At 35.2% G+C, this 144,179-nt stretch overlaps 1 protein-coding gene across 1 annotated transcript; it reads right to left on the bottom strand.

Moving 5' to 3' along the window:
- Positions 1-35,362: 35,362 nt before the first annotated feature.
- On the bottom strand, positions 35,363-129,803 carry VPS15 (protein kinase family protein / WD-40 repeat family protein). Its single transcript, XM_089831761.1, has 12 exons — positions 129,079-129,803; positions 93,135-93,209; positions 92,909-93,031; positions 92,684-92,729; positions 92,432-92,592; positions 67,981-68,060; positions 54,488-54,593; positions 54,179-54,352; positions 50,699-54,100; positions 50,353-50,612; positions 36,117-36,216; positions 35,363-36,010 (listed from the first exon to the last, which is right to left on the bottom strand). Exons 1-12 carry the CDS (start codon positions 129,277-129,279, stop codon positions 35,840-35,842), a joined length of 4,899 nt encoding a protein of 1,632 aa, XP_089687887.1. The 5' UTR covers positions 129,280-129,803; the 3' UTR covers positions 35,363-35,839.
- Positions 129,804-144,179: the final 14,376 nt, after the last annotated feature.

Below are 144,179 nucleotides of genomic sequence, written 5' to 3'. Positions count from 1 at the left end.
GATTACTGAGAAAGGAGGTAAGATAAACTTTAGAGGGAGAAAATCATGTAAGAGAAATTGGCTAAGAATCAAAATGAAACTAAGGATATTGGTCACTCATGGAAGATAAATCTTTTGGATTATGTGGTAACTTAGTTGTTAGAAACAATAGTCCACCAAGATAATAGAGGGAGGGTGGGGGTAAGGGTGGGAGTGTCAATCAGTTATCCAACAATTAAAATAGTTATCTTCTTCAAACAAACTTAACCATTCAACCAAAGTAAATAGAAACCATACAAAGATGCACATAAGCAATTACACCAAATATGTTGACTAGGGAAACCCTTGATTAGATTGAAAGCCTCAGTGGGAAGGATGCCTATAAGATAATGTACTAATATGAATATTCCTTGTTAGAGGATGGACCCTGTTAGGAGTCTATTACAATATTTAGTATAATGAGTCCCTGTTAGGAGACTTTGAATCCTTGTTAGGAGATTCCTATGCAAGAAGAGCCCACTACCCAAACATGCAATTTCAATTACAAGAAGAGCTCACTGCTGAAACAAATAGTTCACTATTATTTTCTTCTTTCCTTTTTCTTTCCTTTATCCTATCAATTGTACCAATCATTATCAGACCTTGTAGACTAGATCACGAACCTCAAATCTGAATACCAAACCTTGGATCACTCAGTAAAACCTTGGTAATGAAGTTTCCTTCACTTCTGCACTACTCTACTCAACTTTGCATTCCACACTCCCTACTACTTTTCGAATATTCACAATTCGCATATATCCATACCATGATAAAGGAAAATATATTTCCTTTATACCAAGTCCACTAAAAAATTCCTTGAGTCAGTTGTTATTCTATCTCAGTTAATTATTATAGGACCACATTAAGAACATGTTACACTTAGTGATAACACAAATCTTTTGCTTTGCAACTTGAATAACTTTTTGTACATGCAAAATTATGACAAGCGATCTTAGCCACATCATCCTCAACATGTCTTCTCCATTTCCTCAACCTCAATCCTCAAGATATCAACTCTTCTAAGAGATATAACAAATTTACCATAACATGCCTTTGTAAACTCTATCTCTGAATAGATATCACCAAAACTTACATAAATTCTTCTAGACTTATCCTTCTGCTTCTGACATTAACTACATATGCAAGATACTTAGAAGTATCTCCCATAACCTCAGGTGGTTATCATGCCCAACTAGTCATCTATATCAATTTGATCTTTCTATTGTTCTTTTGTCGGATACCACAAAAGACATCAAACATGCTATGTTGACATCAGTGAAAAACTCAGTCATAAATGTAACATATCATCATCAGACCAATTCAAAAATCTCTCCAATCTTCCAACAATCTCCCCCTTTGGCATTGATGGCAACATAAATGAAAAACATCTAGTTCCAAGAATACCAACAAAAGACTATCCATCTTCAAATTATTTTCATTAATCATACTCCCCCATTGATATCCTCAATGTACTCTATACCAAACTGTTATTCTACATATTTTGCTTATGTTGAACATCTTCCTCAGCATACTACCAAACTTTTCTTCTTAGCATAATACTTCTCCCCATTTAGCATAATGTTTTTCATGCCAAACTTCTCCCCCATTGATATCAATTTCGAAGGTTTTTGCAACCAATATCTTTGCATCAAACTCAGTAATCAACTGATACTTATTCAGCTCAAGTGTCAAAAGACATTGTTTACAATAATATCAATCAAGAGTCCTAGATGACTCTATCCATCATGGATACTCCCCCATACAAGAAGCATTAGCATCCAGCCCAGAAAAACAATGGTGCTTAGTTACCCTAGACTGATGCATTCTTTCATCTTCTACTTTAATGTAGGAAGGGGCATAACCCCGAGCATTCCTCACAAATACTCAAAAGTCTCTTTGGGAAGAGGCTTAGTGAATATATCTACAATCTTCTCTTTTGTGCTCACATACTCCAATCTAATTTCCTTTTTTGCAACTTTTTCTCTCAACATATGATACTTAAGAGAAATGTGCTTAGTCTTTGAGTGCAATACTAGATTCTTAGACATATTTACCATGCTTGTGTTGTCACAATGTATAACAATAGGTTCGCTAATTTTTATCCTTATATCCTTCAACGTCTATTTCATCCAAACAACTTGATTGAAATTATTTGCTACTACAATACTCTACTTTTTTTGTACTTTGAGATATACAATTTTGCTTCTTGGTTAACCAAGAAACCAATCTTCCTCTAAGAAAGAAGGCTCCTCCACTAGTGCTCTTTCTATCATCCATACTACCTGCCTAGTCTGCATCAGTATAAGCACCTGGAGTAAAGTCATTAGCTCTGTGATATCATAATCCAAATTCTGAAGTTCCTTTCAAATATCTATCTGAAGTTCCTTTCAAATATCTAAATATCCTTTTTATTTCTACATAATGTGTTTCTCTAGGATCAGCCTAGAATCTTGCAACAATTCCAACTAGAATTTTTGTATCTGGCCTTGTGTGAGTCAAATATTGTAATCCTCTAATCATAGATTTGTACTTCTAATCAACAATAAGTGTCTCATCCTTTGTAGATAACTTGTGTCCAGTTACCATAGGTGTTCCAACAGGTTTACATGTTTTGAAACCAAACCTTTTCAGTAAATCCTTTAAATACTTAGTCTGAGAAATAAAGATTCCTTCTTTATTCTATACTATTTGCAATCCTAGGAAATATTTCATTTCTTCTATCATAGTCATTTCAAATTCTTTCTTCATTTCTTCTACAAACTTTTTTATTTTTTTATCATTACCTCTAAATATAATGTCATCAACAAACATTACCAAAATCATCAAACCATCACCAGTTTCTTTCCAATACAGATTATTATCTACCATACCTTTTCTATACCTGAGCTTTGTCAAATGCTTGTCTAACCTTGCATTCCAGGTTTTGGGTGCTTGCTTCAATCCATACAATGCTTTCCTCAGTCTGCATACAATATCCCTATCATCTATTAAAGGATATCCTTCAAGCTACTCAATGTATACCTCTTCTTCAATTTCTCCATTCAAAAATGTTGACTTGACATCCATCTGATACACTTTGAATTTCTTGTGTGTTGCATAGGCTAATAATAGTCTTACTACTTCTATTCTAGCCACTGGAGCATAAGTCTCACCATAATCTATTCCTTCTTGTTGTGAGTAACCTTTACATACCAATCTTGCTTTGTTTCTTACAACTTTTCCTTGTTCATTCATCTTGTTCTTGAGCACCAATTTGTTTCTATCACATTCTTGTTTCCTAGTCTAGGGACCAATTCCCATGTTCCATTCTTTTTATATCTGATCCAATTCCTCTTCAATGGCTTGTTTCCAATAATCATCTTTGCGTTCTTCATTTGCATTTTTTGGTTCAACTTGATATATCAAGTATAGTTCTTCATTTACTCTGCTTCTTTTCATCACACCTTTGTATTTGCTTTTGATGATCTATTTGGATGGGTGATTCTTGATCATGTTCTTTCCCAAAGTAGGAGTTGCTATCTCAAGTCTTGGCTCTACTGAAGGTTTCATGCTTTGTTCCTACCTTGGTTCTCCTTCATTTTGTAAATCATTGTTAGTCTCAAGAAATATCTCATTATTCCTTGGCTTAGTAACAACATCATCATCTAAATTGTAATCAACTATTCTCTCTTGTATTCTGAACTTCTCATCAATTCTTACATTTACAATTTCCATAATAGTCTTAGTTCTCTGATTATGACATATGTAAGCCTTTTTTTTCAATGAATAACCAAGAAACATACCTTCATCACTTCTAGAATCAAACTTACCAATATCATCATCTCTCTTTATGTAACACTTAATTCCAAATATTCTAAAATACTTAAGTATAGGTGAATGACCAAACTATAGTTCATAAGGTGTCTTATTTGTGTCCTTCCTAACTTGTACTTTGTTCATAGTGTAGACAATTGTATTCACAGCTTCTCTCCAAAATATCTTTGATCATCATTCTCTGCTAACATAGCTCTTGTAGCTTATGTAACAAAATTGTTTCTTCTTTCTGCAATGTCATTTTGTTCAAGGCTTCTTGAAGCTAATAGTTTTCTTTTAATTCCATTTTCTTCACAAAACATGTTAGACTCATTTGAAGTAAATTCTCCTCCTCTATCTGATCTTAAACATTTAATCTTCATACCAGATTCATTCTTAACTATATTCTTGAATATCTTGAACTTGTCAAATGCCTCAAATTTCTCTTTAAGAAATGCAACCCACATCATTCTAGAAAAATCATCAACTAGAATCATAAAATACCTTTCACCATAAAAATCCTCTAGTCTTTGTAAGACCACTGAGATCTGTGTGTACAATCTCCAACTTTTCTATACTAGTAAACTTTTTGCTAGGAAAAGAAGTTTCTTTATGTTTTTCCAAAACACACTCCTTACAAATTCTGTTAGTAGGCTTTACAATCTTCAAAAAATCTCTAACAGCAAACATTCCACTTATCCTCACTCACAATACTATCAAAGTTCATATGGCAGAATCTCTTATTCCATAACCAACTGTAATCTACCTTTGCAACCAAGCATGTCATTTCAATAGGATTCAACTGAAATACATTACCTCTAGATTTGGTTCCTATTCCAATTACCTTTCCATCTTTATCTCTGATCATGCATGTATTTCCTGAGAATTGAAACTGATAACTATTGTCTACTAGTTGTCCAACACTCAAAAGATTGTGCTTTAAACCATCAACAAGGTATACATCCTCAGTATTAGTTTTACCATCAAGAGTTATATATCCAATACCTTTTACTTGGCATGCTGCATTGTTCCCAACTCTGACAATTCCTCCATCCTGACTTTTGAAGTCAACAAACTTGTTCATGTCACTAGTCATATAATGTGAACAACCATTTTCAATTATCCAATGTAATTTCTTCTTCAATTGCCACAAATTCAATTTCATCATCACTAGCACTCAATGCTTTTTCATTAGAATCATAATCTTCATTTTCATACAAACAATCTCTATCTTTTCTAGGCTTATGATTTTCCTTATACTTTTTCTCCCTTTTAGAAAACCTAGATGCATAATGACCATATTAGTCACAAGTCCAAAATCTAAATATTTTCTTACCTCCTTTTTCTCATCTTACCAGAAGGGCTACTACTTCATCAATCTTTTTGTCTTCTTTGGATTTGTTGGTGCTAGAAAAATCTTCTCTAGCACTTGTTCTCCTTGATAGGTTAGTTCAAATACTTAAGGCACTAAAAGTTGTCTCTATTCTGGTCAATTCTCTAGACCATCTAAGTTCATTCTCAACTGCTTCAAGTCTTCCAAGCAATGTTTCCTTTGGGAAATGTTTGGTGTGTGATATTAACAATTGTATCATCTGAACTGTTGACTTGAATGGTGGTGTTAGAGTCTTCAATATCTTCCATATAACTTCATCATCATCCTTGGTTTCTCCTTGAGCTTTAATACCTACAGTAATTTTTGATATCCTACATATATATGTTCTTACAGATTCATCTTCCATCATCTTGGCATCTTGAAACACACAAATCCAATTTTGCAGCCTCAACTTCTTAGAGTGTTCATTACCTTCAAAACTATTTTCCAAAGCTTTCCAAATCAAATGTGAAGTAGCAAGTGATTATACCTAATTGTACTCAATTTCAGGAAGTGTAGTCAATAGTTCTTCTCTAGCTCTCATGTCACACATGAAAAGATCTCTTTCTACCTCGGTCCAAGTTTCCAAGTCCTTTTCTTCAATGAATTTCTTCGTTGCTTTTGTCAAGATCCAATATCTCAGACCCATACACAAAAAATGTATCTTCATCTTTCCTTTCCAGCTATGATAATTTTTTCTATCAAACTTTGGACTATCTTTCCTGAACATGCTTGCCATGGATCTCCCAAAGCTATTAATTTTTTTCTTCATGAACCTAAAGCTCGGATACCAAATGTTAGAAACAATATTCCACCAAGATAACTAAGAGGGGGGGTGTGAATCAATTATCCAATAATTAAAGTACTTATCTTCTTCAAACAAACTTAACCATTCAACCAAATTAAATAGCAACCATACAAAGATGCACATAAACAATTACACCAAATATGTTGACTAGGGAAACCCTTGATCAAAGAGAAACCCCAATAGTAATGATGCCCACAAGATAATGTATTAATATGAATATTCCTTGTTAGAGGATGGACCCTATTAGGATTCTATTACAACATTTAGTATAATGAATCCATGTTATCCCTGTTAGGAGTTGTAGTACAATGTATGCAAGAAGAGTCCACTACCCAAACATGCAATTTTAACTACAAGAAGAGCTCATTGCTCAAACAAATAGTTTATTGTTATTTTCTTCTTTCCTTTTTCTTTCCTCTATCCTATCAACTGGAGCAATTAATTTCAGACCTTGTAGACTAGGTCATAAACCTCAAATCCAAATACCAAACCTTGAATTACTCAAGAAAACTTTGGCAATGAAGTTTCCTTCACTTTTGCACTACTCTGCTCAACTTTGCATTTCGCACTCTCTGCTGCTTTTTGAATATTCACAATTCACATATATCCATACCATGATAAAGGAAAATATCCTTCCTTTATACCAAGTCCATTAAACAATTCCTTGAGTTAGTTGTTAGTCCTTCTCAATTAATTATTATAGGACCAAATTAAGAACATGTTACACTTAGTGATAACACAAATCTTTTGCCTTGCAACTTGAATAACTTTTTGTACATACAAAATTATGATGAGTGAGCTTAGCCATGTCATCCTCAACATGTATTCTCCATATCCTTAACCTCGATCCTCAAGATATCAACTTTTCTAAGAGATATAACAAGTTTACTAGAACATGCCTTTGTAAACTCTATCTCAGAACAGATATCGCCAAAACTTACATAACTTCTTCTAGACATATCCTTTCTGCTTCCAACTTTAACTGCATATGCTAGATACTCAAAAGTATCTCCCATAACCTTGGGTGGTTATCATGCTCAACTATTCATCCATATCAACTTGATCTTTCTATTGTTCTTCTGTCAGTTACCATAGAAGACATCAAACATGCTATGTTGACATCAATGACAAAATCAATCATGAATATAACATATCATCATCAAACCAATCTTCCAACAATCTCTCCAATATTCCAACACTAGTCACTACTAGTATTTAGATGTTTGAGATGTTTCCATCAATGTCAAAAAGGCAGATTGTTGAAAACTTACAATTGGAACAATTGTTGTTTTGTCACTGATATAAAATCTATAGATGAGACATATTGCTACCTAATCTAAATGTCATATGTATTTGATTAATGAAGAGGATTTGTGAATTACTCATAACTATATCACCTAGAGGAAAGGTTGAAGTTATGAAAAATGAAGTTAAAATGTACAATTGATTAGATAGAATTTGATAAAGCAAAGTAATTGTTTATGTCAAGAAAACTAGGCTAAGCTGAGAAAAATACTAAGGAATATCAAGAAATGCTAGTGTCAACTGAGCTACACTTAGTGTCAAGAAAATCTAGTATTGACAAAGTATTAGCATTGACCGAGAAAGTTAGTTGATGCAAAGAAAGAATCTTTATAGAGAATAAGTATCAGAATTAAGTGATTATTGAGTGAAAAAATAAGATCAAATTCAAAGAAATCATAAAGTCAATCAGTTGATTTCCTGGGAGAAGTAAAATATGTTGACGATAAAATTGATGGGTTGGATTATTAAATTCAAGGGGGTGATTAGGTAAAGATCTAACAGATAGATTCTATAGAAGTTTCCAGGGTATGATCAAGAAGATGAACAAAGACATTGAATTGAGTTAAATTTGATTGTAAATCCTAAGAACTATAGTGGATGTAGAAAATGGTAAAGCATGAATTGCTTATTTAAAGACATACAAAATGAATCATTAAGCATGATGTCCAGTCATGTCTATTCAAGCCAAGATGAACCCATCTAGTGTGTGTATGAGTGAGTTTGTATGTGAAAAGAGACATATAAAGAAAGGTTTATCAAAATCACACAATGGTGTAAATGTGAAGCTAAAGGAGAAAGCCTGTAGATATGATGTTGTTGTTGATAAGAAAATTAGAGAAGAATGCTTAAGTGTTGATCAGAAGAGTGGACTGATTGATTGAAGGTTGACCAAGCTGATCAATATCAGAGATGATAGTGAAAGGCTTAACAATGAACCAACATAAGGAATGAACAACGATCTAAACCAAAAAAAGTGAGTTGTAATCACACAAATCAAACCTATTATTTTCTTTCTTATCATTGTAGACAATTTGTATTGAAATCCTTTTAACCAAGTTCGACCTAACAGTCATTTGAAGACTTAATAGTCTGTGTAAATCCTTTAACTAGGTAACATTCTAAATGGAATGATCAAAGTCCTCTTACAAGGTCACTCTAATAGGGTGATTAAATCCTCTAACCAGATTACATTTAAAAGTGTGCATTGTAACCTTTAAAAGGGTTGGCTCCTAACAAAGTTTATTTCAAAAGAGTGACATGTTGTTGGTGGTTTTTCCCAAATTAATTTTTCACGTAAAATCCTAGGATCAAATTGTGATGAATGTTTTATGAATGTTTTCATTATGCAATGCAAGTTATGTTTATGGCATTTTTATAGTAGTGATCGAGCAATAGGAGGATAAGCAAAATAGTAAAGTGATTAATGTTTAATTGTTGTAGACCTTGAGTAATTGAATCAACCCCCCCCCCTCCCCCAATTATTCTAAACATTTCTACCAATTGGTATCAAAGCTTTTTGCTTGTAGAGAAAATTTTGAAAGTACTTAAAGCTAAAGATCATGACAAACAAGAGAGATGTACCCAAGCTAAATAAGGAGAACTTTCTTACATGGTAGACCCTGATGAAGTTGCACATATCTAGTATCAGTGATGTCGTCAATTTTTGAAGCAATGAATATGTAGAAGTAACAACTACTCCTCTGACTACTGAAGAATAGAGATAGAAGTTATATCACAACCAAGAAATTTTGTAGATTGCCTCAGTCCTAAGCTATGTAGAGTTTGATGACCTAAAAGATTGTAATATTGCAAAGAAGATGTGGGACAAATCGAAGACCATAAATGGAGGCGATGATAATGTTTTTAGAGCCAAATCAAAAAGTCTGAGAGGAAAATTTGATGACATGAGAATGATGGAAGGTGAAAAAATAGTTCAATACTGCACAAGAGTTAAAGAGGTCGTTAATGTTATTCCAGGTGCAAATGGAGAAATCAAAGATGAAATAGTCATAAGCAAGGTATTGAGGACTCTACTCCCTATCTATGCCATTAGAGTATTTTCAATACAAGAATTGAGATGCACACCAAATAAAAACTTGACCTTAGAAGGTGTAATTGGTAGACTTACTGCTTTTGAGATGTCTAACTTCGATAACTATACACCTACTACCATTGAATCTTCCTTCAAGTCACAACTTGTTCTTAGCAAGAAGAAAGGAAAACATGTGAAGAGTGAAAGTGATAATTCTAATGATGAGATTGATGAACTTGAAGCCCCCATTTCAAAAAGGTTTGGGAGAAAAAAAGGTATATTTAAAGATAAATTACCTATCATTTGTTTTTCATGCAAAAAAGTTGGTCATATTGTTGCTAAATGCCCTGACAAAGAAGATAAAGATGAAAGGAAGGAAAGCAAGTACAAAGGAAGAAGAGATGACAAATACTAGAGGAGAAGTAAGGATGAAAAGGTAAGAAATCATATTATGTTGCTGAAGGAAAGACTAATAATGAATCTGAGAGTAATGATGATAAAGTTTTCTATGTTGCTATGAAAGAAGATTATGATGAAGATGACAAAACCACATTAATTTCTTATGTGAAAAAATCTTATAGATGGATAATTGATAGTGGATGTTCCAATCATATGATTGATGATAAAGAAAAATTTGACGATATAGGTCCATACAATAGTGGATGTGTTAAATTTGGTAACGATATCCCATGTGTTATAAAAGGTAAAGCCACTATTCAACTGACTGACAAGATAACATGTGATAATGTTTACTGGGTTGAAGGATTTAACTACAATTTGTTGAGTGTTTCACAGCTGAATAAGATAGGTTACATAGTTGAATTTCACAACAAAAAGGCAAAAATACATGATGGTGATGGTAAGCTAATTGCGATCGGTGAGAAGAAGAGAGGTAACTTATTCTACCTAGACCTATCAAGTTAAACATGTATGCTTACACTAAAAGAAGATGTTTGGCTATGGCACAATTATGTCATGTAAATTTTGACAATTTGGTGAGTAGAAGAAAGATGAATAAAGTAAGAGGATTTCCTAAGCTAAAGAAGCCTACTAATGCTATGTGTAAATAGTGTCAATTAGGAAAGATGACAAAGTCTAGTTTCAAGAGTAAAACATATACTGCTAGTGATATTATGGAATCAATTCATACTGACCTATGTGGATCCATTGGTGTTAAAAGTTACTATGGAGATCAATATTTCATTCTATTTGTGGATGACTACTCTAGAATGATGATTGTGATGTTTCTTAAAGTTAAATATAATGCTTTTCAGTTTTTCAAGTGGTATTGAGCGAGAGTTCAAAAAGGAATAGGGAAGAGTCTGAAGTAAGGTGGTGAATTATTTTCACATGAGTTCAATACATTCTGCAATGGTAGAGGAATTAAAAGATAGATCTCAGTATCAAGGACCCCTCCTCAAAATGGGATAGCTAAAAGGAGAAATAAATGAATAATGGATTGTGCAAGAACACTAATGATAGAAAAGAACGTGTCACATAAATATTGGAGAGAAGCGGTTAGTATTGTTGCCTACACCCAAAATAGAGTACAAGACAAGAAAGGTAAGAATGCTACACCTTTTGAACTATGGTATGGCTATGCTCCCAATGTTAAATATTTTTTTTAAAATGGTAGTAGATTTTATATACTGAAAGACAATAGGAATAGAAAAATTGATGCAAAAAGTGATGAAAGTATATTCCTAGGTTATTTCTCTAAAAGAAAACCTTATTAGTGTATGAATTCTAACATTAACAAAATTTTAGAAAGTGTAAATGTGAGAGTTGATGAGTTTGTAGAAAGAGTTGATACTACATGTAATGGAGAACCTAAAGACTATAGTACATTCATCTATGTGGATGATGTTTCTCCCAGCACTCAAAGTGAATAGACTAGTCAAGCTACAAGTTCCCATCAAACAAGAAATGATGGAATTCAAATACAAATTGTAGAACAATAGAGAGTAGGTGTTGAGCAATAGACTGAAAATGTCGAGTCACAGATAGGCATTTCCAACCATCAGATAGTGAATGTCAAGAATTCAAAACCTAAACCTAAACCTAAACCTAAACAAGGAAGAGGAAATGAGCCTAAGATTAATTTCTAGATGAACCTAAAGAAGAACCAAGAAGGAAACTACTTGTGTTAGAAAAATATGTAAGAAGACATCATAAAGCTGATCAAATTATTGGAGATGTTGAATCAATTGTAACGACAAGAAAAGTACTCAAAGGTGATACATGCTTATTATGTGAGTTTGAGCCCAACTCAATAAAGGATGCTTTAGATAATGAAGATTGGATACAAGAAATGAATGGAGAAATTGATTAGATTGAGAAGAACAATACTTGGAATTTAGTTCCAAGACCTAAAGAAAAAAAATATCATTCGGACAAAGTGGGTTTTTAGGAACAAGCTCAATGAAAATGGTGAAGTAACAAGAGACAAGGCAAGATTGGTATGCAAGGGTTATGCACAAGAAGAAGGAGTTGATTATGGAGAAATTTTTTCTCATTTGGCCAAATCTAAAGGAGTCAGAACTTTTCTTGCATACTCAACTTACAAGAATTTCAAGGTATATCAAATGGATGTCAAATCTACATTTTTAAATGGTGTACTGGAGGAAGAAGTATACATTAAATAGGCCTGGAGGATTTGTAGATCCATACAGATGGAACATAGTATTTAAACTAAAAAAATATCTTTATGGATTGAAGCAAGCCCCAAGAGCATGGTATGAGAGACTACATAACTACTTAGTAAAAAAAAATGTGAAAAAACAAATGATAATTGTAACTTATATTTGAGGAATGGTAACAACAATGAAGTACTATTATCTGGGATATTTTTTGATGATATCATATTTGGAGGAAGGGAAGCATTATATAAATCATTTGCTGATGAAATGAAAAAGGAATTTGAAATGTCTATGTTTAGTGAAATCAAATTCTTTTTTGGATTACAAGTATGTCAAATGAAGTTTTCTATTTTCATTTCACAATCTAAATACATCAAGGAAATATTAAAGACTTTTGGTATAGAAGGTTCAATGTGAATGAGTACACCTATTTCTACAGGACATAAGCTATCTAAGACTAATGATTCTACTAATGTGAACCAGAGCATATACGGATCCATGATAGGAAAATTGAAATCTTTTGTTCATAGTTGATCTGATATTACTTTGATAGTTGGGATAGTTGCTAGATTTTCAGCAAGTTTAAAGAGAATCACATGATGGTTGTGAAAAGAATATTGAAATATCTGAAAGGTACTAAAGACTATGGATTACATTATAAGAGAAGTGATAGATTTGAACTGAAGGTTCGCATTGACTCAAATTGGGCTGGAAATATTGATGATTGAAAAAGCACTAGTGGAGGTGCATTCTTTCTAGGACAAAGATTAGTGGCATGGACAAGCAAGAAGTGGAATTGTATTTCCCAATCAATAGTTAAAGTCGAGTATGTGGCAGCTATAGTGAATTGCTCAAATATAATGTGGATTAAGCAATTGTTGAAAGGTGTGAAAGAAGAGATTATAGATACAGTAGTTAACTATTTTGATAACACAAGCTCTATCAACCTTTCAAAGGATCCAGTGATGCATAGTAAGACAAATCACATTGCTACCAAGTATCACTACTTGAGAGAGTTATTTCAAGACAAAGAAGTGAAGCTAGAATATGTGAATAAAAAAGAATAGATTGCTGACATTTTCACAAAACCATTACCCAAAGATGCTCATGAATATCTTAGAGGTAAACTAGGGGTGATTCCCCTAACCAAAGCTACTTAAGAAGACAAGGTGCATTGCATCACATGTGCTACTCAGAACATTCTACACAATGGTGCAATACAACTCTACTTTGGGACATGCCTGAGGTAGAATACTTTAGTATAGCATAAACAGATCAATCATAAACAAATGACAAGTATCAACTAGACATGCAAAATCTACATAATTCAGATGTATGAAGATTTTTGAAACTATGAGAGCTACACATCTTTGGTATTTTTGTCAAATACGGAGACATTTATAAGAGAGGTTAAATGGAGATATTACTGAGAAAGGAGGTAAGATAAACCTTAGATGGAGAAAATCATGTAAGAGAAATTCGATAAGAATCAAAATGAAACTAAGGATATTGGTCACTCATGGTAGATAAATCTTTTGAATTTTATGCTGATCTAGTTACTACTAGTATTCAAATGTTTGAGATGTTTCCATCAATGCCAAAGGGGGAGATTGTTAGAAACTTATAGTTGGAACAATTCTTGTTTTGTTATTGATGTCAAATCTGTGGATGAGACATATTGCTACCTAATCTAAATGTCATATCTATTTGATTGATGAAGAGGATTTGTGAAGTTACTCATAACTATAGCACCTAGAGGAAAGGTTGAAATTATGAAAAGGAAGTTTTAGATTACGATAAAAACAAGTTTTGAAGGGACCCCAAAACCCTTTCACATCCTCAAAAAGGAAAAAACAAGATAGCCATCAGGAAAAGAGTCCTTAAACCTACTAGAAGTAGCACCAAAATTAGGTTTTACAAAGACTTGAAACCACTTACATAGTCCAATTAAAGAACCCAGGTTTTACAAGGACCTAGAACCTCCAATACAGTTTTAAACTAAAAACCAAAGAACAGGACCAAACACAGGAACTACATGTAACAACCAGCAAAAAGGACCTAAATAGGAACCCAACCAGCAAAAAGGACCTGAATTATGAAAAGGAAGTTACAATGGACATTTGATTAGATAAACTTTGATAAAGAAAAGTAATTATTTATGTCAAGAAAGCTACGCTAAGCCAAGAAAAAGAGGAAAATACTAAGGAACTTTGAGTAATGCTAGTGTCAACCGAGATATGGTTAGTGACGAGAAAATCTAGTGTTGACTGAGCATTAGCATCAACCAAACAATTAAGTTGATGTCGAGCAAGAAGCTCTAAAGAGACTGAGTATTTAAGTATTGACCGAGTATCAGAATTCAATAATTAATGAGTGACAATAAAAGATCAAATTCAAATAAATCGTAAGATCAAGTCGACTCAGTTGATTTCTTGGGAGATGTAAAATGTGTTGAAGATAAGATTGATGAGTTTGATCATTAAATTCAAGGAGGTGATTAGGTAAACACCTAACAAAAAGATTCTAGAGAAGTTTCTAGAGGATGATCAGGAAGATGAACAAATATATTGAATTGAGTTGAATCTAATTGTAAACCCTAAGATCTGTGGTGGATGTAGAAAAAGGTAAATCATGAATTTCCTATTTAAAGACATGCAAAATTGATCATTGAGCATGATGTCTAGCCATTTATAGTCAAGCTCAACTGAGCCCAACCAGTGTGTGTATAAGCGAGTTTGTATGTGAAGAGAGACATACAAAGTAAGGTTGATCAGAAGCACACAAGTGTTTGAATGCAAAGCTAATGGAGAAATCTTGTAGATATGATGATGTTGTTGATAAGAAAATTAGAGCAGAAGACTTAAGTGTTGATGAGAAGAGTGGACTGGTTGCTTGAAGGGTGACCAAGTAGATCAAGATCAAAGATGACAGTGAAAGGATTATCAATGAACCAGCATAAGGAATGAATAGAGATCTAAACCAGCAAAAGTGAGTTGTAATCACACAAATCAAACCTACTATTTTCTTTCTTATCACTGTAGAAAATTTGTATTGAAACACTTTTAATAGAGGTTGACCTAACAGTCATTTGAAGACTTAATAGTCTATGTAAATCATTTAACCCGATGACATTCTAAATGGAATGATCAAAGTCCTCTTACAAGGCCACTCCTAATAGGGTGATTAAATCCTCTAACCATGTCACATTTAACATTGTTTATTGTAACCTTTAACATGGTTGGCTCCTAATAGAGCTCACTTTGAAAGAGTGAAAAAGAGTGACATGTTGCTAGTGGTTTTTCCCAAATTTAGTTTCCACGTATAATCCTAGTGTTAAGATGTGATGATTTTTTTTTATGAATGTTTTCATTATACAATGCAAGTTATGTTTATGACAGTTTTACATTAGTTACTGAACAACAGCAGGATAAGCAAAATAGTGAAGTGATTAATGTTTAATTATTCAAGTGGTACATATAGACCTTGAGTAACTAATTCATCCCCCTCCCCCCCCACCTCTCAATTATTCTAAACATTTCTAACAAAAAACATACTCCTGAATCTCCTTATCATCATGTAATTCCTTAAGCCATGAAGTCATAAGGAGCATAACAAAAAACAAATCACACAATCTGTATCCTCATAAGGATTATAGACATACTCAAAAGTCTTTTCTAAGTTAGAAAATCCAATGCCCGAATTTCCAATACAGTCAAAGAGGTCTCCTAGCTTTGACATGGGATCATTGTAGGGTTCTATGAGAGACTGAGCAGGCTAGTCATTTGATATTTCAAGGGAAACTAGACTCAAGGAGGATTCTATATATAAGTTTGATTAGATCTTCCTCTCCTGGTGCTCCCAGAGAAAATCTTGGAACCCTTGTGTTGTGATGAACTTGGTGAGGAATATTTTAACATATTCATTGGCACAAATGACATGATTACTTGGAGTAAAATCACCCTCCTGGAAATTTAGATAATCATTCTGATCATAATTAGGTAGTTCATGAAATAGAGGATAGGTGGGATGAAGAATAGCCTCTTCATGATATGGGGGAAAGTGAGACTTATCTCTATGAAGTTGGTATATGTTAAATCATTTAAACAAAAAACTTCATAGAAATCCTAGACAAACACAAAAGATCAAAAATATCTTTACACATACTAGCATTGTAACCACTTCAAAGAAGTAGATGCACTTAGGGTCATCATGGTGTTTAATGGAATGCCTCCAAAGGCTGATTTCACTAAGAATAACAGCCAGATTCTCAATGAATGAAGACCTCAAAGTGGCTAACCAATGGACTTATGAAGATGAAAGCTTGTCCCACCGAACATGCCAACAAAAAATTGACACAAAATTCTGCACCCATGCCTAACGTTATCCTCAAGTGACCTCTTGTATCATAGAAACAACCTCCAAGTGTGGGACTTGTGTTCTAAGGTTGAATCTTCCAAGAAGATCAGCTTCCTTACAATCAAGATGCATCTAAACTAAAACTTTGAGGGAAAAGGGAGAAGGACTACATAAATTAAATGTTGAAAGAGAGATGGGGCAATGCACCAAATTGAAACACATTTACTAAATCTTCCTATAACTTCACTACACATCAATGAAATAAGCAAATATACAATATTCTCAACTCTAATCTACCTTCCAAGAAATCACATGTGTGTTTGAACCAATCAAATGATGGAAGGAAAGATAATTTTAACTATGTAGCAAATGCTAGCAGATTAAACACGACATATAAATTACAAAAATAGAAGGGAAACATTCACTACAAGGCACAAAAAAACATGCATTGTACTATAGAACAGAAAGGATAAGTAAGAAACAAACAATAAAATCATTAATGGAAGGAAACAGAATACATTTGCAGAAGATAAGCTTCTACAAAGTAATTGGAGAATAACCTAGAAAATATTTACAACTTTTTCCTTTATAGGGTTCAAGCATAATGCAGATTCATCTTGAAGCTCAAATCTAAACCTTGATAGAGTTAAGTTCCAAAAGAGCAATAATTGAATATCAAAATCAAATTTTATCTTTGTATGCAACTTTCTCTTGGAAGTGATAGGAGCCAAAAATGAATGTATCCAACATATAGAAGCATAAATCTAATAGATTTTCTCCCTACAAGGAATAAATAGGCATGGAGATGCATTGGAGTCATACAAACAAGGCTCCAAAAGTTTCCCAGCATTAATTAATTGGCCTTGAAAATATGTCATGACCGCAAAGAAATCAAATCATGTCACTGTCAAATATTGGGATGGGATAACATGAAGTGTTAACCCACCTACATACACTTGTAAAATTGACCTATTGACCTTTACAAACCACAATCAAAATTCTATTTGTAAAAATGCAAAAGAAAATGGATATTGATCATGAAGAAATAAAGAAATATGTACGCCACAAAACCTTGAAAAATGTGACATTAGCATGGGCCAACAACACTTGTCGACAAAGAAAAGCCCCAAAAACTTTAACATGGCATAGTTACCCATGAAAAAGTAGAAAAAAGGAGCATAGGGACGAATAATATGAAATGTTAACCCCTGACACGTGGCATAATTCTAGACCTTTTACCCTTAAATAAAATATATTACCCTCATTCACCGGCATAGAGACATGTGACGGGGGGAAACACAAAAACACAAAAGCTTAACTCCTTCCATATGCACCCAACTCCATTAACCGCTTGAAAGATGCATATCGTGAAGGATGGGACATATGGCAACAATGTGGGCATTTAAGCATGAAAGAACATAGAATTACCATCACTCTACCAGAATGGTGACACATGGAAATAGTGTAGGAAGGGTTAACACAAAGTATTAATTGCACATTTTTCATGTTAACCCACTATGACATATCCTATCCCATGGAATATTTCTCATATCTGTTATCTCTGATGGGCTGAATTGGGGAAAAAATAGCCAATAGTAATCACTTAATCTCTTCTCCTCATTATAGTTTGATCTTTTCTTAGCCACTTTTCTTCTTTTGAGCTCTTCTTCCAACATTTTCACTTCATCCTTCTATGCCTTTATCTCCTATGATAATGTATTATTCACTTGAACCAAATCACTTACTCTCCTCCCTTCATCATCATTTTTATTTTGTCTTGGTCATTTTGTTCCTTTTTAAATAATCTTCTAGCCACAATCCTTCATCCTTGAAAACATTTATCTCCTATGACAATGTATCATTCTCTTGAACCAAATCACATATCTCCTCTCTTCATCATCTTTCAAACTTTTCTCAACCACTTTCATCATTTTGGCTTATAAGTTCAAGTAGGACGTGGAAAAGGTAGAAGTGTCACCACCTTATTATACTCCTACAACAATATTTTGTTTTGAAGTTTTAACTTACTTATATCTTATAGAATCTTGATAATGTATTCCTAAGAATTAATTATATTGTTATTAAGAGAATTATAGATTTGTCATGGGGTCTATTTTCATAATAGTTAATTTATTGATAAAATCTCCTACCCTCTATTAAATCTGCGTCTTTTGACTCTAATCATCATTAAATATTGACCACATTGCCAATGCCTCACACTATAGGTTATAACATAGTTAAAAATACAACTCATGAGCCATCTCTTGTATTGGAAAAATTGACAAGTTTGAAGAATATAGTATCCAATACAATTACAGAATTGAGATCCCATACTTCAAGTAACAAACACCAACTTTTCCTTATAAATTATCTCTCCTCATTAGGGGTCATATTTGATATGTAATAATTAACCTCCTTTAAAAATTTAACTATAAATCTGTCAATATCATTGTCTCCCAAATTCTCTGATGCTAACCTTTCTCTTAGGATATTACAAAATTACTCTTTTTTATAGACAAAGTCCCTGTACTCTCAGGACTACAAAAACTTATCAGTAGAAAAAAATGTAAATCCTACATGACAATGCTCTAACGTCACCCCCTTCCTTTAATCTATCAAAATTTATGACATTTTGTTCCTGCAATTCACTGTGTACCACTTTATATGGTGTATCAAACTTCTTTATCTATTCTTCTACCACGTGTATCGTCATCTAAACTTCGACATCTGACCAGAGGATCCAAATTCAATCCTAACCTTGATTTGATCAATAAAGTATTCTAGATCACATTTTCTAAACTTACAAAATTCATCTTATATGGCAGTAACCTGAAATATAATAGATCTAATTCTCATTTTCCTAATATCTCAAAACCATAGTAAAATATTTTTTTGCGGGGAAGGATTCCTCATTTGCACCTGAGTTTCTTAAATCAATCTTGTTAGACATTCAACTGCCAAATTATTTCTAAGAAAACGATTATGTCTGGCACGTATCTAGGGAAAAAACGGGGTTTAACTAGTGCACTGTAAAATTTGATGATAGCGTACTTTTGGTAGAAAAGATAGTTTCTCTAATTATGGTATATTACTAGCTTGGGCTTTATCTCAAGAGGCCTAAAAAATGTCCTCGCCTTGTCTGTTAATCTCCAATTGATTGGGTAACCACAATTTTTCATCACAACTTTGACAAAGTGTTCCTCAAACATGACATAACTAGAGTTTTCAGAGTGCATGTCCCATAAATACATCCAGTATTGAATAAGAAACCTTTGGTTTTATTCATCTACTTTTCTCAAATTCATCTCTAGGCCTGAAGGAATAGGATAAATCTTGCTTCCACCATACTAAATAATGTAGCGCAATAGAGAATACCACTTGAATTGAACAAAAGGCTACCATTTTTATATCCAAAAGGGCTTCATGAATAGCATTAGAAATGAACAAGGAGAAGTCAAAGAAGGTGTTTCTATATGTGTGTTATGTTCCAGTGATCGACATAATAAGAAGCTTAGGAATAGGGGATTATGCATAGATTCCAAATACTCAACAAAGTGCAAAGTACGTGTACTTGAAATAATCCTTAAAAAAATCATAATCAAAGGGATGACTCAATATCTATTTTTTTAAATGAAATTGGTTTTTTTTCCTCCTTCTTCCTTATATGAAACGGTTTCCATTTAACCTTGAAGATAGCATTGTCCATGTCATATTCACTACCTAGTGATGCAAAATCAATGGTCACTTGGACATTAGAATTTGACATAAACATTTCACAAATAGATTCTCTATCAAACTTGGCCAACAAAACACCCTTCTCTATGAAGACAGAGTTGTGTGGATTACATCTTTTTGTCATAGCTTTAATAATATCTACATTGAAAAATATATTTGAGATGACAAGCCTTTTCAAATCCAATCTTCATGCATTGTTCAATTGAATTATGGCTCTACTATTATTCTAAGAATACATGAACAAATTACTTCTACTAAATTGGGTGTAAGGGTCTCCATGACATCTCACCTTATCCATAACTATATCAAATAGAATATTTATAGCACAGGCATGACTTCCCCCTTTTTAAGAACCTAGTAATTGAGAAACAACATCTATGTCCAAGTCCCCCTTAGCTAAACATATTCTTGAATTTCCACTCATTATATTTAAACTTAGGGTATTTAAGAAATGTGCAAACAATGCGTCCAAAATTTAATTGTATGTTCCAAATTTCATCTCACAAATTCACAGTCAAATTACTTATTTTCTAAAACCAAACACTAAAATAGTGAGAAAATTCTTTTGCAGATAGCATCAATTGAACCAAACTATAGGATGTCAACTTACTTCATATTACACTTCAAAAAGTCAATGTTCCAACCCTTATTGTTTTGTTAGATGCTAGTGCTCCAAGGTTTGAATTACACAAATTCATCAACTACAGTTCATAATTATTGAATTATCTAAAATTGGATGTAATTTGTTCAATGAGAAACAATGGAATCTATCACTAAGGATTGTACAAGCAAACCAACAACATAAAACAAACCCCGCACTATATTTTTGAATGTCATATGTTGATCTTCATCAATCACAACTCACAAAAAAATGTAGTACTAAATCAATTTTATAACATATATGTTTCTAATAAAATAGGTTATTAGTGGTATGATCCACCATGTAAAGAATGAATGTAAATTAATTTGTTATTTTTTTATAAGATTGTCCCACAATGCTATGTGGAAAACTATGGCTTTGTCACACTGTGGTAGTAGGTCCATCTTGAACAACATGAGATAGAACCATCTAATCATGTAATACCAAACCTACATGGAATTGTCTTGCACCATCTCATATTGCTTGAAGGAAAAATACTTGAACACAAAATTAATAAGTTAAAGCTAATTCATAACTTGAATAAATATTAACATGATTTCAAAATTTAGTTATAATTGTTTATAAGAGTAAGATGGTCCCACCAAGGTCTGTGGCAAGCTATGGCTTTGTCACACTATAGTGTTAGGCCCATCCTAAATAATATATGATAGAACTAACCTCTCATATAGTACCAAACTTGGGTGGCATTATTTTGCATCACTGCAAAATAAATTAATATTTTAGAGCTTATGCACAATTTAAAAATATTTTTAAAATTAAATAATTACAACTTTTATTTTATATTATTTATGATTCAAAAAATATAAAACTTTTTAATTTTTTAACAAGTTTCATGCACATAAATTAGAAATCTAATAAATCAAAATTAAAGATAATGTTTACAAAGATTATACAACGAAACATGGAAACTTGCACAGTAAAACTAAAGCTTCTCAACAATTGTAGAGAATTAATAAATAATTTATAAATGTAAAATAAAAAAGATAAGGTGAGTTTCCTCTTATTAAAAAATCATTTTGGATTTTACAATATGATTCGCAATTCATGTATTACAGTAGAAAGTATAAATAGATAACAATAGTCTGCGACTTGATAGCATCCTAGAAAATACTAAATCTCACTAACTCACAGTTAACTTGTCATGACTGACCCAAATCTAATTGCCAATCCATATCCTCAAATTGAACTAAACTTTCTTTTCCATTCTTGCCTTCATTTTGATCACTTGAGTTCATCTCAACATGACTAATAGAACTTGATACGAACTATGATTTAACATTGTCATTGTGATTTGAAATGTTGTCTAACCCTCTCCTTTCACTTATGGAAATCCAGTGTGTGAGTTCCTCTCGTAGGGAATAAATTTGACATTATACTAATTGGTAAAAACCCTCTAACAAACTTATAGGTTCTTGACAAGTTTGTGTCTAGTCTTTGATTTCAAGAACCCTAATGCATTGAAAGCTCTCATCCTCAGCATAACCCAATATCATTGTTTGACACAAGTGCAAAAGTTTTAAGTATTCTAAAAATTCTTCACGCAACAATGGCCTCTAACTTATTTTTTACCAAAGTCATGTTATTGAACCTAATAGATACAAACTATCCAAATCCTTAACTTATACATGTATTATTTCTGCAAAATAGGTAGATTGTTTTGTTGGCCTAGTTCTACTTATAGCTCTATCTACTTCCTTTCCATTGACTTTGATGTTGGCATTGTTATCAAAATAATTCACCAATTCCAAGGGTCTCCTATGGAAATCTTGTGGATCAAGTGTTCTCCAAAAATTAGGATATCCAATAGACATGTATTATAATAGTTCCTCCTCAGTGAATCAAATTAAAATCTTTGTTGAAATAAGTTTTTCATTCTTCTATAAATTGGCTTTCACATAACTCATGATGTTGTTGAAATATCCTAGTTAACAGATACATATCTCATTCTAGTAGATAGTAGAACACAGGTATCTAATTTCTATAAATAGAGACACATAATTCACCTTTATCATTAAACTATAAACAATTCTTAATACAGGTCAAATTTGTACTATATTTCCATCTATTAAATTATTGATCATTGAGTGGAAAATCATTTAGACATTGATCATCAATGGTCATGACTGTCATTCTACACAACATAGCATATTCTTGGACAAGCATTTTTTTAATCTTGGGCTTGTTTAATAAATTAGTTTATTTTCTCATGCAAGGGAAGAATACCAGTTAAGGTCACCAATGTCTCTACATCAGTTAACCTATGTAAAATCTCAATACATTGGAATTCTTTTTTTGTTTGTCTATTGGACCAACCAGGGTTTTATATTATGAAAAACTTTTTTTGTTGGTCCATAAATTACAATTCATCTAGTCTCAACATCCTAAGTATCTTGTTCCCATTGGTTATTCTATCGGCAAATTTCTAAAATTCTAAAACATGTTTTGGAATTTGACAGAAATATGTACAAATCTTGTGAATTAGTTGATCGAATTTGGATACATGTTCATATTGTTGCATAGTTGTACATGAAAAATTAAGTTTGTTCACCATACAGTGAATGGGAACCATGTGCGGTGCAATGCTCATTTGTAGTTTTACACATAAATTGTTCCTATGACATTGCATCATTGTAGACTCATCTACTCCTACACACCATCTTTCTATCAATAGTAAAGTCATCCATACTGATGATTTCATATACATTTATTAGCTAGGTCAAACATGCTTTGCATTGTGGTGTTTTCCATCTCAAGAGAACATAGTAGATGAGAGTGGCAAAGATGGTTCTACATAGTAAACACATTTACACACATCTAAGTAGTCTTTTCCATTGTTGTAACTTCATCTACACATAATGCAATATAGTTAATTTGACACCTTTACTCTTCTTATAAACTGGTCATTCCCTCTTCAACGAGACAACTCACAAAATACCATCTTAGATATCTTGAAAATTTTAGAAATTTAAATAAACCAATAATACTAGTGTATTTTGTCATAGGACGACCTCTTCTCAAAATATTAAAAAGGGTAGTCAATTGAGTAGTTTTGGCAATATATGAGTCATTCATTACCTTTTTAAATCGAGCTTCAAGTGAACCCATGTGTTTTGGTTTCTCTTGGTTTTATTTATTCTCATAAAATTCCTCTACATATCTAACATTTTTAAATTCTTCCTTTGGTTTCCATTCAATCATTGATTGTTCCACTTTTTCTATGGTTTGTTTCTCATACACTTTTCTAATATTTTTTCTATTGTATCTAGCTCCAATTGTATTTAATTATCCTTATCAAGTTTCCAAGTATAGATAGTACACTTGAAATTTATTAGAGGTTTTACTGGGTCTAGATTTAGCACTAGATAATGGATATTTACTTTGAAACCCAAGAAATCTGAAATGACTTTGTAAAGTCCCACTCATGCCCTATATTTAATATAACTTTTCCTCTACTCTTTTACACATTTTCAATAGAATCGTTATCAAAAAAATTCAATAGCATCATTCAAAGGACTGTTAGTAGAAGATCAAAAATATTTACACCAGTATTTGTGGCATTGTAGGTAATTTGTGTTTTTGTTTTTTCTCCTCTTCAATGCATTGGCATCACTAGCATTACTAGCATTGTCAGCAGCAACATCACTAGTGTTGTCAACAGTAGCATCATCAATATTATAGTGGCAACATCACTAACATTTACACAAGCATCTATAGTATCTTCACCAACACCATTACTAGCAATAGAAGCATTGTCAGCAACAACATCATTGATGTTGACAACCAAGTCAATTATTTTAGTTTGGCTTCACTAGGTACCCATTGGAACATTCTCTATGACAGAGGCATTGGGTGAAAGTGTTATTGTGTAGCTTCATTTGATGGAATGAGAGAATATAACATTATATTATTATTATTTTCTTTTGATAGCCTCCATCCAATAGGTCCAAATGTCCTACTACTCAACATCACTTACTAACAGAAACTACAAGAAGGAATCTAATTTCTACAAAATACAGTAATAGATAAAAATAGGGAAAATAAACTAATAATTTTTCTTGTAACAATTCGTGTCATGAAAACAATAAAAGATTAAAATAGATATAACTAATTTGTAACAACTAAGCTTCAAGAAATTTCTAAAATTAAAATGACAGGCAGTGACAACTAAAATAGAAAATACTAACATTAGTGGTCACTTACCCTTGAATTTTCATAGTGATTGGGTCCATCAGCAAGAGCATCTAAGGAATCTCCTGGAAAATTTTGACTAGATTGTAAATGAATCTGAATAAGGTGTTTTCTAACAACTCAAAATGGAAAACAATAACATCAATCTTATATCCTTCTTCACTTATTGTTAATTTCTCATGGTGACAGGGTCATTTAGTGAATCAACATGATCTAAAGAATTCATTAGCAAATTATGTCCATAGCCTATAGAAGTACAAACTAATCTAAACAAGGTATAAACTATAAAAGATCACCTTCTCAGGTACTTATATCAAACAAAATTTGGCAAATTTGGGTGGGATTGTAGCTGTGGTGTTCTAAATTTGAAGAATAATTATGGAGCTGGCATTACTGTTTAATGGCCCCTACTAGAGAAAATTGGGGAAAGCCTAAAGAAAAGAAAATAATATATGCTATTGGTGATATGGTACATTAAAATTCAAATAAAATGTGTATCGATATTGGCAAATACATGTGTGTCAATTGGCAATTTCTTGCATCGATATGGAAACTCTAACAAAAAGCACAACTGAGCAATATTCATACTACGTATGACTAGTGGCAAACAAACCATACTTAGAAAGTATTTCTCAACCAAAGGTGAAGAATAAACCAATTAATGAAGAAATATTGTGTGAAAAAAAAGTTATCCAACTAATTCTCATAATTTTAGATTTGTCAATACTCACGCAATCAATACTTGCAAATCACCAATTGGAAAAAAAATTTCATTAAAAAATTTATTGTTCTTTGCTATTATGAAAGACTTTGTAACCCAAAACCATAGATGTTAACCTAACATCAAGTTCAAATATGTCATTGATAGTAAAAGTATTTTTATTCCACTTATCCAATCTAGCTCATCGAATGTAAGAAAAATCAACATTTGTGAAAATGTGTTTTCCTCAAAAACCTTGTAATCATCCTTCAACTTGGGATCCATAGCTAATTCATTATACAATTTATCAATTGAAATATCTCCTAGTTATTCCAATTTGTAATGTATGTATACCCTAACATCCTCAACATGCAGTACATTGTAAGGAACATAAGAAAATGGACCATTTGGATCATCTTCCATTGATTTATAAGAATGTTTCTTAAAATTCATCGTAGCTTGCTCAATGACATCAAAAATATGTAGTGTATTCATGATTTCAAACTCTAAATATCAATTTGTGCAATGAAAAATACATTTTTACACAACCAAAAGTTTGATGTTAGATCTCTGATAAATGCCATCAATCTTTGTCAAAATTGTCTTTTAATGCTCTGCAATCACTTCCTCTAAGGAGTGTGATGATTAATGAAATATGAGAATGTCCTTTTTAACCTTTTCAAACCAAAAGTGAGGAATAATTAATGCTTCTTACCCTAGATATCCTTCTATGTTCAAACTATAAATCAAAAATCCATTTGTGATCCCTCCAAACTTGTTCAAACTCCATCAAAGATGATTTTATCATGTTCCCTACTCGTCACTGCATCTGAATATGTTGATTACATTCATCAATTTGATTGAATTGAGGGATTATTAAAAAAAAAATTGCAAACTCTCCTTTAGGCCAAAGACTTTATTGAATTTTCTGATAAAATTTCCACATCAGGAGAAATTTTGGATACGCCATTAGAATCAATATCTTTTTTCCTTACTCATCTTTATAACTTCTTCAACAATTACTCATCTTCTTTACAACTTCTTCAATGATTACTCATCTACTTTATAACTTCTTCAACATTAACCTTTATTTGTCCTTGTCATATTTCTACAAATATTCCTCTCTACTGAGTCTCCCATATTCATGTTTACATTATTGATTCTACAAATATTAGCAATATGACTTGGATTGTTACATTTGAAACCTATCACATTAGATTTCCTATGCTTGAGGATTTTGTGGTTCATCCTCAATTTGCATTGGTTTTTCATGTGCCCAAATTTGTTATATTTGTAGCATAATATGTTCCCTTTGTTCACATAATTGTTCACCTTGAATCTACATTCATTTGATTTGTGCCCATATTTATAGCATGTGCAACAATTACCTAAAATATATGCAACATTAATTTTGTCTACAATGAACTGACTTATGACCAAATCTATTACATAAAAATTATCCACTATCTAAGTTTTGTGTATTAGGTTGTCTGGCAAGTGTCCTCCTTGGCTTCTCATTATGGATGTTTGATAAAGGATTATTTTGGCCTAATTTAGTACTTTCTCCTTTTTCACAACCAAGACCTTGTGAATCTCCTACAATCCTATGACTTTCAAGTTGTGCATCAAGATTCAAAATTCTAACCATGAATTTTTATGTGATCTCATTTACAACAACAAGTTCATCCTCAAGATTCTCAAATTGCTCCTAAGCGCATCACCATGATGTTTGGAAATTTAAATAAGATAGTCTTTGTGCTCCTTCTTTCCATTTCCTCATTTAGTATCCTCACCCTAGTTTGCATTCATGAGATAACTTTTCATATTCTTATGTTTTATTCTCCAAGGATTGCTCAAGATTTTATTCAATCTCCTTGGTCATCTTTTCCATTTCATGTCTTAGGTTTTCTTGTCTTGTGCAAGCTACTCACATTCATATAATTTATCTTTCAAGGCTTGTGAATCATTATTTATTCTTTTCTATTATAACTTATGAACAAGATCTTTCCTCTTCTCCACAACTTTATTCGACTGAACTTTCTATCTATGAATGAAGCTTTCAGCATCTTTGAGTTTCTTCTTCAAGTGGAGGACTCTTCCTTTGATTGATTAAGATCTTCAATTGCAACCAAGAGTTGTTGATGTACTTGATACATTGAATCCCCCATCAAGATCTTCCTCAAGTTGTTAGGCTTCCTCTGAGGCAAAAGGATTTGATATCAACTATTGGTACTAAGGAATGCCTAGAGCGGTGTGGGGTTTAATCGATGTTGTACAATTTTTAACCTTATATATATTTATATATATATATATATATATATATATATATATATATATATATATATATATATATATATATATATATATATGACTCTTCAACCTTAAAACAAGTGCAATAAAAAGTAAAAAATTACACCAAAATACAAGCATCCATAGTATCATAACACATTGACTTTTATCATGGAAACACTATGAGGGAAAACAACATTGTGGTTTCTTGGTTAATTGATTTATCCTAAACAATAATATATGTATTAGATTCTATAACATTTTTTAAGGAACAATATATATATATATATGACTCTTCAACCTTAAAACAACTGCAATAAAAAGTAAAAAATTGCACCAAAATACAAGTATCCATAGTATCATAACACATCCATAGTATCATAACACATTGACTTTTATCATGGAAACACTATGAGGGGAAACAACATTTTGGTTTCTTGGTTAATTGATTTATCCTAAACAATAATATATGTATTAGATTCTATAACATTTTTTAAGGAACAAATCAATAAGTAGCAGTTGAATAACTAGCATTAGTTTCCTTATGAATTGAGGTACATCTCCCTTTCAATGATATTAAATGAATGGTCTCTGCTAAGAAGATTTTAGGTATACTTTTACCCATAAAGTAATAAAGGGAATCTACATCCATACATAAACATGATATGAATGTGATCTTTAATGTCTATTTTCTCAATAGATAAAGCACATATACTTCATTTTGATATCAATAAATTTAACTAAATTGAGTTTATAAATCAATCATATCCAATGAGATGCACGATAGATCTTCAAAAAGATAAACAATCCTCAGGATGAAAAATAAATTCACACAAAAATCTACTCCCATCTTCCCAGTGACACATATTTAAGTCTATGATAATCATACATTAACTTTATTCATAGATAGAAATATATTCAAAGCATCATGCATCAAAATATAAGTATTATGTATCCAATAATCCTCATACCATTCCATTGTCATTTTAGAACATATATAGAACCATCACAAGGCTAATTATCTTTAAGACTCGAAGTTACATAATCTACCCCACAGTAAATTTCAATTTTTACACAACTGAAAAACTAATCCATAATATATCTAAAGAAGCTAAAACAAGATAAATAAGTCCAATGGCATGCTCATGGCTATTGTGTTGTCATGGATCCTCCTAATTGGTTATACTCTCCAATAGCAACACATTGCACTTTCCACTCCAAATGCATTGCGAAGAAATTTTGAATCACCTAAAAGTTGAGGAGTTCAATATGGGTAATTTATTTTTTCCATACTTCCTTGTCCCTTCTAACTTGTGCCACCTTATTCACCTAATTTTCAAGATGATCAATACAAAAGGTTAACAAAGATTCAACCTTGGCTACTCAGAAAAAGTCCTTTGTCATGAAAGCCTTTGTTTCTTTCTTATAATCAGTAATTTCCTCTAAAGATTGAATTATAGTATCAATTGCTTCCACATTTTTACCATCATGCTTCAAACATTTAACATTGATTTTCTTCAAATCATTTTGCATTGATAGAATGCATTTTGTCAGTTCTTTCAATAACTTGACAAATTCTTCATGGCCTTGTTTTACTATTGAATTGCCCTATTCAATGTTTTTCATACATACTTACAATATATTGTCGTCTAAACCAGCCACAATCCGCTCTACTAAAAATATGATCAAGCCATATTTTTGAACTTTGTTCATCTGAGGAACAATCACCATCCAATTGGTCTCTTCTTTCTTCCAATGGGAAATTTCCAATTCTAGTTTTCTAATTACGGCCACAAGATCATCATACACTTTGTTTAGATCACTCATGTATTCTTTACATCCTTGGATTAACCCTTGTAACCAATTATTGGAGACTTCAGTGATCATTTTTCTCCTTTGACTTTAAGCCATTATTTTTTTGGTTGATTGAGGATTTAGGATCAAAGGATATAGGTAGCTAAGACAAAGTGTGGGTAAGGATAATGAATGGCTTCAATGTATCTAGCCATAAGGCACAAGGTTTTCTTCAATTCATTCTTATGTGTTTCATCCTTCCATTAACTATTGACCATCTTCTTGGTAGAGGCTTCTAGGAGGTGTGCATTTGCGGCACTTGAACTTGTCCCAAGATCAACTTCTCCCACTATGAAATCCTTAGCCATAGTCTACCCTAGCAGTAGTGTTTAATTTTTTAGACTTTTGTGCTTTTCCAAAACATTGACTTACAATATCTTTCGTATCCAAAGACATCGAAAAAAAAATCTCTTTTCGCTACTAGAAGTCTACAACCATTCAGGATGATAATTGAATCACTTTTTTTCTGAAGGGGTCTAGCTTTGTGTCACATTCAACACTACCATGGGACCTTCCTACTGGGGCTCTTCTTGGTTTTTTTCTTACTCAAACAAGTGATGCAAGCAGGTGAATGGTTTACAAAATATTTTTTTGATCTTTTGGAAATTGAAGCTTCAATATTAACCTTGATGGTACCCACAACACGAGTGTCAAAGGTAAATTAGAAAATTTGATAAGGGCTTATGAGAGGCAATTAGCATCTATGTTTGTGAATGTTTCAGGATCACTAATCATTATTTTCCCTAATCTTTGTTTCCTTAACCATTTCTCAGTCCTTATTACTAGAAAGGTTCAGATCTAGATTTGATCTTCACCATATTTGTCCCAATCAATCTTAGGAATAGGGTGCCCCTATACCTTTTCACTATATTGTGGGTCTTCACATTCTTTCCATCATCCCTAATCCCAATAATGTTCATTTTCAAATTAAGAGTACAACTATTGGTTCAAAGTGAACTTGGACCACATTTTTCTTCTTACCTCAAACTCAACATAACAATCTCCCTAGATTTCTTCTAAGGGATATGTGAGAACTTTGCTACTAGGTTCAAATGAGCTTGTGCATAACCTTTACCATCAAACTTAGGTTGTACTGTGTAATATTGCAGATTGAAATTTTAAGCTTTGTTTCTTGGGTCACAACATCTGAGAAAGGTTTTCAAATATTATGACTCAAATCAATAGGGAGGGAAACATGTGAACTTTGCCTTATTGCTAATTCCTTAAAAAGATGGGTTAGTTGTCTACAAAGCTCAATTAGTATAAAGTGGTCTAGGACATATCATGGTAACCTGAATGGATCACCCTCAAAACCACCAACTCTGGTGTATATAAACCTGGGAAATTGAATAAGTAGCAGTTGTACGCACTCACTAGCTACATAGCCTCGTCTAACATTCTCTTGTTAATATTCCCCTATTGGACCAACCTTCCAAAGAAAACATTATTAACCCTTCAGTAATTCTTGTAACATCTATGTTTTTCCAAGTGAGGGTGAAACTCAAAAAATATCATTATGTAAATCAACAATTTATGATACAATCCCTGCCATTGCCTTGTTCGCACTAAATAGTAAAGAGGCAAGAGGGCATTAAAAAAAACCTAAGAACAATTACTTAAACCTTGGTGTAACCTTTCAACTATATTATATGCCTATACTAAGTAAGTTCTCCTTTTAGCAATGCTTGAATGAAAAAAACGCATTGAATCCTCCTAGGTAAATGCATGTTTGCTACCCTTAAGTCTATGCAACAGAATGACAATATCCTTGATCTCCTTTGTGAGGTATTCTCAGGTTAGTTGTCTGGGTAGCCTTAAACTACCTTTTTGGAATCTCACAAATTCTAGTAGTCACACTTTTTTATTTTTCTTTCTTTTCAGAGAAGAAGCAATAAGATGTTGTAATAGTCCAATCTCCATGGGCCTCCTTTGACATGATTTTCATTGCAATCATTATAGTTCTCATGTTAATGTTCAACAATACACCACCATCAATAGACTTAATACATCTATGCTTTGGGTTATATCTATTGATACACTCAAAAACCAGTTTCAGACACTGCACGCTCATGGGAAAAGGAACAGCTCCTATAAGGCCACTATAAACTATTTTCTCCATCATAGAGGTGTATGTGGGGTTTCTAACTCTTTCTATGAAGTCCTCTAAACTACAATGCGCTAAAGAAATGCCTTAAGATTCCAATATGGAATACGAGACCAGAACTCCATTGTAAACTTTGACAAGCAAGTCTTATGGCGACAACTTTGAATGGACACAAAAATGAAATAATGTACCTAGCTAAGAAATGCAAGAAAATAAAATAACTTCCTTCTAGAACAAAGAATAATGATGGTAATAGGAAGTTTCAGAATTCACCCTTTCATGGAAGTTGAATTCCTTGCTAACTCTAAAGCAAAAAAAAAACTCATTACCTCCAACACAGTTTTCCTCAACAGCTTTTGGCTTTTCAATGATGAAACAACTCATTTGATATTTATTTAAAGGCAAAAAATTGGGATACTTGATTGTCATGCTCTAAATATCAATTCATTGATATTGGAATAATCTTGAAATGACATGATTCTGACACTCGCATTAATTATTTCACTTCTACATAAGTGTAATGATTGCTCTGTCAATCATGGGGGCTTTTAAAATTTTAATTTCTGTGATTCCCATAATATTCCATTTCCTCAATCATTTTCCTTTCTTCATCACCTGCCTTTATATTTCCATGCATAATGAACCTTGTACTTTGAACCAAATGAGAGGTACAGTGGTTCAAGTTCAACGCTTCCAACCTATTTATCATTCAAAAACTTATATTCAACAAGGACTCAAGACACAAAAGGGAGATGTGATATAAAAGATCAACCTTGAAATAATGAACTAAATCGGCCGTATAGAGTTTCAAGTTCATTATTGACCAACATTGCTCGACACTGGTCAAGTTCACTTTTAACAAAAGCTCAAGATTGCAAAGAATCAAAAAAGATACATAAACGCAAACCGCGAACCAATGAACTCTTGAAATTTACATATGGGTTCAATCTAAAGGTTCAAAAGGAAACACTTTGGCATACAAAGGTTGAAAGAAAAAGGAATTTACAATGATAAAACAATGACTTCGGAGAAAAAAATCCCAATTGAAAGAGAATTAATGCACTCTATTTTTGTTTGAAGGTGGACTTACAAAAACCAATTTAATGTCCACAAAAATGGGGATAAGAGGGTTGAAACTCACAATAAGACTATATCTTGTTAGAATTACAACTTATTATAAATGCACATGCATTCAAGCAAATTGCCTAGCACTCACTACTCAATTACAAAATTAAGAAGGGTCATTGTTTTATAGAATAAATGGACTACAATCCAAAATGATGAACTAATATATAGCTTGTAAAAAGTCAAAGCAATTCCATGTAGGTAGAATACAATGTCTCTGATCTTTTGTCAGTTAAATCTCTAATTACATGTCTTTCATATACATAACATTTACATCCATCGATGTCATATTTCAAACATCCTCACTATCTCAAATCAACTCTAAAACTCAATCTTATATACCCATCATCAAAAATAATATCAGCATTGTGTCAACCTCAAGAGAATGTAATGTGACGTGTGACATGTTAACCAAATCCATAAACAAAATATTATGCTAACCTCCAACAACCACAAAGATCCATTCTCCCATGTCGAGTCTTATCATCTTGAACTCAAAAATATATCAGTAACGTGTGATGTATCAACCTAATCCATAATAAAGAATTGTGCTAACCTCCAGCAACCACATAGATCCATTCTCCCATGTCGGCTCTTATCGTCTCAAGATCAAAAATGGATTAACCAACTAATTTGACTTTGTCTTTGTTCTTCGTTGCTACCCAAATAATAGTTGATAGACATATCTCCATAAATTGCTCACCAAAATATTAGTTGTTGAGATCTTAGATTAAAGTACACTATACCTCTATGAAGTTCCACCTAGCATCACATCTTTAAACTCTAAACTGTGTCTGTACCAAAGCAATTACTTAACATAGTCAACTACATTAGTTATGTCATACTTAGTCCATTTGATCCTCTAACCTTTGGTATGATCAAGATATAACGAGTGATCATTTGGAACATATATAGTTGTCATCAATAACAACATACAAGCCATCAAGAGTAGTCTCTCTTGACAACACTTTTCTGCCCTGAAACTTAGACATATGCAAGGCAAACACATGTCAAACATCCCCTAACACTAGTACTTGAGACGAGAATGAGAAATCTTAAAACTCCAATGAGCACCATGCAAACACTTACACATGCCTTCGGGATTCTACAAATCTAATAATTAAGTCTCAATGTTATTTTGGAGGGTGAAAATAGGCATGCAAATTTTGAAAAAGAAAACAACAGGTTCTAACATCCATGCTCCTTCCCATTAAGTTAGATCAATACTAAGCTTCTTAGAAATTACCTAAAGAAATGTATGTTGATTAAAAAGGTAGGATCAACTGCATAAAAATTGATTCCAATGAGGGTGAAAGGGGGATGAATAAGTGATGAATTTGTGTGGATTGGTACAAGAATGAAATAGAGATGTATAGGGATTAAGCCATGAGTCAAACCTAACATAATAATGCTACTTGATATATTCTTCCATTAATTCTATTGAGGTGGCCACAAAAGTAAATGGTAGACAGCATGAATATTCTGATTCCACGCGCGCACATACACATATACAATATACATATGTAAATGTACATATATTATTTATTTATTTATGTACAACCCTCTACCCAAACTCTCCTGAACTTTGAATGGGAAAGCTATTAAAACTTTTGGAAAACACTACAAAAACATAAATTTATGAAGTTCACTACAACAGAAAATCTAAGTTTCAAATCTTCCCAACTGTAATACAATAGAAATTCCTAAAATTCAAAATCCCTCAAATACACTACAACAGTAGTATCATTTAAATCTTTAAGCTTCACCGTTGGGCTGGGGGCTTGGCTCAATTTATGGAAGCTTCTTGTGGTAGGTATAAGGGCATGAGGTCCAGTCTCCCCCAACTCGTGGTACTGGAGGGTGTGTTGTGCAAGCGCCACCACCTTAAAAACTCTATCCAAAACACAGTGCAGTTTATAGGAGGGGCTATCCCATTCCTGCAGTCTGAAAAGAAAAATCAAGCCCCTTCAACTAGCCTAAAATAGCAATGTTGTTGGGATACCTTATCAATAAGCTTCAAAAAACCAAGTAAATGATACTGCATTGTATATGTATGCAATTTCGATTTAGCAATAAAGGTCCTTTCATCAATAAAGTTAAGCCTAGCAGGCCAATGACAACATTAAATCTTATTGTTACCTTATACAAATAGCTGCTGCACACAAATCCTCAAAAAATATCTTTGAGTCATTTCTTAAAAGGCTTAAACGCACTTTGTACCCTTCCTAAATGCATGTGTATAATTACATGGTGATAATTGTGTGCATCAGTTATTGTGCTAAAACACAAGATCCAAAGAACACTTCTCTCCTCATTCTCTGTGTTCTTCCATACTACATACTCTCAATGTGTATGTCTGTGCATATCACTTGTACACATGGCTGTTCTAGCAGGTCAATATCCTTTTAAGATCATTTTATTTGTCAAAAAAGGTCACAGTACATACACTTTTCATGGCCAAACTGCTAGCCCAGTAAATCATGCATTATAATACATTACAAATCCAATTCCATCACAGGGTATGTATTCATAATTGTACGGGTTATGGATCCAGTCTTGGAGATCAGGATCAATAGTGCTAATATATATATCCCCCTATCCTAAAGTTTTGAGGTCTTTACTTGCATGTACATACAATGAATTAATTTCTCCCATACTGACTCAACCTGGTAGTTAACCATTTACAAAGTTACAATAATTCTTTAGCGTAGGCTCCTAATATGGCTCTTTGAGCCTGTAATCAATGTCCATTAGTGAAGGCCCTGTTATTACATTGCCTGGATACACAGCTAGCAATTGGAATTATAATGAATAATCCAAACGATTCCTGCCAACATGCTTAACTTTATATTGATTTGGTGTTATTTCCAAACTTTGACTGCACCATCACGACTGCTGGAAATCAAAAACCTCTGATTTAACTGGATTGATGCCATTGATAGAATGGAATCACGGTGACAACCTGCAGAATCAGTTGCAGCTGCTGCAAGGGATGCCTTTGATGTCAACTTGATGGAACACCTGTTTGTTTCCTGTTGGAAGCATACAACTGATTTAACAAAAATTGCCACTAAAATTGTAAAAATTCACAACTGATCCAAAATCTGTATGTCAATGTCTACCATATCTTGTCCTTACCTGCACAACCTGTACTCCATGAATGGACCGTGTATCATAATATTCTTCCCCAGCTGTCTTCTTTATTGGAGGTCCACACACACAATAGCTGCGATCAGGCCTGCCACATGAATGAGGTAAGTGTAATCAGATAAGTTTCCCAGTACTGCAATTACTTCCTAAAATAATTGTCAAATTAACCATCAGCAGAGATGTTTTCAGCTAAACATTGCAACTATTTCAATATACAATTCTGCCTACCCCATGAAAAACAATGGCCCTGCTTGCTTAATGAAAAGCAAAAGCAACTAGCACATCCCATGCTAAAAATTCATGGGTTCAAAGACAAAATTGAGGGTTTACACATTCAGAAGATACCCAGATCATAGATTTTCATCTAGCTAGGCCATTCTTCCCTGTGATTAGGCTAAAAGCATAAGTCCTCCTGTAGTGCTTTATAAACTTTGTACAGATTCCTCAGGCATATGCCAATCATTGCCATTGGCCAAAGGCACTTGGAAACTAGTTTTATCAGGATAAATCATCTGTTACTTCAGGTATGATGTGATCATGCAAAAAGCTTCACAGATGTTTTGACAAAGATATTCCATTGGCTGGGGGCAGTGGATCTAGTTTTTTCATGTTAGCATCAAGTTATTAGTTTTTGTACATGGTCTATCTTACCATATTAAACAAATAAACATGAATAAAGTCTGTCCACATTGCCTCGGATAATTAAGATACACTGAAACACATTGTGTGTAACCACAATTCATTAAGTGGATCAGCAAATTTATGAAATAAGCTCAGCAGGATGTGGAGAAGACAACATACTCGAGGTGTGTAAGCTTCGCTTACGAAATCGGGATGTCACCCAATGCAAGGTTTAGTGGGACCAATATGCGAGGAAAATGCTACTTGGGAAGATTATGATGAAATCTTCCAAAAATTTCCCCATCTTTTTCCAATAACATGAACTATAGATTAATACTATTATATTGTGATTTAAATTGAGATATTGTGACATCATCTCATTATGGTGTATTTAATTGCAATATTCATCGGGGACAATGAAGCACAAAGGGGGTGGGGGCATATGTTACATCCCCTGTTTTGTTGATTTTGAAAATTTATTTAGGCATTGATATTTCAAGCTAATCCAAAATGGTTGGTTAAATTAGTTAATCAATTTGAATTCATATGAATGGAAATATTGGTTATTTGTAACGTTTCATGTGCAATGGAAGATGTTGATTAATCATACACTATTACATGAATTGAAAATGATTAGTTAATATGGTTATTAGTTATGATAACTAATTTTCATTTGAATGATCTTGCAGGAGCGCAGCAATGGGGGGGAAGCATTAGCAGAGAGGGAATAGGGCACAAGTGTGCCAACCTGCCACTAAGCTAACATGTATAAGTCTAAACCACCATGGTCAAGGGAAAGTAGGCTAGACAAACTAGATTATGCCAAGTGTCCAACATGAGCTAACTAGGTCATCTAATCTAAAAAAATACATAAATATAAATTCACGTGAACATTAAGCAAAATAAAAACAATTGCTACCTTTGATTAGGGATCTAGATGCTCTGTATTCTTCTTGTGATGCTAGACACGACTTATTATATAAATAATACCCATAGTACTTTCGAACATTTGTACATGTTACTTTCGAACATTTGTACATGTTACATATATGTATGTATGCATATATTTAAATATAATGTATGTGCAAATATATGTATATTTGAAATATATGTATGAATGTGTATAAATAACACGTACAAACATGCATAAATAATGAGTATTATTGATATAATAAATTATAGGATGGATTGTATTTTTTCTTCTTTTCTTACGTCAAATTGATTTAATGCATGAAGTGTATCGGCCTCTTATAATTTCCATATTATTTTGGCCCCTTTGCATTTTTCAAGTTCTATAAAGATTGTAACTCATGCTCGCCACCTTGCATATATTTCATACATGTAACTCTTTCTTGACCGAACATTATTCCCTTGTAATCGAACGTTGTTCTATAAGATGGAAGATCACAGCCACTCAAGGGCTTGCTCTCAAAATGCGCTTACAAGTCTATTCTTCTATATGCTATATTCATATCAATAAAATTTCATCTTATTAGTGGTGTCAACTGAGGCAAGTAACTCTGATATTGGAGTTCATAGCTTGGATTCTCTGGAACATTGTGTGCATCACAGCTCCGTCAGTTTGTATTTTGGAAATGCTTTTGTTATTCCTTATCAAATCTCAAATTGTCTAGTGTTGTATCCAAGTGTTCAAGTTGTACGTTTGATGATAAAGTTTATATTTATATCTTGAAATCTTTGCCAGTTGGTAATCAACCATTGTGTCAAATATTTTATTGTTTTAATGATCCAATCGGCCTAATAATTCCTACTAGCCAAGCACAAATGAATGAGAAATGATGACATCGGCCTTGCATAGAGCCGTGACATATAATATAGCTAGTCATTTTAAAACAAATGAGGTTCTCGTACTAAATTAAAGCGGATAATTTGTACAAGTTGTACACCCTTGTACAAAGGCATTAAAATTCACATATCACTTAGACAAGGAAGTGAACCCCCTTGCACTGTAATATTGAATTCTCTTGAAAGCCATGTTTTGCTCTTGACACAATTGTCCTCTATAAAGCAAGGAACTTATTATTGTATAAACATCCTGGAAATTCCATGAAGGATGGATTGTTACACCAAGGATCATCAAGGATTGCCGAGCACGACTGAGATGAATGGTGTAGTCTGTGAACAATGGATTGTGGAAATACCCTTGCAAATTATGAGATTGAATCAATAATAAATCAAACAAAAGAAAGGAAACTAAAGTCTGGAATTGTAAAACCGAGTAAGCTCATAGTGGGCAGTTAGGTCATGTAGTCTTGTTTGTCAAGTCGAGCGGTGGGTGATCAAGCACATAGTGTCCATGTAAATACCTAGCCAAGGTAGGTTTAGCGGGAAATGATGTTGTTGTGATCCCTAGAGGTCAGGATAACTTGCAGTCGGATGGATAAGCTGATAAGAGGGTTCCACGGTCTAGCCGACTATGTAGTTGACACTCTAATACTAGGATGCTCATGTGGCAGGACGAGATGGTGTTCCCGTGCCTTATCTCATATATAGTAAGGCCATTCTCAGTTGAGAATGCGAGGGGAATACACTAGGTCCATGGTTGGGTGGTTAAGCCTCTGACAGTGCTTCTCCTCTCCAACAAAGCCAAGACTTGCACAAGACAGAATGGGTATGCATCCTTAGCCTAATATAATTTAGCGGGTATATGTATTTCCATTCATGTTTCATTTCAAGTTCAGCTAGATAGGTATTTATTTATGTTTGCAGTTACAATTATTTCTTTTCAATTATATGAAGTGATATTTAAATGTATCAGTTAGTTGATGACTCTCTTTTCTACGATTTAATCTTTATTGTAATTAAACAAAGGAAATAAAACTCTAATTGTTAGCTAAGGCATTTCACAATAATTAGTTAATCCGTTGTAATTGTTACTCCCATGCATGTGAATATGTAGATAGCTTACTTTGATTGTTAAAATATAAGGAAAATAAGGATTAGGAAAGTTGGTTGTTACATTTGGGGAGTCCATTAGAGAAGGACTAGAAGCAAATAAGTGGGATGAAGAGTGTGTAGGGATGGAAGGGAAGGAGCGAAACAAAAGAAGACAGACAAACCTTAGATAAACAACATAAAGGAAATCATAAAGAAGATACAAAATACACCAAAAAAGATGCAAGAGACAAAAGTATCTTAGGAAAACCCTTCAAGAATGAAGGGAAAACCAAACCAAACATAACAAAATATCATTTTAGGGATAAAGAAATTCAAGTGTGCAATGCCTATCACTAGATGCTATATATATAACACGAGAGACTCTTCACTTCACAACGAAGGTCTCTTGAAATTCTCAACAATAACTTTTATTACAAACACAACTCTTCATATTTCCATGCCTTAACGCATGATGAATGACACGTCATTATATTCAATATTATAATTATCATAAACATTGTTTTCAGCTAAAGGTAACTATAATGGAATTAACACCCAAAGATAATGATTTCTATCGCAGCTACAAACTCCAACACTCCCTCTTAGCTAGAGATAAATCTTTAGCTGAACCATCACACAAGACCGCAACCAAAATGTCAATGACAAAATCTAATCACATAGATCCTATAAAATTTCATGGAATCGCTCAACATGAAAACTCTACAAGACATACAACCAGATTTTATCGTGATGTTGTCATGACACTAAGAGAATAATATACTCGTTAATAATCATGGAATCACTAAACGTGATACTTTTATAACAATTACTCATAATCATGGAACCACTCAACATGAAAGTCCTTTATCAATTACTCATAATCACGGAATCACTCAACATGATAGACTTGTAACAATTACTCATAATCATGGAATCATGCAACATGATAGACTTGTAAGAATCGCAGCAAAGCCTTTAATCACAGACTCTCACAACATGAACTATCATGGAATCTCTAAGCATGACATTCAACTCCCATCACGAAATCTCTCAACATGATGTCATCATGGACTCTCTCAAAATGGTGTTCACTTCCCAAAGTAAGAATTATCATAGCTGATTCTTACAATCTTATTTATTCACACAAGAATAGAAATAGGTATAACAAAAACCAAGACTTAGTTCCATTTAAGTCTCAAATTTTACAAATACCGCAAGCATTACAAGCATATATGAGCATAAGGGGATTCCACAAGCACTCCCTCTTAATTATGAAGCCTCTCTCTGAAGCTAAAATCCACCTCTAAATATTAAAAAACATTCTCAAATAGGCAACTAAATCTCTCATCATCCCATACTGTTCAGCTGCAATCAAGAGAGATTAGTAAAAGAAACTTGTCATACATATTATTTAAAGTAACCAACACGGAACTTTCCAAATCTAATTATTCATAGATTTTACAACCATTGTATGTATGACAAGGTAGAATATGGCTTCAGATAGGAAGATAAAATAGGAAATACTTAGCTTTTTAGAAGCTCAATAATGTGTCATTTATTACGATAATAGATAATAATCTATTATTAGTGAATGGTAATCTATTGTATATATTTAGTTAGCTTTAGTTAGCTGTAGCCTTTTTAGCTTACTTTCAGCAAAAATAGAATGTTTCTATTCTTTATGATCAAAAGGAAACATCGTTCCATTCTTTTGTATATAATGACCTCTTGTCTCTGTTAATAACAAGCAAATATTTTACAAATTACTTTGTAATATGGTATCAGAACGTGGTTGAATTTTTTTCAAAAATAATAATTTCTTAATTGAAATTTTTGGATCATTATATTTGAAATTATTCCTCACATACCTAGTTTTTGGCTAGGGTTTTCAAAAAAACAAGTGTTTGAAAAATCGTGTTTGTTTTTTGGGTCGGAACAGGAAAATTTCTTCTACAACTCGCATTTTTTTTCATTGGAAAATTGTGTTTCTTGGGTCCAGATCCCTAACTTCCAAATCATCCTTAGACATCACGGGTTTCCAGAGTTTTGTTTGCAAATTCGTGTCTGTTGTTGAGACTTGTTCATTTGACAAATCGCGACATCCATTGATGTGTTTCTCCTAAGGTTGCATGTCTGCTAAAATCGCGATTTAAGGGTGAAGAATCTATTCTTTTTGTGTCCATTCTTCATCGTTTGTGTTGTCTCAGCAAGAACGCCTCTATTCATAATAAAAAAATTGGTCATTCTTTGGCTGCAAACTCCAATTTTTTTGCACTTTTCCTCCTCGATGGATGTCAACTAGGGTTTTCATTGAAACCCTAATTTCTGAGCTCGGAAAAAAATTTTGATTTCAAATTCTGTGAGTTTTTCAAGAGCTCAATTGGGTTGTCGTCAAATTTTATTGGTGCCTTGATTTTCAAGCCAGCTGATCCAGAAAATGAAAACATTTTCCTCCTCGATTTTTCAAGCTCTCTTATGGGTCACTCCAAATTTTCAAGGACTTCTGTTTTTTTGCCTTGAAGAACGTGTCTTCTCTAATTTTCACATTTTTCATTTAAAAACGTGTCATGGCATCTCTGACATACATTTTGCTTGAGCACAACTCAAAATTCAATGGTCGAAATTATAGCACTTAGAAGCAGAGGACCATAGCATTTTTTAAATCATAACACCGATCAACTTGTTCTGGGTGTTTCAAAGCATCCGACTGCTTCTAGTACTGATCAAGATACTTGGGATCTAAATAATCAAGAATCGGTGATGCTTCCCAAATTATCCGTGGTTGATGATCAGCTCTCTCAAATTCCATTCGACAAGACAGCTACCGAAATCTAGACACATCTCAAAGGTCTTCATGAGACTTGTGACAAAAGTAGAGCTTTCTATTTGAAGAATACTTTGTTTTCTATTGTCATGGATGAGCGAACCTCGCTCCAAGCACACCTTAATAGGATTCAGGAGATCTGTGATCAATTGCTTGCCATTGGTCGCAAGATGGAGGAAGAGGACATTGTGGTTATCACTCTTTGGAGTTTAGCAAAGTCCTATGAGCATTTTATCGAGACTCTCAACATCCCTTCTTTTGGTGTTGATCTTAAGTTCACGAATCTCTATACACTTCTACTTCAGCAAGATCAGTGGAAACAACAGTTTGGTAGCAGCTCCACCTCCACTTCCACAGAGCAAGCCTTCGTTGTTAATCCTTTCAGAAGGATAAAGACAAGTTTCAGCAACCATCTCAACAGAAGTCTTCTGCTCTAGCATCAGATTGTTCCTGGAAGAAGAACATTTATTGCAACTACTGCCACAAGTTTGGGCACATGAAGGTTGAATGTCAAAGATGCTTAGCCAAACAATCTAGAAAATCATGTTCACAACCCAAAGCAAACAATGTAGAGCACCCCAAGCAAACAAGATCTACCTTTTACGCCTTCATGGCTAAAAGACCTTTAGATCATGTGAAGTTGTCTGCCTGGTACATTGATTTAGGTGCCTCTCGTCACTTCACCCACCATAGAAACTAGTTTACTAACTACCAGCGTTACACAGATTCTGTTATTTTGAGTGGTGGAGAAGAGTACACTATTGTTAGCAAAGGCAACATTCAAATTCAGTCTGCTGCGAGGAATCTCATTTTCCTCGATGCGTACTATGTTCCAAGAATGGAACTAAATCTACTCAATCAGTCAGTTACTGCGACGTTCTCCACACATGGATGTCACCTTCAATTCACATCAGTTCACCATCACTAATAGGGTGACTCATTCTATTGTTGCAGTGGGCCTTGAGGATCATGGTCTTTTTCAACTTAATAATTCTAGTGATTCTCAGGACTTAGCTATGGCTTCTTGGCGGTCTTTTGTTAGCACACTTTGGCATCAGCGTATGGGCACTTAAATGTGCATTATCTCTCTCAGCTTGCTCGAGATGAGCTTGTTCTTGGATTGCCAAAGATTCAGACTCAACAACTTGGAGTTTGCGATGCATGCCAGGCTAGGAAGCAACATCGTACACCTTTCACAAGTGGCAATTCATGGCAAGATTCTCAAGTACTTCAACTTGTTCATGCCGATATCTGTGGCCCTATGCCACTCCTTTTGTTCTTGGGTCCAGGTATTTTGTGTTGTTTGTTGATGATTTCAATAGAAAAATGTGGTTGTATTTCCTTAAAAAGAAATCAAATGCATTTCCTGTATTTTAGAAATTTTAACCTTAAGTTGAAAAAGAGTCTGGGAAATCTATTATTACTCTTAAATCAAACAATAGGGAGGAATTTTGTTCTAATGTTTCCTCTAGCTTCTTGGATACTCATGACATCAAATGCTAATTAACCACACCCCACACACCACAACAGAACAGTGTAGTTGAACAAAGGGACAAAACAATCATCGAGATGGCTCAATCCATGCTTGAACACAAACATATTCCGAAGAAGTTTTGGGCAGAAGCAGTTAACACTGCACTTTATCTGTTGAACCGGTCACCCGCAGTGGCGAACAAAGGTAAAACTCTGAAAGAGGCTTGGTCAAGTTGCAAGCCTAGAATCAGTCACCTAAAGGTTTTTGGCTCCCTTCCTTTTGTTTGGATCCCTGTTGCATCACACACCAAGATGGATGCCAAGAGTCAGAAACTCATGCTTGTTGGATACAGTAGTCTTCACAAAGCCTACCGCTTGATCGACATTGAGACATCTCGTCTCATCTACAGTTGTGATGTAGTCTTTGATGAGCACCGAGGACCTTCCATGCCTGTTTCTCCTGTTCTTGATTTAGCAGACCAGCCTCTAAAGGCTCATGATTTGGGAGTTAAGCTTCCATTAGTTCCACCTAATGGGAGGGTTTCGTTAGCTCCTGCAGCTCCAGTTATACCAATGATCCTTGTACAAACACCTCCAACTTCTCCTGCAGGATCACCTCGATTTGTAGATGCTTCACCTGAGTTTGATCCTAATTCTTCACATGACTGATCACCGTGCATCTCCTGATACTAATGTTAGTCATTCTCCTCTCTAGCCTAAGTGGTGGGCTAAGATGCTTGCTGATCTTCGTGATGATGATGAGCTCATTGATGGGAGAATTGCTCCGAAAAAAGAGCAAACTTACAGAGTCTATTAACTTTGCTCTCATGGCCAACATTCACACTGTGTTTGAAATTCAAACATACTACGTGGCTAAAGGGATTCTAGAGTGGGACCAGGCCATGACTTCTAAGCACCAGAGCCTACTAGAGAATAACACCTGGGTCGTTTCTGATCTTCCACTAGGGAAGAAACCCATTTGGCTGCAAATGGGTTTACAAAATCAAATACAAATCGGATGGTACTTTGAATAAGTGCAAAGCTCACTTAGTTGCGAAGGGCTACTCTCAACGTTAGGGCATTGATTATGAGGAAACCTTTGCTCCTATTGCAAAGATGAGCGCCATCGGATTAGTCCTAGCCATGGCAGCACAGTTTAGCTGGAAGGTCCATTAGATGGACGTCAAGAGTACTTTCCTAAATGGTGATCTCCATGAAGAGGTCTACATGGCGTAGCCTCCTGGTTTCAAGGTTGTTGATAAAGACAATCAAGTTCTCAGATTGGTAAAAGCTCTCTATGGCTTGAAGCAGGCCCCTCGGGCATGGTACATAAAAATTGATAAGTACCTCGGTGATCAAGGTTTCAAGAGTTCTTCTAACTCCAATTTGCACATCAAGACTACTAACAGTGACATCATCCTTTTGATTATTTATGTGGATGATTTGATCATCACTAGCATTTTAGCATCTTTGATTCAAGGAATCAAACAAAATTTATGCTAGTGTTTTGACATGACTAACCTTGGGCTCATGCATTATTGCCTAGGTGTTGAGGTTAGGCAATAATATTTTGGTATATTCATCTCTCAGTCCAAATATGCCAGGGCTCTATTAGAAAAATTTTGTATGCAAGATTGAAAGCCAACATCTACACCCATAGAGAAAGGTCTCAAGTTATCTGCAAAGTTTAATTCTCCTCCCGTTGATGATACTACATACAGGCAACTAGTAGGCAGCCTCATCCACCTCTCTGCTACTAGGCCTAACATCAACTTCGCAGTCGGCTACATCTCATTCTTTATGACAGCTCCTAAGGCTAATTTGGATAGCAGCAAAGTGTGTCCTTTGTTATGTGAAGGGCACTTCAGAGTATGGACTTCTTTACTCTCGAAGTTCTACTCCTAGACTCTGTGGATTCACACATTCAGATTTGGCAAGCTATGTTGACAATAAAAAGTCATCTTTTGGATATGTGTTCAGTTTAGGATCAGGTGCAGTCACATGGACCAGTAAGAAGCAAGAGGCTATTTCTCTCTCCTCTATAGAGGTCGAAAAAAAGAGGGATTGTTAAGGTAGGATGTGAAGTTGTTTGGCTTCATTTGGGGATATGCAAATGTCACTAGCAGGACCGACTAGTCTGTTTGTTGATAACGAAGGCATTATCAAGTTAGCAGGAAATCTAGTCTTCCATGAACGAACCAAGCATGTGGATGTTCACTATCACTACATACGACAACTGGTTGAAGACAAGACAATAGATTTGCAATATGTTCCTACCACAATTCAAACTGCAGAGATTCGCACCAAGCCTCTTGGTCCTAATAAGTTTGTCAAATTCAGAGGACATCTTGGTGTTATAGATAGATTAACCATTAAGGGAGGGTATTACGATAATAAATATTCGTCTATTATTAGTCACTGGTAATCTATTGTATAGATTTAGTTAGTTTTAGCTAGTTGTAGCTTTTTAAGCTTCCTTTAAGATAGAATAGAATGTTTCTATTCTTTACGATTGTTTCCTAAGGAAACATCATTCCATTCTTTTGTATTTAATAACCTCTTGATCTTTGTTAATAACAAGCAAGTATTTTACCAATTACTTCGTACTATCCTTCACGACATCAATCACCTTCAAAGCTCTATTTTTTTTCTTTTTCGTATCTCCCCAATCCTTGGGATGTCCACATATTCAACCCTTAGTGCGATCAATCATGACTACAACTAGGCAAAGTCCTCACAATTCCTATCTAGGAAAAAAGGTGAACATACATGCGAGTGTTGCAAACTTAAGAGAGGATGCAAGGCAAAGGAATCCACATCCTCGTAGCAGACAAACATTGCATAGGAATAGAGACACTTGAGAGAAAGTAGTCATTGTAAAAGATTCTGGAAGACGCCAACTGGTGTAGCAGTTACTTCAAACGTAATTCCTACAACTCAACACCGCACCTGGATGTCAACATTCCAAGATTTGTTTAAGCAACTCCATTAATTTCCAGCCCCTCCAATAAGCTCCACCAAGCATTACATCAATAATCGATTAAAATTCCTTCGATAGACTCCTCTATTATTACAAACACCACTCCTTCCATTTCTTTGAACATCACGATTACCATGTTCATCGGATTCCGGCTTCAGCTTTGGCCCTGACCATCTTTGAATCTTCAATAGCATCCAAGCAGTCTCAAGCCAAAAAATATCCCATAGTCATGCCAGCCACATGAGATGACTGGACTTTCTCTTCTTCATAAATAGATCATGTTGACAATCAGCTCTAGAGCAGGAGTTATTTGAGAATAAATTTCAGTTACACAAACGGTAAAAGATGAAACGATGAATTTGATAACAATACCCAGAAAATAATGACTCTCCACTGATGTACTCTCAAAAATAAAATAAATAAACTGCCTACAATAGCTACAAACTGAAGGCATCTCCATTTGAAAGACGCTATGATAACAAATCTCAAGTTTGATTGACTTTTTCTTCCAGAGATAGAGATTTCCCCCCATCACAAAAGAACCTCAAAGAAGCTAAATTCCCAAACACAAAGAAGACCTTCGCAGAAAGAGGAGATATAGAATTGCGAACAAGAACATGAATTGCCCACTGAAAAAGAAAATGAAGAGAACATAATATGCAGCGATATTTCATAAAAATCAAATGGTGCAGAAGACCAAAGACTCGTCAAAACAAATATTAATCAAACACGATATTGATTAAAAAAAGACCAAAGTCTTTAATAAAAAGAAATCGTTGGTCATAAACAAACACAACTACATAGGCTTTAGACAATGAAGAAGATCAAGAATGAAAAGGTTGAAGATACTATTCATAAAGCCAAAGATAAAGACACGTGATCATAAGAATAAATAGAAATTGATGCATAAAGAGTAACTGAAGTGGCTTGACAACAGTCTTGAAACAAAACATGACCATAGAGAAGATAAACTCAAAAGGATAAATATCGGCACTGGAAGAGATAGCCAGGAATGGACAAACATGCGAGCCACCTCAATCATGAAGTAACCATTGTGCCATGACATCCTTCGATAGAGAAAAGAAGGGGAATAAAGTAATGAAACTGAATTGGAAACAAACCGAAGGCCATAAAACAGCCCCAAAAGTGCTAGCACACAATATCACAAAGTTTGAAGAGAGCAACAACAAAATCAAACGATATCAATTGAAACAATAACTTTCAGCAAATAAAAACATTTAAAAATCAATAGATACGATGCCAAGGCAAAGCATGTAGAGACATGCATAATAACACAGAAATTTAAAAAATCTCAACATGGAATGGAGAGAGGGCATGCAAAAACTGAACTGATGTCCAGAGTCAAAAGCCACAACCAGACATCCCAGAGAGAAAATAATGGTATACAGAAATCTTTACACAAACTTTCAAAAGAAGCAAAAAGCTCTGAATAGATACGGGCATGACCATAGCTTAAATGATAACCATTAGAGGAAGATTACCTCGTTGCTGATATCAACCTGGCTCTGATACCATGTTGGACTTTAGCCGAAAGATCAGATAAACAACATAAAGGAAATCATAAAGCAGATACAAAATACAATTTTAATATTACAAGAATATGTCCTTGATTTCCTAATGTTCCAAGGGGACACAATATGCTGTTGATAAAAAAGAATTCTTCTTTATGCATTTGGAAGAGTGAAACAACTGCCTTTATTCTGCTATTACCTATTATGAAAATCATCCCACTAGAAATTGACATGTTCTTTTTCATTCCTAAATTAACAGAGGTGCAACAAATTAATATGTAAGGAATTCACTTTTTGACCTACAATGTGTAATGAATTCTAGTTTTAATCAATGTACTAAGTAAATCAGTAGCATGCCCCCTGAATTTAGTAATATGCTTTTCTTCAAAGAAAAAATTTCCAATTAGTGGTTTTTAATGTTCAGAAACTTAGCCAAGCTTTCCTCGAGTTTTTACCAAGCCCAACGCTCGTGAAAATTTGGGTCATTTATTGCCAAATCTGAGTTTTCCAACTATAGTCTGAACAATAATGTTGAGACTCAGACTTGCCAAACTATTTTTTCACTTGACTCAAATTTGGTACCAAAGTTCAGTAAAATCTTGGCAATTGAAAATATTATTATATTATACTACACAAAAAGAATGTTATTAATAGTTTTTTGTTTGAAAATTTCAAGTTCTCTCTCTCATTGATATTGCAGACTCGACTGGGTCTTCAAATCAAGGCTGCAGACATGCCATGAGAGGCTCAGACTTGCTAAGTCTCAATACTATGGTTTGAACACATACACTTCAAGAAATATAATTATTTGACTAAAAGGTAAATAAGTGATTTGGTTGTTCACCACAATCTCCAACTATGGCTCAAAACAGTTTTTAGGTCAAAAAATGGTACAAGTTGAACTGTTAAACTATAATTATTGTTGCAAATCTGAAATCAATGTGATATTCATTCATAATGTGTATGATTATAGATTACAAACTTACACCTTGATTATAAAATTGAAGCGTGTCGTAGTTGTCGGGTGTGGCTTGTTCGCTGGGATCATACATCAGCATTTGATGTTTTGTTTTGTAACAATAATTAGTCTGTGGCATTCTGTTCAATCGGTATCTATTGTTTTGATTTCTGCAATAAAACGAAGTTCCAAAGCGTATTGTGTAGCATGTTCTGTTATGCAGCATATAGTGCGTGTATATTGACTATTGAGTGTTTTTTGGAACTTGGCTCTGAGAACAAGGCTGTCATTAAATTGACCCATCCTTGTCCGCATCAAGGAGTTATTTGATAAACATGACCACAAGAAAGTGCATGCGAACCAAGACAATATAGCTTCAACATCATGTTTTGTAGCCTCCTAGTTGACCGTAGCCTTGTCAGCTCCAACTCTATTTTGTTACTTTGCATTTTGAAATTTGGAATATTATATTATTTGATTATTATTCTAAGTTAGCAAATTCAAGTTATAACTGATTTATAGGTTTTGAACTTCTAACTTAGACGTGAAGCATGTGACATGCATTGTAACCAGAAAATGAATGAATGAACATATTTCATGTCTCAGCAATCTCATTTCATTCTACTTTTGCCTAAAATGCAATTCAATTTGCATGAAAAAGAAAAACTAATATGTTGTTCTTTATCTTTTCTATATTAGGGCTTTTCAGCACTTTTTGAATCTCATTATTAGTTCCATGTAATTACAACTATGCTTTAGGTTTACCAAGTGAGTCCCAATCCCAATTAATGTTATTATGGTCCATACATCCAAATAGATGATCATCATCACACTTGGACCATTCATTCTACTCAATTTAATAACAGATGAGCACACTCAGAAGAAAGCTATCACTAATAGGACAACAAAAGAGATCAATGCATAAAGAGGAGCCACACCTGAAGTGGTTCCACAGTCGTATCCTCAAATCTGTTCCTCCAGTTAACAAATCGCCACCTGACAATGGTAGCAATGAGCGGATACCAGGAAGTCGAGGTGGTGGTTCATTCAACTCATCCACTCCATATTTTGAATTTGCCGCTCTTTTAGAATTAGGGCTGACTCCAGACTTCAGAGCAGATTGACTTGAGGGCCTGGCCAATGCAGCAGGAATCTCAGAAACATCTGCACCAGCTTCAGAGCATGGTACTCGAAAGACCTGTAAAATTAATTTCAAAAAGGAATCTTTCAAAAGTGATAATTTATCGAACAGACAAGATCTTGAAAGAACTGCATAGCCAATACCTTCTGACAGCTACCATCCTTTGCATTCCACAAAGCCACCTCATTGATCCCTGCAGCTACATATATCAGGGGATCACCTGTTGTACATGGGAAAGAATTTGAAGCTGCTGCATGAAGACACATTTTCTCTATAAAGCAAGCCATAGGATGCTGCCATGTAATTACAGGGATATGAAACCGCACATCCCATAAGGTTAGCACCCCTCTGGATGAACCTGAAACAAGCCAACTCTGCAATGGATCCACCACAACTGCAGAAATGTAGCCCTCTTTTGGACTTGCTTTCAATGTCCATGCATTTATCTGTGCCCTTAAGTCCCAAAGATGAATACCATTATGTTGGGTGCTGTAAAGAATCATCGGAGGACCTTCTGTACCAAAACTTTGCAAACTTAGAACTGCTCCTTCCTTTGTCTCTTTCTTTGCAACATCTTCAGTGCCAGTGTACCTGTCAATGCTGCCATCTTCTCTTAAAAGATAGTTTACAGAGAAAACATGTATCCTGCCACTACTAGATGCCACAGCAACTTGTGGCCCATTTGCAAACATTGCAACATAAAGTGCTCGGCCATCACCTACAGAGTAGGTCAACCTTGACCGAAAAGTAATGTCTTTTTCTAGTCTTCGGCTATCCCAGATTTTAACTGTGGAATCATCTGATGCACTTACAAAAAAGTTATGATCATGTGAAACTGCAATGTCATTGACAGCTAACTGATGCTCTTGAAGATGTGCCACCAAAATTCCACGTGGTCGCCATGCACGATCTGGGACAGATGCTCCAGGGTAAGATGACAATACAGATGCATCTGCTAGTGATGGCGAACCTGCAGTTACACTTGATGACAATAAAGAGCTCTTAGAATCATCAGAAATAGATATATCTTTGAACTTATTCATCACGTAAGTTATGTCATCATTTTCTCTTCCAACAGAATCTCTCGGGACTTTGTTCACTTGTCTAGTAGAAGCAAAACTACCACTCAAAACAGAACCACTAACCAACTTGGGAGGAAAAGAACCTCCCATACTAACAGATCTCTGTATTATCTCTGCTGCAGGCATGGATGAGTGACCAGCACCCAAAGTCCACTGTGAGGAAACAACAGAACCAGCAACTTGTGCTCCAGAAAAATTTGTCATCATAATAGGTGTTGCACCTTGCGGACCTACAACATCCTTGCTTATCTCTTCATTAAAGGATGATCCTATCGAAGACATTAGATTTTTTCCGCTCTCATTTTTCTTTTCAGCAAGAGGGTACACATAAATTGGGACACCTTCATAAGATGGCCCATGGTTGGAACCATTGCCTGTCACAGAATTCAAAGGCATTCCTAGAACAGAAGCTTGAAGATTCTCATGATTTTCCAACTCTGAAGTATTTTCTCGAGACTGCACTGTACTGGAGAGATTTAGTATGTAGCTTTCCATTGCTTTCATCCTTGCACAATCTTCTGGCTCAGATAAACTTATATTCTGACCAAAGGATTCTATGTTTGGATGTAGATATGACTTATTAATTAACCAGCTTTTGGCCACAGCTGGATCAACTGCTACAGACGAAATAGATGAAATCTTTTCAGGTATTTTTTTATTAAAAAAAGAAGCATTATTTGAGTTTAAACTAGGTTCAACAAGCTTCTGAGAAGCTGAAAGTTGCTTAACTTTGCTCTGACGGTTGCCTTTCTCTGAAACCTCTAAACACTGTGTATTCTTGGCTTTCTCTAGGACTTCATGAAATATCTTTCTTGACATTGGAGATTTCAGACATGACAATAACTCAATCTCTGAAGTCAATGATGCTGGCTCTCTGCGAAGAAAAGGAAGAAGAACTGGTGACAGGTAAACATAAGAGTTAACTGGCTGTAAACTCTCACTACCTGCAGCAATAAAATTAACAGCTGCCCTTCTAACCCATTGGCTAGGATGACACAATAGTGGAGCAGAATGTGTAACTGTTCCAATCACTAACCATTTTCCTAGTAATTTACTTTTTGACAATGCTGCCAAACATTTCAAGGCATTCACAATAACTTCTTCCACAACATCGTTTAAAGCCTGCTCGATGTAAGGAAAAAGATACTGCTCCACACTAATCTGACCAACAAAATAACATACATGAATAATCTGTTCAAAGAATACAGCTCGTAACTGTTCATCACGATCATTTAGAAAAGCTGGGAGAATAGGCAACAAGAAATCATTACTTTGCTTCTTTCCGAAGAAATCACACAATTCCTTTATGTGCTCTAGCAGTGCCCTCCTAATGATTGGACTTTGCTTTGGTCCCATTACCAATTCTTGTATAACATGAGCTATTGTCTGCCGTAACTCTGTAAGTTCTGCATTGCATTTACTGTTCTTTTGATGACCTGCAGCTTGTGAACCTAAAGTCTGAGCTGAAGCCAAAGGACCTTTGCCAGCCTTATGTGAAACATTTGATCTATCTAAAATATCTCTCTCATTCAAAACTTGTGAGCGTATAAGAAAGTGTGAGGCAGTTGCGGCAATCTTGTATATGTTATTAGCATAACAAATACGAACACTCTCCTCGGGATCATCTGGTAATGTTGAAAGCATAGGAAGAATATATTCTGGAAATATTTTTGCATCACTTGGGGGAAATTCATTGACTAATGAAAGTACATCGCAAACAGTTTGCAAAGCAGCACACCGCACAATAGCAGCTGGATCAGAAAGCATTGCAATGACATAAGGAAGAACATGCTGTAACCGATCTTCATCATCAATGTAGTATGAAGAGCGAAGCAATAACAGTATAGCTCCTCTCCTTGACTGTGTAAGTGTCCCACTTCGAACACATGCACATAATAATGATGCAATTAACACCATTCCTTCACACTTTGTGCCAGACTCCACTCTATCTAAGTGTACAAGAACTGAGTCCACATTTTTTTCTGTCCCAACAACTGAAGTGACTGGATCTTTATTCTCTTTTCTTTCAGAAAATGAGTTGTTTTTTATCATATTTTTATTAACATTTAATTGCAAAGAGTCAGAGCGTTTCCTGATTTCATGACTGGATCTAATTGCCTGATTATCATTCTTCTTCATAAGAGAATTTCCAACATAATCTAGCTTAGCTTTTTCACTTACATGTGTTTCATAATTTGGTTGCAACAAGTCTCTCTGCAGAGTACCAATATCACCAATCAACCCTGAATATGAACTTCCAACATTATTTCTTACAGATTGAACATTCTTCTCAAAGCAAACTTTAATATTCTCCTGTACACCAATGTTCAGACTGGGACCAGCTGACATAGCAATCTCATTGGCACTGGTGCCTGATGCTTTATTCAGTGCATTGTTTCCCTCTGAAAAAGTTGGTGCCATTTGCTTGAGAATTTCAGGAAATGCACTTTGTATGACTGCAACCTGCAGTCAGCCAAATTAGGGCTTCTGAAAACTTTTCTTACAATGTCAGTAGCCTAGGATCTTAATAGAATAACTTACCCTTTTATCAGTGTCCAGAGGTGTTATCCAAGAAAACAGGTTGTGGAAAAATGGAAAATTGCTTGGAAACACAATGTAAGCATAGCTTTGCAAGTAACTGTCGCATGACAAACGTGCCTCTGGATCCAATTGGATCATATGTAAAATCATACTGCGGATTCCATCATCAGATATCTGATATCAATTCCACAGAAACTATTTTTAGAAATGTATTCAGTTGGCAAATTAAGAAAATTCAAATTTTCATTTTCAAATCAAAACAATTGTTACTCTACAATGAAAAATGTGGGAAAAATAAAAAGAATAAACCTTCTCCAGGTATGGTCCAGGGTCATACTGTCCTCTTCGGTAAGCAAGTAGCTGTGATAATTCAAATAATGACTGCCCCTCAAGAAAAAGCTCGGCAATAACACACCTGCAGAAACATGCAATAATTCAATGGACTATAGTGATGTGACAAACTTATGCATGTCAATGTATTTTATCATATGAAATATACACGTACATGTGTATACAAACTATTTCATTGGTAGTCAAGAAGCTGTATATGGATGTACGCGTATGACACACATAAAATAGCTCAGCAATAACACATATGCCGACAAATCAATGGGTTATAATGATAAAAGGAAGTCAATACATGCCAATGTAGTTTATTTTGTATAGAGGGGGAGAAACATACATCTCTCTCTTTGGAGAGCAGTGTTGAACAGCTGAAAACTCTGTGTGTGTGTGTGTGTGTGTGGGAAGTCAATACATGCCAATGTATTTTATTTTGTATAGAGGGGGAGAAACATACATCTCTCTCTTTGGAGAGCAGTGTTGAACAGCTGAAAATTTTGTATAGAGGGGGAGAAACATACATCTCTCTCTTTGGAGAGCAGTGTTGAACAGCTGAAAATTGTGTGTGTGTGTGTGTGTGGGAAGTCAATACATGCCAATGTATTTTATTTTGTATAGAGGGGGAGAAACATACATCTCTCTCTTTGGAGAGCAGTGTTGAACAGCTGAAAATTGTGTGTGTGTGCGCGTGTGTGTGTGAGCAGTGTTTCTCCGAGTTTCCAAGACAAGGATACGTGGGAATGGCAACCTTTTACCAAAATTTGAGGATGGTGGAGGTGTTGGAGTAATTAGGACATTATCTAATTATTAATTAATTAGATCCTTATTACTTTATTCACTTAAGCTAAACTTAGTTGTTTTTTATCTTTTATTAGATTAGGTTAATGATAGCTTCACTTAGTTCAGTTGATCTTTAGTTCTTTGAGCTAATTTTAGATTAGACTTCTATTGCTTTCAAAGAAGCAAGTCCTTCATTCATTGTAATCATCCAATTTCATTACACCTTTATCTCAATATTGGCTTCCTCTTTTGTAATGTCCCCACTGCTAGTGTTAACTTTGGAAGAATAGAACCTGCAAGGAAATGTCAGATTTAGACAATAACAAGCTTAACTATAATATTCTAGGTGCAGAAGCTACCCCAAGCCTTAAGAATGTCTCCAAATCGGGTTTCCTAAACCCTTAGCTATTTCATCGTCATCTCTGGAGTGCTCCACCTAAGGTTTCTTCTTGGAAGAGGCATTCCCTATCTAAGGCTAATCACATATAGATATGTTGACTCGTCAAAATATATTGGCACTATTATGACAATCTCATCTAGCCATTCATACCGGGTTATACTAATCTCTCGCACTAACATTATTAGCCATTCGTACACAGATTGTACTAACCTCTTGTATTAGAACTATGAGGTTCCATTTATCTGATCTTAGCAATTCATATAGAGATGACCCCAAACCTTATACTACACATAGCCATTCATATAGAGATGAGTACAGTCCCTACACTATCACTATGAGAGTTTGATCAATTACTTCTTTGTATCCAATTAATGAACATAATATTAAGGTTAAATACCCATTACTTTGAATAAATATAGATTTCCATATATATGTGCTTACATACACAATTACATATAAATATATTCATATAGCCAATCTTGTATTTATTGACATATCATATAATAGTGTAAAGAAAACTTTGAATATATAACATATCTTTATGATGTCTTTACCACCTTTTAGAAATGTCTTGTTTCTCATATTAATTATAAGCCAAGAGGTGTGCAATTATATCTCTTTTGTTATCTTACTCTTGTTTGACCCTTTGATATGATTCTCCTTTCTTATTCAATGGTGATTTATAAATTTTGTTTTATTTGTAATCTATATCCTTCCAAGCAGTCACAACCCTTCATAATCACAATCCTTTTGAAAAGTCATAACACTTCATAATTACAATCCTTTCAAAAATTCACAAAACTTCATATTACAACATTTTCAAGAGTCACAACTATTCATAATTACAACCTTTTGGAAGAGTCACATCCATTCATCATTGCAACCTTTCGAAAATATCCCCATTTTTGTTCTCATTATTTTCCTCTTCCATTAATCCTTCTTTAACTCCTATCTTCTCCTCGTCTTCCTCCCTTCCTCTTTCAAATGAACTCTCCTCCCTTACACACACATATATATAAAGCCAAGATTTATTATTCTGTTTTGTTGAGATTAGTTGTTATTATTTGTAAGCTCAAGTAGACTCAAACCCAAGACCTCCCACATGAGAGAATCACAACTTGCCATTGTGTTGTAGGGCATTCCCTTCCTCCCTTCTATACATTATTTTGAAAGTCACAAATCTTTATTAAATATATTTTAACCTTTCATTAGATTTACTTAATTTGTATTAGTTTATATTCTATTATTTATTTTATGTTTTTTATCATTTATTATTAAATCTGATTTAGAAAGGTAACATACATTTTGCAATATTGTTTCATATAGGTACTTTTATTTATTTATTCATTCATTACAATTTTATCATTATTTAACTGATTTATTTTTAAATCATATTTTAAATAACATTTTATTGATAATAGATTGTAACATATGTTATTATTTATATAATGATAATAACTTATTATTATTTATTATTTTAAATATTTTAATATATGATTTTATTATCATTATTTATTTAATAATAGTCTATTATTTAATTATTATTAAAATCCTATCTTGAAATGGGGACATAACTTTGGATCAAACCCTCTTAAGGTTGCAAAGCATTAAACATGGTTTCTTCTCTTCACATATGAAAGGTGTTTTGCTTGCAAGTGGTTCATGGGCTTGGGGTGTTGAACAAAGAACTCCAACAGGAGGAACAACCAATTATATATGATATTAAGTTATACTAAAATGTACATAAAATTATAATAATCAATATTAAACATATATTATAATGAGCTTATTTTTTAAAACATGTTATATACTAATAGTTTTTATTCAATATCTAATACTTACTAATTTATACTATATAAATAATCAATATTTTGTATATACGAATTTTAATCTTTCAACATTTTAAATATTAATAATCAATATCACAAATAAATTATAATTGAATCCACAAAAACTAGAGTTTTTAACCTTATAGGGTATAGTTCTTTTAAAATGACAAAATTATAGCTAAAGGTTTTTAAATCAATTACATGGCATTTGCCCAAGTGAACCTATAGACATAGTGTTTGGTTTTGAGACCAAAGGAAAGAGAAGTGAAATTGGTGCAAATCTTTCTCTAAGGTTCACAAGTAAGTAAACTCATTAAAGAAGAACAAGATCAATAGAAGAGGGGGGAATAGCACAAATCATGCACTAAGGTCCCTAAGCAAAGTAACGTAGAGGATAAACTAGAAATTTCAGAAAATTGACTATAAAAAAATACAAAACCAACATCAAAATACAAGCAAAATGAGATCTATATGATTAAAAAATGGTGATATTGCAACCAAATGGATTTTAAACATGAATGACAATGTGATGATACAACAAAAAAGGGGATGGGTTTCTAGTAATGCATTTGAGGGGTTTTTGTTTTCTTTTAAAAGTCATTAGGACGTTGAGGGCTTTGCATCCCCAAGGGATGCTCCCCTTTGCAAAGCAAGAATCCTTCATATCAAGAACGTGGTGGACATGTCCTATCCCCATATAGGTGAATGTAGGAATACATAGATACACATACATATTTAGAAAGATATATACACAAATGCACACCCATACATATGTGTGTATGGATAACACATTCAATTGTGACAGTCTCTAAGTGTTCATTTTGTTATTGTAATTGTGCTAATAACATTTGATATCAAAGCCTATCAATCTTAGCCTCTAGATATAATCAACTCAAGGTTTTAGATATTTTACACCTTAATAAGATTAGCACAATTAGGCTTCTTATGATCAAGGCCTTGAATCTTGACATTTAAAGGGCTAATGCCTCTTAACCTTGGTTTAATCTACTCTCTTCAACGACTTATGGATTTTTAGAGTTATACACCAAGAACATTTTGCATCCCATAAAAAATTTGCCACAAGCTTCTCAATGCATTATGGTCTTCTTACTAAATAAACGAGAACCTAGAAAATTTGCAAATTACTACATTTCAATCTTCTTCCAAAAATTAATAGTTTTTAAGAAATCAGGGTCAATGATGTTCAACAAGGTTTTCCATGCTTGGTTTGTGTTTATAACGTCTAAATTGCATCTGAATGGTAGGGTAAACAAATCTAAGTGCTTATCAATTTCATTTTCCCATTTTAATGTGACCCAAGATTTTTGAGGCTGTTAGGATTTTTTCTGCATTTCAATCATTTCTTCGACAAGCTTTCATTTCATTCACTTCATTTTTGGAAGGACAGATTTAAAATATGGAAGCAGCCCTAACATTTTACTGCTTTCTTGGGGTTTCGGGTTTCACCCACAACCTAGTCATTTTTTTGATATGATTTTACTTCATTGACTACAATTTTTTTAAAGCAATATTCACATTTAGAAGTGGTCGTAACGTTTTACAACTTTTGAAACATATGAGAAACTTGAAATGAGGATTAGATGCCTAAAGTGTTTTGTGAGTGTTAAGGGTTTGGGAGGGGCTCATAGGCCATTGGGGTTATGGTTTATGGCACAAAAATCATAAACACCTTTTGACTATTTTTAAAATAATTTAGTTTTACATTTTTCCCTCCATTCAGGACACCTACGAGTCCGCAACAATAATCAAGAAATCTTTGAAATATCCTAGAGTCCTCAAGTCACCCGCACACTAGGAGGTCATCTTAGAAATGTCCTTGGGTTGGTAATGGATGTTGGGACAATGGGGGAATGTTTTCCCCAAGTCCCTATGTCCAAGAAACATCACTAGTCCAAAAGTACAAAGATTTAGTGTGGAGTACCCATATTTGTGCGAAACACTTACATACTATGATTTTGTTCTTTCAATCTACGATTCAAACATGGTCGGACATATGCATTTTAGCACACTTAGTTAAAATTCGCAAGAGCCATTTCAAAGTGAGAATTTACAATTCAAGTATGCTTCACGTTCATGTTATAGAGGGTGAATGTGGCATCCTAGACTTTTACTTCATCTCCAACTTTTCTTTTCTTTTCAATCCTACATACTCTAGAGAAGCATTGCCCTATTTTACATCCTTAACTTTAAAAATAAAAATAAAAATAGAATACGCTGTAAAGATTTATATTGTCTCAAAGGCTTTGATTTCAAGCAAGACCCCAAAGCCCATGAACAAGAGTTCCTTGACATTACTTATAACCTTATATACTCAATCAAGAAAAATTGACTTACTTCTTGGCAATCGAAGAAGTTGGTGTTTAATGAATGCCTTATAAATGTAATCATATGAAAATTTAAAATTTCCCTTAATTTTTTGATAGTCTTCCTCTAACATTACCTAAAAATGGCCTGCCAAAAAAATTGTTCAAAAAAGGCATCGCCTCATCTCCTACTAATTCCATCCCAAGATGTAACATAAATTAAACAAATATTTAAGCAAAATTGTGTAGTGGTAAAAATAAAAAAGAATATATAATATGAAAGAATACTAAACATGAAAACAAATCTTTAATATTGTCTAAAAACAATTGTGCAATTATTTTTTACATCAACTTTTGAGAATATGCTAGATGATTGAATCATGAGATTTCAACCACACAGCAATGCACAAGATATCCAAAGTAATTTGTTTTGTCCATAGACAAGTAAGGCAGATGTAAGGCAGGTTAAAAAGGAAAGCTCCTAAAAATTCAAAAGCATAAGAAAAAATCATGCACCATTGACAATGAAAAGTCAATTGACCTTGATGCCATCAATTCAAATTCTACGTGGATTGTAACAGATGATGTTCTTCTCGATCCAAATGATTTTAATATCCTAACAGAGGTCAACAATCGTAATGGTGTGGCCAACATTGATATTGATGATTTGAACAACCTAGAAGATGCTTTGGTGCAAGATTTTCATCATTAGGGGTTGCATCCCTCTAATGTAGCTCTTTCATAACAGCAACAGCCATTGGCTACATCTCGAAATGGAAATTGCATAATTTACAAGGAAAGAAATACTACTTAAATAGAGAATTACAAGGAGATCTTTCCACAATGGAAGTGATCAAGAACTAAAATAAGGAGAGGAACCTTACTAAAAAGTAACTAAATGACTAACATGGCCATTGCAAGCTAATTATAACTTTGTTAATTTAATACCCTTGCCCCCTAAATTTTATAAACTTGTCTAGGCTATGATACTTGGTTAGAATGTCTGCAATTTGATCCTCAGTTCGAACCATAGTAACAAGAATCGATGAATCACCGGTTTGGTGATTTGATTCATGGTTCATGATTTCTTTTTAACCGGTGAACCATATCAGCGATTTCATCACATGAATAGCTGATTCATGCAAAAAATCACCAAAATCACCTTTGTGAATCACAAAAAATTTAGAAAAGTGAGAGGATGATGATGAGGATTGAGCTAGAGCCTTATTTTTCATTTTGTTTATAGATACTGATAGACATACATTGCATGGATCTTCATCTTACATACATTTATGGTTTGATGTCTTATGGCTCTTAATCTTACATACATTCTATGATTTGACTCATTATGATCCTATGATTTCTATTTACTTCAGCTACAATTTACATTTTACATGTAACGTAGTTACGTATGTGATGGATTTATCATTTATGTTCCATGTTTATGTATGTTAGCTTCTATTTAATGATGTTATAGTGTGTTTAAGTTATATTCAATAAAGGGTACATGAAATAAGTTTTAAATTGTTAAAATCAATAAATTTCAAGGGTATTTTTAATTTGTCGATTCGTGGCCGATTTGATTCCGATTCATGGCCGATTAGCGATTCAATTCGGCCTTGCCGATTTCGATCTGATTCTGATTCTCATTACTTTGGTTGGAACACACTACAACATAACAGATCCATCTTCAATAAGCTTCATATTAAGTAGCAATGGAGCTCTACATGCTTTCTTCACTCGTGAAAGACTAGATTCTTGGAAAGCTTTAGCACCCCTTAGTTATCACATAATAAGGGTGAAAGCTCTACTTGAGGCATTTTCATGTTAGAAAGCATCTTCTAAAGTCATTTTTTGCCTCACATGTTGCTCTCACATTTCATAGATACTCTACATTGATCAAAGAAAGAGCTACTATTTGTTCTTTCTTACAGGTCCATGTGATTGCACACATGGGAAGATTGGACACATACCCAAAACTAGATTTCCTAATATTAATAGGACATGCAATCCAAGTTAGTGGAAGCACTCAGTTGTGGCCTTTTTCTTTTATTAGGTCATATGTGGTCTTTTGCTTTTATTAGGTCGTAGACATTTTCTATTCAAAAAGGACCTATTTTCCCGAAATCTATGGTTGACAATAGATAAGGAGGACGGACAATCATCCAAGACAATGTGTCTCTCCACATTCCACCACTTATGTACACCCAAAGCTTTAGCTTGCAGAGGCTAATATTAGGACTCTTTATGGGAGAAGAGACGAAACGGACCACCTTCATTAAAAATATTTCTACTAAATGTGAGATGATCATTATCAATGTTAAGCAATGGATAGGCTTTACAATTGTTAATGTAGCTTGTATGCAGCAATATCTAGCTTTTGGAATCCAATTTGGCCCTCTTTACATCAAGACTCCAAACATATGTTGTCGAACCAAAAACCTTGAGATGGGTTAGCCTTTAAATTCCTCTAGGGTCATCTTCTTGACAACCTTTGTACGAGACTAGTTAAGAAGATACACTGCAATATACACTACCTCAGCCCAAAACTTCTTCAAAACATTTATTTTCTCCAACATACAACAAGCCCCTTCCATAACAATACAGAAGTTGATCAATTTGTTTGAACAAAACTCACCCCCATTATCTGACCTATGAGTGATCTCCCCTTAATGAGTACCAAAGGTTAATTGAGTCCTAATGATTATCCCTTGATTCACAACACAATATATCCTTTCAATGATCGGAATGAACCCTCCTTCATACTTTATCGGTAAAAGGATCACCACCTTTCATAAGGATTGAGTCACTACCTTTCGTTGTTGCCTTTGAGAACAATATATTATTCCCCAAATTCATTTCCCGGGGATGTCCTTAAATGAAACCTTCACCCTTTCATATCTTCCAAAGTGGGGGAAGAGTCGCAACTCTTCATGATGTCTACCCCTTTGCAATTTACAACCTTTCACAATTGCTACCCTCCAAAGGATTCACAACCCTTCAACATTTTTGCCCTTTGAAAGAGCCACAACCCTTCATAATTGTCCCATTATAAAAGAGTCATAGACCTTCATAAGTACAACCGTATTTGAAAGAGTCACAACCCTTCATAATTACAACCTTTTGAAAGAGTTACACCGCTTCATCATTGCTGCCCTTTGAAAGAGTCACTTCCTTATTTCCTTCACATTCCTTTCTTCTTCCATAAGTTCTTTAATTCCTATGCTCTTTAATTCTTATGCCCTCCTCTTTCTTCCTTCCTCCAAACCTCCTTTCAAATGAACACTCCTCCCTTGTATATCTTATGTTGCGGAATTCACAATGCTTCATTAGGTATCTGTTGACCTTTCATTAACTTAACTTGTAATTATATTTTTAATTTATCAATTTATTTATTTATTTATTTATTTATTTATTTACATTTTAATATTATATTATTTATTATTAAATCCTACTTCATAAAAGGGACAATAGAATCCTAATATAAAGGCATTGTTCCCAATGCTGGAATAATGTTCCCCATGCCATGATACAAATATCTACCAAAAACTTGTGGATTAAAAAAGTGCCTCAAACGATAGAAAAAGGATTACTTTAGGAACAACTTTAATTAGAAACAATAAGTGGAAAAAGAACTAACAAAGTCAAAATTTGAATTCCCCTTTCCACTTAGGACTAGGAAGCTCCAAAAGAAAAAGGCATGGATTTGACAAAACTCAAGGAAGCCTTTATCATCGAATCTCCAATTGCAAAGAATACAATTTGAAAGGAATTTCTCGAGGACGGCCCAACTTCAAACAAAATGATTATGGCCCTTAATCTTCCTCTCCAATCTCATGCATCTGTTTCAGGATAAAGGCATAACCACAACTGTTCCAAACACCTACAACCATAAGGTCAAAGGAGGCACTTAAGCCACATAGCAAAGATCAAGGATTTCAAGAAAAAAGCATTTCAAACAAGTGGTGTGCACTGGTCACTTTCTCTTCCACAATGCTGCCTTGTGTGATCACAAAGAGGCTCCAAAACATACCATTATCAAAGCGAAGAAAGTCAAAAGGAAGCTGAAGTGAGCAAGTTCCAGCAATTGCAACTAGCAGTTAAGGAAAGGTTCTAACAACACTTTTTTGTAAGCTGATTGGGGACAACCCTTCTAGTTCATCCTTGCTCAAGGCAATGCCATGTATGCTTGTTTTCTGAGTTAACACAATGGCTGTGACCCCCCATGGAGAATTAAATTAAATAAATTTAAAAATATTGATATTCAAATATATAAAGTAAAAAATTATAAAATATTAATAGTAAAATAAACTTAAAAATATTGAACTAAACAATTATCTAACCAAGCTCAAGGTCAAAAACAATATACCTAATTTATAGCATACAAGCCCAAGGTCAAATTTAGCACACTGAAAATTCTAAACCAGGCAACTCAGCAAAGATGTTATTTATAGGTGCTAATCACTAATGAGAATATACTCAAAAAGAGTTTACATATTTATAGCATACAAGCTTTGGGTCAAATTCAGCACAGTACCAAAGTTCTAACCTAGGCAACTCAGCAGACTAGTTATTTATGCATGCTAATCCCTGATGAGAATAGACTCATAAAAGATACTTAATCAAATGGATTGGATTGACCAAAGTTCACATATTGGTCTTTCGCAAAATATAAACAATGTAGCAGATAAATCTTGTATATTTTGTGCAGGTCAGAAATTGTTCTTATAACTCATCCCATGTATTACATCAATCTCTTATATTGTTAATTTAAATCAACTTTGTGAATCGAATTTTCCTTCACTATGGGAGGCCAAAAAGGGCCAATGAGATTTGATCTGTGATATCCAGAGTTAAATAAAGTATGATCTGCTGAAGAAATATTCAGCAGATGATTTTCAAATGATCTGCAACCCTATGCTGACTCTGCTGCAGTCTACAGTCTTGAAAACCCTCCACAAACTGTAGAATCATGTACACAGGAATGTGCTAATGATTTCAAACTTATTTTTTAGTTATTTTAGTAGTTCACTGGATTTTAAATTTTTTGGTTGAAATGTCACAAACCCTATGACACTACATATGTGCGAGTAAATGTAACCGCAGCCATCATTGGTTTATTTCCTCCACTCAAACTACCAATCATAATCACCAAGTCACTTTTATATGTCAGATAAAAAGGAACACCCCAATGAACACTTCATGTAAATCACTAAAATAAACCTGTCTTTAATGTTACAAAATCTCACTATTTGACACTTGAGTGATTCCAAAATGGAGACATAGTTTCCTTATAAAGAGAAACAACTGAGAGCAAAATAGAAACTTTCTAAGAGGACTTAAACAAGTAACCGAAAATTTAGAAACTACCTAAAAGACTATATATTAAACCAAATACTTAAATGACCATTAATATAATGTTAATACTTTACTGCCCTCCCTTCATAGTCATATTACTAACTACCTGGACAGAAAACAAACTTTTCAAGTTATTTGACCATGAACATATAGAAGGTTGATTCCTCCCTAGAATGCTCCACTACATAAGCCTATGGCTAAGACTCTCCCTGGTTGGACATCTGATCAGCCGACTGCTTTTTGAAGAGCCTCTGAATATGAGTAAGCTTCCCATAGTAGTGATAGGTGATACTCTTCTTGGAATCCTTTTGTTGTCCTTTCTGCTGAATGGAGATGTCTTTGCCTTTATCTATGGCACTAAATGCCTATTCCACATTGACCATGTCATTGGTGCTACCAAACTATTGTCTCCACCTAGCCTGTTGCAATAGCTTATTGCACAACTCATCAATATTCTAAGTCAAAATTAGTGGAGGTAATGTTGAGCATCTCAATAAAGTGTTCATAGGATTGTGGTAGACTCTCTAGCGTAATCAGCACAGTGTCCTCTTCTTCCATCTTGCGATCAATAGCCTCCAATTGATCATGTATTTCATTGATCTTCATAAGATGCTCCTGAAGAGACATTTTCTCATCCATCATAAGAGAGAACAACAAATTCTTCAAAAAGAAAGCTCAGCTTTTATGCAACATTTCATAGAGACTTTTCATATACACCCAAATCTTTGCAACAAACTTGTCAGGTGACAATTCTAGAAGCATCTCATTGGTGACGGATAACTTCAGCAACAACCACTTCTTGGTTGAGTTCATAAAATTTGCCCTGGTCTTTGCTTGCCGCTATAGGGTGAGTAGAGTTACCCAGAACAAGTTGGTCCAAGCACCAATACTCAAAAATTGAGTGCATCCTTTGCTTTCACGCATTGTAGTTCATGTCATTTAACCATTGATTGCCCTCCAACATTAAGTCGGGCAATGATGCCATCCCTCCCATTTTCTTGTGCACAAAAAACGAGGTAAACTCAAGCTTCAAAAGTGTATGAAATTTTCTACCAAAAATAGTAAAAGGCTTCAACAATAGCTGGCGCAATCTTCGAAAATTCTGATTTTCAGGTCACAACCAAACAAACCAAAGAGCAAATCCATAAATTTGCAAAGAGTACAAAGCTTTACTTTGGAAGAAGAAAAAATGAGGAAAATAGAAAATTCCTAGCCAGCCAGACCACAAGAACTTTCTCAAAAATACCCTTCTCAAAAAATAAGTTTTGCATCTTGAAACGCCAAAAAAACACAAAACGTGAGACAAATCTCACCAAACCCTCTTGCGAGCATGGCAGATAGGCAAAAACAAGGTGTGAAACTTCACACACAAGTCAAAGGAAGTCTGAATGTGTGCAAAGGAAACCCTAAAACTGTTGAACAGCCACCAAAAAATACACAAGTGCAGGCCAAAAAAGTCACAGCTCAAAAAAACATGAGCCAGAAATACTGAAGAAAAACCCCTCTACAATCACAAGTATGAATAGATGCCACAAAAAAACACTTGGGCACAGTCCTGTGAGTCAAAAACAAAACAACCTGCAGCCCACAAACACTGCCTGAAGCCCTCAATCTCTGAAAAAACATTGAATGGCACCCAACAAAAGTTAAAACCAAAAGAAATCATGTGATTGTGAGTCTTCCCTCTGAAAACATCCACAAGACAGTCATGATGCACTAGAAAAACTCTGCAACCAACCAAAAAAAACTCTTCGCAAACACTCACCTAACAGAATTGTTTCCAAAAAGAAATTGAGATGATAAAGTCTTTGTAAAAATTTCCAGATGGTAAAGCTATGAATTTTTATAAAACATTCACCAAAATGGCATAAGCTTCAATACTATGTATGAACTTTACTATTTGATAATTGAGTGATTACATCATGGAGTCATAGTTTCCTTATAAAGATAAACAGCTGATAGCAAAATAGAAACTTTCTAAAAGATTTAAAACAACTAACTGAGAAATTAAAAACTACCTAAAGGACTAAATAATAAACTAAATATCTAAATGACCACTATTATAATATTAATTACCATATTATTTAGCGAGGAAAACAATCATAAACAGCAAGAACAATTTAGATTCACACCAAAGAGCAGCTCATAATATGTGATATACAAAATCCAGGAATATAGGACTTATTAAGTATTATAGAAGATACAAACACTGGAAAATAATCTCTTCTCATATAATGAATTTGTCATTTCAAAATTGCTATATAACATTCTAGTTTTCTAAGTATCACCCTATTAGATATTCTAAAAGAACAATCATAATATTCTATCCATTTCAATAAGATTCCTAAATCACGACCACCACCTAGATAGATTTCTTTCAACATTTTTTCCCCACTGATATTGTCATATCACAAAAGATCATGCCATAGCCTATCTTGTCTACAACACAAATTATTAGCAATTATAACTTCCCTCACCATAAAATATCTAACAATTTGCAACAATGCAGTCACAAAAACCTTTATTATGATTTTTTTGAAAATAGATTTAATGGTGCATACAAGGCAACATAAATATTTTGGCATCATGTGACCCAAAGCCATTTCACTGTAAGGCATTTTATGAGCATTGATTATGATACTTCCAAGTCAATGGATCTATCTATAAGACAGAAGTCAGCAAGAGAACAAGTAAATCAAGGCAAGAATCCTGCACCCATGTTACAAGATCCATTATGCATTCAGTCACCAAACTTAAACAAAACCTTACCCCAGGGAAAAGATGTCCATTGATGGCTTCAAAGTAGTATCCAGATTTAGTTGACCATCACCTCCCGGCTCGTGAAAACGCTGTATGAAAATAGAAACGGATTAGTTATTTAGCAAGAGGGCTATGGTCTTTAGAGCTTACAATGTATAATTAAAATGACAGAATTCTTAAGGGTCCTATAATAATATTCAAACATGATAAAATAACTCTTAACAAATTTGACCATAATAAACAGCATGAAGGCCTCCAAACTTAAATGATTTGAGATCAACTTCTTGTTTGTGATAATACTAAACCTTAATTTATTAATGATGAACAATAATCATTTTATAATGATATCAAAAAGTTAAGAAAAAAAAAAAAATCAAGTTAGAAAAAAGTATATTACTAATAGATTAAAATGAACAAGACTGCAAGAAGGCATAGTAAAATGTTAGCAATTCCTGTGTGCTAACTATTAGGATGCAAACAAATTCTAAAAGGGCAGTTACAACATCCATCCACAAAGCACATATCAAAATCAGAACAGAATTGTTCTATATGTATGACTTGGCAGAAAATATGCTTGCTATGAATAATCATATTAGTGAATGTATGTATTTAATGGTTAACTACTGGAATGTTCAGTACATTAGATATGCATCAGAGATGGTCTTTAAAAGGAAATCTCTATATCAACCCGATCATGCAAACAACAATGAATATGGGATCTTCTAGACAAAACAAGCCCTATGCTCCACGGGAACACATCACCTGTGCTTTTATCCCCGTTCCCATACTGGGGACATTATGATATGCATATTTGAAATTTCTCTATATTTTTAAAAATTACCTATTCTTCAACAGCCATTCCCAGCCGTCCCTTAAAAACTGGGCCAAAAAATGCCCATACCAAAAACACATCCCGCTGTCCCCTGTTGTCCCTCCCCCAGAAATTCAGTGCAAAGTAGAATGCTACACCTTCCATGTAAACTCATTATAATTGACAAGGGCTCAGTTTTTCAATTTGTGTGAACAACCATGCTAGCTTGTAATGTGCACATTAATGAGTTCAATATCATTCAGGTGAAGATTAAGAGGCTTCGTCATTCAGCTAAAAAATCTTTATAATGCTATTTCTATTATTTTAGACTGGTTAAAAATTAAAATTCATTTTATTCTGTTATATTTCTGTTAACAGAAATATGCCTAGAACATCCCCAGTCCGTTCCCTTAATGTTTTGGGGGCATCTAGGCATCTCAGGTCTCCCAATATTTAGTTATTGGTTTACTAACTAATCCAATTATATATAAACATTCTTCTGATACCAATGATGTCTGCAAACAGTGTTTAAAGCTAAAGGCCTTGCCAGCCTAACTCAATGTAATGTCCTCACCTCAAATCTTTTAAAATTAAAATGATTTCTGCTAAAATTAGCCACTACTAATGTCAGGCAGCAGCAGACAGCCCATTTTAATATACCAGCCTACCCGCCCAAGGCAGCTAACCGTCTATATAATATGGGACTTTACTCTTAACCCTACAATTTCTTTAAAATAGAAAAGAATTTAATTAAAAGTTATCCGGGGCAGCAATTAAATAAGAAAGGTTGTTACTCTTTAAAATGTGAAAGGTTGTGACCATAGTTCCCAATCTCAGACTTGGCTCAGACTCGGCCAGGCCAATTCAGCTATGACTTGGCAACAACTTGACTACGACTCTGAAAAATGAAAAACCCTTGAAATTTAGAGATTTTTAACAATTCAAAAATCATTTCATGCACCCTTTATTGAATAAGACTTAAAGACACTATAACATCATCAAATAGAAGCTAATTTGTCATTACATACATGAACAAGAAACATAAATGATAAATCCATCATATTCATAAAATGTAAATTGTAACTAAGTCTGCCAAGAATATGGAATTGAAACTAAAGGGATTTTGGATGAAATGAGTTAAAATCTCAAATTTAAAATTATTTGTGCTAAAATTAACCACTGCTAATTCAGGCAGCAGCAGGAAGCCCTTTTTAATAGACTAGCCTACCCGCCCAAGGCAGCCAACTCTCTATACAATATGGAGCATTTACTCTTAATGTTACATTTTCTTTAAAATATAAAAGAATTTAATTAAAATTAAATTAAAAGTTATCAGGGGCAGCAATTAATATAAGAATGATTGTTACTCTTTCAAATGTGAAAGGTTGTGACCAGAGTTACCAAACTCCGACTTGGCAAGGCCAACTCGACTTGTAACTTGGCTATGACTTGGTAACGACTCAACTACGACTCAGAAAAATGAAAAAACCCTGAAATTTAGAGATTTTTAACAATTTAAAACTTGTTTCATGCACCTTTTATTTAATAAAACTTAAAGACACTATAACATCGTCAAAAGGAAACTAATTTGTCATCAGATACATGAACAGCGAATATAAATGATGAATCCATCATATACATAGAATGTAAAGTGTAGCTAAATCTGTTAGGAATATGGAATTGAAACCAAAGGGATTTTAAATGAAAAGAGTTAAAACCTTTAGACAATCCTTGCTCTAGCTTCAATTGACCTTAGAAAGCGAGGAAACATTATGGGGGATTTGAATGCTGAAGGCATCTTGAATCTTGGAATTTGGGTGAGTCTAGGATTTTTTGGAAAATCCCAAAATCTAAATTTTGCATCTTAACTCCTACAAAGCTGAAACATGACTCAGACATCCTGACAGTATTTATACGAATATAATTTAAGTATAAGAAAGGAAACTTATACTTAAATGTTATATTTGTATAATCCTGCCCGTCCCCTAAGCCAAGTGTTGAATTGCAGAGTAAACTTGCAAGTGTACGCCCGGACCCAGACGAGTTGTGCATGCTTGAACTCAGTGAGTTGGATGAGTTATTCCAGCTCGGCAAGTTGGGCAATTCATGCCCCAAAACTCAGTGAGCTCAGTTGCCGAGTTGACATAACTTGGCTGGGTTGACCCAGCTCACCAACTCCCCTGACTTATGTCTAGTTCGGAAACTCTGGTTGTGACTCCCTCAATCAGATATGAGAGGATAAAATCTCATTGTGGAGAAGAAATCAAATAGAAAATATTAAGTGATTAGCTTATAAACTACTAAAGCCAAAGAGGATGCAAATCCTCCATGGCAAAATCAAGAGATTTAAGGACGTAAACATTTACTTCTCATATCAACTTATTTTACGAAAACCCATAGCTTGACCAACAACTAAAAGATAGTCATTCAAGAAAATAGCTGCAAATTAGAAGAAACATAGCAGAAATTCAAAACAAGATTACAACCAGGATCATTTGAATAATGTAGTAAAATTTATGACTTTATTTATTTTATATATATATATAAATGCATATCATTCTAGAATTAGAAATCTTATTTTAAGACAAAAATAAGCAATGTCCTAGAAAGGGAACCTTTCACTCACTAACTTATATAATCAAGTATAAATATATAGTAGTAGACACTGCTATAGACAATCAAATCAAAATGATCATATCCAAGACACAAGTCAAGACTCATCTCAAGTATAACATCTACCCTATCTACTCTAACTGTCAAGCTTGGGTATATTTGGTATTTGAATAAGCAACAAAATCTCAAAATATGTTTGAAGAAGAAGTGTCTTAAACTAGCGTCCCTATCCTTAATCTCTCATCAGCTCATGCAACCATACCTTCCATTTTTAGCCTCAATTCTATTGTCTCTGCAACCATGAGGGTGTCCTTCCATAATTTTTTGGTTTTATCAATTTATCTTCATCTATTAATGTACCTCACCTAACAACATATATTTCTCCTCATATTCCCAAGTTTTCTCTGCACTATATTGCAGTGTTAGTTCAAGCTATTCAAGATCGTGGATCAAATAGAGATTGACAATAAATTGTTATCCAACTATTCAACTATGACCCGAGCCAAAGTATGGAGGGCAGATGTTACCCGTAGCAGACTATGTGAAGGAAAACGTCATCTGTAGCAGACTACATGAGAACAGATGTTACCCGTGACTGAGTATGTGTTATGTGTCGATGTCTATGAGAAAACCGTCGCTAAAGATTACACTGGATACAAAGGTAATATTATTTCTGATTTCAATGTGTTCCCAACTATATGAACTTAGGATATATATGATGTGAAAAGACCCCATGTAGGATCATGACTGTAAGTGGCTAATGTGATCCGAGCCAAAGTATGGAGGACAATGTTACCCCTAGCAGACTATGTGAAGGAAGATGTTATCTGTAACCAACTATATGAGAACAAACGTTACCCGTGACTAAGTATGTGTTATGTGTCGATGTCTATGAGAGAATCATCGCTGAAGATTTCATTGGATGCAAAGGTAATATTATTTGTGATTTCGATATGTTCCCAACCGTATGAACTTAGGATATCTATGATGTGAAAAGACCCCACGTAGGGTCATGGCCTTGCGTAGTTTCAACCTAAAACATTTCTGTTTAATAGCCTATGAACCATCGAGACTTTAGCAAGTTCATTTGATATGAGACACTAATGAAGTTTATTCAATCGGATATAATAATTTGATTAGCATATGTGTGTGTGTGTGTGTGTGTGTGTGTGTGTGTGTGTGTGTGTGCACAAATATATTGAGAATATATATGAATCCATGATTTACAATATAAGTCAATCTGAGCGAAGCTACATTAACACTTCCTCTTAGCTAGGGAGGATTGTCACAATACAATCATCTCAAATTGATTTGGGAATATAATCATTCAATTATCATAGATATATTCTTGGTACGTGCACAGGCATCAATTTCGTGATGCCTACCAAAAAAATATATTATATCTTTAAAGGATATGAGTTATATGATCTCCGGCACACTCTGGGACAACAACTGAATGTAGTCTATCTGATAACAATGATCTCAAGGACATAACTTAATGTAGTCTCCATCATGAATAGTAATCAGTTTGTCGTGATCTCAAGGACAGCAACTTAATGTAGTCTATCATGATACATTCATTACCATGATCTCCAACACATTCCGAGACAACAATTTAATGTAATCTATCATGATAATAGATCAAGAACACAAGAACAACAAATGTAGTATCATGATCTCTTGCACATTCTAGGATAGCAATTTAATGTAGTCTATCATGATATGTTCATTATCATGATCGCCAACACATTCTGGGACAACAATTTAATGTAGTCTATCATGATAATAGATCAAGAACACAAGAATAACAAATGTAGTATCACGATCTCCAACACATTTCGGGACAACTTAACGTAGTCTATCATGATCTCTAGCACATTCCGAGACAACAACTTAATGTAGTCTATCATGATAACAGGTCAAACCATTGCTAAGATCATCACCTTACAATAGCAACTTTACAAATACATCAATTGAAAGATCCTCACCTTTCATGACATGATCCACATATGCAACAAAGCACATCTCATTATATCCACCATGAACCAAGTCAGAGGGTGGATGCACCATAGCTGCTCCTAAAGGGAGGAACAAGGGCTTTCACCTCAAAATTCTCTCTCACAGAGAAGAATGTATTACAAGGAATTTCACCTCGAACTTCTCCCTCTCAATCTGTTGGCTTTTTCCGTTCAAGGTTGCCTCTGGTGGAATATCAGACTCCCTCTAAATCCGATATCAACTCGTACAAGGTTGCCTATGATGAAGTGTCAGATTCCCGTTGAATATGGTATCATCCTTCTTACCTCTTGGCAGCAAGTCATGTCATGCTCCTTGGTTCAACAAGTATCCATCTATCTAGGGATGTTATAGTCTAGCATGAACATCAAATGACTAATGTATCCTAGATCAAAACCTCTTTGAAGCTACTGTCATAAGATTTATTCCTGCACAGTATTTGGTAGCATGCCCAATGTACCAATCTTCTTTTCCTGCAAGAACATACCTACAAACAAAGAAAAAGATCAAGGTAAATAGTTCTTGTAGCACGTATAAAAATACAAGTTGAAGAGAGACTACATTGAGTAGATAAATGTAACACTCAAGGATAATAAGTACTTATCTGCACATCACCATACTCGATACAAGTTTCTCTAATCAGAAAGCACTTTCATATAAGTAGTTATTAAACAATGGGAATGGTACGTTGCTTATTTCCCCCCCCTACAATGTAAAATTCCCAGTTCTATTTTATAGAGTTTTCAGCCGTTGTCAACATCAATGAGAGATAATCATGTATAAAGGATATCAAACTCTACCAGTGTTAGTCAACTCAAGTCACATGTCAGCAATTACTAGGTTCTTGCTTTAATACAATCTCTTATGCTCAAAGTAACAAGATTCGGACCTGGCTCAAACTCAGCAAGGGTAATTCGACTCATGACCTGGCTCGGACTCAACAGTGACTCAGCAAAGTGATAAAACCTTTGAAATTTAGAGATTTTTTTAGATTTAAATTAATTCCATGCACCCATTATTGAATAAAGATTAAAGACACAATAAAAACATAAAATATAAGGTAATTTGATCACATACATAACATACATCGATTACGTAACTACAAAAGCAAAAAAATTAAAAATCAGCCGAGTCAAATGAGTCAGCTAGGCGAGTCAACTAAGTCACCCTACCGAGTCAAGCGAGTTAGCTAAGTCAGCTCAGTTGACCCGCCGAGCCCGGGTCACGGGTCACTTTGACCCAGCTAAAGTAACTTGACTCACTGACTCGAACGACTCGCAGCGAGTCTCGTCACTATGCTTATGCTTCTTGATCCATTTTATTATGCCAAAAAATTTCAAAGAATTCTGACTACATAAATCTTGTTCTTGTCATCAAATATGAGGGCGAGGATAATCATAGCATGCGTAACGCACTACATCATAACCACTTCTGCAAACCCTTGTTTATATTCAAACTGTGTGTGCAAACTGCAGCATCCTTAGGCATCATGGTTTCATATGAATTTCATAAATAACTCCACAATGGAGACCGATTTAGGGTTTAGTTGATTTAGAAATGATATCAATAATCCTCTCAACTATTAGAATGTGGGAAAGTATATAAAATGCTAATGTACCATGGAGGTGAAGACTTCAATTTTGCATCAATGATTGTTTTGTTTCTTCTATGTTAACTTGGATGTCCACCGAGTATGCCTATTGAAGTCTTATTTACTCTAGGAATACTAGATTGAATGCCTTTTTAATAATTATTCTCATCTATTCTATTTGTGTGAAGATAATATCTCTTCTAATTTGACACTTATTCTCCTCAATGTGGAGGCCCGATAAATGGTTGTCATTCTCTTGCTTGTTGGAGAAAATATATTTTATTTGGGTCTCACTTTCCCTTCCTAAGTTCCTCCCCAATGGATTAGAAAATATAAGATTTTGAACTCCAACATATATAATTTCTGGCACAATTTAGTTATCTTAGGTATGAGGAATGTCCTGCGTACAGTGATATATCTACTTTCTTTTTGTCACTGGTTGTGCATTAGCCTTTAAAACACTGCTCTGTATCAATTGCCATTATTTTCTATTGGTCACTTTTGCTCTATTATGAGCAGTCTACCACTGCATATCCTTTCATATTAATCGTTATTATCTCTAAGTATATTTTGCTCGTACCTTTGGTTTGCATGAAATTGCAAGGTAATTAAAAAAAAATTGGTCTTTTATATTATAGAGAACATTAGATCAACAATTGCTCCCAAATACCAATGTCTACCAAATCCAAATACTTTTAATAGCTTGAGAATCATATAGTGCTATGAATAGGTGGGGTGGTTCCACTGGTAATCTTCAATATCAAATCTTTTAATGCACTAGGACACCAATTCCATATGCCAAATAGGCAAATAGAAACCATCACAATACCAGCATCCTTCAAACCAACTCCATCTTCCATGTTGTAATTTCTATGGCTCACACAATTAACACTTCTTTGCTCAATAGCATTTTGTCGTCCAGTTTGGTGATCGTTCTCAAATTGAGCACCAACTCAAAAGCAGTACTCTATAACCCCTTTTTTTCAGCAATAGCAGAATAGTCAAGCGATCTTTAACTCCTTCACTAATCACGCAAAAACATATCTAGCCCAGTCACATACGAAACATCAAAACTAATATTCACTTATAAGGTATCTCTTCACAACATGATAATGTCCTCGATGCCAAACACATATTTTGAAAAAATATAATCAACCTTGTATAACTCGTCCACTCATGGCAATAGTAAATATCGTTTGCAGGAAAAATAAAAGGAAATATTGCATCTGTAGATTAAAACCAATTCCATTAAGTCCACACTTGTATAGGAAGGACCCACAATAGACAGCATAGTTAGATCTTTGCTAGATTTAGCCTACCAAACAGATATTACTCTCTAATAACGCACAAGAATTGACAAGTTGAGGATTCTAACTCGTCCTTCCACTTTCCCCAAATAGCATGATAATCTGATTTAATTTCAACACATGCACACAAATCTCTGTCTATAATGGTCGTATGTAGAGCAGGAAAACAACATGCACACAACCAGGCAACTAAGATAAATATTCTCCAAATCAAATGTTTAAGCAGAGTTTCTGAAGTCTGCAGGAGTAGGGATTTTCCATCCAGGAGCAGATGACCCAACATTTATGAGCTATAGCAGGGTACTCAGATGACAATGCCTATAGACACATCCTGCATCGGTGATTGTATATTGCTCACATAACAGTCCCTTAATGCATGATTTGCACAAAAATGACACATCCAATTGAGATCTTCAACCAATGACTCCAGGTATAGCCAACCAAACCAATTTTCAATCAATACTGCACGTTGAGAAGCATAATCTCGGCCTTGCAGAGAACCTGGCTCCAATACCATGTTTAGGATCGTGGATCAGATAGATATTGACAATAAATTGTTATTCAACTGTTCAATTGTGACCCGAGCCAGAGTATGGAGGGCAAGTGTAATCCGTAGCAGACTATGTGAAGGAAGACATTATCTGTAGCAGAGTATATGAGAACAGACGTTACCTGTGACTGAGTATGTATTATGCATCGATGTCTCTGAGAGAATCATCACTGAAGATTGCATGGGATACGGAGGTATAATATTTGTGATTTTGATATGTTCCCAACCGTATGAACTTAGGATATATATGATGTGAAAAGACCTCACGTAAGATCAATGACGCATCATGACCCTGCGTAGTTTGAACCTTAAAACATTTCTGTTTAATAGCCCGTGAACCATTGGGACTATAGCAAGTTCATTTGATATGAGACACTAATGAAATTTATTCAATTGAATATAATAATTTGTTTAGTATATATATGCATATATATATAAGCACAAATATATTCCAAATATCATATGAATCCATGATTTACAATATAAGTCAATCCGACTGAAGCTACATCATTAACACAACCACTCCAGAATATTGTGAAGAATCCTCCTCACCCCCTAATTACAAGCAGTCGTGACATTCTTGAAATGGCAAGAAAAATCCTCTAAAGATAACCCCATCCTTGCTTTATACTCATTAAGCAAAAAAATTATTTTATTCTTCTAGAATAATTAAGAATTCTTTCATTACTTTATTTGATTCATTTTATTTACCTATATTTGGTGTATGCTTTATTCATACCCATCTTACTACATAACATAGCTTATGCTTTATTCTCAGCCAATCTCCTACAATAAATGTAGGCATATCTTGTTTTAGGCGTTCTTAAAACCATCTTAAATTCATCATTAAAACCATAAAAGTATATTCACTCTACGTTTTTAATTATTTTTTTATAAAACATATTGAATTGATGACTGTGAGGACTTTATTCATTGATCTCAAGATCATTGAACTTGCTTATAAGTTTAAAATTAATTTAAAATGGGATGGAATCAAGAAATGTAATTGCACGTCTTCCAAAAAGATTATTTTCATATTTTAATTGCAAAAGTACATCAGACTATATTTTCGAGAAAGAAAGAAAACAAAGAGTTAATCGTTTTCCAACCCCTAGGAAGTGCTACTGGTGTTTTGGGAAAAAGCTTTTGCCTGTGAGAAGATTTGCATTGCTTGAGATTGCTTGATATTTGCTTGAGAATGTAAGCCGGGCAACAATTTAAGCTTTTCTGTGCAAGTTCAAGGTTTTCTTTAAGTTTAATACAATAAGGAGAGACTGTGTGTTTTTCTTTACATGTCCAAAAATAGAGTTTCTATCATTCCATGTCTGTGCTAAAAGCCTTAGTGACTCCATCAATGGAGGTTATGTATATTTTATAACATTTATAGGAAACAGTTAAAATTTGGAATGTTAATTATATGGTTGATGCAAAATGGAAAGGTGGGGGGAAAGCTAAGGCTTAAGATAAGTTTGTCGATTTCTGTAACACTCAATGCCCTTTCCTAGTAGGTATATTGTAGATTTGTCATTTGTAGTGTTTTAGAAATTGAGAATACTAGGACCTTAGAGTGGTTGTGCTTTCCCTAACTCTAATGGACTAATTTATGGTCTGAAGCAAGAAAAAGAATCATTTAATGGATTTCATAACTAATTTTAGAATTGCAGTTGAGCCCCTATCTAGACTTGTGGCTGTCAAAATATTTCTACTAGATCAATTTGAAGATATGCAGGTGTAATGTGGAGCTCATGGTTTGAATAGTTGACACCCCTGGTTGTAAGGTCAAGATTCTCCATGGAGAATTAGATACTGATGCATTCATGTGTTGAGGCACTGTTAAATTATCAAACCAGAAAATAAGAATGCAATAATCAGAAATACAAAAACAGATGACACAATATCCTGCAAAAAGCCACCTTCTCAGAGAAAAAACCCAGGCACACCCGAAAAATGGTTCCTCCATTATGTGCTCAACATGATTTCAGTATTCTCACACTTATGATTGATAACTCTCAACAGTCAATCAATAAGCTGTTTTATCTCCCAGATACAATCAAAAAGAGAGTGACCCATACATACAAATCTAATGGTAATCAATCATATGCAGAACTATGTTTTAGCAAATATTGCACATGCAAAAAGATAACTTTGCTCTTCAAATATGTAAATATTAGAACTGTTAGAAATAGGGAATGCTGAGCGGGGGAGGGGGTGTGTGAATCAGTATTCCAAAACGTTTTGCCCAATTATGGATTTCAGCAATTAACCATATACTTGCATAAATAAACAAGCTGAAAAGTAAAGTGCATAATGCAATGAAACTCATAACACCATATTTTGCTAACTAGGGAAAACCCCGATGGGAATGGTACCCACAAAATGATGCACCAACCAAAAATACAGTGTAAGGAGTGTTAAGCCTGTTAGCAAATACACTTTAGTATATCTATCCTTGTTAAAGGACTAGCCTTGTTAGAGGTCTCAACCCTATTAGGAGTTGTATTACAAAAGGATCTTACTACCCATACAAAGAGATACAATCTATATAAGAGATATAGATACTGTACCAAAACTGACTATACTGATATCTTCAATATCTTATTAGTCCTTGTGTGTTTCTCACATTTGATCATGCACATATAACATCTGATTGAATCTGATCATTCATACATAATTAAAGCTTGCATATCATAATCATAGCATTATTGTAATCATAGCATTGTCATATTTCACATATCCGAGATGTCTTTTTATATACCCTTTACATTTACTCTGTCCAGTCAGCCTGAATAACAAAACGTGTATAACACTTATCAATACTTTTTATCACAATCTGCTAAGTTAGGGTTAACATCTACAATGTCATCACTACATTGCCAAGGTCTTGAACTGTCAAGACAATTCAAATCCTTAGCTCAATTATGCGATCTTGGCCTCATACTCTAATTCTACTATAACTAATTGACTTCATCATTTCCATCCAAAACTCATTCCAACAGTCATTAATATTAGCGAACATAGATATAGCATGTAGTGTATTATACCATATTCCAAAATTGCGTCCATATATCTGCTTCTACACTTACTGACTATAATTGCTCCTCTTCTGACAGTTATCATTTACCATACTTGGCCAATATTTCCATCAACTCTAACCAAAATTGTACCTTTACATTAAGCAACCCTAACTGATAAGAGTGTTGCCATATATGCTAACATTCATGTAATCACATTAGCCAACTTGCTTATCCATTGTACATTGTAAAACTGTGGCTTATCCATGCTTAATTTACTTCAACAACTGCAATTGACAATAGATAACAACTTCGCAATATGGAAAATACCTCACGAGGATCCCATTAGGGCTTCCAACAAATCTTCTGAAAACACTTTGAATTGCTTCCAACTCTTCAATAAGGGCTCTCTAGCGTTTTCTATAGCTCGAATGGTGATAATGAACTCTAATTTACCCTTTAAATTCTTAGCATAACACTCTTGTCATCAATTTGTTTAGTGAAGTACGACAAGTTGATAGAGTTTAACAAAACATGCTCAAACTTGCAACGATCATCCAGATCTTCAAATAAACATCTGCAAATTGAGCTATAGAATCTATGATGTCTGACATACTTTAAGTTAACTCCACATGCCTTAACTCTTCAAATCCGAGTCTGATAGTTTTCTGGTGAAGTGCTCCCCGTATATCTTATCATAGCTATTTAGGTTGAAGTAAAGGGTTCAGTGTTTTGACATTGCTTCCCTTTTGTTCTATGTGCTTACCTGATCTTTTTCTTTCCATACCTTGTTGTTAGCAATATTGCCTTCCCTTACAAAAGTCTTGTCAATGCTTTCATACTGTGTTTTGTTGTTCTTTCTTCTAGTATAGTTGTTCCTTCTGACATTAGGTGTTCTCATGTTGTTCACAAATCCAACGAATCTGCAATACCTAGCTGTATGTCCCAAATTATTACAATTGTAACATGTAACAACTGAATTTCCTTACCTTGGTCCATTCTAGTTAACTTGCAATCTGCAATCTCTGCTGATGCATCCAAAGTTATTACACTTGTAGCATGCGACATCATTGTTAATAACACTATTTATCCCCAAAGGTCTCCGTGCTGTCATGTTAGTTCTTTAATATGTTCTTAAATTAGATCTTTGGTTACATTTCTTGCATTCATGTGATTTATCTCCATAAAGCCAACAATTGAAACAATATCCAATAGGTTTTGTTTCCATGTTACCTTTGCAATCTTTCTTCATGTACCCATATTTGTTGCATGCATAGCATCTTCCTTTAAAAGATTTCCTTTGTTCTCTAGGTTCTTCAATCTGATCAGATATCTGATTTGTATCTTGTTCAAGTTCTTGCTCTACCAATATCTCAGTTTCCTTAAAACATTCTCCTTCAACACAATCCATGTCATGTCTCCTTTAGGCTTTTGTAACATTAGTTTCTCGTCAAGTTTGTCAGAACTTTCATTTCTTATCAAGATATAGCTTTGTCGTCTCAAGAATCTGAGTGCTCAAATCCCTAAATTCAAGTTCATGCTTCAATTATTTATTTTCCTTCTTTAATTTTGCAACCAAATCTGATTCCTTGATCTGTTCATCCAACTCTTTTCTTTTGGCACTTGAAGCATATATCTAATCTTTAAGCTTCTTAATATAATCTTGTTCATCCTTGAGCTTATTTTTCAATCTTTCCTTCTCATTAATTGCTTCATGCAATTCTTCAAATGTTGCTTCATAGTTACTTTAAAAATCTGATGAATCCAATGTGATCTTCCTAAAGTTGTTAAACTTCTTTTGAGTAACTAAGCTTGAATTCCAATTGTTAGAAATGGGGGGGAGGAGGCTGAATCAGTATTCCAACATTTTTTGCTCAATTATGGATTTCAGCAATTAACCATGTACTTGCATAAATAAACAAACTGAAAAGTAAACTGCATAGCACAATAAAACTTACAACACCATACTTTGTTAACTAGGGAAACCCTAGCTAAGGGAAAACCCCAATGGGAGTAGTATCCACAAAATGATGCACTAATTAAAAAACTCTATAAGGAGTATTGACCCTGTTAGGAGACTATTACATGCACTTTGGTACATTTGTCCTTGTTAGACGACTAGACCTTGTTAGAGGTCTCAAGCCTATTAAGAGTTGTATTACAAAAGGAGCTCAATGCTGATACAATAAAGTACAATCTATAAAAGAAATATAGATACAGTACCAAAACTAACTCTATTGATATCTTCATTATCTGATTAGTCCTTGTGTATTCCTCGCATCTAATCATGTCCATATAAAATATGATTGCATTCAATCATTCATACATACATATACCAACATACATAAAGTTCACATATCATAATCATAGCATTGTCATACTTTGCATATTTGAAATGTCTTCTTATATACCCTATACATTTACTCTGTATAAGTGACTTAAATAATAAAATGTGTAAACACTTTTCAAAACTTTTTATCACAATCTGCTAAGTTAGGTTTAACATCTAAGTGTCGTCCCTACATTGCCAAGTTCTTGAATCATCAAGACAATTCAATTCCTTAGCTCAATTATCTGTTCTTTGCCTCATAATCAGAGTCTGCAATAACTAATTGACTTCATGCTTTCCATCCAAAACTCATTCCAAATATCATACTAAATATTAGCGAACATAGATATATCATCTACACTCTACTATACCATATTCCAAAGTTGTGGCCATCTATCTGCTTCCAGTGACACTAGTTGACTAAAACAATTCCTTTGATGACAATTATCCTTTGTCATATTTAAACAATTTCTCCATCAACTCTTACCAAAACTATAAATTTACTTTATGCTACCTTAACTGATAAGAGGGTTGCCATAAAATGACAACATCCATGTAATCACATTAGCCAACTTGCCAACAAGAACATTAGACATGTTGAAGTTCCTTTCTCATGAAAAATTATGACCACCTAAACACCAAAAAATGATATTTGTTTTATATGAAAGAAAACGGGAAACAAAGAAGCTCCACCGAAAAATTTAAAGGGTCTCTCAATAAAGTCCAATCGAATGCCATTATAGAATAACGGATACCCCAAATATGAAATTGATGCTCCAAAATGAACCAAAGGCGACAAGGCTCAAAGATAACCAAGAGTTGACGCCAACAAGGCAAGAACAAACAAAGCTCATAATTCAACCCTTGGAAATTCATGTTTCATTAAACAACAATAGCTCTATCAACAAAACAGAGATGATACCGGAGCCATGTCAGCACTCATAAATGCTAAGTATAAACTCATTTGAATGCAAGAAGGCTACACAAGAGAACAAAGAATTATTGAACTACTTACAACATAAAATTGGCATGTCCACCTTGCTCATAACCATGAGTGACCTCAAACAAAGGAGCCATAAAGCCAAGACAATCCACACACGAAGCCATGTCACACATCAAGCAATGAGGAATGATGTGCACATAGACATCTACATTAATCAATTGATGGTATGAACTCTCTTGCAACTACAGTATCTCTAACACTCCTTCGTAGCAAGAGAGAGATCAAATATATCATAGTGTGCCTTACCTTGACAAACACAATGGAACTACAACCAAAATAAATGTCAATAATAATCTAATTATTGATATTTCTCAATAAAAAATTGATATCTTGTCATAACAATATTCACCATAGCTATTCCTAGAGAATAAATCAGAAAAACAGGAAATAAAGTCATCGAGTCGCATACAACTTCCAACATGGTTGCTCCTAGACCGTATGTCCACTATAGCTACTCCCAGAGTGTAGAACAAGGGATTTCACCTCAAACTTCTCTCGTATGAACTCATTAAAAAGGGATTTCACCTCGAACTTCTCTTGCAGAGATCTCATTATCAAGGGATTTCACCTCAAACTTCTCTCGCAAAGAAGAACTCATTAAAAGGGATTTCGCCTCAAACTTCTCTTTCAAAGAACTCATTAACACAAAATATCAAATGAATGTTGAGACTCCCTCTTAGCTGAGACTCTCCCAACGGGAGCAGCGTTCTCATAGCTTTGATTAACATGATATTAGTAAATTAACTCCAATGTTTGTGCAACAAAGAGCTTTTGCAAGCACACTACTACACAAGCTTGTTGATCCTCTGCAAAAGACATGGCATTCTACATCTCCCACTCAAGCTCCCTTTGTATCTAATTTCTGCACTTAGACTTGTCTACCTCTACATGTCATTTCTTCCTCTTGAAAAAAACTAATTATAATGACAAACTGTGTAGGTGGATCTCTTTAATAGGTTATGTGCTATCAATTCAATCTCATGACTGCAATCAGAGTCCTTATGATTGATCATTTCTTCAGCTTGAATGAGATCTCTCATTATCTTGTTGCTTCTTGATCCATCTTGCAACCAAGAGAGATTTATAATAATTTATAGAATCAATCTATCATGAAGAGAAATATCTAGATCAATGCTAAAAGAATTCATGTTATGTCCACTAAAATAACATTAATTAATAATGTAACATCCACTTTTCTCAGATCTTAATTAACAACTATCATACTCAAAGAAATACAGTTATTACTTCAATTTCATAGGAAGTCAGTTAAGTCAGTTTCGTTCATATGAATGAGATTGACGGTTAAAATCAATTAAACAAAATTTCTTAACTAAGAATTGAAATACCATAAATGAATTTTCTATGGAAGTTTAAATCTACATACCATGGAATTTGAACCAATAATCATTGTAACAATGCTTTTGCAATCATCCAGATTAGTCCACAAATCATGTAATGACTACCATTCAATACCGTTATATCAAAATCAAATGACGATTACTATTAAATACCACTATATAAAATTAGGGCATCAAATACCACTGTATCAATTTGGGCATGATTACCATTGGATCATTTAGGGCTTCAGATACCACTGGATCATTTAGAGCATCAGATACCACTATATCAATTAGAGCCTCAAATATCATTAATTAGAGCTTCAAATACCACTGTATCATTTAGGGCTTCAGATACCACTGAATCAATTAGGGTTTCAAATTCCATTTTATCATTTAGGGCTTTAGATACCACTGAATCAATTAGGGCTTCAAATTCCACTGTATCATTCCTTTCCTTGTGGCAATAACATAAGATTAGAAGATATGCTCATATTTATTATTCATCTAAATGAAAGATTGATATAACATTCCATCAGATAAATCTTTCTCTCGCAACTAAATGTAAACTGTATCGATGATAAAACTCAATTAATCTTACCTTAGTCTTGCATTTACATCTTAAAAGTAAAAGTACCTGTTTCAGACAAACAATTGAATGTAAAGCTTATCTTTGTCTGTGGTACGTCTGACAACTTGGGAAGAGGTGAAACATTGTCAGGGGCTTAACCACCCAACCTCGAACTTTAACTTATTTCCCACACAATCTCCAACGAGAAAGGCCCTCCCTACTCGGAATTGGACTTGGAACATTTGTCATCTACTGAGCATCCTAGTATCTAAGATTCTAACCACAGCACTAGACTTGACAGCAGGAGTTACAATAATAGAATCATGCATGAGCTATTAAATGATATTATTCTAGATTTAGTGTATCATATTTGACTTTTATTTTCTTAGTCATTGCAAACTCCATCTCACCTCTTCACCCTTTTCCATCGCTATACAGCCGGTGAATCCTAGGTGTTCGGATCTCAGAGCAATCGACTCTATCTGTTGATTCTCAACATATATGTTCCAGCTTATCAAAATGTTTGATTTGAAAAGGACATTCTTAAAGATTGCAAAATTTGTTGTTTAGTTAATTAATTTAATCATATCTGATTTCTCTTCTACGTTCTTGCAGAGTCATTCCACCTCTTCACCATCTCATGGCTTCATTGCCGGTGAATCCTAGGTGCCTGAAAGATTATGAACTTCATTGCCGGTGAATCCTAGGTGCCTGAAAGATTATGAACATTCTGTTCTTTTTTTTATTTACACCTCTTCACCATTTCATGGCTTCATTGCCGATGAATCCTAGGTGTTAGAAATTTGTGAGCATTCTGTTCTTAGTTTTTATGGATTAAGACAGCTGTTAGCCGACTGGATGGTTTCGGCGGTGTTTCTGTATTCTGTAGCCGACGGTCTAGCAGTGTTTTGTATTCTGTAGCCGACGGTCCGGCGATATTTCGGTATTCTGTAGCCGACAGTCCGGCAGTGTTTCTGTATTCTGTAGCCGACGGTCCGGCGGTGTTTCGGTATTCTGTAGCCAACGGTCCGGCGGTAAATAATTTGTAGTGGATAGAATAATTGTGGCCGACAGACTCCTTCGGGAAGGTTCGGCGGTAGTATTTATAGCCCGTCTGGGATCATTGTAAATCATCAATCACTTACTATTACGATTATTATTCTGCTATTCATGGTCATTGTCTGTATGCGTTAATTTCTTTACTAGTACGGTAAACAACAGCATGATTATTCCCATTGATATCCGTGTTATTGGATAAGCATGCTACTCTTATATACATTTAACATGGTTTCAAAAAAAAATAGTATAATTATTGTTGTTGATATCCATATTGTTTGTGATGGTTCATATTTCATTTTGAGACCCCTAAGTTACCATCAACTTCTTTATTGATGGTCTGAGATACAATGAATAAAAACATTTACAAACAAAAACAAATATGGAAGGCTCTATGTGATTTGAAGGCAATCAACAGTAGTGCTACACATGTTAATCTCTATCCTAATACTGATTTACCATGCCAAGCCGGCTACACTATGTCTTACATTCAGGAAAAAGGCAGTACATAAAATGTTGGAAGCATTTCATAACCTGGTTCATTGAAGACTTGACTTGGATTCGGCACCCTCACATCTTCCAACTGGAACTCTTGCACGGCTTAGTAGAAACACACAAATTCGATCAAGCTGGATACGGCGATTTCAAGGTATGGGCGGATATAGGTAATATATTGTGATATCTTGGAAACTCGGCTTGTTACAAAGCGTGCATACGGAAATGATAGCAGAAAGACAGTAAGGCTGGGAGTTGTGTTGCCTGACTTCTAATACAACTTCTATAAAAAAGACTAGTCGTGGCTTCTCGGTTTCCATCGGTTAATTAAAGATTTAAAACCATTCGGATTCCAATTATTAATTTAATTTATCATGCCAAATGTTAATCGGTTAAAAGCAAGGATATTAATATGAAAAGAATAGAGTTGGAAGATTATAATTCGAATATTATAATAATTCAAACATTATTATATCTTGAATATTATTATTATAATATATACTTGCATACGTTCATGTAAGTATATCAATGCGGTGACATCATTATATTAAGTTATTATAATATAATGGTGTCATTTCATTTTTATATTTATATGCACGTATATAAATATTTATTATAATAATATAATGAAAGATCAATTAAAATCCTTTGAGGTATGTTTTATATTTTAATTCAATTATTTATTTAAATAGCTCATGCGGGTCCCACAAATGTATCCTGTTTCAAGTCGCTAGGTCCTCGACCCATCTGCCTAGTGATGGTGATGCTCCTGAGCCTAATTCTTTCTGACAATGCTCCCACCCCTTCAACGTGTTTCCTGCAAGGAAATTCTCTGCAATTAAATCATATTATCGTAACAAGTTATAAATAATCATAACGGCTAGCTACCTTTTCAATTCCATGGATTCGTGATAAATAATCAACTAGCATGTTATCTTCAAATGAGATTATAATGACTAACCATCTTATCATTTCATAGGATTGTAACCAATTTAACTGTCAACTGACTTCATAACCTTAACAGCTATATTTCAAATTAGGTCAAAAATTGGAATGTAACAAATAAGAGTTACATAGAACTCATGATTCATATTCAAAGATATAATAGTTAAGTGTCTGGAAACCCCACGGAAACAACCCTAATTGGCCAGCAACTGTAACTACCTAGGCCAAACACTGAACTAATCCCAAAGAACACTCATTTAGCCCTCAAGACCAAGGCAAAATAGGCTAGCACGCAATTAAATTCACTAACCTGGAAAAGAGGACATGACAATCAACATGATTGCAATATTCCCATGCTTATGATTGATAACTCTCAATAGTCAATCAATAAGCCTTTTTCATAGTTCTCTAAGCATCTCCCAAATACAATGAACAAAGAGAATGCCTCGCACATACAAATCTAATGCTCCTTAATCAAATACAAAACAATATTGTAGCAAATATTGCACATATTCACACAAGATAACCTTGCTCTTCAGTCACAGAAATATCAAAACATCATACACGTAGTTCCTTTCTTATTGAAAATTATAACCACGCAACCATCAAAAAATGATGTGTTTTCATATAAAAACAACAAAATGAAAAATTGAGTTCTTCCAAAAAACTGAAGGATCTTTCAATAAAGACCAATTGCATGTCATTATGGAGCAACACAATACCACAAATATGAAACCAACGCTCCAAAATGAACCGACAATGACAAGGCTCAAAGATAACTACAAGTCTAACACCAAAAAGACAAGAACTGACAAAGCTCATAATTAAACTATTGGAAATTAGTGTTTCATTGAGAAGCAATAACTCTACCAACAGAACATAGATGACACCAAAGCCATGTCCGCACTCATAGACACTAAGTACGAACTCCTTTGAATGCAAGAAGGCTACACGAGAGAACAAAGAAACATCGAACAACTGGTGTGTCCGCATTGCTCATATCTATGAACCACCTCAAACGAAGGAGCCATAAAACCAAGACAATCCACACACAAAGCCATGTCACACATCAAGCGGTGAGGAATAATGTGCACATAGACATCTGCATAAATCAATTGATGGTTTGAACTTTGAACTCTCCCGCAGCCACACTATCTTCAACAATCACATGGGGGTCCAGTTGGACCAATTTGACCATGGATTTACTCATGACTTTAAACCATGGTTCGGAAAAGTATTTGTTGTTTCTTAGGCTGTCGATGCCTAAATATTGGATACTTAGGATGTAATGTTGTTTTGATGACACTGTAAGCACATGCCACAATTTATCCAAACAGAAATATGAGTTCCTTGGTACAGAAACATATTCTGATTGTATTGTGATTCTTTTAATGTTAATGATCTACAAGATTGATTGGTCTTGTCAAACTACAATCTTGCAGCCTTAACATGTCATCTAATCCATTATATGAAAACAAAATCTGAAACAAATCTTCATTGCAACTTTCATTTATATAATCATGCAACAAAATACCTCAATACAATTGCATGCCTTCACATGCTCATGGTTACACTCCTCTTTCAAAATTGATATTAACTTCATTCTACAGCTCTCATGGCTGCCTAAAAAACCACCAAGGCAACTGCAAACTCATTCTTCTCTTTACTCTATTCCTCTTCCATTGGTAAGCTGAAATCAGACACTTTTCTCAGACAATCCTCTACATCTAGCTGCAAGTTCTCTCTCCAAATTGTGTGGCTGTTTATTGCTGCCTTTTAACATGATTATATACTGCATTTTATAAAGATTATAACCCTTGTAAGGCACCCACATATGCTATTTCATTTCCCTCCACTTGATCTTTGAAATGTCTCCAAAAACATGAAACAAACTATGGTTCGTTGCTATACCACATCCAATGCCTTGCTGTTATAATGTCTTTGGAAAATGGATAAAACCATCAACTAATTCATGCACCACTGGAATTTGAAGTCATTTATTTTAGTTTTTTAGTTTTTTTATAAATGCGCTATCTTTTCCATCCATTTAGGGACTTGAATTGAAAAAAATGAGACAAAAATGGAATGCCAAAAGCCCCTTATCTTTTGAACACTATCTAGGCATCAAATGACAAAATTAAAAAAATAAACATTAATTATTCTTTAAAATTTCCTTCTAATATGCCAATGGAGCCCTTCAACCCTTAAAACCTTGAAATTATGCTATACAATAATTTTGAAGCCACATTAAACACACTATTCGCCTTTGATTTTTTTAAATGGAAGCCGAACATTGTTAAATGAAGATTTTATCCTGACAGTACTCAACAAGAAGTTCTTGGAGCTCCAACCTACACCCAAAATGCAGAAAAAATAACATAAAAATGAAATTATTTTTGATGGAACAGGATTGCTTGCTCCTGCAACACATAATCATAGAGGTACTATCTTTTGCTGGATTTTTTTATAAAGGGTTTCATAGATACATAGGATGTAGTGTGGTCTTGTATGATGGATATATGTCACAACTGATGCTATCAGGATCAAAAACTCCTTGATAGCATGGACACAGATAACTTTAAGATACCTTCCTTTGGGAAAAAGTATAAAACTTTGGGGAATCAAACATTAGTTCTAGGGGAAAAAAAAAATTCTATTGGCAAATTTTTATTTTAAGGAGGAAATTTTTTAATTTTATTGGCAATTTTTTCAATTGTATGAAAAATCTATAAAATCCTAACAAATCTTTCATTATTGATGAAAAACACATTCCTAGAAATCATGATTTTATTATTATTATATGGAGCGTGATTAATTATCAAACTTTAAGGTTAAATTTATCCCACTTTTATATCATTACATTTTCCCTCCAAATTATTGAATGGTGGTTTAGGGATAGCACCTCTATTACTTATAACCAATGGATGATCCTAAATCAATGGCCTAAATCCTATTTTGAGCCAAACTTTTATAAGGATGCCAAGTTTTAAAGAAAGATAACAAAATAAAGGCACGTGTCCCCAATCAAATCTAGGATAAAAACTTTCATGAAAAGCCTTCATACTAGAAACACATGTAAAATCTACGTACTTAATATGTAACCTAAATTAATTTTTTACCAAATATTGGTGTATATGGCCATCAATTAAGACAAGCCATGGAAATTTTGGGCGAAATATTTAATTTACCACGTAGAAAAATTAGATTATATTGGCGAAGTCATCACTAAAATACAAATACTTATGTATTATTATTGGCGATTAGCCTAAGAATGGGACCCAATTTTGGTAAAGTGTAGGCAACACGGACACCCCAAAAGTGCAAAAAAATGGGCCAAATTTGGGGTCCCCAATGAGTGAGATTAGCCAATTGGCGAATATTAGCCACTAAAGTTTTCCCTGAGCATGGACACATTCTCATTGTATTGTGACTATTTTATTGTTAAAATAATCATTGTGGTGCTATTGTTTATTGGGTTTTTCCTTTAAAAGATTTCCTAAAGTATATTCTCTGTTATGTGCCACTATTTGTCAAAATGTGTAGATTTTGTAACTTATTTGAATTGTTCCTCTCTTTAATTTAAACTAGTTTCTTTCCAAGAGAAACGTAACTACCTTTCCATATCCTGTTAAGAGAAAAATGGCTAACAAAAACTCTTGGTAACAATTATAGGTTTACATGCATATATATAATATGGTTTCTCAATACGTCTCAATAATCTACTCCATATATCAATCTTAATGGTACCTTTGCAGATTTACATCTTATATTACTTCTTTTGCTACTATATTAATGAAATATCTTAAATAGCATCATGAATATTCAGGACTTGATGAGAAAAATGTGCCTCATAAAAGATCCAATCAGCCATAAGAGAATTCCAAATACATATAATAAGAGACAATCGAATCCAACACCATAGTAGATTTAAATTTTCAATTTACTTCTTGAAATCAAATTTACCAAAGAATCTCCACATCACACATACAATATAACCTATATGCGTATCTCATATAATTTTATAAATTACTCCATTTCTTATAGTTTACAGTGTCAGCATGTGAAATTTTTCTCCAAATTGTTTTGCTGCTATACTATTGAACTATCTTCACCTGTATCATGACATTAATACATTCTAGGGGGAAATAATCTAATTTACTTTAAATTAAAATCCAATTGGCCATTAACCTATTCCAAATACAGATTCAACGATGACTGAATATATCCAACACTGTCATACATTTCAATTTAAGTTTAAGTTTCAAATTCAAATATCAATAAAAATCTTTACACAAAATAAAACATCTTAATTTGTATATGGCCATACTGAAAGCCAGAAAAACAGAACTTGATTAAGTTGCAAGCAAATGATAAAAAGGTAGGCAACAAAATATCCAACAGTCATGGGTAAAAGTTCACACTAAGAATTGTACTATAAAAAAGAGAAATAGGAAAAAACTAATTGTGATTAGGAATGTCCAGGTAATTGTGCAATAGACACTTCCGTGAAATAAGCATGCTAACGGACAACTAAAAATTTCAGCTTTAAGAACCACATTATGCCATGACTGAATCGAGCATACAAAAGTTGCTGTGAACTTCACATTAATTAGTAAAATACACTTCCTTTCCCTTACATGCTAGAAAACCAGAATGTAATTAACATCAACTGAACAAAAGCACTGAACTCAAACCAGCCACATAAGATAACCAACAACTCTTGATATACAATACTGCACCACCATGATAGAAAGCAGGTTTTTATTCAGTAATAATTACAAAGCAATAAAAAACAAGGAAGGAACAAAGTACTACTTCAACCAACCTCAGGTGCAAGATAACAGCGTCGTCTTCCCCCGGTGTCAAAGAAAAAGGAGAAATCTGATGGGTCATCATCAGGTATATATGTTGGCTTGAATGATGCATAATCCGCAAGGTACACCCAATTCCAAGAGGTCAAAAGTACATTTTCACACTTAATATCACCTACAAAAAAACGGGTATAAGATTTTGTGAAGTCAAATCATAGGATTCTAAGATATTACAGGGAAATTACTTAAGGTCATAAGAGATTCACCGTGACAGACCCCATGCTCATGACTTTGCTTCAAAGCATACAGCAGCTGCATAACCAGAATGCTCTTGTGGGCACTATGATATGAAAAAAACAAAAACCAAACTCAACCTAGCCAATATTGCTAAGTTGCAGTAGTTTCAAAGGTAACCTACACGCAAAACTCCCTCATAGAGAATTAAAACATAAAGAATAACTTGACCAAAATGGTGCACAATATTGGCTGACCTGAAAGGCGATCCACTTCTTTTCAATCATGTTGAGAAACGGCCGGGTGCTTAATCGATCATGTAAATTGCTGAAGAAATATTGGCGAATAAGGTATGCAGCTTTCTCAGTCTCAAGCCAACACTGGGTATATGCTCAAATGTCAAATTATTTATTTAACATTGAATGGCCTTCACAATTAAAAACAAATGACCATAACATGCAATGCTAAAAAAAAATTACTTACCTGAAATGGCCAAACATGAGAGTCTTTAATCTTTTGAAGCCTCTCCTTAATCTCATGCAACCTTCTTTCATATTCCTGTTAAGTTAAACAAAACTTAAGAGTGTTGTAGATAGAAAAGAATGAGCACAATATGTCTTACTATTGCCAAAAATTGCCTCAGGACGGAACACCAACCATTGAATGTTTTCCATGCACAAAATGTCGTGCAAGAAACATTCAAGTCCAACAAAAATCAATATCTCTATGCTCCCTATCAAATGCATGTTATAAGCACCAAATTCTATATTGTCACTAATATCTTCCTCCTTTTCATTTGATTGTATCTATTCGATGAATATTTTTTTCATTCTATTTATCTTAAGTTTAAACCATAGAGGAATTGTGCTCTTGGAAAAACATGTCACCACTAATGTTACTATAGGTTAGGACTCATGCATATGGATATAAGTAACGTTCAAGACCTAAAGGCCAAGTGCATAAATAACCTTTATGTAAACAACCTAATGGAAGAGTGCAATAATGATTTCTCTCAACCAGCAAACAAGGACATGGACAATGTTAGGCATTTTTAATAGTGCACCTGATTTCACAGGAATATGGATAAACTAGAATATTTGTGTACAAGCATAAATCTTATTATTTACAAAGAAGCTATGCCTCCTAAATATGCTCATTCACTAATCAAAAACCAAAACTATCATGTAGAATGAGTAAAACTAAAAGTTCTCAACTTCAAAAATGTTTTTTTTCATTCTATTTATCTTAAGTTTAAACCATAGAGGAATTGTGGTCTTGGAAAAACATGTCACCATTAATGTTACTATAGGTTAGGACTCATGCATATGGATATAAGTAATGTTCAAGACCTAAAGGCCAAGTGCATAAATAACCTTTATGTAAACAACCTAATGGAAGAGTGCAATAATGAATTCTCTCAACCAGCAATCAAGGACATGGACAATGTTAGGCATTTTTAATAGTGCACCTGATTTAGGATAACTAGAATATTTGTGTACAAGCATTAATCTTATTATTTACAAACAAGCTATGCCTCCCAAATATGCTCATTCACCAATCAAAAACCAAAACTATCATGTAGAATGAGTGAAACTAAAAGTTCTCAACTTCAAAACTATTATTCATGATTACTCAATTTTATTTCTTTATTGATGATTCTATTATGAAAAGCTCCCCTCACATTCTGATCCAAACTGTCTTGCGTGCAGTTTTTTCCTAATGTGAGTCCTGTTGTGAGGTCTTCACACCATCATTAGGCATGGGGACCCCCTCTGTTTCCTTTGCTGTCAGTAGCTTTAGGTATAGAATAGATTGGCAGTAGTTTAAGGTTTTGCAAGTCTCTTGAAATTAAAAATCATGATGAGGAAGAGACTTTGAGGTTCCCAAGCCTTCCAAATTTGATCAAGTTCAAAACTCGGTCAAGGACAAAAGTTTCTAATTGGAAATCATCAAGTCCATGCTCAAGGGTTATTAAATGCATGATCAATGTTCATCTGGCACCTTGCCAGGTCAAACCTAAATTTCTAAGTTGCCTAATGTGGCACCCCACCACATGAGCACACAAAATCCAAGTGGCATTCAAGGGCAAGGGCCTGCCTCATGAGCTTTTGAAACCCAAATTATACTTGGTGGCATTTGTCACATCCCTTTGACAAATTTACTGGACTAACAACATGACTAGGCTAAGTCAACAAGATATTCATGTGGCAAGGTGCCACATGAAGCCTCTATTTCTACCCCGCCACATAAAGGCCTCAATCCTGCCCTGCCTCACGAGGGCCTGATTTCCAAATTGCATTTGACACATAAGGGCTTGATTTCCATGGCCAACGTGCCACATAGGGCTCCCAAATCCAATCTTCAATTTGCCACATGGAGCTTCAAATTGACCTCGCATGTTATCTTGCAATCTACTAGATCAAATTGTCATATTAGGGCATCAAATGCAAACTTTGTTTTGCAACATAGACTTGAGGATTCCAAATTGACCTTACGAAAACAAGGTGTGAAATCTGAATTACCCTCGCCACATCAAGGTGTAGAAGAATTGCTATTAACTCATGGAGATATAAAACCCGAGCTCCTCTGGAGACTTGATCCAAAATCCACCATAGTGGCAATTGCCACTTGAAGCCCTAAACTTTGATTTTACCTGTAGGCTAGGGTCTCCAATTCAACTTGATGCATCAAGCCTCTAAATCTGCATTGACTTATCAAGGCTGGATATCCAAACTTTGCAACTGCCACATTAACATGAAATTTTTGTGTTTCCTTGCCACGTGAGGGTTTAAATTCTGATTTTCTCAAGTGCCTACCCCATCAAGCCTCCAAATGATGCAGGAACATACTAGGGTAGTTGGCAATCCTATATATTCGAGTGGTTTTGACCTTGGAGTCAGTGGACTCGGTTGAAAGGAGGTGATGCTCAGTCACTACTGTGGTAGTTCTTGGTTGTAGTTCCACTCGAGGAACTCGGTGATGCTTGTTGGTGCTCAATTAATGATCTATTGGGTGGAACTCGTACTTAGTGAATAAGGAGCTCGATGGACATGCTTACTCAATGTGCTCAGTATATACTTGGCGTGCCCGCTGATTGTTGTTGATACTCGATGCTTTTTCTCACCAACTAGGTGTTCTTGGAGATTTGATCAGCCAACTTGGTGCATTTGATATGAGTAGCATGAGATTGTGACATGGATCGAACGTGAGATGTATGAGGACCAATTTTGGGTCTTGATTTTTTTTCATGTGTGCATTTACTAATTTTTGTAAGCAGACTAGGGCATATTATGTTTATTTGGGTTCTAGATGATTCTATTTTCAAAAGGCCGACTTGTGGCCGTGCAAGTATAAGAGGAAGGGTTGGGTAGAGTTGTAGGCATGCATTAAGAATACAAAGATTCAAGAAGGAATCTGAAGTTGCGAACTTGGTAGAGTAGAGTTAGTAGTTGTGTGGGCATAGGAAACAAGAAGGTTGCTTGGTGGCTTGCGAGCACAAGTTTAGATCTCTCTTGGTGTTTCTACCAGATTGTTGTAGTGTTACAGATTTGGACTAGCTAAGGTTTGTTTGGATCTTGCGAGGTCTTGCAAAACTGTTATTATAATTGCTTTGTATTTGGCCGTAACCGAGAAGGCCTTATAGCCCAACACATTGCACATAACCAATTGTTTATGAATAAGAGAGTTGGATTTTCTATCAAATCTTGTATCTAGTGTTGTGTTTTCGTTGTGTGATTGTTTGTTGTGGGCTTGGTCACCATCATTGTGGGTTCACTCAACCTTGCACTAGATCAGGTGGTATAAGAGCAAAGGTTTGATCTGGTTGGTAATTGTCAAAGCGTGGGTTGCAGAGATTTCGTGCGATTCTTGTCAATCTATGTTCCTAGACTTGTGAAACCTTTCTTTGTTGTTCACATGAGATGGTAGGTTGCAATCTGACTTGCAAACAACTTGGGTATGTCACAAGATGCTCGGATGGGATTTGTTGCAAAGGGTTTTCGAAGATCTTGAAGGATGCCTCCGAGAAGATTGGATCCTAGGGTGATTGCATATCTCTATGATTCTGTGGAGACTAAAATTTTAGAGAAGGTTAGATCAAATTTCAGATCTGAGATGTAGTTGATGAAGAATGATATGATCGTTGAGATCATGAGAGATATAGCTACTGTATCGAGGAACATGGGTACGGAAGATGGTTATGAGGAAGTTGCTAAAGACTTTGAGGCTGCAGGATCTAGTGGTGAAGATAGAACCGATTGCATGGAGAGATCTGTGGAAGACAGAAATGGTCGGCTGGATAGATCTAAAGCTCGGTTGAAGCTGAAGCATAAGATGATGTTTATAATTTCTCAGGTACTTTGAATCCAAAAGACCTGATTGATAGGAGTCGTGAGTTGGAAGACTACTTTGAGTTAGAGGATATTGGTGATCTGCTTAGAGTAAAGGTTGGCTCAAACTAAGTTGAAAGGACATGTTGCTTTATGGTGGAAATAATTGCTGAGAGATAGAAAAGAGGAAAGTGAATAGAAAATAACTAGGTGGAGATTGAGGGTGGCAAAACTGAAGGCTAAGTTCATTCCTGTTGATTATGAACTTGAGTTGTTTAAGAGATTGCAAAATCTGAAGCAGAAGGTTATGTCTATAAAGGATTATACCGAAGAGTTTTACAAGTTAACTATTTGATCTAGACATAGAGAACTTTTGAAGCTGAAGCATAAGACGATGTTTCTAATTTCTCAGGTACTTTGAATCCGGAAGACCTGATTGATTGGATTCGTGAGTTCGAAGACTACTTTGAGTTAGAGGATATTGGTGATCCGCTTAGAGTAAGGTTGGCACAAACTAAGTTGAAAGGACATGTTGCTTTATGGTGGAAAGAATTATAGAGAGACAAAAAAGAGGAAGGTGAATAGAAAATAACTAGGTGGAGATTGAAGGTGTCAAAATTGAAGGCTAAGTTCATTCCTGTTGATTATGAACTTGAGTTGTTTAAGAGATTGCAGAATCTGAAGCAAAAGGTGTTAAGAGTAAATAATTAATTATTAATTATTTATTCTATTTACTTAAGCTTACTTAGGTAAATGCATTTCATTTATTAGTTGTAGTCTAGGAGTTTGTGATAAGTTGTTGACAATACGAGAGTTTGTTCTCTCCTAAGTCATACTTATCCTCTCACATTGTTCGAGGATTTTCCACCTCATGTGGATGTATGCTTAGTTGTCACAATTATCTCCTAGCGTTTGTTTGTGCTTTTTTCTTCAAATCGGAGGAACAGCGAATTTTCGGAGCACATTGGGCCCAAACGGATGCTGCCATTGGATCCGGAAGGTCGTTTGCAGTCAGGATTCATATAAAACTTTTCGTTTTTGGAGACAGAGCTCCAAGAGGCAAAAAAAAATTCAAGTTGTAGGTTGCCGTACGAACTATACGAACGATTTCGGGCTTTAAAAAAAATTTAAAATATATATTTGAACCGGCCGCCAAGAGGCCACCACCGCGCCACCCAGCAGCAGCCCGCACACAGCTCACCCCCGCCTCAACCAGCTGCAGCTCCTCCGTCCGCTGCTGAGCAGCCGCCGCGGCTAGGTGGAGCCCCCATCTTTCTCCGCTCCGCCAGCAAACTTCTGCCGTTCCATTGCCATTGCGCCAGTCTGCAACGTCCGCTCAATCACCTGCCCACGTGGAGCCTGCATGTGTCCTACCCAGTCAGCACCAGCGGGTGACAATTTGCAGTCAGCCAGTGCGAGGGTGACATGTGGCCACGTGGACCCACCATGTCACCCCTGCCATGTCAGATTTTGCCACATGGCCTCTTTTTTTTGCTGCAACGGTCTCCAAGCTGTCAATTTTAATGGCATGATTCGCTGACATCATCCTGCATCATCCTCTTGCACCTCTCCAAAGGTCATTTTGACCTACTCGCGGTTTTTTAGCCATAACTTGAGCATACGAAGGTATTTTTCCGATCCAAAAGAAGCGCCGAAACACTAGTTCCAAGATGGAGACATTGGTGCAGGTATTTTTAGGTTTTGATGCATTTTTGTTGCCCATTTTTTCAGTTGAAGTCCAAAGTTCTATTTTTGACTCGAGCATGCATATCTTTTGCATCCCATGTCAGTTTTTTGAAAACGTTATATTTTTGGAAAGCTGGTTCTGTCATCTTTTCATAAATGTAGTCTTTTCCTTCAATTTTTGGCCCATGTTCTTTCTATCATATTTTTGCCGTTTTTTCTCTATGGTGGATATCTTGGGTGTTTTAGGTCCGAGGATCGTTTTCCTGGCATGGTTTCTTTTGTTTTGAGCTGTCCTTTCTTTTGTGTCAGCTTTTTCCTTGTTCTGATCATTGCAGCTATCACTTGCAAGCACTTTTCTATACGCACTGAGATAAAGTGTCACTTTTGCATTTCGGATTCATAAACGTTGTTTTGAGTCAGTTGTACATGCACTATTTTTATAAAGCACCATGGGGGGGATAGTTGTTTGCTGTTTTAGGCCTTCTCCCTTTGTCAAGTGAGTGTCCCTTCAACGACATTAGCCCCATGCAGCATCGTTGTGACCGTGTCTTTATAGGTGTTTGTACCTCTTCCACTCTCGTTGTTCTTGGTTCATCTGTAGGAGATTTTTGGCCCATCTTCTCAGTTGCCTGTCATCTCACCACATCTACATTAAGGGGGGGTTATGCTATTGTTCTAATGCATCTGTGGTTCGATGGTTCAATAGTGTGCACTATGTATTCAATGGTTGATCCTATATACAAGGCAATTGCAGTGGCTAGCTACCTATGCATTTCGGTGAGATAGATCATCTACCATATAGACACGCTCGGTTCATGCCTTCTTCTTCCATGGAGGTTCTTCAGATCAGCAGTTTCTTCTTGATGGCAGAGTTTTTGCAGCTTCTTCATGCTTCAGTGATGCTCTTCATGATCACTCTTTGTTCCTGTTTTAGGGGACATTCCCTAGTTGGAGGCTTCTTCAGTTCTTTACTAGGTTCTTACCTCTTTTTGAGGTAGGATTTCGTGATCTACACATTGGTGTAGGTGGTTTGAGATCTCTGTTCCTGAATTTTTCTGCAACGCAATTCTCGATTTTTGCCATTTCAAATCACATAATCAGGTTCTGTTTTTTTTTTAAAGTGTATTTTTTTTGTCTACTTTCCAGATCTGCGATTAGATTATAGGTTCTGTGGACAGAAATATTACTTTCAGAAATAGGCCCTAAATTGGCTATTATAATCACACTAAGTAAAGAGTGCCCAATTTATACATTGTGGGGGGGGGAGCATTTTCTTTTCTATAATTTACTTCAGAATAAGACCCATTCTACATTTTCTCTCTTTCCCCGTTTTCAGAGGTTGCATCTTTTGCATTGTACATGGGTACCTAACACGGCCTTGTTGTCGAGACCCATTTCTGCATTTCTTAGTTTTGTGAGCTTAAGGCATTTCTCTAAGTTGCACTTAAGGGCGGGTGTTAGAGTCAATAATTAATTATTAATTATTTATTCTATTTACTTAAGCTTACTTAGGTAAATGCATTTCATTTATTAGTTGTAGTCTAGGAGTTTGTGATAAGTTGTTGACAATACGAGAGTTTGTTCTCTCCTATGTCATACTTATCCTCTCATATTGTTCGAGGACTTTCCAACTCATGTGGATGTATGCTTAGTTGTCACACTTATCTCTTAGCGTCTTCTAACTTGTTCTAGGAGATTCCTTGAGCTCTTTATATTCGAGCTCCCTCATTGTATTTCATAACTCAAAATCACATTTTGCATATTGTAAATACATATTTTCTTGTGTTGCAATATCTTTTTCTCTCTCATGTCCGTTTAGGGTTTTTCCCTTGCTCCATGCTCTTCTCTCCTTGGCTTCCCTTTGACAGGTTTTTGCATGCAGGTGATCTTGGGCGTCTTTGGAGTTGGATTTCATCAACTCCAACAAAAGGATATGTCTGTAAAGGATTATACCGAAGAGTTTTACAAGTTAACTATTTGATCTAGACATAGAGAACTTTCTAAGGAAAAGGTGGCTATATATATTAATGGTTTGAGATTCAATATTCAAGATGAGATTGATATGTTGAAGATTGATTCGGTTGAAGGTATTTGATTGTGGATAGTGGTAGTATTGATAACCTAGTTGTTGAGGAGATGATTCGGAAACTTGGTTTGAAGAAAGTGAAACATCCTTGTCCTTATAGGATCAGTTGGTTGCACGATGAACATGCTTTAGAGGTAAAGGAGCAATGTCTTGTTGATTTTCAGATTGGGCAGTATGTGGATCAAGTGTTGTGTGATATTGTGGATATGAGTAGTTGTCACATATTGCTTGGTAGACCTTGGCAGTATAATTGCAAGGTAGTGCATGATTGTGTCAAGAATGTGTTCACTCTTGAGAAGGGTGGCAGGAAGTTTTCTTTGATTCCTTTGCACAATGTATAACTTGGTAGGAGGAACAAATTTTTGGTAGGTAAGTTGAGTTGAAAGATTCCTAAGGGGTTCGAGATCAGAGTGAAAAATAGACATGTGGCACACTAAGGAAGGATGTGAAGAAGCAGAGTAAGAAGTTGTCTATTGCAGGAAAAGATTTGTAGAAGTGGAACAAAGGCAAGAGTGTGCAAGTTAAAGACTTGGAGGACATATGCGTGAAGAACCGGTATGGGAGTTATGTGCTAAATCCCAAAAGATGTTCTTCCAGTTACTAAAAACATCTTTTCGTACCTAGGTGTCTGATGTAGGAGCATCCTAGGATAGTTATCAATCCTATATGCTAGAGTGGTTTTGACCTTGGCGTTGGTGGACTCAGTTGAAAGGAGGTGATGCTCGGCCACTACTGGGGTAGTTCTTGGTTGTAGTTTCACCTAAGTAACTCAGTGATGCTCGTTGGTGTTCAGTTGATGATCTACTCGATGGAACTCGTACTCGGTAAATAAGGAGTTCAGTGGATGTGCTTGCTCGGCATGCTTGGTGTATACTTGGTGTGCTTGGTGGCTGTTTCTGATCCTCGGTGATTAGGCTCACCAACTAGGCATTCTTGAAGATTTGATCAGCCAACTTGGTGCATTTAATATGCGTAGCATGCAACTATGACGTGGATCGATCATGAGATGTGTGAGGACCTATTTGGGGTCTTGATTATTTTTCCTGTGTGCATTTAATAATTGTTGTAAGCCAACTAAGGCATGTTATGTTTATTTGGGATCTAGATGATTCTATTTGCAACAGGCAACTTGTGGTCGTGCAAGTATAAGAGGAAGGGATGGGTAGAGTTGTAGGCATGCATTAAGAAGCAGAGATTCAAGAAGGGATATGGAGTTGCGAACTTGGTAGCAGAGCTAGTAGTTGTGTGGGCATAGGAAACAAGAAGGTTGCTTAGTGGCTTGTGAACACAAGTTTAGATCTCTCTTGGTGTTTCTACCAGATTGTTGTGGTGTTACAAATCTAGGTTAGCTAGGGTTTGTTTGGAACTTGCGAGGTCTTGTAGAATTGTTACTGTAATTGCTTTGTATTTGGTCGTAACAAGGCCTTACAGCCCAATACATTGATTGTAATCAGTTGTTTATGAATAAAACAGTTGGATTTTCTATCAAATCTTGTATCTTATGTTGTGTTTCTACTGTGTGATTGTTTGTTGGGGGCTTGGTCAGCCATCATTGGGGGTTCACTCAGCCTTGCACTACATCATCGAACCCGAATTGAGACATCAAGCATACAATTCCAATAGGAAGTTATGAGGTAATTGCCACATCGGGTCAAAATTTCCTAATTCTCCAAATAGTCTGCCATATGAACCATGTATTTCCAAAAATCAATTGAAGTTCGCACAATAGGGCTGTTAGATCCAAAATGACCAATAGCCCTATAAATTCCGGAAAACAGTTATATGTCTTGCCCAATCAACCTTTGAATTCTGAATTTTTTCATAGTCTTGAAAAATTAAATAAACAATGCTCAAGAAGTTGGCCCAAGAGAATTTTAAATCATTAAATGTTTAAATGCCAGCACTAATTGTTGGCAAGTATTAAAGGTTTAATTTTATCAATTAAAGGCCATGAATTTAATGGAGAGCATCAGGTTGTTCTATGGGACACAATATTGTGGTCAAGTCACTTTGTTGGTGTCACGGCAACCAAGGTTCAAATCAAGTTGGCTTAGTGTGCTTGCAAGCCTTGAATCTTCACTGGGCCAATGTGCTCACGGGTTTGAACCAGCGATGTGACCCTCTGCAGCCTCTAGGTGGCTGCGTCTTTAGTATCAAAATAAAAAATAGAGAGCATCTAGTCAACTTGCCTATGCAATGGAGAGATGCATTTAATTAAATTTCCTTCATAAGAAGCCAGGTCGACCCTTATCAAGAGACATGATTCTAGGAATCAAAGGCATATATATATTGGGTGTTGAATTCAATCAACACTCACTTCAAAGCAATTCTCTCGAGAGAAGATCGAACTACACAAGGCAGATTGAATTCATCTCCAGAAGTTGAACTTACAGCGGCAACAAGAGAAATCTCATCATCCATTCAAATCTTGAAGGAGATAACAGTACTATTTGGAGGTTAATTCAAAGCACTCTTAAATCTGGGCACTTGAGGGCCATACACATCAGATCCAACCAATCAGGCCTGTCCAAACTTTAATCGCTTACAAATCAGAGTTTTTTTAGACTCAGAAATTTTTCATCAGCAGCAAGGTAAATAATTTTTTAATGATATTTTCATGTTGCATTGAAGGCTATAGAAGCATGCTTTGATGAGGATTTTGAATGAAGTCAAGTGATGGAGAACTATGTGAATCAGAGCTTTAATTTCACTTGAACATAATCAGACCTTCAAAATTTGAAATTCAATAATGTATCTCAGGTTTAGGAGTTTGATTAAGTTAAGACTCATCAGCATTTGTTGTTATTTACTCTATCCTTGATTTGAAATTCAATTTAAAATGCAAATGTCTAATTGGTGATGTTGTGTGGAAGGATAAGACATGACTGGAGCTAGGGATGGAAAACAAAGAAATGGAAATGGACAAGTCTACAAGTAAAGAGGAATTATCATCAACTTGAATTCCCTTTTAAAATCCAAGTACATGAAGGACTCCATCACTTTAAGAATATCAGAACATCGAGAAATATAGAATTCCAGAACAAACAAAGCCAAGTCATGTCTATAAGGAGATTTCAAGGTGAAGAACTTTTAAGGATAGAGAAGAATACAAGAAGATGGAGCAATTTGAGAATATATCCCATCACAATTGAAGGGTTGACAATGTAAAGCATCAAGAGATATTTTCTCATCATAAGCAGATATTTATCAAGTGTGTAAGATAAACAGGCTAAGGTGGCGCTTAATCATCTTTAACCATTCATATTATGCCAAGCATCCCATGGAAGATCAACAATATTATGTTCAGATTCATTGAATTTGCCAAAAGGGAAAAGTCAAAGAAAATTATCTTCTAAAAGAAGATTTTCTGTAAGCCCATGTGGCATTTTCTCATTAGCCCAGTGACTGGTACCTTCTTCTATAAGCTTCTACCTCACCAATTTTCATATTGGCCCTTTAAAACAATGTATTCTTTCTTGGTGGCCCACAAGGTGCTGCCCAATTGTAATTGGCTAGCATTTAATGTTTGTAATTGTTCGGTAGATTAGAGCTTTGGTGGCATAATCTCGGCGCTTGATTTTAGAATCATCCTGGGCACTTGTTGTATTTGTAACCTCTATATAACACCAACTCCAATCATTTGTAAAGGGAGATTTGTTGGAGAAGTTTCTATAATACTTATTACCAAGGTTGCATGGGTACTCGTACCCACACCCCTGGTACTCGTACCCACCGAGTATCCACGTACCCAAGTACCGGGTACACGTATCCCACGTACCGGGTACTTGGTGGAGAGCATCATAGCTAAGGACCTTGATTAAGATTCTGATTTTGGTTTTTTATTTTTGTATTAGCTTCTTGTTTATCGAACTTAATTCAATACCAAATCAGTTTGAAACTTTGATACTCATTAACAATAAACTTTATCACTGTTCAAGTCATAAGTTTATCATTTGCAATATGTCATTGTTATATGATTTAGGATCCTCTTGTTCATGTTTAAAGTCTGCCTTCTTTGTTATGCATCTAAGCATTTATCATGTATTATTATTTCAAACATATAGCAAATCTGAAACTGAAAACAATACATTACATTTGCAAACTTTATCACTGTTCTTGTTTTGAAAAACCATTGTAATGACTCATAATTTCAGATTTTTTAAAAATATAAAGATATAATTTTTAAATAAGTTTGACATACCCAAGTCCCTTCGTCCCCTATTATGAAAAATACTTTAAACATTAAACATTCAGCAATAGCATATATATATATTTCAAATTTCTTGTTTTGAATGCTCAATGTCATGACTCATGACATATATTTTGATTTTTATATTTTCTATAAAATATTAATAATATAGAAAAAATAGGCATACACACGTACCCCCGTCCCCTATTTTGAAAAATATGCGTACCCGTACCCGTTCCCGTACCCGTCCCCGTCCCCGTCCCCGTACCCACGTACCCATGCAACCTTGCTTATTACTAACAAAATGATTCCTTCTTCATTGTTGGTTTTCATGGTGAATGTTGTGACATTTGGCGTATTACATGGTTCCTTCCATTCCTCATTTAGCAGAGAAGATTTTCTTTCAAATACTTGGTTGTAGAGTTTTCTTTGAGTAGTTTAGTTGGATGAAAATTGTGAATGCATCTTTGCTGAACTCACTTAGACCAAACCACTAGCTGTTTGTTGATTGTAAGTTTGTCCTGTGTGGCCGAATGGCACAATTATAAGCTTAACTTCAATTATTGCTTACCGATTAATATGCATCCATTGATAGTGTTAATGTAACGGCAGTAATTTAAAAATCCTTAAGTTTACCTTAGTAGACTGCACTAGTTTGCTAGTGTTGGAAGTCAAAAAATTCATTGCAGTACTAAAGCCATACCATTCGTAAAATCAAGTTGACAAGTCTACATGAACCAGCATAAGTCCCTTTGTGATAACCAGCATATCACATTATTACAACTAAGGATAAGTCCACAAATAGAATGAAACTTGGGGTTGTCTCATTTGATCACATAATCTATATACATTGTTTAGCAATTGGGCTTCCTTGAACAAGAGAGAGTTTGAAATTCGAAATTTCATTTGAAATAATAAGTGTTTGATTTTGCATGTCGTAATGGCATAAAATTCACATTAAAAGATCCACTGAAACATTTCTGGAAGCCAGTATATTCACAATATTAGACTATTTTGAGTATCCTTAGATTCTTGCTATTTTTAGCCCATTATTTAAAATCTTAGTTTAATGGCAATTTAGACTTTATTTTTCAATCGTCATTATTTAAACAAGATTGCTTTTTCATTAACATTTTTTATAGCAGTTGTAAACTCTATTTATTTGGTATTATTCGTAAAAGAATATATTAAATTTTTTAAGTTACTTGGTATCAAAGCAAGTGTTGGTTTGGGTGAGTCCCTCACAGGAGAGCCCAACAGTATAAAAATATCATTAAAAAATTGAGGCTCTTTCCAAAAAAATCAAAGTTTCTTTTGCAATTGATCTCGTATTTGTTTGAAGTTCATGATTTGTCCTGCTTCATTGTTGCAAACTTGCAATTTTAACCCGTAATTTTAAACATAATTATATACAAACGATTAGGGTTTTTGTGCATCCATTTTGTGAAGCCTAAGCACTGAGCTTTTTCTACAATGTCATGGCATTTTGAAACACATTTTCCCTTTTTTCTACTTTTTTAGTTCTCATGACAGTCTATATTTTGTCATGTGTGGCTTGCACCGAGACTTCAGAGTTTTTTGAGCTCATGACGAGTTCTTCTGCATCGAAAAAACAACTACATTTTTTCGCAACCCGAGTTTTCTAGATGATTTTCAGCTCCAATTTTTCATGAATTTCAACTAAAACCATGGAGTTTTACCATTATTTTTAAGCCCATTTAGTCTGCGAAGGGTTGTTGGTTAAGGAATTTTTTGTTTGAAATTGTTGCAGTTTATCTGTAAACCACGACCTGTGATTTTTCTAAGAATTGGTTTGGTTTCTTGAGTTTATTAGGCAAATATTGGAGAAGGAAAATGTCATATAATATGAAGAGAAGATTGAGTTTTATGCCTAGAACATAGTATATATCAAGGAAAATCAGTTTCCTTCCCCTAGACTGAATTTGGATATTGCCTCTTCTGACAATGATGTACTACTCTCCAAAAACAATTGAAACTGAGAATGGCTGGAAACATATAAACCAATACCGATGATGAGTGATGTGGCAGGAGGCACCAGAATCAATATACCAGGCAGAGGATTTTACATGATTTGCAAGTATTTTAGCCATGAAGGTATAAAAAGAAGATTTGTCTAGCTAAGTGTGCTTTGCACGATGTGTTTGAGGTTGTGAACTAGATTGCTTGGTTTTAGCATCTAAGCATTTCCAGCACTCCAACCCCGTATGACCAAATTTATGGCAGTAGTTGCACTGAACATTTTTCTTCTTTGAGCCTTCTAATGGTTGAACAAAAGGATGATGCTAAGAAGACCAAGAGAATTGATAGTTGCCTATGGATTTTGTTGAGAAGCTTAAGCATTAGAAGATAAGATGGTATCACTACAAACTTGTTATTTCCAGGGATCTTGGTGTATAGGGATTATACAGAATCGAAAAAAGAAACATCAAAATGAGTGGAAGCAATGTTCAGAGTTAAAACAAAGTGCTCATAGAAAAATGGGAAACTCTTCAGGGTGATCGCCACTATGTCTTCTTCCATGTTCCATCCATTGGCTTCCAACTGATACAAATATCCTTGACTTTTATTTAGATGCTCATGTAGGCATACCTGATCTTCCATCATGATCAAGAAGAGCATGTTCTTCAAAAAAATGTTGCTTCTGTTCGAAGTTTCATACAAACCTTCTAGATGGCTCCAATTTTTTGCAAAGGTCTTATCAAAAGGAACCTGTGGGAATTGATCATCAATGACGAAAAGTTTGATGAGCAAGCTTCTCAATTTTGCTCATCAAATTTATAGCACTCTTTATCTTCAATTGCGGGACTAGTAGACATGCCTAAAACAACTTTGTCAAGGCATCTGTATTCAAAGATGGTTATCATGTGTTGCTTCCATGTGTTGAAATTTCTACCATTAAATTTTTTACTACCTTCCAACAAAATGATTGTTAAAGATGTCATTGCACACTTTTTGAGTCACGAAAAAAAGATGGCTGAAATGCACAAATTTGAATGTGCTAATTACAAAGGCAGAGACAAAGATAGACAAATTTCGATGTGTATTCGTTGGCACAAAATTTGAGGCACAAAAACTAAGACACCCAAAAAAATTTGAAGAAAACCCAATCGAAGTCTCGAAAAACCCACCAAGAATCAATTAACAGAATAAAATTCCAACTAGACTAGAAATTGAGGCATAGAAAACAAGGCACCCATAAAAATCTATAAGCAACCCAGTTGAGGTCTTGAAAAACCCACCTAATTTTTGCAATCAGATTTTAAATCCGGTAAAAGAACTAAGAGTTCCAAACCAAACTCTAGTTGGCTACAAAATTCAACAAAAAATGGTAGAAAATATGAGGTATCACTAATCCTAGGTATTGAAACCCTTTGTTGCGTGTAGAAGAAAGATCGTACACAAAACCAACCAAAAAATGGTGGAAGTCGAATGCCCTAGCCACAAACGAAATACTAAAAGTCCAAAAAAGAACTAGGTGGAAACTTCAAGAAAATGTCGTTTTTAGCAAAAACGACTACAAAATAGAGTAGAGTGTGTGGCATCAATTACAAACAAGATGTAAGGTGCTATCTCAACAGAAGACCATTTAGGCCGAAGAGCAAAACTGCTAACATACAAAGAGGTGTAAGGAGATCGTCATCATCAAATAGAAGATTGGATGAATTCTAAGCAAAATCAAGTCATGTAGTTACATTTTTAGGTGAGCCTAGTGGAGAAGGAACTATAGAAGGGGAAGGAGAAGGAACGAGAATAGTTCGAGCCTTCTCAACTAAGAACCTCCCATCCGGTGGACCTAATGGGAGATGAATACCCAAGTCTTAAGCTTGGAGAGACTAATCCTCTAAACTCATAAAAGAAGGAGAGAGAAAAAATAGCCCTCATTCCTCATCAAAGACTACATCCTCAATAAAGATTTAGACAATTAGTCTCAATGTCAACCAGGCAGTAGGCTTTGTGATTATCATTGTAGCCAATGAGCATGAGTTTCTTGCTCTTGGCATCTAACTTGGTGTATTTGTCATCAAGGATCCAAAAAAATGTAGTGGAGCCAAAAGCTTTGAGATAATTGCCTCTAGGATTATGGCCTAGCCAGGCCTCTTCCAGGATCTGCTTCTTGACAACCACTGTAGGAGAGCAATTAAGAAGATAGACAATATTGTGGACAGCTTCAGCCAAAAAATTCTTTGGAACTTGCTTGTGTTCAAGCATGAACCGGGTCATTTCAATGATTATGCAGTTTCTATGCTCAATGACACCATTTTGTTGAGGGGTGTAGGGTGTTGTTAATTGGTACTTTATGCCATGTTGACCACAAAAATGTTGAAGGCAAAGGAACAAAACTCTCCACCATTGTCAGTTCCAAAAGTCAAATATGTTGACTAGAATCTTGTTCTACAAATGACTAGAACTTTTTGAAATACAACAAACACCTGATTTTTTATGCTAAGGAAATACACCCACATTTACAACTGAAATCATCAACAAAAGTAAACAATACTTGGACCCAGTAACAAAGGGAGTAGCCACAGGTCCACAAACATCAGCACAAACTAGTTGTAATGCCTTAGAAGCTCTTTGGGAGTCGTAACCAACAAAGAAGTGCAATGTTGCTTCCTAGCCTAACATTTGACCCGAGTAGTTTAGTAGTTGTTTCCTTTAGTTTTATAGCCTTCTGTAGTTCAGTTGTCTACATGGTTAGTTTAGCTAGTGGGATCCACATTTGTGAGAAAGGTAGTGTTAGACAATACACTCTGGTATTTCTCCCACTAGATTTGTTTGGTATATTTATTTGATATACCTTTATCTGGTTCCTTGAACTGGAGATTGGGTTCCTAATGTGTTTATCTTTCAAAAAGGATTTGTATTGAATTCATTTGTTGGGTCTGAGACATTCAAGTCTTTCAATTACAACATTTTACTCACACTTAATTACTATGAGTTCTTTGAGAGTTTGCGAGGTGAAATTGGGATTACACGTACTTCGACACCACTATGGTTTTCCAAACCTCTATGAAATTCACTGCTCATAAGCCAAACAAATGGGTTGAAATAGGGAAAAAAAAAAGGTGATATCAAAAGAAAGAAAAGAGAGCGAGAGAGAAAGAGAGAGAGAGAGAGAGAGAGAGAGAGAGAGAGAGATGAAACGGTTTGGCTCTAGGTTTGCGAATATCTCTATCAGTGAAACTAAATAAAGTCACTATAAGGTAGAGCAATTTTTGTGGTTGACCATAAACCTCGTCAAGGCTATGGACACCTAACTGGCAGCGAGGCTCTATCAAGGGTGCTTTTCGAGTAAAAATATCAAAATACCTAAGTCCAAGGATCTAAGAGGCTTTCTAAGTTCTTGTCGAGCAAGAAATGAATACACTAGCACACGTGTGTAATTGAGGATGAAGGCACTTAATCTGGTTCATCGTTTCTTCCATTTTCAGTGCATTTCCTAGTTGTTTGATAGGTGGAAGTGGAGTCTATCGAAGGTTCTTGGTTCCACACAAATTTTGCCCTTGAAATGTTCAAGAACATTTCTCATTGGGGGGTACTAGATGTTGTGAAGTTTTCACACCATCGCTACATTGCAAATGGGAGCCCCCTCTTTTTGCTTTAGCAAGTAGAAGTCATTGTCTTCAGCAGGTTAAGTTGGCAACATTTTCAAATCTCAAAGTCTAAGGGTAAGTTTGAGCAATTTTAGCCTACTATGAAGTAATATTTGTTTGAGGTTTGTGCAAGGATTTTGATGTCCTTTTGAGGTATTTTCATAGCATAAGTCCTAGTGGAGAAGTACAGTTTTAATATAAATAAGAAAGGTTTTCATGCTTGGGAGATGGAAGAAGTATTCTAAGCAAATTTGGACAGTGGTGGAAATCCTCTAATCAGAGAATTTCCCCCATGGAAATCCTCTAACTCCAAGATTTACACCAGCTATAATTTCTCCCCAAAAATTTCCATATTTTCAATTTAAAACAAAGGGATGTGGTGCAAATTTAATTGTAAGAGATCCTTACTAAGGTAACGAATTGATTGATGCATGTTAAAATGATGAGGAGAAGGAAAAATGGTAATTTTCCTAAGGATAATTATCACAGTTATATGTGGTGGAAATCCTCTGACCAGAGGATTCCCACTGCTTTAATTCTCTCAAACCAAAATTTCCTCTTTTTCCACTTTCTGTCGAGATTGATTCCAAGCAAGTGTTCGAGTAAAAGAAGGTGAGTTGAAGCGGAAATGAAGAGAAACGATGGAGCGTTGGAAGAATGGAAGGAAATGAAGCGCTAAGGAAATTTGGTGGAAGTTCACTGACCAATAAAAAACCCACCGTGAAAATCTTCTAAGCTCAGGATTTCCACCAATGGAATCCTCCAATATCAAGAATTCCACCACTCCATTTTATAATTCTAAACAAGAGTTGAAGATGAGGGATGCCACATAGGGAGAGATTTAATGGTAACGAGAGAAAAGTTTGAAATAATAGTGGAAAAAGGCAAAAATCACATTTTGTGGAAATCCTCTGACTAGAGGATTCTCACTATGATAATCCTCTCTACAAGGGATTCCCACCACAATAATCCTCCCGACTCGAAATTTCCCCCTTTCCCTTTGGTCTTATTTTCCTCATGTAAAATGAAAGACAAATCAAATGGGCAAATTGGAGAGTTGTGAGAGAAATGAATTTTAATGCTAAGTGACTAGAATTGGGAAAAAAAAATATTAGATTCCTAACACAGAAATCTTCTTGCCTTAAAATTTCCACCCAAGAACTTTTTCTTCCAAGCCTCTAGAAATACCCAAGACATTGATCGTTTCAAGAAGACAGAATTGCTAGTCTTGAATAAGAGAAATCCATTTTGTTCATTATTAATGTGAATTTATTTTCAGATTTCTTTCACAAACTTAATGAACCTTCCTTTTTTGTTTTCCAAGGCAAAAGGTGGAGATGATGTCAAGGTTGAGCTAGAGACTTCAACTGGAGAACCAAGTGAATGCTTCAAGAAGATGGCTCAAGCCTGAGGACTCAAGTAAGAAGGAAAGATTCATGTTCAAGCTATCAACCCGTAAATTCAAATTCAAATCGAGAGGAAATTCAGGAAAGCACAGAAGATCCAACTACATGAGGACATATTCAAGAAAAATCAAGAAAGGTCAAGTTTACAGGTTCACAAAGATGCAAGTGATTCAAGTCAAATCCATTAGGAAAGTTCAAAGGATGGAGAAAATCTTAAACATTGAGAGATGTTTTCCAACAATCGAGCAAGAAATATTTGCAATTTAAACAAACACCTTCTACAAGCCAAGACTCCAAGCACACAATAAGGTTAATGCGGTGGCAATTGTTTGTCTCCTCCAATTAGAAAATTTAAATTACAGGCACAATCAATCACAACATTCCAAGTGTCCTATTTTCTCATTGGCTATCAAAATCATTGTAATTTTCTTATTGGCCCATTAATTGTTGGCCTCATGTAATTGGTTACGAATTTGGCAACCATAATTAGAGTTTGTGGGAAGAATTCTTGGCCCTTGATCTTGAATCGATCTTGGTTCTTCATTGTAATGGAACTATTATAAAAGGCCAAGGCCTTCTCATTTGTAATTCATTAGCTTAGAGGTTGAAGGTAGTAGAGAGCTAGGAGATTAAAGTAGGCTAGCTAAGGGAAAGACTCAATGAAGTTGTTGCGATAATGCTTATCAAAGTAATTGATAATTCATTGTTGGTTCTTCATGGTGGATTACTTAATATTGCTTTGTAGTATTGTGTGGTTTCTTCAATCTTTCGCTTGGAGAAGATTTATTTTCATGTTGAAGTAGTTTAGTTGAATGAAAGTTGTTGTGGATGTTTATTTGTTTGACTCAAACAAATCCGGCCACTAGCCTCTTACTAATGATAGGAGTACCTTGCGTGGTGAGTTGATAGTTGAATGCACTAAACTTCAATTGATGTTGAATCTTTAGTTTGCATCCATTTGATGGGATTCAAGAGGAGATATTGATTTGAAAACCATTCGAGTGTTTCTTGGAAGCTAGCACTAGGTGGGTGGAGCCGCTGGTGACATTACATTTGTAGAGTCCAAGTCATCCATGATTCCATGCATTCACAATTAGGAGTAAAAGTTATAAGTTGGAGTTGAAATGGAAAAGTTGGAAGATCAAACCACATTTTCATTGCACATTGTAAAGCCAAATTTTGTGCAAAAGTTGATATCCATTGAATGAATAGTGTAAGTCCCTTTGTGATAACCAGAAAATCACATTATTTCACTAAGTGAAGTCCACAATTAAGAAGTAACCTTGAAGTCATTTCATGATCTTACTTTGCAAGCTTAGAATGAAAGATGACCTTATATTAAGAGAGGATTGATGTTTGGTGTTTCTCCTTGAAACATTAAGTGTTTGATTCTACATGTTGTAGTGGAATAAAACTCACATCAACCCCCAACACCCCCCCCCCCCTGTTTACCGTACAGGTAAAGTAAACGAACGCATACAGAAAGTAACAGCAGAACAGTAGCATAATATTCGCAATAGTAAGTGAATGATGATTTACAATGATCCCGGACGGGATATAAATACTACTGCCGAACATTCCCGAAGGAGTCTGTCGGCCATAATTATTGTATCCGTTACAAACTATTTACCGCCAGACCGTCGGCTACGGAATACCGAAACACCGCCGGACCGTCGGCTACAGAATGCAAAATACTGCCGGAACCATCCAGTCGGCTAACACCATCCCCCCCAAAAACAAAAGTCGTCTCCTGACGACTGACAAAACTAGGAGACAACTTACATACTACAGAAAGAACTAGAGAGAGGGAGGCGTCCCAGAAGTGTGTTGCTGGCGACGTAACTTATACACCTGCTCTGTCCTGATATGGAGATCTGTCTGGATCTGAGAGTTCACTTCGACGGCCTCCTTTAGAAGAAGTGTCGCATCCATGGCCTGCGTTCTGGCTAACTGCATCTCATACTCAGCCGCATCCTTATCTCGAACCGCTGCCTCCATACTTTGCTTAGCCAAGTCTTTCTCCTGCACCGCGGCTGCCAAATCTGCCAGTAGTGTTGTCCGCTCTGTGGCCCATGCTGCCTGCTGGGTGGTCAAGTCGGTGGCTAGTTTCTGTCTAGCCTCAGTTTCAGCTGCCAATGACTTCTCTGCTGCGACTCTGTTCACCTCCGCACGCTGACGACCGTAGTAAACATCTTTGTACAGTCCCACAATCTCATGCGCTAGTTTCATCATAGGAGTGTCCATGGGTCCCAATTCCGGCTCCGTGGCCCAATCTGTCAGCATCTCCTCTGTCTCCGTTGCCGGCCAGCCCCTATCTATAAAGCAAGTCTCGAATCGCCGAGGACAAATCCCACGAATATATGCTCTGATCAAGTGCCATTCCCTCCGCCGAGTCAGGGCCTGAATTGCCACATCGTGGCCCTTCTTTAATGCAGACTTAATAGTCTTGAGGTAATCCCGACACCTTTCTTCATCTGACCCGTAGTCCTCCTTGGCGAAAGCCTCTAATGACCATTCAGCATCACTGTGTCCCCCCTCGCCAGTGGGAGCCATGCCCACATCCGGTGCTGCCGTCTGTGTTGTTGGCGCAACCACGGCATGTGGCATTTCCTCCTCCGGAGGCTAAGGCTGGGGTTCCGCCGGCCATGTTTCAAAACGCCCAGGAGACTGAATGGAGGGACCCCGCTTCGCCGGAGTGAGTCGAAACTGCTGCCTCAGAAACTCACTAGCTCTATCTATCACCTCCGGTTGTTCGACCCGCGCAAGTTCTGAACGCATACAGAAAGTAACAGCAGAACAGTAGCATAATATTCGCAATAGTAAGTGAATGATGATTTACAATGATCCCGGACGGGATATAAATACTACTGCCGAACATTCCCGAAGGAGTCTGTCGGCCATAATTATTGTATCCGTTACAAACTATTTACCGCCAGACCGTCGGCTACGGAATACCGAAACACTGCCGGACCGTCGGCTACAGAATGCAAAATACTGCCGGAACCATTCAGTCGGCTAACACCCCCCAAATCTTCTAAACCAGCCACACCCCCTTTCCCCTTGAAGACTTGCATCTACTATCAGAATTGTTGACCCCAAGGAGAGAGAAGATATTGATAATGAGGGACGTTGTGAGAAGGATGTAGACATCCCAAGCCCTATCAACGGAGAGGAGAAAGGAGATGCTTTCATTTTCATTGCAAAAAAGAAAACTAGGAAACTTAGAAGCGGAAATGAAGAGACAAAGAAAGATGTTTTGGGTATGGAGGATGGTTAAAAAGATGTAGTTCAATCCCCCAAAAGGAAGAGAGGTAGATCACCTTATTCTATCAGCGGTATCAAGCCTATGAAGATGCCAAGAAGAAAGCTTCCTAAGTGTTTCAAAAGCTTTAAAGCTCCAATGGAGATTGAGTCCTAACCCTCTCTAAAATGAATGCCAAATATATGTCTTAGAATGTTAGAGGCTTCGAAACCTTAATAGAAAGTATGTAATCAAAAGATTCCTTAGAACCCATACAAACTAAGAAATAGCCCTCAAATGCATTTGGAGGGAAGCCAAGGCAATACTTATAAATCATAACAAAGGTAAACAGAGAGTAGCCATCCTTATAGGGCCCAAATGGCAGAAATAGATTTCATAATGAGATGCCTCCCCATGTAACAGAATGGTATGGACTATCCTCAAGATAAATGGGAAAGAACTAGGGATCTGCTCAATATACGCCCGTAATGATCATTATAGCAGGATACCTTTATGGAATTGGATGTGTCAATTGAAAGATGTGCCATGGATCATGGCAAGGAAATTCAACATGATAGAAAGACAGCAAGACAAAACAAGAGGTTCCAAACTTTAGTAGAAGGGTGAAGAAAGATTTTATCGATCTAAATTTGTTGGTAAGTTTAATCTCTTTGACCCATTGGCAAGAGGTAAAAGTGAGCATAGAGGTATCTGGTATAATTGGACTAACTTCCAAAAAGGGGCCAAAAGGATCTATAGCAGATTAGATAGATACTATGTGAGCAGAGATACTTTCAGCTTCAGAAAGAACCATGAGGGCTCAAGTGTCCAAGTGTTACCCATTCACCCTCTCTGACCATCATCCCATTATTGCTTCTATCTTCATGTTGGATCAGAACAAAGATCACAACAACAAATCTGAAGGATTTGCCCTCAATGTTATTGCGGTTGGATGGTATAACGAAAGCATTGTGAAGCACCCTGATGTTATTAAAAGATGGGAGGTTATGAGTGACGATTGGAAGAAGTTTCAAGTTGTTGGTAAAATGAAGGCTAAAGATTCTAGACGAAAGGAAGCCATCTGCATAACTCCTTAGTGGAAGCTAAGAAAACCATGCACTCAGACCCCTCTGATCTAGGAGCACTAGAAACCTTGACCATTAGGATGCTTTGAGAAAACTCCAAAATATTAAAATCCAAGGGGCTAAGACCAGGGCTAGAATCAACTGGTTGGAGAATGGAGAAAAAGGTTATTTCTTCCAGCTTCTGAAAAGTAAGGAAGCTAAAGATAGGATCAAACATATTAAGGAAGAAGGAACAAGAATAAATGATCAAAACGGGATTCTTAATGCATTTGCAAACTTCTATGCAAAGCTATACAATTCTGAGGAAGTAGGTGATACAACGGAGACATCAAGAAACAATTTCAAGAGGCTTATTCTTGTTAAAGTTTTTGAGGAAGACAAAATAAATCTAGAGAAACCCTTATCAAAAGATGAGATCACCAATGCAATAATGAAAATGAGTAATGATACAGCCCTCAGATCAGATGGTATCCCATATGAGTTCTACAAAACTCATATAGGTTGGATATGGCAGGACCTATTGATATTGTTTAAAGAAGTAATTAGGGTGGGTTCTCTTGTGTATGTTATTAATGCACACCTTGTTAAACTCATCCCCAAAGATGGTGATAAGGCTCTTATGAAGAACTAGTGCCCAATCACTCTACTCAACGTGTCCTACAAGATTATGGCCAAAATATTAGCCCTAAGACTAGAAAACATTCTTCCCAGGGTGATTAGCCCTACACAAACAAGTTTTGTCAAGGGAAGGTATATCCTAGAGAATCTCACTACCTGTTGGGAAGCCACAAATTGGGCTAAATACTCAGGTCAACAAGCCTAAATGTAATTAATAGATTATGAGAAGGCATACGACAGAATTGAGTGGCAATTCATTATAATGATGTTGGAGGGTCTAGGTTTCCCTAACTTTTTCGTCAGAATGGTGCTAACTCTCATGATTGATGCTACTAAATCGGTGGAGATAAATGGCACAACATCCAAAGCTTTCCCTCTCACAAGATTGTTAAGGCAGGGATAACCTCTAGCTCCAGCTATGTTTGTCACTGCAATTGACTCATTGCACTATATCTTAAGGGATGCTACTCTCTACCCAAGGATCAAAGGGATTACACTTCCCAACCAAGATGAGATCTCTAACATACAATTTGCAAATAATACATCTCTACTCATATAACTTTCTAAAGGAAACACTGAAATTCTTCTTGCTAAGCTAGATATCTTCTGTTCTACTTTGGGCAGTAGAGTATCAATGTCCAAATCCACAATGTTAGGATGAGAAGAACACCCCTCATTTTAGTATGACAAGTTTGGCATTTCATGGGGTGGTCCTAATCATCTTGTCAGATACCCAAGTATCCCTTTTTCAGTTTCTTCTAATCTTAACATAATGTGGGATTGGGTCAAGAACAAAATTGATAAGAAACTGTCAAAGTGGAACAACGACTACCTATCCTTGGCAGGGAGGATGCAAGTATGTCAAAAGATGCTATCAGCTTATACCATATACTACTCATTTGCCTGGCTTTTCAATCAGACACAGATTAACTATTTTCAAAAGATCGTCAAAAAGATTTCTATGGTCAAATGGAAAGGGTAACAGAAAAACACATGTTGTCAGATGGGAGTGGTGTTTGAGAAGAAAGGAGGTTGGAGGTTTGGGAGTGACAGACCTCAGAAGGCAAGGCATTGCTCTAACAGTTAAATGGATAGCCAAAGCCACTAAAGGAAGTGAACCGTGGAAGGTATTGATCCAGAATAACATTGTTAGAGGCGTGCTTCAACCTAGTAAAACATGGAAAGTTGAGGGATCTCTAGTACTTCAAGCTATATGGAAGGGTCGGGAGCAAGTGAGACATTAGGTCTCAAGAGTTGAACTGGTTGATATGGACTATGAAGTATGCAGGGACAAATCACTATGGTGGGACCTTGAAAGAAATGGAAAACCTTTAGCCCTCCTCTAAGGCTGCTCCACTAGACAGTGGACCAAATTAGGCAGTAAACGTGACGACCTCATGGTTGACGATAGACTCATAAAAAGGGAGGAATTGGTTTCCACATATGATGTACCTACCACTCACAAAAGGACCTCCTCTATGTTGATAGAGGTCTAGGAGTACCTTGAGATTCCCTTAGCATGTGGAGAGATCATTGATAGAATACCCCGGCTGAAATGGCCTGATGGCTCCCCCCTACACTCCACCAAAACCAAATTTGGCTACTCTCTCTTGTCTGACTCAACTGACATCTTTGACCATATTAACCTCAAATAGAACTCCAACATTGATCCTCAAAATTGGTCTGAGAAACTGAACTACCTCTGGCTTAGACCTATAAAGCCTAAGATTCAATGTTTCCTCTGGCAAGCCCTTTTACACAAGCTGCCCTTTACTAAGCCATATGGTGAACCTTTTACCCTAAGTTAAAGGATTCGTCGAATTTCATCCATAAGATTCAAATTTCAACGAATTTTTACTCTTTCCGAATTTTATGATATTAAATATAATAGCATTTTATTTTAAACTAATATTAAATTAGTTAGTTAAATTAATTAGCAATGTTTAACTATTTTGACAATTTTGTGAATATATTACTAATATTTCAAAATACATACATATATATAACTAAAATTTAATGTCGAATTTTTTTGCCGAATTTTTACCCTTGTCAAATTTCATTCGAATTGTATGATCACAAACTCAAATTTGAATTCAAACCTTGTGACTTAGCAAGTTTCACCTGTTTAGTCTGCCAGCAGCCTGAATTTGTGTCTCATGCCTTTTCAGAATGCAACTTTACCAATGGTGGATATATTTGGTCTATCATTGAGTTTGAATATGGACATCTTTATTTCATGTTGTTACTGGTTACATTCTTGGCATATCCAAGCTTTGCAACTCCTTCCTCTCACTTGCTATGGCACATTTGGTCACATAGGAATGAGGATATTTTCAAAGGTAGACATAGGATTCTTCCTGAGTCTCTGCAGAGACTCTTTTACCGTCATATTTCCATGCAGGTTACACTGAGCTTAGGTAAAGGAGCACCAACTAATCAAAACTGTCAGAGAATGTACCAATGTTCTCAGAAAGGAGAACATACCGTTTGAACTAAAAAAACAAAGAGCAAACTGAATTTGATTTTGAATGCACACTGAAGGAACTATTGGAATCATGAAGAAGAAGGCCACAGCCTCAAACAAAGACAAAGGGAAGACTCAGCAATTCAATGCAATGACATCCATCAACAGCAGTGAGATAGGGCCCAGCAGACCAGTGGATAATCTGCCTAGCATAACAGGGGAAATAGTGCCCACTAGACCAGTTATTAGCAGTACAACAGATTGCATGAGACCAGCCCAGCAGTCCACAACAAAAAGAGCTGACAGAACCCCATGCATCTTAATGAGTGCACTGCCCCGTCCCCCTGCCCTTCCATGGGAAGCACTCTTCATCAATCCTCGTAACATCATCAGAGAAGAGGGCCTTAGACTCAGATGGGCTAATGGACCAATGTCATGGATGGCATGGTTCAAAGAAGATAATTAACACATATTTGAATATAATTTATGTTTTGAATTGGCCCGATGTTTTGATATTGTGGATGATTGTAAACTGGCTATATGTTTTGGTATCTGGCAAAATCAGCTTTTGCTGTGATGTACTTAACTTGTTTAAATGTTTTATAATCAATAGAAAAAAATCAATGAGAAAAAAAATTATAAAACCAAGAAAATTGGAGAAAAAAAAATTGATTATTGCTATAAACAATTTTTCCCAAGGATAAATATTGGATTATTGCATTTCCTATTCGATCCAGGAGGCAATGTTGACAAATTGTGAAATAGCTTCAAGAAGTTGTAAAGCTAAAGAAAGATGAACGTGGTTTAGTGGCGGGGCGGGGGGGGGGGGGGGTGTGGAGCAATTTGGAGCAGAACTGGCATAACCTTTCTATGTAATACAGGCATGCCACTTTTGAGGCAACACAATGGTCCACACTTTTTCAGTAGAGTCAAACCCACCCTTCTTATATACACTAACCATTCCAGTTTGGGATTAATAAACCTACCCAACTTTTTAGTTAGTGGGTGCACCATGGCAAACATGCTTTTTTAGCAGATGCATTCCAATTCAATGTAACTAGGCTATTAGGAAGATGGGGTAATCATTTCGCATTGACAAAAAGAAAAATATATAAAAGAATATTAGCTATACAAATAATCTAAGTTACCGATTCGGATGCGGGATGCGGGATTGGGGGGGGAATGCAGATGTGTATGGATGCGTGTGTGTGTGTATGTGTATATATATATATATATATATATATTCCAAATATATATATATATATATTCCAAATATATATATATATATATATATATATATATATTCCAAATATATATATATACAAACATACAATGTATGTGCAAAGAAATGAGAAATAAGTAATTTCAGTCTTGTATTTTTACCTTCAAGATCAAAAGATGATCTACATTGTTTCTTTCAACTATTTTGTTTAGATGCAAAACCCCTAAAATGTTATTTCTACAAGGTACAAAATCTGCAATCTGTTTACTTGTTTCAGATTTTAAGCATAGATTAATTTTAAAAAATTCCTGCCCTATAATTTGAAGAGAGAATTTCCTCTCACTATTTGTCACAAAAATGGCAACTTAAAATGCTCTCAAACTCTAAAAGGTTTGCAAAATGCATTTCCAAATAAGCTCAACTAGACAGCAGCCCAAAAGAAACCTTTGCAAAGAAACCTATTGCAATTCAAAAGGAGCTGTGGAATCAGCTTTGTAAGCCATTTTTAAGCAATCAGCGTATAGTATTATTTGGTTGAAGTTTTCACCCACAAAGAGATTCTCTGAGGCATCAATATCTCATTGTTGTTCAAATCTATCGTATCACTCTTATCTTTCTGAAGTTTTCACCCACAAAGAGTTTCTCTGAGGCATCCGTTCGTCAGCCTCTAGGAGGCCAAATTGATAACTTAACAAATAAGCCTTCTTGTTGAAGATTGTAGCTGCGATGGACATCTTTCTCTCTAGAAATATGGGCATTATTATTGTTATGATCACCTTTAGCTGAAGAGGACATTTATGACAATAATTGTAACAATAAATATAAAAATATGTGTCATACGACATGTGTTGAGGAATGAAAACTCAAAGAGTTGTATATTTACAAATGAGAAGTCATGGGAAATTTCAAGAGACCTTCAATTGTCATGTGAAGTGTCTCTCTACTTATTATATATCACATCAAGTGAAAAGCATTGTACATTGGAACATTTTATTATCAATAAAGCGATATTTTTGGTTGTCTAGTTGGGTTTTTCCCTTCATCTTGAGGGGTTTTCCCAAGATAATTTTGTATTTCTTGTGTCTTTATTTTGTTCTCCCTTACTGTTGTTTATCTTTATTTTTTGGGCTCAAATTCCAACATGGTATCAAGGCCAAGTTAGATACCAGTATTTATGGACTCTTGTCATTATCCTTTGATTAAATGTTCTAAGGTAATTGTCTTAAGTTTTGCATATTTAGAGCCAATTTTGTCATTTTGAGAAGATGTGGCTCCATTGACATCGAGTGTTAATTGATACACGAGAAATTCTACTTGCATGCAACCACAGTGGTTCTCGCTAATGTCAATTTGCACAGCTCTTCAATTTTCTGTCTTGCATAAAGATTATCATTTCAAACATGCGGATGTATCTTTTTTGTCTTGTTATTGCCACCTCTTATGATGGACATAATAGCTGCTATGCTCAAGCACTTTCACCGGCCCACACATGGATATGCCAAGTATTCTCATGCCTACAGATTATTTGAAAGGTGAACCGATAATCTTCTTTTATTTGTCATCATTCTTATATCATTCCTTATTTGTTTCTTCTTGAAACTAGTTTCCATCTTATTTGTTCTTTCTATATATGATGGATTAACTTTGACCTTTTTTTTTGTATGTCAAGCACGATGAGGATACTGTGGGGGTCATGTAATAGCAGATTTTTTGTGTACTCTTCAAAATCCAATATACAGGTGATTACATAACAATTCTTTTGAGCATGTGTTCCTGTGGGAGAATCCCAAATTGCTGAGCGGGATTTGAACTCGCGATCTATGAAACCGCATTTTCGCTCCCTTTCCCAATCCCAGATTTGTGGGTCGATTGTGGAGCTCATGTTAGAATAAGTGTCGTTAGAATAAGTGTCGTGTCGGAGGTGTTCAAGTTTATTATATATCTCGAGTCATCGAAATCGTTGTTGGGAAGTCGGCTTCGTTTTTAACAAAGCATTAGGATTTGATCAACATCACCATGGTTTGAGCCAAAAAAAGCGGCCTTACAATTCAGATGGCATATTTTATCATGGTCCTTTTTCTTAGCAAATGTGGCTGTGGGCTTTGGACATGATGACTCAAATCATTTCCTCCAAACCAAGATCATCATCCTTGCAACCATGGTGTTGAGAGTTCTTGATAACTGTCAATGAATTGCCATGAAAATAATGAGAGATTCATAAAGTATAAACAAGGAGAAGGATTAAATTGATATGGAAATTTGCTACATCAAACTCTTTTGAAATTCATTTGAGCGGATGTTTTAATGACGAATTTGTAACGTCATGTTGGATGTCATTAGTTCTTGTAATTGTCATCTCTTCTCAATTCTTTCTTGGCCTTTCTTTCATTGAATAAAATGCATTCTTCTGTAATAGCAATCGAGGCACGTCAACTCTAGGAAATTGACAACATTGGGCTTGGTGTGATCGTGCGGGAGGAATATGCATTTGTTTTATTTGGATGGGAATTTGATAGTATCAAAAACCAAGTCCAAGTCAGTCTGTTAGAAATAGGAAATACTGAGAGGGGGGGTGAATCAGTATTCCACACCTTTTTGCCCAACTATGGATATCAGATATAGACTTTAAACTTGCATAAATGATTGAACTGAAAAGCAATTATAAGCATAACACAAAGAAACTCATAACACCATAATTTGTTAACTAAGGCAACCCTAGCAAAGGGAAAACCCTAGTAGGGATAGTACCCACAAAATGATCCACTAATCAAAAGTACCTTGTCAGAGGTGTTGACCCTATTAAGATTCTATTACATAAATATAGTGTATCCGTCCTTGTTAAAGGACTAGACCTTGTTAGAGGTCTCAACCCTATTAGGAGTTGGATTACAAAAATGGGTGAGTTCACTGCTCTTTACAATCATATACAACTTTACAAGTAGTATAGAGAAATACCAAAACTTGACTATGTTGATATCTTCAATATCTGATCAGTCCTATGTTTTTCCTTGCATCCAATTATACATACAACCTTCTACTCTGTTCTGACTATCAAATTTGCATCTTAGCAAAATAATAGAAGTTTCCATACAATAATCATAACACTACATAATGTGCGGCATCTTTGCTAAAACAAAATCCCTTCCTTTATACTGATTTCTTTAAATATGTCGACCTTGCACTTGATCACGCATTACCAAAACTAAATAACCTATTCTGCAAGTTGAAGGTTAACATCTAGGATGTCATCCCTACCTTGTCCAGTTCTTGATTTGAAAAGCGAAATCAATTCCTTGACCAATTTGCCAATACTCTACCATATGCTCTATTACTACGTTATCAAAATTGTCATTAGAATATCCATCCAAAACTTAGGCAAAACATAATATCAAGTTCAGCGGCCTTAACCATAGCATCTACATTGTCCAAACTGTTATCCCTCCAATTTGTAGTCTTATATCTGCTCCCTGTGAAGCTTGCAAATCAAACTGTCTATCTGTGTACTACTTTCCTTCTTGGTACTTAGACAATTTTGTTGATCAACCATTACAAAACTTTAATACTTACTTTCAGCGACCTTACTATATCATAATGTTGCCATTAATGAAAACTTACATCAACTTACCTCAGCCAACTTGGCAACAGAATCATCCCAACTCCTTCCCGTGAGAGTGCTAAGACCCTCAAAAATATATGTATTATGCAAACTAAGGGAGCCAAATCTGGAGACTGGAGGAACTCTTTATCTGAGTCTCTCTCTCGATGTCAATGTATTATGATGGAGCTTTATAAGGAAAGTTTATTCAATCCTATGAAAGGAAGGACTTTATTGTTTGAGGATGGGGTGTTAATATGGAGAAGCAATGCATAGAGCACCAGTCCCAACGGGGAAGATGAGATAAATCTTCTGCAATCGCTAAATTTGCAATGCTAAATTCTAATGCCAACAACAAAAAAGAATTATATTCTAAGATCGTCAGTTCATGGTAAACTGTCAACCACAATAGTTGTATTGTTGAAGCAAAGCCCTTCGTATACGAGTAAGCCAACTTGTGCAAATTAATCTTGAGAGGGGTGTGGTCACCCATAATCTTGACATGAAAAATTTACGCAAACTGGGAATGATGAGTAGAGATGCAAGATTCGATTTTTTATGCAGCTAAGAATATCACACAACACGTGAGATTGTTGTGGTGTCATTTTTCAAGGATACAAAATTGGCCTACAGAAAGATCGAGTTCTTTCTATTAAGCATAAAGACGTTTTGTTGTAGATCTAAGTTCTTATTAAAGTATATTTTATATTGGCTGTTGTTATATCATTGAACATAATGTATACTTTTTTTGGCGTTGATCTATATATAGCTGTATGAGAGATTGATTTCTATTAATATCTCTCTTGGTTGCAAGATGTAACAAGAGATGAATGTTGCCTTAACATATTCAGAGGGAGATGTTTTGACTTCACAGGGAGGTTTCATCTACTGTTTTACCATGATGATCAAAGTAATTCTTGATTGAGAGGGAGTCATTATGGAATCCCCACCATTCTTACATATGTTGTTAATATTTTGGTATTGTAGATTTTGAGACTCTTGTTGTCAGTTGTGATTTCCATTCTTGTTAGATTTTGCGACTCTTGGTGGAAAAGAGTTTCAGTTATGATTTCCTTTATTGGTTTTTAGACTCTTGTTAGAAAAGAGTTTCAGCTGTGATTTTATGAGTTATTATTCATGTGAAATTAATAATAAGTTGTAAGGACAACCTAATAACTCTTTCACTTATGAGAGATTCATAGTGAGCATCATGTAGAGAGAGTCCATGATGTCATCTCATTGAGAGATTCTATGAATGGGAGTTGGAAATCACGTTGAGAGAGTCCATGACAACATCACATTGAGAGAGTCCGTGATGAAAGTTGGTTGTGATCCTTGCAGGCTTGTCGTGTTCAGAGATTCTATGACAGCATCACATAGAGAGTTCATGATGTAAGGGCCTTGCAAGAGTGTCGTGTTGAGAGATTCAATGACAACATCATGTTGAAAGAATCCATGCTGATGTTGGTTTTTCCCAGGATAATTCTGTGTCTCTTGCATCTTTATTTTGCTCTCCCTTATTGCTGTTTATCTTTATTTTCTGGGCTCAAATTCCAACACTTCTGACCCTAGAAGTGCTATTGTGTCTATAATGACAGTTGGAACAACCCGCATCAGATGTGTTTGGGCTAAATGCAGGCATCAATACTGCTGGCATGTTTGGGTCCAAGGTGTCATCTGCACCTTTTTAGTATTTACAAAGGTTTTAATTCCTACATATGAAATTCTGCACAGTATTGATTAAAGTTTTACGGAACACTTTTCCTACGGCACTTGCCTTATTAGTTTCTGAATAGGCACTAGGTTATAGCTGTTAGTTTCGACCTTATTGCTGTTCAATGGATATTATCTACTTTAATTTTCATTAGAAATGATTGTTAAACTTATAGATGAATCAACATCTGTTACAAAGTTACCAGTTTGCTGAAATAACATGCAAGTTCCAGATTGCTGGTTTTTTTCAGACGTTTTCAATTAGATTTATGTTGCTTTATAGTCATAGTAAAGCTGTTGTTTTCAGATTAGTTTCAGGTTTTCAGTTTATTTCAAAACATCAGAATAAGTCAAAGTTTTCCACTCTAAACAGCAAATTGCTTGACACGAACATGATATAATGACTTGCCATTAGTTATCTCTTGGACATTCATAAATATCAATGCACACGTAAAACAAGTACATACATTTCTAGCTAGTTTAATGTGGAAGGCATTGTCATAATCCTTCAGTTTCAATTTTAATTTAAGGCTTATGTGTCCTCCAACATCTGTCAAATTTAGATTACAGTGCTCGATGTGCACAATATTTATAAGTTGTCCATATCAGAACCATGAAACAGGGCAGAATTAAGTAGGTGTTGTAGATAAGTCATAATACAAATGACAATAAGGCAAGCATTAATCATAGCATCCTTCTACCAATATTTACAGCAGCCATAGTCATCTGAGAGGTGGAATAAAGTGATGTAGGAAGAGACATCATTTTAAAAGAAAGTTGAAGGGAAATGGAGATGGAGGTGGTTCAAGTTTCCTAATTACTGGTATTTACGAAAAATTATTTCATTTTTAGGAACCTACACTGGATCAAGGTGTCTAATTTTTTGGAAGGTACTTCTACACCTAGTAATACCTGAATAAGTTTTCAGAAAGAATAGCATTATGTCTTGCATGATTATCTAAAGATGACAATGGAAATACAATAGTTAAGTCATATGCATCACCAGAATGGGTTCACTTAAAAGAAAGACCATTTACATTAAATCTAGCACTCGCAGAATACTAAAGACAACTCAAACAGTCCCTTTAAAGATCAAAAGAAGTAACAACTTCCAGAATGGTGGGGAATTATATTCACAATGCACCCAGGCCCCATACGGCCATAAGTCCAGTGGATGATTTCAAATATACTCCTTTTAGTCTGAGTACTTCCTTGAAAATACATCAACATGCTTTAAAAATTTGTAGTTTTAAATTGGTAACTGGGCAGATTGGAGACACTAGTTGAAAAAATGGGTCAGACAATGAGAGGAAAATAATCGTGTGATATATGATTGCAAATAATTTATTTCCCAAATAAGAGGAGTTGAAACTGAGTACAAACATGCAGAAAATATGAACCCTGATACATTTCTTCTATAGATTTCACTAAATTAAATTGTCAGAAAGTTTGCCAGTTTTACTCCCTAGTCCCTAACATCATACATAAATTCGACCAGTTAGCTCTATCATACATCCTTTCTGACACAATTTGAAACCAGTGAATCGTTTGCAGAAGTTAGATTTGCCTATTCACACTAATTAATACTGGCTTCAGATTGAATTGCGCCACAATAAATTGTGAAAGCAAATAAATTATCAATAAAGCACCAAATCATTTCATAATCAATTAGAATTCAAGATTTGGTCTTATAGGCACTCTCCTCCTAAATAGTCAAAACCTAATCATTGACATAACATTGGAGAAGAGAATGATCAATGGTGCACTTCACCAAAATGATCAAAACACTTGAGTATAAGACAGCTTTAAAATTCATGTAAGAAGCAAGATGTGCTCATTGCAAGAGTTCTTGAGCATTCTAAAAGAAATTGTAATAATAAATGTTACCTTTAGGCACCATGACTTACAAGAAATTAAGGATAAAACTTTAAATAAAAATTTATAAGATGTTTGAGCTTTTTGAGCATCCACTCTGTGCAAGGGTGGTCAAATATTATTCCTAAAAATCTATAATGATGTTCTTGAAGTTGATTAAAAGACAGAAGGTTGTATCATGAGAATAAGTATAGAAAGCTCTGCACTTTAAGAAGTTACTGTCAAAAATAGGTTTATTATCCATCATTTGGATGATATTCTTATTCATGCAAAGGGTACAATAGTATTTTGATTATTAAAATGCAGATTCAAAGCATATGCAGCATAAACTCAGACTCAATAAAGTGGTTTGCAAAAACAGATTATTTCCAAGTATGAGCATTATGTATTTTGTCTTTATGATATTTTTCTTTGATTCAAGTAATATCCCTAATGCTTCCATATAATTGATCGTTAGCATTTTACAGCCATACATCCTGGAAAAACTATGAATATGATTTTGGGTTAAATCCTGACACACAAAATAAAACCAAAAAGGAGGTTCCTGGCATCATTCATAGGAAAATGCTAACAAGAAAATTTTGCAATGGATAAAAAGGAAGGAATCACTAATCATAATTCAACTTAAAAAGGGATCAAGGGCGCCAATCAAACATTTTTACGGAGGGTGGTTGTCCATTTCTCACATGACTCCGAGAAATCTAGTACCAAGCACATCTAGAATTTACAAGGAAAAACCGACTAGGGCAACTTTATGGCTCTGTCGTTATCTTGGATTATGTTTGATATTGTTTTATAGGGGAGTTTTTCAAGTAATCTATTTTTTCTTCATCACGAATCGTCCACAGACTCTAGTCGTTTCCGTTACTAATCATAATCATAAGAGCCACTCGGAAGCATTATAGTATTATACTGGTATAAGAGACGGTTAAAAACGCTGAACGTGAAAGAATATAAAAGTTGAAAAAAACAGGGCAGATATAGTCCATCTCACTTTTTGAAAACTATAGCACCCAATTAATCTGTGCAGTTCTATTTAACTCGGTTGAAGATAAATAACACCCATTCGGCAGAAAGCAATGAACTTTAAACAGCATATACCCCCAATAAGCCGAAAGAAAAAAAATGCAGGACAATTCTAAGTTGGACTACATCGCAGAAATTCGGTCGAGAAGGTTAAAGGCCATTAAAGACAGCAAATTGGTCAAATCCTATGATTTCTTACTTGAATTCATGGGAGAAGGTTTCCCATGATTAGATTTTTTTATTTCTCGGTGTGGTTAACGAGCATTAGAACTGCATACCTTGAGATGAAGAGAGTCACCACCGCGCTTAAAATAGACTTTGACCAGCAAGAGGCCTTCATCGTGCATGCACTGAATGGATTTCAGAAATCTGCCCCTCCCCACCACTTCCTTCAGCACTAAATTTAATGACGATGGAAGCTCGTGCAGATAATATTCCGACGCTGATGCCTGTGTCGTACGCGCGATCTTGTTCCCCATCGCTTCTCAATTACAATGCCCTAATCCGTTCCTCCTTTCCAACATCACAGTCAATTCCAATCCTATCAATATAAACATCAATCAATATATTTAACACGTGATCAGCATTATACTTCACGGCCTCTGCTACCAGTCGCTCAAATCTTCCCTGCTCTGGATAATCTCTCTATGGTTTGGGTAGGTAGTTATTTGTGAATTTTTTCGGTCATCTTGGTGTCTGCTTCGTACAGACCTTCAAATTATTTTCAGAATGGGTTTCCAAAATGCACAAATCGTCAAATAAATCCCTGTTTAAAAGGAATTGATACTGGGTTCTGTAATTCTCGTGTCGCAACCATACTTAGCTGTTTAGCGTTTGTACATTTGAATCCCGGGACCTAAGTAAAATAAATTAGCGGGATTCTTCCTCCTTTCATCGTGTGCATTCTTACCTATTCAGATTGAGTGTCATCATTTGCCATCGATAAATTCAAGCCCAAGTTTTAGATGGAACGAAAGGTAAGCCCTCTGTTTTGTTTGTCGATGGATATATTTATATATATTGTGCGTTTTTGTACCTTTAGTTGCTTTCTGCAGTGGAAAAGAAGTTCGCAGACGTCCTACGTAACATTCGATTGGACAAATTTGTAATAAAAATGTTTTCTTTTATCATTTAATTTTTTTTAAAAATAAAATGTCAAGAAGAGGGAGTGGCTAATCTCTCACAAAAAGGTGCCAAAACAAACTAATCTCTCACAAAAAGGTGCCAAAACAAACTAAAGTCAAACCTTTTCTTTCCAGTGATTTTTTTTCAATTTTTTTTTGTTTTCCACTATAAACTACAAAGTATAGATTTTTGTGGGAGGATAGTTGTCCTATTTTTGCCCCTGCATATTTTTTATTTTAGTATTGTTTTAAGAGTGCAATATTTTTAAAGGTAGGGACAAGCATTTTAAATTCAATTTGTGGGATGATTGATTTGTAGAAGTTGGTTTGATTGGGTGAGTTCTCTCGTAATCTATGTTTAGTCTTGTAGATATTAAAAGTGTTTTATTCTTCTTCTTTTTTTTTAAACAAATAATTAATTATTAAATAATTAAGTTCAAAAATTGGATTGGAATTGGATTTCCTTAGAGAGGATTCATTGTTAACATTTTCAAATTTGCATAGAGGCAATTAATAAAGAATTGAAAACCTTAGAAAATTATGTAGTTTTCCACATTCATAGACAAGGAAATGTGGAGGCAAACAAATTATCAAAATGGCTTGTAAGCTTTGAGATCGTTAATGAATGCAAAATTGAAGATTTCAAATTCGTGCTTAAGTTTTGGGGATGTGAAGAAACAATGACCAAGCAATATCTATAACAAAATGTAGATGAAGAAGGTGATGGCATTCATGTGAATGATGTGAAATCAGGCTAAGAAAGAATAGAAAACTTCTATAAAATTATTTTTGTATATATAATTAGCATGGAACAAAGTAAATGTGCAAATCGTAATTATACCATCTTAAATTGGAAGCACTTCAATTTAATGATGGTTTAACACCTATTTAAGGTGAGATCATTGTTTATATATCCATTTCTTCTCATTTCTCCTAGGCAAAATCGGGTAGGACCTAATAGATCATCTTTAAAGCTTATATTTTCATGGGGTAAAACTCAAGGTAGGATCTAACCATCTAGGTCCTCCCTTTGCCTCATTCAATCACTCAAAAACCATTTTTCATGTAGTAATGGTCATATCTTGAGTTTTGCACCTCATTTCCAAGATCTGGGACATGTTTCGAGACCCCGAGGGAATCCCAAGGGTTATGGGCCCTGGTTAGTAGGGACATAGTGCATACTGACTAGGCCAATCAGGGATGCAATGCATCCCTACCTGACCCATATTTTGAGTCTGTTTTCCTAGGTCCAACGTCTGGATTGTTCTAAGGTGTTAATTTCAAGGTAAGTTGGCCTAACAGAGAAAGTTAATTTGGAGCCCTTTATAAATCTGTCTATTTACTCCATTTTTCATCCATCGCATTCATGATTGAGCATTCACACACACTAGCACTCAAGCACTCAAGTCTTCAAGCATTCAAGGTGTTCAAGCAAATTCTTGCATTGAAGATCAAGGTTTTAAACATTCAAGCAATGGAAGGAGTTATCTTCAAGATCTCTCTCAATCCATTCAAGGTTCTTTGTTGCATCTTATACATCCATTCATCTACATTCTTGATTTGATCAATTGGTAAAGAGCTCATTGCATCTGATTCAAGAGATCCTACTATTGTATGGTGAATTCGTACATTTGCTTTACATTTCTGCAATTCAATTATTTCAATTCAAGGTTAATTCCTAAATTGGGGTTTAACTGAGGCAAACCCCCCATCAACAAACAAAAAATATCTTTATTATAGGTTACAAATCTCAGAAAGGCAAACAGGTTGCATAATTGAATACCCTTTTCATCGTCCTTTGCAACTATGAAATCAAAATTAGATTCTGATATAGTTGATCAAGGACACATTGCTCCTTTGCTTAAGGAAAAAGTCACTCTCATACAAAAGTCACCCCTACCAAATTGCTGAAACATTTCTGAGTTTTGCAAATTTGGTGGTTTTAGGCCCAAATCCAACTATATTCATTCACAAAAGCAGCACAATAAGCATATTACCAGATCCAAAGGGAAGTCTTCTAATAACCTTCTTTATTTCAATATATATATTACATCTAGTGTCTTATTTCATAGCTCTTGCTACATTAGGGCTTTAAAGATTTTGTATTCTTCCTCCAACTCTATAACCCTTAGATCTTTGTTTGCATTAGTGTTGTTGCATCATTTGGTTGGCACTAATCTCTTTTAATTTTGGTGATTAGATTGCATCCTTTGTTCAATTTTGGAGTTAGATTTCTTGGTGTATCTAGATCTACTTTATTTGCATTTGTGGTATTTAGATATCCTTTGGCACTTACACATAGTTTGCATTTCATAAATTGCTTTGTGAAAATACAAAAAAAATTGCATTTCCTTTCAATGGAGTTTTTGTCTTTATTTCCCAATGATTTTCTAAACATTCTGCTTCATGCATATGATGATGCTTTAGTATATTCTTTCTTTGAGACTCGCCTTTTTTAAGATGGTGTTGATCAACCTTTAGCGGTTCATGATGTTCCCACCCTTGATAATGGTACTATTTGGGATGAACCTTTGGATGATAATGTTGATTACTCTCTACCTCATGAAAAATATCACATGGTTTATCCCTTTTCTTTTCAACGCGACTTTTCTTCTAACAACATTTTTGCTCCTAGTAGAGACAAAGCATTAATGAAAGGTCACAATCTTTATCCTCTCTCTTCTAGCTATAACATTATGAACAATCAAGAGCTTCACCAAGTTAACAAAGTTAATATTTGTCAACCTTTTAATAAGCCTCTCATGACTATTAAAGGTTGTCCTCAAATAATTATTAAGGGAATATCTAGTGATTCTCAAGATTACCAAGTGGTGTATCACACCTATTATACAAGCCTACAAGGAATAATCCTCAACCTACTACTTCTCTACTACCTTCTCAACCCGGTCTTCCTCCACCTTGTCTTTCTCAAAATCTTGGGTTTATCTTATGATTTGATATCACAATTACATAATAGCCCCACCAAGATTTCTCTTTAGGAACTTCTTCAAACATCTCCTAGATACCATGAATCCTTGAAAAAAGCTTTACCCAATCTCTCTATTCCACCTCTTAACCAAGATAACATCAATGCCTTTTTACAAAACATGTGTGCTACCCCTATCTCACCTCCAAATATCTTAAATAATGATGGTTTTCCTCCCAAAGAGATTCAAGATAGTCATGATCCTCTTATGGTAGTTGTGTCTATTAATAGAATTTGTATACATCAAACTTTGATTGATAATGTGTTTGGTTTGAATATTTGTAGCATGGATATGCTAAAGGCTATGGATGTTTATCTCTCTACTATTCAACTAGATAGCATTCATGTATGAGGATTTTATAACATTGTTAAGAACACTTTGGGTATTATAACTCTACCTAATTAAGTGCACGTGAACAACTTCTATAAAAAAAAAACCATTACTGATCCATCATCAAGAAAAAAAACAACAAGACATAAGAGGAGACAAAATATAACACACAATCAAATCTAGAGATGCAACTTAGAAATATTATAATGGCTTGTAGAAATTTGTTCACGTTAAATTTTGGGGTTTTCAAATCCATGTAAGCCCTTTAAAATACAAATTAGCATAGAGATATAATAAAGAAATTAACATGAAGATAGAATAAAACTTTTAGTTTTTGATATGGAATTCAAATGGTAACAATTAAGGAGTTTTGTTTTTTATTAAGTAAAATAGGTTTTAACGAATGCCTAAAACCCAACGATTTACAAAAGATACAGACATTGAGTCCTAAACCAAAACTACCATCTAAGAAACAATAGGCCAAAGAAGGCCAGGAGATCCTGACAAAATGAAACACTCTACAAGAGCAGGTGAGCAACGGGTTAAGAAAGGACCCAAGACCTTGTTCAAAACAAACCATCAAGATTTACATTTTGGTCTCATCTTTTGAGAATGTAAAGACATATCAAATGAAGGCATGGAGGATTTGACCTTTTTTCCTTTTATTGATGTCCATCCATCCTGCACCTTCCTAGTAGCCTTCTACTAATCAGGACAAACATCCCCACAACCACCCCCCAACACCCTTGCATCAGGAGAAATAATTGTTGAAGCAGCACCAATAATAGTGTTTTGAATAGCAGCAGAAAAATGGACAACACCAATATGAATCCAAGTTGCCAAAGGGACAACATTTGAAACAACAGTTTCAAAAGCAAAGGTAGGGACAACAATAATATTCTAAGCCACTATTGTAGGGACAATGTTTGAATCAATAGGGCCAACAATAGAATCCTCCACCAAAGAAAGATCAATTCGAGAAAAACTATCCAACCCATCCACAACTGAGGATACTTTCTAAACCATGTAGTGATCATTCAAAACCCCCAACCACCAAGAAGGTGATTTCTTCAATCTAACCTTTTCAGAGGAGCATTGCACAATGAGATGGTCGACCTTATGACATTTCCTACATTTGAAGGGAATTCCCTCATAATCAAGAAGCTAAAGCCAATACCCATTTGGAGAGGCCAGCATAATCATTTCAGGGAGCCCCTTAGAGACATCAATCTCCACAAGAATGTGAGCATATGTTGGCCTAAACACATTGGAAGACCCTGAATCAACCAACAAGAAGTCCCCAAGGGCCTCCCCCACAACCTCTATGACTGAATCCAACCAAAAGTGAAGGGGAAGATTCAGCAGCCTTACCCAAAGAGGAATCTTTTTATAGGATTCAATAGTCAAGTCAAAATCCTTATAACAAGGTTTGGCCATCAAGGGGAACCTCTCCTCCCAAGAGAAACTACACACAAGATGGAATTTTTATCTTCAACATTAGCAAAATTCACAATAAAAAAACCCCTTGCCACAAAGTAAATTTGAACTAGATTCGAGATGATAGGTTCCCAATATTTGGAAATCCAAGCATGCAAATCCGAAAGAGAGGGCCAGAAACCCCTAAAATGAAAAATAATAGTTGTAGAAGAGAAACTCACCTCATATGTAAAGATATCATCAACAATTTCTAAATCTAAATAAAGCAATAGTGGATTCCTTACAAAGACAGGCACAACCGAATGAAGCCTTGATTTCACAACTGGACCCCCAATACCTACCTCATAAGCAACCACATCAGCATAAGAGATTGCAAATCACCCCATAGTAGCCTGGGACATAGAATTAGGAGAACAAATAGCCGCTATAGTAGGAGCAATAGGAACAACATCCAAAGCGATCTAAGTCATCGTAGGGTGGCAGATAGCTACCAATGTTGTAGCCTGAGAACGAACAACATCCCCAGCACTGGCTATCTAGGACAATGGGTAGAAGAAGACAAAGATTGAAAACTAACTTAGACAGCTTGGGCAAGATCAATAGAAAGATGATGAGCAACAGGGACAACAAGGGCAGTGGGAGAAGGACCTGCATCATCAAACCAAGTCGCAACAGGTGGAGCATCCACAACCACACCCAGGGAATGAATATCCTTCGCAGAAGCTTCCAACAAATGATGGGTAGGAGAGGTAGAAGTTTGAATGACATAGTGGGCGGGAACCTTCACGGGCATAAGTGAGAGCCATTTTTCCAAACTTTGGGGGAAAAGTCCAATCCTATACCCTAGGCCAGTGAAGTAGGTACTTGGCACGAAAGTCTCATAAGGGAAACTAGCCTACAACCCTTCTCCACTACGAAGGGGAATTGAACCTGTGACCTCAAGGAAGTAAACCTCAAGGCATAAACCAACTCACCTACAAGTGGCTTGTGTGCACCTTGTTGGACTATTATTCAACTAAAACCACTTAAAAACATAACAGTTGTGTGATTTACTACCATATTATGGATCAGTCAAGAGATATTGAGTGTTAACTATTTTCTAAAACTTGACATGTGATAGGTCACACATTCCTAGGGTTTGATTAGGGGTTCTATTAACATAATTTGACCAACTTCTATGATTAGATATTGCTTTGTGATTTCACCCTATAAAAGGAGGTTCTAAATTATGCACTTTTCAAATAAAAAAGAACAAGAGATTGGAAATTATGCTACCCCAAACATTTGTTCCATACCATTCCATAATTTATTCACAAAATACTCATATATGTATCTTTCTTCAAAGAATGGAAAGTAGGTTACTTAAAACAGTTCCTTATAGGTCAACAATTAAGAGTCAAGCTAGTCAATTGATGAGTATTGATTGTCAATAATCTTTACCCAAAAAATAAATTGGAAAAATCCTTCATTTGTGTTCATTACTAATATTACCAATTGTATATGCCTAAAGTTTGTCAACACGGGAGAAAAGGGTTGTCTTCCACTGAGAAAACATTCAAGAAGTTATCTAATATGACGGTAGTAGATTTTAAACTATTTTTTAGGGAATGCAGGATCTAATAATGTTTGGACTGAGACATAAGGCAGGGGGAAAGAAGAAGTCAAGAAGATAAAAGATAATTGTAAACAACAATTATGATGCATCTCTACTGATCACAAGCATAATCTAGAACTAAATCTTTTAACAATGATAATTCCACCTCAACAATAAAGTGTGACCAGATCTTCTGATTACAAACTTCTATGTTACCTTTCAAAATAGTAAGCCCTAAACCCTGAATGATGTCTATTATTTTAAGAAAGAGTCCTTGTTCCTCACAAATCATCTACAAAAAATAACATAATTCATACAAAATGATGATCAAAGCTAAGAATAAGGTGAGAGAAGGTAACAAAACTCTTAAGAAAACTCGTGGATTCAAATGGTCCAAGTCCAAGTCCACGGGCTACTATATTGGCAAAATAGCCATATAGAAGACGAAGCTAGACAAATAATTCTACACTTGATTATTAAAAACAACATTTGATGTCTAATCAAGAGTGAATGAAACATTAAAAAAATAGAACTCATTGTCATTAAAAAAAACCACATCCCAGGTCCACTAAATTTTTCAAAGCTCTAGCTGTGTGCGTAAGTCTGAAGCTCTTTAACTCACAAAATAGTCAAACATGACGATTAGAAGATATTTTGACACAAATATATATGCTTTTGCACTAGTACTTGTTTTGACACAAATATCTCTGTCAAACATAGAATTAGAGTACCATGATAGTGACTGTTAACAAAACCCTCAATCTCACTTACTAGAATGAGGGATAGTATTGGAATATTCAAATAGGAATAATACTTCTGAGAGGGGGGATGAATTAGAAGTATTGTGCATTGACCATTAAAACTTTTTCTTTACTGAAAGTAAATTGCATGCATATAAACATATCAAATAGTTATGAAAAACACATAAACATCACCACATAACACTTGAGATTTTGGTAACCCATAAACCCTCCAGGAATAAGAAGGTAAAACTGGGGTGGGGATGATACCCACAAAAATTACTGTAGCAATATGATTTAACCACTTTTGATGGTCTGCCTTGTTAAAGGCCTGCCCTTTTAAAAGCTTTACACTGTATCAATAGTGACCTGGTTAAAGGATTTCAAACACTTTACAAGAAGTGTTACCCTGCTAAAGGATTTCGTCACCTATTTATAGGATTTACAAAATAGTTGTTAAGCTAACCTATTACCATAGGATTTTCTTTCTAATATAATTGTTGGAGAGTATTAGGTATAATAAACCTGATAACTTACAATCCTTCGATTGCTGAATACAGGCACTTGTTATGCTTTTTTTGATCTTGATCCTCTGTGATCTGATACTCTTCACTATGAGAATTAGTTTTCCTTGCGCACCCTCATCCATCCACCATAGGGTTCATTGTGATTTTGTCTTCCTTATAAAGACATTCGAAGACTTAGGGTTAGGTATGGATCTAATATCCATATTGAATCTCAATTTCCCGCTTATTCCTTGCACATTTACAATTGGTTGCATGCCTTCTCCATTTTTCTTATTGGCTACATGTTGATTGCATGGAAAATACAAAAGATTCAATCTTATCTTTTAACCCTTCGAGATTCATCATATGTCGGCCATAAGAATGATTTACATCTGAATTTGTAATGTTACAAACTCATATGTGCATTCTGTGTTGCTCAGCACTCACTGATCTCTGATGCTCGGCACTTGTATTAAATTGGCTTACTCGGCACTTGTATCATGCTCGACACCTGATCTTCACTCGACACCTGAAGGCTACTCAGCACATGAAGATCACTCGGCATTTGAAGGCTTCCCTGACTCGGCTCATGTTGTGGCTCGACATACATGGTGTACTCGGCTCCAATGTAGAAAGTGATTAAGTGTGTTGGCACTCAAGTGTCAAAAACCATTTTGAGACTAACAATCTCCTCCTTTGACATGAGTGACAAAAACACTTAACTAACCTTATGAGTACATGTACTAATCTGCTTGGTATATACAGAGATTTTTAAAACCTTAATCAAAATTTGTAATGTACAATATATATATATATATACCTCAAAAGTATTGTAACTCCCCCTGAGTTGATTGTGCCATTATCAGTGCTATCTTGGTAACCAAAATTTTGATGTTGTATATCATGCTCTGCCTTTTTATCTTGTCTCCCCTATTTTTATTATCTCCCCCTTTTTGACACTTATGTCAGAGGGTTTTAAGGGTTAAGACCATATTTCACCAAAAATGTGTTGTTTACCTCCATAATCATCCAAAGCAATTTCCAATGATTTATGCTAGAGGGCAATCTCTGCAACAAGGTGAATAAGTCCTTCTGAAGTAGAAAGATTAGGGTCTTTCTTGAGAACAACTTCAGCATAGACTTGTTCTTTATGGAGCATCTCCAAATGTGGGGCAATAGAAGATTGGAGCTGTAATAGTTTGGCCTTGATAGTGGCCTCTTCTATTGTTAATATAGCTATCTCTTTCTGAGTGTGAAGCGTATGAGTAAAATGCTTTGCACTTTGAGCTGGATCTTTAGGTAGCTGCATGCTAGAAATATTCAAATTTTTCTCCAGGCTCATTATCTTTTGGCTAGTCTCTTGTGTGAAATATGAAAAGTCACACAACTTTTTGTATAAAGAGAATATATTTTCAAGTACCTTTTTAACTTTCTATGACCTTTGCCAATTCAATATGAGAAAGTGCTATTTCACTGGATATTTTCTCATTAACCTTTCCTTGAAATTTTCTTTTAAACCATTCCATGAGTTTTGCATTTGTCTCTAGGTCTGCATTTGTCACTTGTTCAACAATATCTGATAATTGTTCCATGATATGCTTTGACTCATCTAGTGACTAAATACTGAAAGCTTCCATAAATGTATCTTTAATTTCATGCATTGTTTGCTTTTGTTGATACTTCTTTCTGAGTATCTCTTGCCTCTTTCTTCTATTTAGTGCTTACTGCACCTTATTGATTTGATCAATGTTAATTGTTTTTGAGTCATAACTTGGTATGACTATCTCTTCATCTAGTTCAAGGTCTCCATAGTGAAGTACCCTTGCAATATTTGTAGAGCTTGATCTGGTGCTGATATTTGTAAAGGCTTTTGTGAAGGAGTCCCTGAAGTAGGCAAATTTATCAATGTTTGTATTGCCTCCTGCTCTTTAGGGGTTTCTTCTATTTTCTCCTCCTATTGTCTGCCTTGATCAATTATTGTAATTGTAGGAAGTGCACCTTGAGTTTGTGTTGTAGGATCAGATGTAATAGTTTGTCCTGTTTGTTCTGTTTCTTTGTCTGCTCCTGTACTCGGATTTTGAACTGTGGTGTCAACTATGCCTGTTGAAACAATTGTTGGCATTTGAAGTTGACCACTAGTAGCTGTAGAGATGTTGGAAGGTAGTTTTTGTGGATTCACCTTATCTCTAATTTTGTTTTCTACTAGTTTCTGTAATTCATCCATACTGACCAATACTGGATCTGTACATAATCTTGCTTGTTGCGTAGATTGGTCAAGGATTCTTTTGAGATCCTTTGCAGTTAATGGATTGATGTTCTGAGCAGAAGTGTCAAGAACATCCTCTATAGGTGTGATGGGTACATGCAAAAGGCTTGGTGGTGGTAGTTGTGTGTCTTGCACACTCTAATCTTGTTGCTATTTTTCCTCAGTTGTTCCCGTTTCATCTTGCTTTTGTGTCTCCTCCTCTGTTTTTCTCTTTTCTTTTTCCTTCTTCTCTTCTTCTTGTTTCTTTTCTTCTTCCTTCTTTTCTCCTCTACCTTGCTCTACTTCTGTCTTCTCTTCTTTCCCTTTTCTTCTTTCTTCTGGTGGAGCAAAAGCTTCTTCCTTGTATTCTTCTTCAAGAAAATATTCAATCCTTTTGTACAAGTTTTTCCATGATTTGGTTGTTCTTTGTACAATCTCTTCCATTTTGTTTTGGAGAATGAAGAATGCCCTGTATTTAGGTGTAAACCTAGCATTGTGCCTTTTGACTGCTTTTTCTATTTGCTCCTTAGTCAAATTAGGCAGTATACTTGCTAGGGTTGTTTCTCTCATCTCCTTTTCCATTTTTAAACAAAAATGCCATCTGTCTTCTACAATTTTTGACAGTTCATCTGGCAATTGTCCATCTAGTTCAAAAGGGGTGTACTTGAACTGTGCCATCATTCCATAAATTGATTCCTCTATTCTATTATGTTCTTCTTAAGTGAACTTATTGAAATCAACTTTATCTAGATTGCTTAAATCTCCATTTTCAATCTTTTTACATAATATATCAACTGAAGAATGACTTATCTTTTCAGATTGATCTTCTTCATCAGTATCAGGCTGAGCTACATATCTTCTTCTTTTCCTAGGCTCATCCTGTATCTTCTTGATTGGTTTCTCTTTTTTTGCTTTCTCTTTAGCTTTTTGAGTAGAGGCCCTTGTTGCAGCTCTGGTTGTTGGCTTTTGGGGTGATGGCATGGTAGCTTTCTTTGGTTTGGGCTGAGCTGGAGGCTGATCTTTTTCCTTTCTTTTCTTTGGCTCTGCCTGGGTCGGTGCTTCCTTGGTTTCTTCTTCCTCAGCACCTTCCTCCTTGTCCTCACCTAGGCCTTGAGTCAGTTCCATTGGGCCTTGCTCTTGTTCATCCTCTTCATCATCATTGTCATCATCATCGTCTTCAGTTTCAGTCTCTAGCCCTTCACCAAATTGCTTCTTAACTTTCTTTATCAATTTATCTTTCTTTTTCAATGTGGAGTCAGTTTTTAATTCCATATTTATTTTTGATCTCACAACATCATAAGTGCCAAAATGTGGGGCACTCTTATTTGTCTCTTCTGCCAACAATGTAGTTATTGCTGTAGATGCTTCATCAACGTTGATTTCATAACCAAATGGCCTTAGCCATCTTACCCTTGGAATTGCAGCTTGAATGTAGGTGAAGTCAATATCAACTAAGAAACATATATCATTAATATGTTTTTCTACTAAGGAAGCTGGTATTCTCACCCTTTGCTTCATGGATTTCTTGAAATCCTCAAAATAGCTTGTCATTAGAGTATTAAAATTTTCTCCCATTTGTTCTATACACTCATTTGTTTGGGATATGATAGTCTTATCACTCCTCTATGTAACTTTGCCAAAAGAAGGAAATTCATTCTGAACATAAAAGAATATACAAACCAAAATTGCTCCAAATTTACATTGAGCACCCTTTGTCCTTCTTATGGCTGTTAGGTTTTCATTTATCTACTGTAGTTGTAGTTCAGCAAGATCATAAGTATGATCCTTTTTCACCAGTTTGTAACCTACATCTACTGCTATACATGGCACACTGTTGAGTCTATTGGATTGGTAGAATTTGTGGGCAATAACTCTAACAGCAAACTCAACTAAAGGATCCTGAATGGTGTGAATAGTCATTCCTCTCTTGTTCCATTGAGCACTTGTATTCTTTTCAATGACCTCCTTGGATTCACTTCTTAATGACTTGTGCCGATCTAGGGAAGGATATCCAATTACCCTATGAATTATTCTTTTTGTTAATTTGACAGGGACATCTTCTAACCACAGACTACCATCATGAATTCTGCTCAATACAAGTCTGATCCACTTTGTCTTGAACATGGTACGAAAACTCAAAACTTGTGTCAAACCCTTCCTTTCAACAATTTTGTATTCTTCTTTTAATACTCCATCAACACACAACTTTGCAAAGGCTTCTCTAATTTCCATGTCTCTTAGGGCTCCTATCTTGCAATTGTAACATCTTCTTACGTCTTGGACCATAACAACGTTTAGGGGTATGCAAGAAAGGGCTTCAGCTGGGTCATTTTTGTATGCCATTTCAGCAATAAGGCAAAAATTGGGCTGCCTGACTTCATTAGACACTAGCTGTACTTCAAATGATTATTTTTCTAGGGTTTTCTTGGAACTCGAAGCCATTTATGTAAACTAGGGTTTCTTTTACACAGAAATACGAAACTGCGTAGCTCGACACAAATGAAAATACCTCAAGATCAATGAAAATGCTTTGTAGGAGGTTACAATCTGCTTGGAATATTGGGTTCTCTTTTGTGAAGTCGCTCTGTGCTCCTTATCTCCTTTGCTTCTTGATCGCGATGAGGAAAAATGATTGAAATCACGATAATATACCCTATTTCCATCGCATTAAATGCTCAACTGCAAACTCGGCTTATGAAGAATTTTTAACATTACTCGGCTTGCACTACATTTCTATTTTACTCGGCTTCCATAGGAGTTTCTCAACTTGGCATCAGTCATCAACTCAGTTGCTGTTAGGAACTCGACTTCCACTAGGATTTTACTCGGCATCCAAAGATAGCTCGGCATCATTGTTTAAAATTTTGTCTTGGCATCTTGTTTCATGTAGATTTATACTTTGCATTGCTTCTTCATGATTTAGGGCTGGTGTATGATACTTCCTTGTATGTATCAACCCCATAGACTCATCTTGAGATTAATTGGATGAGAAATGATCACTTGACCTTGCAGGTGAAGTGACCCTTTCATTGGATGTACTTGATTCGTTCTTTTTCTGCCATGTCTTCTTCATGTTTTTTTTGATGTATTCCTCATCAATCTTTTCTTTGCCCTTGCTTGATTCAATTTTTGGTGCTTTTGACCTTGTAGGACAGTTTCTGCTGATGTGACCGGTTTTTAGGCAATTGAAACATGTGGTTTGGCTTAGCCACCTGCTATAATTCCCTCTAAAATGTGTTCTTATGCAATTCTGTGGTATATGTCCATATTCCTGATAATAATGACAGCTATACCTGGTGTTGTAATCCCAATGGTATTGACTTTCATTTCCTTTTGTTTTTGTTTGTTGATTTGATGTCCACATAGGCTTTGATCTGCATTCAAATGCTCTGTGTCCAAACTTCTTACAATTATGACAATGTCCATCAAATCTTTGTGTCCTTGTAACTCTGGATCTACAATCTTGTATCATATGTCCTTGCATATTGTACTTGTGACAGTAACTTTTGTTTTTGGGTGTGTTTATCTAATTAATTATTCTACTCCTGCAAACATTAGCAGTATGCCCCCTTTTATTACAGTAATGACAAGTACGTTTAGAATTCTTACCTTTGTCACTTCTTTGTTCAACGCTTTTTGATGATTCTCCAATTTCAGTGTTGTTGTATCCAAGTCCTGATGTATCATGGGCTGATCTTGGAAATTTCATGAATTGTTCAAAGTACTTGATGGCTTCACTTAATTTGTTGAGATTCTCTGCTGTCTCTTTTTCTCTGTTCAATTCATTCTGCAATTGTTCATTCTGCATCTTCAAAGTAGAGATCTCAATATCTTTCATATTGAGTTCATGATGAAGATTCATCATTTGGGCGAGTGTATCCATCTGCATGTTTGAGATCCTTGTTAATTCAGTACATTTTTCTTCAAGTCTGTTTACAAGATTTCTTTTGTCATCTTCCATCATGACTTGATCCTCAACTGCTCTTTTCTTTTGTTCAGTGATTTCACATAACATTATGGCCTGAGATTCATGTTCCATCTTGAAAGATCTTATCTCATCTATTTGAACTTTGTTTTTCTCCATCAGTTCTGCTATTGCTGCATCAAACTCTTTAGTATCTCCATTCGTACACAATTTTGTGGTATCAATCTCCTTATAGTTTATATTATTTTTAGCTATAGCTATATCCTTCCTTCTCTTCAAGGATTTTTTTAATGCCTCCCTTGCTTCCTCTACTTTGTGTAGAGCCAGTTGCACATCAATCACTTGATTGTCAATAATCTTCCCAAGTTTGAAGACTTCCATCTTTAGATATTTTTCCCCAAATTGTTAGACTTCCTCTTGTGAGAACCTATCTGCTTTGATACCAATTGTTGGAATATTCAAATAGGAATAATACTTCTGAGGAGGGGGGG

The sequence above is a fragment of the Cupressus sempervirens genome, chromosome 5, assembly GCF_028749045.1.
Source record: "Cupressus sempervirens isolate cs-2001-9-10 chromosome 5, ASM2874904v1, whole genome shotgun sequence".
Classification (NCBI taxonomy): Eukaryota; Viridiplantae; Streptophyta; class Pinopsida; order Cupressales; family Cupressaceae; genus Cupressus; species Cupressus sempervirens.
This window is presented reverse-complemented; position numbering and strand designations above follow the sequence as displayed.

What these genes read in the sequence shown, in the direction of transcription:
- VPS15 (XM_089831761.1), bottom strand. Translation starts at nt 129,279, where the DNA reads ATGGGGAACAAGATCGCGCGTACGACACAGGCATCAGCGTCGGAATAT. An exon ending in CTCTGGACACTGATAAAAGG is followed by an intron (nt 54,101 to 54,178) that starts GTAAGTTATTCT and finishes GGCTGACTGCAG; the next exon opens with GTTGCAGTCATACAAAGTGC. An exon ending in ATGGAGTACAGGTTGTGCAG is followed by an intron (nt 36,011 to 36,116) that starts GTAAGGACAAGA and finishes TGCTTCCAACAG; the next exon opens with GAAACAAACAGGTGTTCCAT.